The sequence below is a fragment of the Gymnogyps californianus genome, chromosome 2 (genome assembly GCF_018139145.2).
Source record: "Gymnogyps californianus isolate 813 chromosome 2, ASM1813914v2, whole genome shotgun sequence".
In the NCBI taxonomy this organism is placed as follows: domain Eukaryota; kingdom Metazoa; phylum Chordata; class Aves; order Accipitriformes; family Cathartidae; genus Gymnogyps; species Gymnogyps californianus.
The window spans coordinates 56,335,168-56,479,346 of NC_059472.1; the positions used below are offsets into that span (position 1 = coordinate 56,335,168).

Here is a 144,179-nt window from a genome sequence, read left to right on the forward strand (position 1 = left end):
AGGCATTGATAAAACTCCTGTAGTTAAAATCTTAAGTGCGAGTCAATGCTGGCCAAATCAAACACACACTGGTAGCACTGATGCCCGACAGCCCCAGGGAAGTCCCGGGGAAGTGGCTGAGGCAGCAACAGCCTCCGAGCCCTGGGTAAACCCCCCCCTTTCAAGAGCACGGGGGGGGGGGGGGGGAGGCCGGCCATTCCCCAGCCCCTGTCCTCCGCCTCTGCCCTGCCCTCCGCCTCTGCCCTGCCCAGGGGCAGGTGGGGCCAGGGCAAGGCCGCTGCTCCTCCCGCCCCCAGCAGGGTCAGGCTAACCTCGGCGAAGGGGTCTGGCTGCCCCCGAGTCCAGCAGCAGCGGCGGCACTACCCCAACGCCAGCCCTTGCAGCGCTTGTGGTGAAAAAGCCACACTAGCAGCTGTGATTTCGAAGACTGCGCACAGCAGTTGCAAATAATTAGCTGAAAAAGCCAAAGCTAATTTCAAATAAAGTGGGAAGTAATTACAATACAATAATCTGAGTGTGTTGCTCAGATGACTTCGCCTTGCCAATCCCAAGTGCCTTACAATGAAATCTGTGAGCTGCAGTGCTCAGGCGGTCGCCTCCCACAGCACCAACAATGCCTGCACAGCAGGCCGCCTTCATGAAGTCCATACAAGTCTTGAATAACCAATTTATCTAAATCAAAGTATCATTTAAGTTCACTTAAGACTTTTTTCCAACGCCATACAGCTTGTATGTGCCGAGTGCAGCAACAGAACCTCGCGTCAGACCCTTTGGACAAAATACCAGGCTTACTTACCTTTACTGAAATGAAGAAACAACAGGCCTGCAACGTTAATTCCGGTGTTCTGGACTTAACAAAAACTTTTGTGACAGTTTGATGTGGCCCATCTGCTTTCCTCGTGAAAATCTAAGTGTTTCCACCACAGAGCACTGCTTCAGAGGAGGGGGGAACAATGGGACAGGGGACAACTGCGTACCTTACCTGGTTTTATTGTCCTTTTCAACACAAGCCTGGAACAGATTTTGTCAGCTCAGTCAGAAACCCAAAGCAGCAAGAAGCACCGTATAAACACGTCACTGGGACCACAGTGCCAGCACGGATCAGGACACAAACCTGGTTTTTGCCAGCAGCAGGTTACTTGCATCTAACTGGAAATGTGACAGCTTTTATACTCGTTGAAATACTGCAACTGTACAATGAACCAACTTCAGCCATCTTGCATACCAAGCAGGTTTTTTTTCCTCCCAATAAAGTCTTTTTACTCTGAAAAATAGCAGCCTGAAGTGAACTGTTATTGCCTGAACAGTTGAAAAGGGTGGGTTTTCTTTTATTTTATTTATTGAAAGATAAGAAGAAAAGAAAAAAACCCAAACTCCTTTCAGGTCACATCCCTACCACAAGTCTAAAAACATCGGCTTGTGTCCAACACCTTGCAGGATTCCAGCCGGCCTTCCAGGTTTCCTGGGCTCTGCGTTGTCCACACCAGGTTTCCAACACTGGCTCAACTTCATTCTCATGGAAGCAGAAGCCGCCTGTTCTGGTATGATTCTGAAAGGTTTCCTCTCCAGTGCAGTGAGGCACTTTGAAAGCACTGCTGGGTAGCACGGTCCTACAGGGGCCATAAGGGGTTCCAGAAATTCATCGTCCTTTATGATGAAGATAAAGGACCGCTGTAGAGGAAGCTTCCACCTCCATTCACTAATTCCAATACTAGTGCTGGGGGGATTCATTTTTACCTCTGTGTCCTATCAGATTAATGAGCTATGTCTAATTTTTAAAAGTCTATGTACTGAAGCCAAAAATTTTACACCTGGCCATGTAAGACTATTCTTTCAATTAAAAAAAAAAAAACCAAACAAAACCCCAAACCCATCAACCTGAATCTCTGCCAAAAAGAGGTTTGACCAAGCTTAATCTGTCAAGGTTTTAATTTTTCAGCATGCACCTCTGACTCATAGTGCTTCATCTTCAGAGGGAAAAATGCCTCATCCAGACCAAATAAGGCTTATATCCAACAGCACAAGTTCTCTACAGCGTTCTTTAAAACACACTCCGACAGCAGAAGCCCGCGGCACTGTGCTCCGTAGCAGAGAACGGCTGTCAGTCCTGCCTGTCCCAGGAGATGAGGCGCAGCCTCACTAGCACAGCCTCGGGCCAAGCCCGCAGGCTGCTCCTCTGTCCTGTCACAGATGCGGATACCCAAAGCGATGCCTGTCAGAGCAGACCCCTGGGTCAGAGCAGACCCTCCTGGACACAATGGGCTGCTACCAAGTTTTGCCTGGAGTTTCTTGTGTTGCTGACTATCTTAACAAGCAAGCAAACAGGTCTGCCAAAGGATTATGTTGCAAAGCGTATGATTTTAACCGGACAACCCCACTCCCACACACTGGAAGAACTCCCCATCTGAACTGCAAAACACAAGAGTTCTCAGGACAGTGAAGTTACGGCTCAGGGCAGCAAGAGCAGCCCTTGCTGCCTGCTGGCACACCCCATGACCTGCCCTGGCCATACCCTCTGACTATACCAGAGCCATAACAGTAGCTGACAGCCCTTCTACAACTTCCACTAACCGTATCCGAAAGTGGGGCCTGTGGGGAATAGAGGAGGGCAGACATCAGGAAAAAGGCCAAGACCAAAGGTCGCTGCATCCTAAAACTTCTAAGGCTGTTCCTCACGTCGTTTTGACTTGTCAGCTGACTCCTCCCTAGATACTCCTACATGTTCCCCCACATCCTCCCCTCAGGGCTGCTCCACCCTCCAAAGCAGGAATCCACCCAGGCCACTGGAGAGACACCAACCCACTGCGAACTGGGGCTCATCAGCACGGGCCTTCCCCTTCCCAAGTCCCTCTTCTCTGCTGGACTCCCCAGTCCAGGAGAGGAACCGTAGCACTGCCCCCCTCGCCCACAGCCGAAAGCTCCCCTTCGGAGGGGGAAGGGAGCCGGCAGCACAGCCTTGCTTAGCTACAGCTCAGCGGACGACTGGGGAAGTCAGCAGTCTAAGCATTTTGATTTGACAGGTGGGAATATTGCATCTGATATTTCGGCACCAAGGAACGCCATTTGCTGCCAAGCAAGAGGTCTGCCTGGGAGTCCCGATGAGCTCCTGTTACTGCACCCTCCCTTACAGAGACCCTCACCCCGGTACTGTGAGCCACTGCCTGTTTTACCACGGTGCGGGGCCTTGAGGTAGACAGGGGTAAGACATCTCTGCCGACAGTACTGCTTATAGGAAACAACGTTGTCAGGCACAAAAATCCAGAAGGTGACCGAAAAAAGAGAAAGAAAACCAAACCAAAACACAAAACCCCTCAGTCAAGAGACCAGAAAAAACAACTGTGAAATAAATGACCAATACAAGAGAAATGGCCCGGCCCCCATTTGAGCCTTTGTTGTCACCTTACTCAAACCAAGTTTATCTGGGTTCTTAATTACACAGGAAACCTGGATTGACTAAAAAATAGCTGAAGTTTCTTTTGATGTTCAAACAGTGCACCTCTGCTCCTCTCAGTAGCCTTGTTAAAAAACATGCAGAGAAGAGTGCTCGCTCAGTACCTTCACTTTTCACAGTCATCATTCAAAACCACCTGCAGGTAATCCTTCTAAAACATTTCCCATACAGAAACATTACTACACCTCAGCAGAAATGGGTCATGGTATTTCAAGCAGACCATGATCGGAGGGGCTGTAAGATGTTTAAACACCCGTTTACTTGTCTCTGCTAAGTCACGGTGTATTTGAATTGGCCAGATGTAGTCCAACTTCAACAGCAATTGAACCCTAAACCAATCCCATTACCTTGGGCTCTTTATTTATTTTTCTGATATAAGTAAAAGTTAAGTAAAACTAAAAGGCAGAGTCTGAAAGCACTTGGGGTGGGGGGGGTGAGGAAGATCATGCACATTTTAAATGAGCTTTCCTGTCATACTCTTGTATTTTTAAGGCAGTCTATCAGTATGTCCTAACTCTGCATATAAAGAAAAGATTAATCACTTTAAATGTACTTTCCATGTTGTCTGAATGCCAGCACGGATAGGAAGACGAGCCTTTCCCATCAGCATCAGAGAGGGGAAAACTGACACGAGAGAACAAGCGGAATACAGAACCAGCTTTTGTCCATCTGCCTGTCTGAGACTCCTCTTCCCATCCTACCAAGACAGAGAGGTCCCCAGGCTGAAATCACGTCAGAAAACATGAGCACTGCACATAAGTTTCCACACCAAAGGTCAAGGGAACAAAAGGAGACCTTGCCGACGGGAAGGAACCCAATCAAAGCGTAAGAGCGTGCCTGAGCCACAGGACAGACTTCGCCGTTCTCCCCCCTCTGCCCATCCACGACCAATTCAAATCAGCCATCTCTGAACCCTGACCTCCGACAGGGCAGAGAAAAGGGGGCAAGCACTAACAAGTACGTAACAAGTAACTGAGGGGGCATGATCCGTTGACTGAACATGAAAACCATCACGGCCAGACCTAGACCTGCACCTGCACAGGAGGGTTGCCAAGCCCATGCAAACATTTATTTCAGCTGGGCTGAAACTAGCCTGCTGTTCTGCAGTCCTAATGAACATAGCATCTTGGGATGCTATGGGACATTCAGAACAGCGAAAACGGGTTTCCAAGTGTCAGTGTTGGTTAAAAACAAACCGCCCTCTAGAGGGTTCCAGACATTTGCCAGTTTTATTGGCATGAAATCTGCATGAAAGCGTGGTGAGGAAACGGCCCTATCAAATCCTGACGGGTCTCTGGGGAGGAACAACCGAAGACAGAGAACCTGCTGGGAAAAACAGCAAGCGGGAGAAAGGCAGGCAGTGCTGTAATCAGGACATGGGAAAAAAGGGATTTCCCATGAAGAAGCTCCAAGATGAGTAAGCCAAGAAATTAAATGGAAAACAATGAAAATTACTTGTGAAGGACTGATTTGATATTCTACCAAGAAGGCGGGGGTAGAGCTATGATACTGCTTTTGGGAAACGGTGGACCAACAGATGACGATTTGGGAGCCACCCCACTTTCTGCTCCAGAAATCCTGACCAAAGGAGAAATGAATTGAGATACAAAGCTTGAATCTTTCTTCAGGGGAGACACACACGAGGGAATTCACCAGGATCTTTGGCAGTGTTCCCAGACACTGCCCCACAGAAAAAACAGCTCCTTTTTTCACCGCTCAGAACTGAGATGTACATTTCCCGAAACCCCATATCCTTAGGGACAAGCTGAAGCTTGAATTACTGACATCGCTAACACTGCTGGCATCAGAAATTTCCCTATCAGAGTTAAGCAATAGAGACTGCATCCCTCAGGCTGTAGATCAAATGCTCTTGGGCAACACTGAGAATAAAGCAAGTCTTTCCTTCCCTTTCACTTCTTGGGAATCACCAAATGAAGCCGAAACGAGGCAGGCAGATCCATGACATGTTGGGTGAAGGAAAAAGGAGGAGGACAGCTATTTCTCCTCTTCCCTGAAGATGATCTTTATTTGTTACATGTCAGGGGAATTCAGGCACTCTGCAACTGAAAACACTCAGTCTTCCTTAGGAAAAGCCTCAAACTCTCCCTCCAATTCACAGGCCTGCACCAGTATTGAAGAAATACTGAACAGAGAGAAATAAAGCATCCAGAAGATCTGTCTCATTTTTCAGCTTAAAGGTGTCTTACCCTTAAGTAACTAGAAAATACCTAAAGGGATCAGATATAATGCTTCATTTTATTGGACTGGTGGAACAGTACATAAGTACAGTAACAGAGTTAGGTTGGGACACGTTCATTCTGGACTCCAAACACTGGGTTTTCTTTTAAGTCTCAATACTCCTCCAGTGAATACTGCACTTCATTCACAGTTAGAAGATGACCTGAAGCATGCTCTGGTTTGAACAAAGAGCTGATCCCATTCGCCTCAGAAATCACACACGACCCAGCTACAATTCAACTGTCATTCCACTGAGGCAAAACACACATGAAGGGATTTTTGTACCCTGAACAAAATGCAGAAGTCGACTGGACTTCAATGCGTACTTCTAAAATTGGAATCATCTGGCCTGGGAGAGAACTAGTTACTTTTAGTCGTTCTCCGTATGGCAGCAGGGAGAGCTCAGAAATCCTCCTGCCTCAAGAGCTCACTGCTTTCTGACAATCTGCTGTCACAGTGCTGTCACACTGCCTAGTCCTCTAGGGATTTGCGTGTGATTTCTGAACAATTATTGGAGAACAGGAGGAACAGAAAACCTGATGAGAATATTACCTATACTACAGGAACTTCTGACCTGGGCATACCGTTGCCTTTTCAAATTTTAAGCCGATTTTGAAAAGAAAAGGGACAAGCAAAGGAAAAACCTTGGGGGGGGGGGGGGAAACAAACCAAAACCCAAAACCTAAAACAAACCAAGCCTAAAAAAAAAAAAAAAAAATAAAAAAAAAATCAATAAAAATCAAACAACCCCCCCCAAAAAAAACCCAAACCCACCAAGCTTCAACGCAGACAGAGATGACTCTGTATCTTAACCACCTCCATGGCCATGCTCAGGAGTAGAAAAAGCAGACTTTTGGGGACTAAATAGCAACTTTCTGTTTACTAGAGAAGAAACTGCAGAAGAATCTGTTTTCCCAAGAAAACAAGGAAGAAGAGACACCTGCCTGAGGCTGAACTGCCAGGGTGTCAGGCACCTGACTGATAAATGAAAATGTTCTGCTAAAATACATCAAAGATAAGCTGCCATAGCCATTTCTACCTCCTCAGGAAAATAAGCTTCACACACTTCAGGTTCGGCAGGCTGGAGGAAAGGTGATTTAAGCAAGTTGCCCCTGGAAGACACAGAAGGAGATACTGTATCAGTCGTTTTAAATGAGAGGAAATGAAAGCAGTCAATGGACTGAAGGTAGATTAAGTGCAGTTTGAGCTCACAGTTTCCTGTAAATCTGGACTGAGGCAGATATTCAGACTCACTTCACCAAAGACGCCATTTCACGCTGAAGTGACAGGTTCCCAAGCACAACAGGGATGCTTGAAAGAGAATCTAGCAAAGCCTCAGTTACACGGCCACAGTATATCTGTGCTGTAGTATATTCCATTTCAAAATGCAAAATTCTTCACAATCATTAAGCAAACCCCTTCCCCCTGCAATAGCTGTCAAAGTGTAAAGAACTAGGGAAAAAAAAAAAGGCCACTTAAATTTCAAACTTGTTCTTTTAATGTCTTAAAAAGGTCACAAGATTGCTTTCAATCTTATTAATAAATTTTATTTGGACAAGTAGAGAACAACTTGTATCACAACAGCTTTAAACAACATGATTAAAGACTGCAGCACTCCAAGGAGGCTCACAGATATGTACAGTATATGAAGAAAAAAGTTGCACCTCAGAGCCGATCATGATCAAGTTAAAAATACCTGACTTAAAGTACATGTGCTAATAAATTTCCTTTAGGTCATGACCAGCATGAAAATAATTAGGACACAGGTACTCAGCAAAGTTTTCTGCTAATGGGTACAGCAATATGCTGCATTTAAGGATTAAAATCAAATTCTAGTTTAGTGTTAGCACTGAGCCCTTAAGAGAAATCCAAATTTCTACTTTTCCCCATTTACAAACATCAATGCTATTCCCACTCAAAGGTGTGCCCAGCTGCACACAAATCAAGTCCTTGAATGATAAAAACTTTTAGCGCTAATACTGGAGGTCTTACATCCCGGTATAAATTTGCCTTTCTGGCCATTTCATCTATCAGTTGCTACAGAAAATACTTGCTAAGTTAACTCCTCAGGAGAAACAATGCAGGTCTCTGGAAATCACATCCTTTCTACAATGAAAATGATCTGCCAATTCAAGTTTCATTTATTCAGGAAGACAGAAGATTTAAGGCTTCGGTGGCAAAAATAATCCTCTGAGCAGTGTTTTTCTAAAGTCAAGCTGACACAGGTATGTTTACTTTTTCTTGACTTAAAATCCCTGGTATCAGGTTTAGATAACATCCACCTGTTAAATCTGGCAAGATATCTCTCCTTCCAAAGAGGTTGTCCTAGATCAACCATTTCAGAAGCATTTGAGGATAGTTTGTTTAAAATTTTTTTAATTATAGCAACATTCAGAACTTTTTAGTAAGTTGATGAAGCAGTGCTCATGGCATCATCTGCAATTTTGGTGCTGGCAGGGTGTATGCTTGCAAAATATTTGACATCACTGTCATCATCCATTTGAAGCACCATAATTGTTTGTTCCACGGCTTCTTGATGAGAGTTGGCAGAATTTAGAAAATATTCTGTAAGAGAAAATGCACAAGACTTATAGGAGGAAAAGACGGCAGACACTTCAATGCAAACCTCAGCATACTGTCATGAGGTTCAAAATCTCAGGAGACAATGCACACATATAGTCAAACTGGGATATCTGAGCAGGCACATAATACACTTCTGAATATACCTATGAATTCACCTTAAAAAAAAAAAATCATTCTATGTTTCAGAGCACAGTTGCTCTAACAGTGCTGTTAGAGCACAAGATTTCTATGGTCCTTCAGTATAAAAGTAAGCGTGACAGACTCCATGACCAAAGAGGAAGAAAAACCCTGCAAGAGACTCAGAAGGAGCGTGCTTATATTTGTGATGGAGGGAAGGTATCACAAACCCATGGCCATGGCACTCCATTTCACTGGCAGGCTTGCCAAATAATTGTCAAACAATAAAACCAAGATAACGTGAAATAGGAATGGAGGAAGTTCCAACATCTGACAGTTTTCATGAACTACACAAGTTGCATAAAAGCAGTGTAACTACAAACAGCTCATAGGAAGGGCAATTTAGATCTGAGGTTTAAAAACTTCTGAACTTATTTTTTTAAATCTGCCTTTCATAATCTGTCCACCATCCCTAATCATACACACATCATCTTTGAGGCAGGGACTACTTGTATTATAAGCTTACACAGTGGCAGCACAAAATGAAGGTGCACCATCCAGGTGGGGAACACAAAAAATAATGAGGACAAGAACAAAAATACTAATACTACATGATAACAGGAAGAACAGTGACAACCTTGGCACAGTTAACAGAGGATAAATGACTGCACATCAGCTGATCCATCTTAACTGTCTACACATGCTTACTCAGAGTCTCCATCATGCACAAGACAGCTAGCAATAGCCTAGTTCTCACTGTGTTGGCATCCTTTGCATTGTCCAGTGTTTTGAACATTTTGCATTTTTCTTCACGCTGTCTACACTAGAAACAGTAGTCCTCAAGCCAGTGTATGGTTTTGAGAAAGAAAGTGACCAGAACTGGATGAAGTATTCCAAGAGTGGACACTCTGCTGGTTTACAAAATAGCATAATATTTCTAATGCTATTTTCCTTTACAGTGCTTTGGACTCTTGAGCACTGCTGACTCTTCTGGCATCTGCTATGCACTGGGGATGCTTTCCTAAGCAAAGTCTGCAATTTGGAAGTTGCATGTCTAATTTCCCTGAAGAGACTCCAGAGAAACTTTCTTCCCACTGCTACCATAAAATATAAAAAACAAAACAGCAGCCATCTCTTCTCCCCCAGTGAGAAAACAGATGGTGGATTTGCATGGAAGGATTTTTCTTTCTTATTCTTATTACACAGAACATCAACAGAATTTTTTTTTATCCAAATAAAGGGCACTGCGCAACAACTTCACAGTTGCTAGTTGTTCATTTGTACTTTCTGTGCCCTGAAAACACCTCTACAAACTAGCTCATTCAGGGAAAACGGTACCAAAAGAACAGGCTGGCATACGAGCAAGAACTCTTATTTCCTCAGCGTTACACAACAGTGGCTCTGATAGAACAAGGTTCATGGTTTTATCTCAGCCAAGGTAACATCCCACACCAAGGAGACTGTAAAAGCAAGAGCAACCCACATCTGATGTTGTTTCTTTCCCAGCTGACTATAGGAATGCGGAGGGACAAAAAGATACGCAGTCAGCCCATTGCAACTCTTTCTGTCACTAACCTTTCTCTAAAAGGGTTTGCTTTAATGTTTTTGCAAGCAGGACTCGAACGTTTGGAACCCTGTCAGATGCCAAGTGTAATAAGTGTGGCAACAGATGCACAGCAAACTGGTCCATGGGCAGGCAGTCATCTTCACTGATAGTCTGGCAAGAAGACAGAAGCAATTTCATTAGATTTCAGCACAGTGAGGATAAAATCCCAACACATAATCAGAGCTAACAGATCTTATTACCTTCATAGCACGAATACAGTAGGTAGTATCTGCAAAGTTTTAAAATACGGTACAATACTTTCTTGCTTCATTGTGTATGACTTTGTGCTAGTTAGGGTTGAGGAGATTCAGGCTCAGTTAGAAGCCCACTGTTTTGTATGAAGTCTGGCAACTTCCTTATTTTTATTGGTTTTTTAAATCACTGTATCATTTGAAAAAAGGGAAGAAAAGTAAAAGACCTTCCCAATCCTTTTCAAGATTGATTTAGTCTTTGTTTTAACTAGGTACTATATTAAGACAAGAATGGTCCATCACAATAAACATCCGTTGTACCCAAACATGTTTCTCTAAATAAGCTCAAAGCTCACATTTCTCCAAATACTTCAAAGAACTGTCCCACTTGGGCAGCAGTTGGCTCCCAGTCTGCACCTCTGCTACAGCCTCCAAATTTGACCATTTCCTTGGGACCCCAGCTAGTTTCAACTCTTCTGCTTATTTTGTTGAGAATACGTTGTTTTTGACCAAGCTGCACTAGCCAGCTAAGGAGATACAGGCAACTCCTAGTGCTTGATTTCTAAAGGGTAACCCAAAAAAGTGGTAGGCTGCTGCAGCATATTGTTAAAATCTCACTTCATGCTGAGTAACAAAGCAGCTTCCCAACTCGGGGATTATTTTGCTATGCTTTTGTTTTATATTCAACATGAGATCTGACAGACGTTAATATGCTAAGCTAAAGATGCATTCAAGCTCATCGGTGGAGCAACACTGAAGAAAGCAGCCATGAAACCTATTCCCTTGGAAACAAAGTTCTCAAATATTCATGAAAATGGTGTCAATAAACAGCTGAAGAGTTTCAGTTGCTATCCCCCTCTTAATTCTTACCACCACCGCCAGCCCCCCAAAACCAAAAAAGATGAACAAAAATCATTTCACCTGGCAAATAAAGACAAAAGTTTGCCGACCAGACCATTTGCGGCATCTACAGAACTTTTCAACAAGTTCATTCATGAGGTCTACCACGAAGGTTGATGTCGAAGCCATGTACAACTTTTTTACCATTTCACTAACCTTGAAGAAATGAGAAGAAAAAAAAAAAATACAAAAATTACTTCTGACCACCAACCCTCAGAGGTCTGAAATCCTGAATTTGCTTAGATTGCTTTACCAGCTTGTAAGAAATCCAACGGACAGAAGAGACTTTGTCTGCACAGAGGCTGAAAGCGATAGGTCGCAAGTAGTCATAAATGTCTCTGGCACTGTACAGATCTAGAAGCAAGATCAGTTGCCTACAAGATGGAAGAAGAACCAAACAGAGTACATTATAATAAAGAAGAAAGGTAGCTTTAACTGTGAATGTGATTATTTATATGACAACACTTGCCAAATATGCAATGTGGCCATAATAAAGTTACTGAAAAGTAAAATCTTCTATTTTTCAATGCCATCAGTTTGACTATGGGTCACTCGCAAATTTTAAATTGCCACGTATTCACAATGATGGCAAAATGCTGCATGAGCTCAGACAATGAAAAACTAGTGGAGAGGTAAATGCAACCTTGGTTCCCTTGCAAGGCAGGGATCCTGATAACGGCCACAATGTACCTGCAGCACAGTGATCCAGCTGTGAATGACACCGCAGTGTGCACATACATTTGAATACCTGGTAAAGACATTTCACATATAACACATGTATGGCTACAAAGCAACTACTCTGACTTAGTTTGCTAAGTATCCTCGGTCACTTAAGTACACTGATTTATCAAATCAATAAACTTCCTCTACTTCAGAGTATGCTGGACAACTAGAGAAATTATCAGTCTTCTTCAATTTGTAATGAGTTGATTAAGATTTCAGCAGGTTGCAGACACTAGTATGTGTCATGAATGGTAGCAAGTATGTCAAAAGAAGTGGCATGACATGTTACAAGCAGCCGACTGAACATCTCCATACCAGCAGTAACGGGTGATTTGTAGTTACTAAATCAAAACAACACTTAAATGTAGCAAAAACATCATGACATCATGATCAGTTGTTAAACTAGGTGTCTCAAAATTTAATTCAAAAGATACACTGTAATTAGTCATTACTATATGCTCATTTCATCATTCCTGCTAGAGAAGCCCTGGTCGCACAGTCTCTCCTCACAGGGTAATTGCTGCAGCCTTGATCATCTTGGTGGCCCTCTGCTGAACTTGTTGCAGTTTATCAGCATCTTTCCTGTACTGGTACAGATGCATTACTCCAGATGAGATCTAGAGTGCTGACTAGAGGGGGCTAATCTGTTCCCTCAATATACTGACTGTGCTCCTGTTGATACAGCCCAGAATTGTGCTGCCAGGACACACTGCTGGCTCATGTTCAGCTTACTGTCCTCCATTATACTCTGAGCCTTTCCAGCACAGCTGCTCCCAGGGCAGCCAGTCCTCAGTCTGGCTCACTGGCAGAGACTCTTCCTTCCCGCATGCAGGACTTGGCATCTGTCCCATGCTGAATTTCATAAGCCCCTTCCTCTGCTAGCTTTCCTGAGCAACTTCACCCTTCAGAGCTGCCTCCCACAGGAGCCCACCTACCATTTCCATGAAAAAGCCAAAAGTCTGCTCAGATGAAGTTCAAGGTCACTACTCTGCTACTCGCTTTCTTTACTCCCCTCAAGATCTTGATCTGCTCCATTTCATGGTCATGAATTCAGCCTACTCATCAACTACAACTTGAAGTCAAATTGCTAGAACACTTCTATTGACTTCAAGAGCAACCAGATGTGGTCTTCTCTTTTGGCAGCTTCTTTTTTATGGAAGGGTAATGTTTTCAACATACGGTGATGGAAAAAGACATTCAAGTTCCAACCATTATAAGTGATATACAACTACTGGGAATTTTTAAGCAAGGGGGACAAGTGGAGGAGGATAAGGACTATACACTAATGACAAATGAAATTAAGAATGTCACTGTAAAACATCTATTCTATGATTTTAACATTTTTAAATATCCGTAACAATAAAAACAAGCATCCAGGAAACTACATACTCAGCCAGCTCAGCACGGAAACGCCAGTTCCTGCTGTTATCAGTCACTAGGAATTCCTGAAGCTGATAAAGATACTCTCGTCTTTTGTCAAGATGAAGAAGCTGTAACAGTAAATATAAACATACATAAAGAAATGTAGGCTACAATCAGCAGATAGAACAAGAGCTTTAAAATACAACTAATGAAACACTTGCTTTTATTAAGAAAAAAATAATCTTTAGCAATAGTGTTGCTTTCCTGGGCTAAACCCTATCATGCTTAAGTCTGTAAAATCACGCTGGGCACTACTGAAAGCAAAATCTGATCTAGTCTCTACTTTTACTCTAGGAAACAAGAGGGGTAAGCCGTAAAGATAGTATTGACTTTAAAGGCTTTATGATTTGTGTGTTTCAGCTCCAAAAATGAGGCAGTTACAGAAAAACTCCTAAAGAAATTTGAGAAGTAAGCTGCATAGAGGTTAGAGCCATCAAAAAACTTAATACCATCCATTGGCACCTATATATTGAATAAAAATGCACAAACCAGGCTCTTCAGAGAAAAGAAAGTATCAGCAACACCTATCTCCTGTAAAATATACTCTAATATTCAACAGACATCCGTATGGATTCCCACAAAGAGTTATACCAGTGTTATGTTAAAAAGCAAGTGCATACAAAGAAATGAAGCAAAATACATAACTGCACTTGACCAGAGTTGAACACAGACATACCTTCAGAAAGTCATGCAAGTGTTTAAGCACACCTATCCTGACTTCATCTAGATCTTTTAAAAAGCCATTGAAGACAGGAACTAAATCTCCAGCTGTAAGCTGGTCTCCAAGGATGACAGCAAGTTCATGTATAGAAAATGCTAGTGTCCGCCGAACCTTCCACTGTAATATAAATAAATAAATAAATTTTATTGATGTATCTTCCAAAGTGCTCTATTTTAATTGAGGGTCAGTATCCAAGCTGGACTCCCAGCGAGCTACAGCACTTACAAATAGATTCAACAGTGTCTCATGTAACAACTGAAAATGAAATTGGAACTTTAAAAAAATAAAAAAAAAAAAAAAAAAAGGAAAAGGAAAGAGAGGACAAATGACAAGGTATCATTTCTTCCACCTGAATATCAAGGAACTAGGCAAATAGAAGTAATGAAAATATTTTAATTTTCCAGGTGTCGGGAAGGAAAATAGTATTCCTGACATCAGCACTCTTCCACACATTACTCTCTGCTTTAAATTCTTTTGGGTAAACTAGTTCCATACTACTACTCTCTCACTTGTTTAATTTATAAAACAGAATAAGATATATATCCCACTATATTTCAGCTGGCATATTTTAGCTTCCATAATAGGTAAAGTTTCACCCACACTGAGTGCCCAGCAGTCCAAGGACCAGTAGAGCTTTCACTCACTCTAAGTGGAAGGGGGCACTGTTTTAATGGAGTAACTATTTCAAATAAGTCTTTTTAAAAATAAAATAGCATCTATTCTTTATCCAGCACTTTCCAATTAGCATGGGTACTGTTCTTTTGCCCTGGTTTGGTGATTCAATCTTAATTCAGATTAGACTGGCAATGAACTCTGGACAGTTTTGAATACAGGATAATTTGTTTTTACTTATGTTTTAGATTTATTAGCTAGTTGTTTTTAATGGCTCCAAAAGAGTTCGGAAAATATGAGCAATAGCCATGTATAAAATTACTCACTACATATCACTGAGAACTGCTGCTCTGACATAGCAAGCAGCAAGTTCAAGAGAGGTGAAGTAGTCTGAGAATGTTTGAAAAAATAAAAAGAGCATCTCCAAAAAAGGAAACAAGGGGGGGACCGGGAAACAACTGTAAACGAACAGTAAAATGCACAAAGCCACCTCCTTACCACCTGACAACCACCAACCAACAACAAGAAAAATGCTGCTATTTCCAGTATTTGTTTTTAAAACAGCAATGCTGCATGGTGACAGTGATGTTATTCCCTTATGACTAACTGAATGCAGCACCAAAAGGCCACCAAAAGGCCTGGCGTGATGCTGACTCACTGAGCTCCAGACATGCCTGCAGGGGCACCTATCTGCTCACGCACAGCAGCACTGCCCAAATTCTCATACTTATGAGAATCCCAAGCACTGCCGTAAGATCTTAAGCGAGCAGAGGAAATTGGAGACCTCTCCTCACATTTCCACTGGAGATCCACCTCCTGCTCAAACTGCCCCATTTCCTTACTACCTGAGCACCACACACACCCAGCTTCCTCTGAGACAATCGTTACACTTTCATTCATTATACAACTAACTAATACAGCAACGGAAAGCTCCACGTAAACAGCAAAGCAACCCAACAGCCAGTAAACAACAGAAATCATCACAGCAGTTCAGATTATTCATTGTCACATCATAAAAGTTCAGATCATTCACTGTCAGAGCTTCTTGAGCTTACCTGCATGTCAGATGCCAGCGTCTCATAGGTATCTTTCAAACAGTGCCAATTCTGTCTGCCTAACGTAAGTGCCACACCCGGCAGGCTGTAGGCACAGTGTTTGGCAATCTCAGTATCAACTGTTTGTGCGCGAGATGGATCAGTCATTGATAAATACTGATCCAGCAAGGCTTGAGGTACAACATCCTATAGCGAGAAAAGGGTAGAGTGTTTACACTATTTTCAATAAATCCTCATAAGGCTTACTAAAACTCCAGGGCACACTGTCAGAAGAACATTTTTTTCCCCACAACTATAGAGTATTATTTAATTACAATCTCTTAATAAGAATGCAAAGGTTTTGTATTTCATAACTTCCACCAAAAAGTTCCAAAGAAATGATGACATAACTGGGGGCTATTTGAAAATATACAGACCAAAGTAACAGATGGGTGGGTGGATCACTGTCTACTTAGGCAGACCAGGAAATCAAGAGACTACATTCTACCCTTCTACAAACATTCAGGCTCGCAGGCTGTGCAAATTGGCCATTTTAACTCATCCATAAAAATAGGCAGAACAGCAAATGACGAGACTTGCTCAAAAATCATTTTCCTATTCCTCTCAAAATCTTGGGGAGGTGGGGAGGAGAAAACTAAATTAAAATGTCTTGAGGAGGGAGGGAAGGAGAGGGGGCAGAGTACAGTGTGTTCAGTATTGCTTCCAAACTCCCTAAATAGTCAGCAGGAAGGAAGAGGTTTCTCCAGAGACAAAGAGATCTCTGGTGAAGACCAATCCTTCTCTCCACTGAGAAATTAAAGCACCTGAACTAAAATTCTGTGAAAACTTCTTTGTGTTGACTTTAACACTCTTTGCTTCAGCTGTTGTCAGTCTATCTCAGGCACTGACTCTACCCAAGGGGGTGCACAACAGCATTTCCCTAACACAGCTGCTGAATAGTTCGGCTCACATAAGCAACAAGAGGGACTGATGTTCCCACTCAAGGAATCACACCGGTGCAGGGCAGCACGCTTAATACTGAACTATGCAACAACAAACATTCGATTCCTTTTGGGAAAGAAATAACAAAGAGACAGTTCAAGTTTAATGAAACACTTTCACAACTTTTCTGCAAAAAGCTGTCATGGGGTGGAGACGGTTCCACTCAAAACATTTAACAAAAAATCCTGTTTCCTCAATAACCTAATTTCCATTACAGGATAGTTTCCGTAGAAAATGAAACCAAACGAAACCAGAGCCTGGAAGTCTATGACAACCGTTACCTCATGTCAAAAAATACTGTCATCTCTTATACGTAATTAAAATAGAAGCAACTGCTGAATTAAGCCATTATCTCTGGAAACACAGAATATTTTAAAAATACTTAAGAGATTTGCCATATTTAATAGAAACTACATTACATCAGAAATGACTGAATGAAATGCATAAAAGAAATCCCCATATACATTAAAAAAATTCCGCTTATCTGATACACATAGGAAAAACAGAAGTCACTATCACTTACCTGTACTTTGGATTTTCTTTCTTCTTCAGGGCTGAAACTACTGTTGGTGCTCAAATCTGAATCATTATGAATATAGTGAAGTGTAGAATCCATATTCTATGAAAAAAGAAAAAAGGTCACACAAAATACACTAAAGGATTAAACACAAAACAAATGTCAACATCAAGAAGTGCTGTCCTCACCTCAGGGTCTTTTTCTTAGATTAAAGGAATACATGTTTTAATATCAAATACAATTTTGCTACAGCCTGAAATCAAAAGGTCTGCAAGATAAATCTTTCTGCTTTCAATTTCAAACACAGGCTCCTCTTATTCTGCTCCATTTTGGCTCTCATGGAACGAAAATCACAGGAGAGGAGTACCTTTGAGACTGCATTAAGGAAAATGTAACTAACATATGGGTCACATTGCTTCTCCCCTGAAGGGAAAATGAGAAAACATCTGTAGCGGATTTTGTTGGATTTGTTCCTTTGGATTTGTGCTTGAAAAAGGTCAAAACAAAGCTACCCTCACACTTCAGAGTAGAAACTGATGAGACTTACGCTGTTGCTCCTTTCCTAGAGGTGATTACTCTCTAATCTTCTCTACAGATGAGCTTCATCTTATAATAGAGAGTCCTAGTGGACCATAGCTGCTGACACTAGTCATCACCCCTCTCAGCGGTTCTATTAAAATAATTTTTAGCAATCATTCAAGCATGCTGGCTACATATCTGGGCCTTGAAGATAAGGACTGAGACTCTGTTTCAGAACTCTACCGAGCAGCAGAGGTTTGATACGCTGTGATAAACTGTGCTGCTGAGGGGATGCACTGTCACTTTCTATACCAGCGGAGTTCCCCAAATACAATGGACTTTGCATAATCAACCATGAATTTCAAGAAGTACGTGACGAATATTTGAAAAGTAGATCAGGCTGCTGTGTGGTAGAACAGGACAAAGGCATTTTTGCTAGATATGAGCCAAGGTATCTATTCACAGATGCTGCAGGGTGAGCTCTCAGGGTCAACACAAGCATCAAGAACATGCCTACTCTACCAGCTGTTCAGATCAGTTTGACAACGAGAATTTTCCACCAAACTATAAACTTCTTCAAAAAAGCCTCCAGGATACCATCTGTCTTCCTTGGTTTGACTTCAGACAGTTGCTTTTTCCTCTTCCATGAGTTGCTTTAATCTAAGCACTGGGTTGTAATTTTAGTCACTGAGGTATAATTACAGGTGATGAAGAACAGGCAGAGCTGTTGAGGCAATTGCATATCACTGGCACAGCAGCCCAAGTCACCTGTCAGGCTTATCAAGCAGCAGCAAGAAGGTGTCAAAGAGCCAAGGAAAGAACAGATCTGCAAGTGACTCTGTAACTAAATGTGTCCAGCAGCATACAACTCCCAACTACAAAACCTCCAGAGGCTCTGAAAACTGCCTCCGCAGGATTTTAGTTTGCCAGTCAATTCTTCACTCCTTTTTAGCCTTTTTTTCAGAAAAAGGGATCATTTTCAGCACTGCTAGAAAGTCACCAGCTTTGACCTCTTTCAAATCAAGAAATTATGAGGCAGCCAGCACAACCTAGTCACAGTGCTTTCCATTAGCTGCCCAGGTGCATGGACCAGAGGCTAGTCATCCATTCTGCTACAATAAAAATGAAAAGACTCCATCTCACAATCTCTGCTACCCCAGCTCTAAAAGGCTAAGTTTAAAAAAAAAAAAAAAAAAAAAAAAAAAAAAAAAAAAAAGAAAAAAGAAAAGAGAGATAAAAATAATACTTTATTGATTGAACGAAGTTGAACAACTAAATATACTGAAGGGTGTCACAGATGGGAACATTTTTACCCAGCCACTTTTAAAGTCAAGTATGCATTCCAGAAAGGAAGAGCTTCAGTACAGAACCACCACAGCATCAGCCGGCATTTAAGTCAATGCAGTATCTCTATTCCTGCAGATGAAGTTCCATCTGTACTTTTTCCATGTGACATGCACACACTGAACAGAGCCTAGCAGAGAGCCAGGACATAAAAATTCAGCAGGGTTTAGCCTGAAAGCTTCTTGCATACCAAAGTGGTGAACCACCACCTCTGAGATGCAAAATCTTTGTCATGGCCTTACAAATCTCTTACATGAGGTTTCCTTTAGCTGCAGTGTAACAAGAGCTCCGTGGTTGTGCTCCACAGACCCCTGCTCTGCGCCACGAGATGCACACAAAGCCCACAGCACCAGGACAAGTGGTGCTGGTGTTTCCTGACAAGGCAGCTGGCTCAAAGAGAGAAGAGGCCAGTCTCAGGGGTCCAGTCTCCTCCTGGCATCCACCCTCTTCTTAGAGACGTACTTGTGCCAGACAGGAGTGGGCTGATTTTAGTCCAGTTTCCTTTCTCTTTTTTTTTTTTTTTTCCCTTCCCTTCTCCCTCTACCTCCAACCAAAAAAAACCAGGACTCCCACACCCATCCACTGGGAATGCGACTTGAGGCTCACATTCATTTATCAAACCTTATAGAGAGCATACAACCTAAAGAAAATAAAAATCATGGCTCTTGAGGAAAAATAAAACAGCTACCCTCATCCTCAACAAACAAGCTTCATCTATATCCAAAAATCTTATCTGTTCACTCTATTACAACATTTATTTTCATTTGAATAGAGAATCTCTCTTTAACATGTAGCATTAACTCCTTCAGGAGCCAATACAGCCACAGAAGGACAAGCAAAGTGTGATTTTGCTTTGTGGTATCTGTGCAGAACTGTGAAGGCTGCTTTCAAATATAAAATTCTATAGTATGATTTTTCTAAAGTGTCCAGTAACCTATCGACATGTTGCTATGCTGAGACAAAATACAAACACACAAAACAACAAAAAAACCCAAACACCACACCCCACCACAATCCCCCCCAAAAAACCCCAACACAGCAACAACAAAAGCCCACCACAAAAAAAACCACCTGTGAAAATCAAGAGCTCTCTGCACTGCTAAGGGCAACAGTCAACAGTCCACTTGCTCAACAGATCACAGCTTGATTCCCAAATTCTAGGTCACCTCTATAATATCCTTTCACTTGTAAAACGAGGACTTGATTCAGTGCCAGTAACAAGCAAGGAACTGACAGATTAAGAGCATCCTTTTAAAGAGTAAAACTGAAACATGCAAAACCAACATATACCAGCAATGTGACAGGTTCTTAAACTTTCTGCCAGCATCATACTCTGTAAAGAAATAAAATACAGGACAGGTCCCTCTGAACAACCACCACCCTCATCACCCCCAAAAATCAGAAGGACAGAGGATACATTTACACTGTCATTTTACAGGTTAGCATTAGAAAGAAGTGACTACAACAGATCCTATGATAAAGAAACATATTCAGCCTGACATCAGGAATTGGGGGCAGGTTGTTTTTTTGAAACAAACCAACCAACCAACCACATTTGTAGTGTTAAATTACGATTGTGCATAAACAGCAGTATCCAAGTAAATGTCACATTCCTCCACTCCCCATATGTTTTGGGCTACATGGCAGTCCAACAGCTTAGGTGAAGAGTTAATTAAATGTCATCTAGAAACACTGCTCTAATTAAATAAGGTTGAAAATGTTTGCGCTGGACTGATGTCAACTCTTACACTTTTCAAAGATATTTATCAAAATTTCATCTGAAAATACCATTTAGGCAATGAGATTCAACAAATCAGTTGCTGCGGTTTTATGGAGCATATTTTGGAACCATTGCTTTCTACATAGCTATAGCTTTAAATACCACCAAAGCTTGTGGCACTATATGCAGTGAACATAGTGGGTTTGGCCTAATACACAGTACAGAACAGAAAATAGTATCAAATGCCACAGACTTCAGGCAGGCAGGGGGCAGTGGTGGGGTGCTGAAGAAGTAAGTGCAAAAAAACTTTAAAATGTTACTGATTGCTACAATTCACTTTCTCTTTCAGCAGTCCACACAACATCCTAGGCTGCAGGTCCTGAACTTCTCTTATGCAGGCCAGTAAACTCCTATAAAACATTTCAACAGGGAGCACAGGGAACACAGTACCTCTTTCTCAGGGGAAGGGGGGGACACATGGACAAGGAGCAAGGAGGGAGGGCACTGGAGAAGGGGATTCATTTATTATCAGTAGGGCTCTGTTTTAAGGAAGGCAATTTCACAGTAGTAAACTGCAGTAGCATTAGAACATCTTAAAATGTGATAGTCACAACAGAGATTTTAACAGAAAATTTCAAGAATTTACATGGACAAGCACAGAACTGGCAAAAACAAAAGGCACCCAACACAATTCATTTTATTTTAGTAGCTAGCGCTTCAATACCAGCCAACAAAACCAAATGCCACACCAGCCAAAAGTAGGAAGCATTTGGCTGCAATTACCACACGAACACAAAATACAGCTCTATTACTGGAGTCCTGGAAATCCTAGTGGGGTGGGGGAAGAGTCTAAAACTCGGTTCTTACCTCAACAGTGTCACCAATTAAAGGCACAATACCACCCAGTATAGGTTTAAAATTTTGTTGGTCGTTGATGGTTAGTTCAGTCTGTGAGTCTGTTCCCTTGCTGACGCTGGCCATTGTCTCTTCTTCAGGATCCAAACTGGATGCTCTGAGTGCAGCAGACAACACCTCCACTTGTGCTGCAGCATATGAAAGACAAACACATGAGAGACCGAACTGCAATAAACTTTTAGCAAGTCCACAAACCAACTTTTAGACAGTGACTGACTAACTGAAACATGGTGGAAGAACTATGGGGGAGGTACAAATTTAAGATTATTGACTGTTGGTAAATCCCAAACTGGGGACAATTAGCATAAAATGTAAGGCAAATTAACACGCCACTCTCTTCCTAGGGTGCTCAACCACACTACAGTTCAGTGAAATTTGTCTTTAAAGCAAAAAAAAAAAAAAAAACCAAAAAAAAAAACCAGGAGTAAGAGACTGCTGTTATGACAGTCACAGTTTTTTAAGAATCTTGGTACATATTAATGGTGCAAACAGTCTTTGGGGCAGAACAGCACATGAATACTAACTTACTGACTGGGTCTTTTGTGGGAGGTGGGAATAAAAGAGAGAAGGGAAAAGTAATTCAAATAAAGGTTGAGAACAGGTTTATTCATACAGAAAGGATTTAGGTTCTGAGAGGCTGTGTCTCTCTATACATACGGTCATTAAATTCTTACGTTTTTATAGCAACTCTAAAGCAAGATCTACATAGGAATATGCTAGACCCCAGTAACTCTTTTCTGCACAGGATACTTTAGCCTCATTGCATCCTCCAAACAAATAATGAAGGTTGCACTGTTTGATGTCCTCTTATTCATCAAAAGCAAGCATTAGCACTTCACACTCTGCCATCCATTCTTTTGAAAAAGATCCAGCAGTTCTGAGACTGCTCTGCTTTCCCTCCCTCTGCTTACTGCTAATTAAAAAAAGCTTTGTTCAGTAATGTTCCTTGGATATAGCCTGACCTAAGAAGATTAGGTATCAGAGGCAATCTTAGCTGCAAGCAACACAGAATTCAGTGCAGACTCATCTACCCTGCCTCTGTCCTTCTCCACTTCTTTCCAAGAAGGTAAGGAGGAATATTCTCCTGACCCATTAAATTTACCCGGTCATCCAGAAGCTCTGTTCAAAACTTTGGCTTTTCCAAGGTTTCTTAAACGCTCATTGTGAATTAAATGACAAACCATATGCTTGTTTTTAATCTCACGTTGCCATACTAAGTTAAAGAATCTGAATTTCTCCCTCTAGCTTTTTTAATGGGGTTATTAACAAGAATTAAACAAAGAAAGTTGGACTCATTTGTAGATAAACAGATATGCAATATATCTGTTACAAGAAGCAAAATTGTAACTCAGAACAATCTTAGCTAGCAAAGATTGGAAAACACACTACAGGTTCACTGGTTTCTCGGTGGAGTCTGATAAGCAGGAGTAAAGATAATTCTTTACAATATGCAATGCTAGCTCCGTAACTGCGTCAAATTTCTGACAGAATAACCAAAAGATATTCTTGCTGTATTACTGTAATTCACCTCAACAGGAAAAACCACAGCAAGTTAGAAACTTAAAAACAAAACCAACATCATACTAATACTTCCACTATAAAACACAAAGTTAGAAAATATCTTTTCAATATATATCTATAATATATATTATATAATTTATATGTAAGTATATAAAAATTAGGAATTTTACAATTTGTAAGATTAACAAAAGTTTGCTATGACTTCACTCTTCAAGTGTTACTTCACTGACAATAAACCTCTGTACTTTAAGGTCCATGAGAATAAACAAGATCAAGCTTAGAAAATTCCTCCAAAACTTAAAAGTTAAATAAATCACCCCAAAACCATGCAAAATAGGTGGTCATTTCAGAGCACCTGCTAGGGCAAGAAATGCCTGTCAGATTTCCAGTTTATTCTCATTTAGAGAAATCAAACAAGAAAATTAAAAACAATTATATTCTGCTGCACATCAAGGAGACATTTTTCATGAAGACTTCTTTCATGAAGGACAACTTCATGAAAAATGTACACTCCTCTCATTTTCACTTAAAAGTCAAGAAAGCTTACCCTGACTAGGTAACACATAGTTACCTGCTTCAACATTGAATATGTATTTACTGAAAAATCCACACAAAGCTCCAAAGATTACTTCTAGTAACAAGAGTGAAGGTATCTACAGCAGTAATTGTGAATTTTCCAAGACATATTGCCCACCCATGCCTCACTGTCAGCCTGCACGCCTGGACCACCCTTGCTTAGGAGCTTAACAGGATGGAGACCACACATATCCTGATTTGTTCTGTCTGCCCTAGAGGAGATATGACACAAACGTGCATCTCCTCAGCTTCTTGTCAATTCTACAGTCCCAAGATGTGGGGATGAAGGACAGGAGAGACCAAACTCCCAAGGATTTCATTGATTCACAAGTGCCTTCTTTCTTCTTTGAGTGCTTCTCCGTAGGTCCTGTCACCAAGGGTGACTCCAGCGATGTCATTCACTGAAAGGGGAATGACCTGAACTCTGTAAACACCTTAAGGTCCTAGCCAAAAAAAGCGCCAAGCAGAGTCACTATGGAAGGCTCCAGAATGGTGGAGTGCTTAGTAAAGGAGGAAGAGAAAGAGAGTGCATGTGTGAGTATATGCATATGTGTGCACAGCTCTAAATGGCTGCCTTGAAGATACTGAAACTTGAGACAGCATCCTAATGAGCTGTCTTCACCACCTCGGGCTCAGGTGCCAGGGCACATCCCCTCCTAATTCCATTACACACTGACACAGTCCAAGATCTGTGCTGACACCCTCCTGACTGAGGTAGCTGCTGCTCCTCCCTATCTTCCACAAAGATCTTTCCTACAGCCATAAGACAGGCAACGTTTTCCAGAAAACCATTAAAGTGCAAGCAAAGGATAAGGCTCCCCTCTCACACATAACACGGAGAAATGCCTCAGAGCTCTTGAGAAGCAACATTTTGGCAGGAAGACTGGAAGGGAATCTGCTGGCTAACTAGCTTTCACAACTACCTTCAGTAAAAACTGGAGTGTAAAGGTCAGTTTTGTGCATAAAACAGAACTCATGTATTGCATTGGTAAGACAAAGTCAATGTTCACTGGATCTTAAACCATCTGCTAATTAACTGTTTCTTCCTTCGACTTTTGCTTCAGGTGAGAAATATTTTTCAGCAAAGAATTATTTACACTTGGCTACTGTACCTGCATCCTAAAATAACTCACTCAACCTTTAAATTCAAAACCACATTTTACCTGGCCTTATTAGACTTCCTGGTCCTCAGGAGTTTCTGTCCTTTCAATATGCTTTATTGTTGTTTTCTGTTTCTCCTGATGTTTTACTAGAAGACATCAATATTTCTAAGTGGTACAATTCCTTCTTTTTTCTGAAGGATCTGCCTTCCTTACCCTCACTTCTTACTCAGAGGCAAAAGCTATGGGCTGCATTAATGGGTACACAGATGCAAGTAATTAAAACATAAAAATAGGAGGAGTTTCTTCTCCACTTCCTCCTCACCTATTGTTCCATTAACAACATATTTTAGACTTTTACTGCAGGCAGCGCTAGTAGCCTAACTTATAAACATAGTTTTTATAAGGGAATGGGATCAATTGACCCCACATTTGGGCTGGCTTATCCCTATTAGGTCTCCATTTGGCAAAGCAGCCTGTAACTGGCATAAGCCACAGTTAGCCTCAGTAACCTGCAAGTCAGGCTTTCTCTCTTCCCCCAAATAATATTAAGAAAAGCTGACATTACATGATGTAGCACTTTCTATGCAGAACATAAGGAGATAAATAAAGCTGAAGAAAGTGTCCCTGGAAAGAAAAATAAAGAAATAAAAATATCTGGGGAAAAAAAAGCAACCTCTGAAGTAAGTGAAGACAGCAGCAGCCTCAGGGAGCTGGGAAAAAGGTGACCTGAATAAAGACCCTGTGATAATTTTAGAAGAGCTGGCATACTTCAGAGGAGTGTGCAGGTTTCTGTCTCTCAGTTTGAGACCCTCAGGATGTCCAGCCATTAGATTGTAAAGGTTCTATTAACAGGGATTACATACCACTGCTTAACTTTGCATAGCTTGTGTAGCTCTGCTAGCCAGTAGAGTTTGTGAGAAGACAGGCTGTCTTTATCTTGGTTGCTGACTGTTCAACTACCTATTACTCAGATTTATCACTTTGGCAACAAGCTAGTTCTGGAAAGAAAGCCTCAAGGTAAAGATTTTTGGGAAGGAGATTCAGTTAAAGCAGTTTACCCCTTTCTGAGAATGAGATTACAGAAAAAAATATGTTCTATGGCAGTGGCTGGTCACTGTTAAAAAATTGTATTTGCTAGAGACCTCATCAGTCTCCATGCCTTGGAGCAAGGATTTGAAGTCTGAAATGAAAACTGCTCTGATGATAGGGACATGCACTACAGAAACACAGAAAACACAGTCAAGCTACCAACCTAAAAACCCCCAAAACAAGCAAACAAAAACACCCCAAAAAATGCACACAACCACAAACAGTTTGTTCTGTGTATGTAAACAGTAACCCATTAGTGTTTGGCAGCCAAGACATCTGGAAGATTGGGGTACACACTGAACATATTGTACTCTGGGCTGCACGAGCTGGCAATGCCTTTCCTTTCAACTGATCCTTCTCCTTGTCATAGTATGCTGAGGTACCCCTTAGATAAAAACTGAGTTAATTCTGTTCTCAATACTTCTGCTATAACGATGCAAGCAGGTGAGGGAAGAAGCACCTCGCACAACATAGAAGGGTGAGGTGAGACATGTGAAATAGAGGAATGCAGAAACCAGAAAGGAAGATTAAATGAAAACAAAAAAGAAAACAGGAAGGGAAATACATATGGCAGGAGGGGATAGGGGTACAAAGGTATAGTAGTTGCTATGGATGCATATACAGCACAGAACACAGGGGGGAAAAAAAAAAAAGAAAAGAAAAAAACTGTACTCTGACTCAAAGAATCATTGCTGGTTGAACTCCAGTACCAAATCTCCACACCTGCCTCAGCTGTCAGGGACTGGCTCTGAAACCAACTAGCAAAATGGAAATCATCAACCTCCACTGATTGTACCATGAAAGACATCACCTTATTACCATCACCACTTACTCTGCAGAGTGAAATAATAAAAATTCAGTGTGATCTTAAGAACCTTCAAAAACCCTGTGCCAATGACCCTGGCCAATATGGTTCCACACAACAGGTATTAATTTTCTTCTTTTTTTAAGTTCAGAAAACATTTTCCAAAACAAAAAATATTAAGAGAAAGATGCTGAAGTTGCGCAGTCAAGCACTGAGAGACTAGGTACAGCCAGAGTTAAGGTCGTCTGAACAACTTAACCTTATTGACAGATGTATAACATCATACACTACAGTCTCATTCCCAAACTACACTTTTGCTAAATCATCCCCACTTCATCTTGTGATGTCTCTAGGATGCTTGCCCCATTTGCTGTAGAAACCAGAAGATGTGTACCTATGGGAGCTCTCCAGTATGGCAGGCCCCCGCTTGCCCACCACAGAGAACACAGCATCTTCCGCTCCCATCCCTCGGCTAGGAACGCAACAATAAAGACAGGAGCACAGGATGGAGGCAGGAATCCAGGACTTGGGTGACAGCAAACCAATGAAGAAAATTAGTGCAAGAAAAAGGTCACAGAGATTTAAAAAAAGGGGGGGGGGAGAAATAATTCCTAGCTTGCTCAGTCTTTGCTATCAAGAACCAGCCCACTCACAGTACAAGACTCATAAAAATGTAAAGGCTAGTCTTGCAAGGGGTGGGGCAGGGAGGGGAGGACAGGGAAAGACCCTAAGCACCACTTGGGACCAGGGCTGTTTGGCAAACACTTGCAAGCCACGTATACTAGAGACAAAATTATCTGTGAAATTAAGAAGTTTCATAAAATTTCTATGAAAATAACAAATTAAGGCAACCTTTGGACTAAATATTTATACCATCAGTTTGCAACAACAGTTTTAGATGGTAAAGATGGAAGCATTATTCCTGGTATTGCCATGAGCAAAAAGGCAGTCAGGGCTCTGATCTTCTGGATCACCCCCAAATGGAGTCTACTTCCCTCTTGTCACAATTTATGGAGTGTAAGGTCCAAAACATAGGCATTAAGTCAGCTACTCGGAGACTAAAGTCTGGATACCTACCACTTCTATGTGCACTTTGGTGTTTGAGACAAGCATGCAAAATGAGTACTGTTCTATCAGTTTTGGTCTCGATTTCCTTATGCCTCAATGCACTTTGTGTAAAATTAAAATAGCAACATTACCAAATCAAAACAGGCATGTTGTTAAATTCCAGCTTCTGAAGTATTTAGACCGAATAATGAGAGTACAGGCAAGCAGAAAAAAAGAGTACAAGGTTTAGAAGGTGTGTTTCATGGGGCTTCACTACACAGCCTTGACCAAGTCAGAGATACTGAATGGAATACAAAGGTGACTGAGTAATTAAGACCACCCACCCCACCCCACATTAGAATAAATGGCACTGGTAACCCTAATTCAAATCTTTCCTACCTTGTGGGCACTGGGAACCCATGGTGTTGACAACCTAGTAACAGTTTTCTTCTACTGAAATGTGCAAGTGCTAGTCAACAGCTGCACAGAAAACCTCGACACCTAGTCAAGAGAGCTACAAAAAACACCCCTGCTCTGAAATAAGACATGAACACATATGACAGAAACAACCGCAGAACACAGGACAATTCTGGATGTACAAATACATGCCTACATAAATCTTCATTAAAAGTGTTTAAAGAGATGTTCTGGAACTGGACAGAACAAGGTTTTATAAAACAAACCTAAACAGCAGTGCAAGCTTTAACGGTAGGCTTCAGAGATGGGGTATGTGAAGACTGAGATCATTAGCAAGGCTGAAATTTTTTTATCATCTCTTTCCTTAGAGAGCGTGCCCCCAAAGCACTCTTAAAGCAACAAAGTTTCATCTGCTGACTTCATGATAGATTAGATAGAAGCACACCAAAACAGATTTAAGAAAAGTTATTAGCATATCAACCTACTAACAACAAAAGCTGAAAAGTTTATTCTAAAATGGTTTTCCCACTCCCAACTTGCCCCTCTTTTTCCTTCCTACTTTTTCTGGTATAGAGGCATGCTTTCCCCTAGGGATTCTTCAGCTCCAGAATAACGTGGCTTCTTCCTTAGTGGTACCTCTGGACTTTCCGACTGTGATGCTCAAGCCTGATGTGCCTTAGAATTTATTCAGCATACGAATACCAAGAGAAACGTATCTCCAGTAGGTATGTGTGAAACAGCCAAGTAATTTCAGCCCAGGAGGTATCTCTGAGGTGCTGCTCCACCAGCTGGTCATACTTATGAAACCCTTCTCCCCCCCTTCAAGAGCTTTTAAAATGGAGGATGTGCATTCAAGAATTCAGATTGGATCAATTCTCAGTTTGACCCAAACTTGGCACACATCAGTCGACAACATGAGACTGCAATAACAAAGGCCTTGCAGAAAAATGGAGATGACTAATTCATTAAAAATAAAATGGATAATGCATAAAATGAAAACCATTTATCACACTTCGATATTTATAAAAAAAATCTTACTCTGCCTTATTTTGCATGTATGCTAATTACAAATTAATTTCCTGATCAACAGCTTATGCCATTGAACTATTTGATTATACTGTCAAAACAGGCAGTCAGAAGCTTATACTGCTAACTGTATGTGTATTCAGTTTATGGAAGGAATCACACCACCTATAAACATCTTTACACAAATGCAAGTTCCCTTTTAGTTCATCATCAATTCTCACAATTAAATCAAAATAGATACAATCTCTTTGAGGACCAGGAGAAAGTAGTACTTCTGACTTTTAAAACAACTGAAAGGTTAAAGCCCAAACTGCTAAAGCAACATATGCGTATGTCCAAACACTAAAAATGCTTCAGTATCTTTACTATACCTTTAACATCTGGATCATCTATATGGGGTTCCAAATTTTCTATCATTTCTTCCAATTCTTTCCTTGTTGCCATAGGAATGTTTGGAGACACTGGCATAGTGAGTTCCTGAATTTCTCTATCGAGTATTATCTCAGAAGTCTGCTGAAGCTCAAAGTCAATATCTATTTCAGGAAGTGGAGTCCTCCAGAAATGGAAAGAGTTGTACAATTCCTGCTCTGAAAGAGAGGTTTCCTGTGAATTCCGCCCAGCCTCCCGCAGACCAGCTGTACAGCAATGAGAACTTTGCTCGTTCTCGTCAGCCATTTCCCCACAAGATTCTGAAGACAAAGTGCAATGGAAGGATGACTCAGTCTGGAAATCACTTTCCCTCTGGGAGTTATTTGACACTGTATTTTGATCTTCCATGGCATTTTCAAGTTTTGTTGCAAAATCATCATTATCAACATGTGAAGACAGATCCTCTGTCCTGTTGTGCTCATCCTCTGTTGTGACATTTTCTGTAGTCCTGACTTGTTCACTGTTGAGTCCCAAAGCAAATGAACATTTAAAAATCAAAAATACACTTGTTGCAAAGAGATGCTCTTGAAAATTCACACACATGCTATCAGCTTGCTATTTATCAAACTAGATTTACTTACAGCATAGCAAAATAAATCACAGAATCACAGAATGGTTGAGGTTGGAAGGGACCTCTGGAGGTCATCTGGGCCAAATCCTCTGCTCAAGCAGGGACACCCGGAGCCAGTTGCCCAGGACTGTGTCCAGATGGCTTTTGAATATCTCCAAGGACGGAGACTCCACAACCTCCCTGGGCAACCTGTGCCAGTGCTCGGTCACCCTCACAGTGAAAAAAAGTGTTTCCTGATGTTCAGAGGGATCCTCTTGTGTTTCAGGTTGTGCTCATTGCCTCTGGTCCTGTCGCTGGGCACCACTGAAAAGAGCCTGGCTCTGTCCTCTTTGCCCCCTCCCTTCAGGTATTTGCATACATTGATAAAGTCCCCCCTGAGCCTTTGCTTCTCCAGGCTGAGCAGTCTCAGCTCTCTCAGCCTTTCCTCATAGGAAAGATGCTCCAGTCCCTTCATCATCTTTTTGGCCATTCCCGGACTCTCTCCAGTATGTCCATGTCTCTCTCTCAGTGGGGAGCCCAGAACTGGACCCAGCACTCCAGCTGTGGCCACACCAGTGCTGCGCAGAGTGGAAGGATCACCTCCCTCGACCTGCTGGCAACACTCCTAATGCAGCCCAGGATACCATTGGCCTTCTTTGCTGCAAGGGCACATTGCTGGTTCATGGTCAACTTGGTGTCCACCAGAACCCCAGGGCCTTTTCTGCAAAGTCGCCCTCCCTCCGGTCAGATCCCAGCATGTACTGGTGCCTGGGGCTGTTCCTCCCCAGGTGCAGGACTTTGCACTTCTCCTTGTTGAACTTCACAAGGTTCCTGCCAGCCCATTTCTCCAGCCTATTGAGGCCCCTCTGGATGGCAGCATGACCCCCTGGCACATCAGCCACTCCTCCCACTTTAGTGTCATCAGCAAACTTGCTGAGGGTACACCCTGCTCCACCATCCAGATCATCAATGAAGGTATTAAACAGGACTGGACCCAATATTGACCCCTGAGGTACACAACCAGTTATTGGCCTCCAACTATGTGCTGCTGATCAGCACCCCCTGGGCCCGGCCATTCAGCCAACTGTCAATCCACCTCACTGTCTGCTTGTTCAGCCCACACTTCATCAGCTTCTCTATGAGGATCTTACAGGAGACCGTGTCAAAAGCCTCACTGAAATCTAGGTGGACTATATCCACTGCTCTCCCTTGTCTATCGAGTCAGTCATTTCATCACAGAAGGTATATCCTAAGGTATCCTAAGTTACTGAATAGTCATGTATTTTTAGTAAATAACTGAAAATTCTGGTAGTCTATTAAGTAAGACGAGAAGTTCCAGATCTTTCCATTTACCAAGATAAATACTCAATTTATACAGGAAAGTTAATTTTCTTAACTTGCAGTTCATACAGAAGAAAAACAAGGAGGAAAAAATAATTTGTAGATTTAGCAAATTCTTTACCCGTTTTCCTGTGCAGAGCCACAATCTTCTGGGTTTTTACCATCATCTTCTTTAAAGTACTGGCCACTGCTGGATGGATTAGCAAAAGTTGATATGAAAGGCCCCAGAGACTGAAAAGCAGCTTGGCGGACCTAGTGGAAAGGGTCCAAGGTGAAAAAAATTAGTATATACAAATCTTTCTGTCCTATAAAACATAAATGCCTGCTACTAGGAATTGGAAGGGTCATAAGCCTACTGAGGAAAGCAACAGCAGAGGCTCTTGTCTAGAAAGAGTCAGCCAGCTGTATACATAAAGTGCTAAGTAAAAAAAGTTAAAAGCAGAGTAAAAACAGTTAAATCACAGATAACTAAGTTGACAGGCCTATTCCCCACAACCAAATAAATCACAATTATTTAGATAGTAGAAGCAGGTAAATTTGAAAGCTCAGTTGAGAATTTTAACAACTTGAAAGGAAAAAATTATGTGCAGTGAACAGACATTTCACTACCATAAGTTTGACTGATGATAAGCTCTGCATTTCTTTCCCTTTCCTATTTGGCTATGTTGTTCATTTGCTCCTCCTTTCTCCTACTATTTATTCTCCCCTTCTCAACAATTATCTACCTCCATTTTTATTATTTGATTAATCTGCTGGGCTACAACTTGCACAACTTTCGAGGATCCAAGAGCTCATGCTCCTGTGCAAAAGATCTACTTTTGGCTCTCAGACATAGTCTGCTCCGTAACAAACTTAAGGTTTGAAGAATAGATCTTCAATACAAAAAAACCCCAACAAAACAAACCCACACAAAACCCCCACCCAAACCAAAACCAAACAAACCCCAAACCAACAACAAACACCACTACCCCACTCCCTACCCCCCCCCAGGAGGTGGTGGTAGGGAACCTGAAGAAATACAAATACATCACATCTAATTTTCCAGTTTTGTTAATGATTTTCAGCAATGTTAAGTCACAAGCAGCTCTGTAGCTAAGAAAAGCTATCCCACTGACACAGTTTTTCTTATATGCTGCAGTGAAAATGTGAGGGACTCTCTACACCCATTGAGAAACTAAGCAGTCTAAGAAGAATTTTGCTTGAGGTGAATGAAACAAGTTATGTTATCCACACCTATGGGGAGAAGTTCTATATGGAGTATCGCAGTAAAATCCTTTAAATATGACAGCTATTCAAGAAATAAAAAGCAATTCTTACCCATCGTGAAGGATCACTAATCAAATTAATAAAAAGAGTTGACAATTTTGTCCTCCGGATTTCCTGTGATGTTGCACAAGAAACTGCCATGAAGCATTCAGCACAGGCTTTCCTAACTCCCCACACATTATCAGAGCAGAGCTGGAAAAACCTCGGCAGCTGTTAGGAACATAGTGAGTAAGTTTGCAAGTCTTAACAGGCAGTACTTGTTTCAAAGCAAGTTATTTTTTCACATTCATTTCCTTCATCTGGTTCTCTGCCCTCATACTCAGATGCATTAGTTTAATATTTGCAAGACAAAGAACACACATTCAGTAGCACCACCCTTCTAATCAGTTGCTCTCATGTTACTTATGGATACACATGGGGAAAATTCACCTGTCTGAAGAACAGCAAGAAAGTACAAACTTTATAACCTGATTTATATAAAAAAAAAAAAAAACCACCACACCAAAAGCAAAAAAACCCAACTCCAAAAATATCCCTAAGCCCAGAAAACCTATCATAAGACAAAACCTCATCTCTACACCAGTCTTTTAAAGCAGGTAACATTGAAAGGAACAAAAACAAAGAACACTGGTGCATTAATGTTTTACCTATCAGACACCACTTCAGATTTTTCCTAAGATTCTCACTGAAATGCAAAAGAACAGCATCTTCAGAAAGAAAGAAAACCTTTCTTTTCCACCCAAACTTCTCATTGTTAGATTTACCAATCTCTGTCACCACCTACCCTGCAAAGCAGGACCTGAACTGCATAAACTGCATAAACGAATAGGGGAATGAGAAAAACACTGCATTTGGTGCAAGAGAAAACAGGTTTGAACAGAGCAGTGGTTTCGCTAATAAAACTGAAGTATTTTGAACTTGCTCAGGTGCTTGGGTTTTTTGGAAATATTAATGGTAAGGATGAAACAGTGGACAGAGTGCAGGTGAGGCAGTCAAAGACATGCAGGTCATCACGTGGCTGCCTTCGCCTGCAACAGGCAGAGTGGTAAGATGCAAGTAACACAGTGACTGTTGCTACAGCTCTGTTCTCCATTATTGATGTTCAGCTGTTCCTACATTCTGCAGCACGTTTCTGGACTTTGCTTCTGATTAGATAAAAGTTCACTTTGTAACATAAATGCTTTTTTTAAAGCCATTCACAGCTTTTTGCCCCCTTTTTTTTTTTTTAATAATCCAAAAAGAGCAGAAAATGGCATTTTCTGTTATGGAAAGAGAACTCCAACTGTCCAGCCACATGTTATTGCTTTCACATAAAATAACCACCACTTTTTTATTTCATAGTCTAATTGCACCCTCTACAAAGTTTTAATCCAAATTCATGACATGTATCACAACGGGGCCTTTGTGTGAGAGAAATCAATTTACATCCCAAATCAAGAAGCGTATGGGATGCAAATTTGCGCAACGATACTTCATTATCAAATGGCTTGAATCACACAGTACCTAGGGAAAAATGCAGAAATGCTGTAAGAACATAAGAAATGCCCCGAGGGTCACACTAGGCCTACCTGTCCCAATACCACATCTGCGAAAGGCTGCAGAGCCCCTTGTTGAAGTCATGCCTGCATTTACACTCTCTCCATATAAGTCCCTCACTAATTCCTGGCCCTGACTTATCAACCTCCTCTGGCCCTCAACAAGCTCACTGTCCACATTCTCAAGAGGATAAAGCTTGAAGAAGGATCCCAGCAACTGTCAGGCTGATGTCTGCTCCCTAGCCCTGTCATGTCTCCAAGCCTAGCAACATCCACCGGCTCCCTGGACCCACCACGGGAATGGGGGGCACTGTTAAGGATTCTCTGCTCACTGCTCCATCCAGTTCCCTGCTTTTCCATTTTGAATTTGTATCTTTTCCCTTTACTTCATTTGTTATTGCCCAGATTCATCTATTTTCTCTGCGTTTCCTTCTCTTTCCCTCCTTTCCAGGAGGGCTGTGAGGCTTTGTTAGAGTCAGGAAAATTGACTTTAAAAGATTAAATCAATGAACAGCAGCATTAAGTGATGCCGTTTAAAGAGACCACATAAGCTTTGCCAGTTCTAGCCGTCTATACTCCCCATGCTCCTCCTGTATCTGCAATCTCTCATTGCATTTATTGACATTAGAGTACATATTCCTGCCTACTTCTTGCCTAATGTATTTTTGAACTTGCAAATACTCTCTGCCCCCACAGCTCGAGGTATTTTCTTCAGTCTGGTTTAAATCCTTCTAAACCCAGCTCTAGAATTGAGTACCCCTTAGCTCTAGACTGTGTGACCTGGCAAGTAAGAGTTCTGTGTTCATAGTAACTGTCTTCAAGATTTTGTAAATGTCAATCATAACCTCATGTCAGCAAAACTGAAGAGTCACAGCTTTTTTAGTCTCTCCTTACTAAGGGAACGTAGTAGTTGTCTAACCATTTCAGCTGCCCTTCTTCTGTACCTTGTCCAGCTCCACTACTGACTTGTATTAAAAAGAAAAATTCTTTAAGAAATGGCTTACCAGCATTTCTTCAGTGGCTTGCTGCCCAACCACACTGCAGATATCTCCAAAATTGGCTGCACATACCTTGCAGACAAAATGCAAGAAATAACCACTAAGACCATAGTTTTAACACAGCAAACAAAATAAAAGGAAAAAAATAAATAGCTTTTAAAACCATAAAAACAGCTTTTGGTGCAAACTCAATATCAGCTACTTCCCCATTTCATCAGATCCCATGATTTAAAAGACATTTAAAAATTGTTTTCTTCATTTCAAGCTTAATCAGCCTTTTTTAATCACGAAAGAACCATCCCAGAACTTAAGTGAAAGGGAAGGAGGATAAAACATGTTCAAAGTGCTGTCAAATTAAAGAATACAAGCAGTTATCAAGGAAAATAAGCTATGCAAGGGCAGGGTGAAACCAAAACACAGCCTCAGCACCTAAATACCACGATGGAGTACTGGTTTACTTCATCTTAATGAGCATCTTTAATTCCATCTACGCACAGAGATATGAGCTCAGGTGGCTGATGCTCTATCAGTTACAGTTGGTTCACATTTTCATGGCTACCTACACAATCATAAGGACAAGCAGATTCTTTCTTTGTTTCTGATAATAAAGGTAGGGACTCTGGAAAAAAACTCAGTGTCAAATACAAAATCTGTGGAAATGCAAGCTACAAAGAAACCCCGTAGCTTTCACTTATACATGTCACAAATGAGATCTAGCAGGAAAAAGTCACTTAGTCAAATGCAAGTTCCAAATTCATGACACTCCTTTCACAGATAATCCAGACCAGATGGTGATAATTCATACCTTACGAACATGAAACATTCTGCAGTCACAGCACATCTCGCAAAACCTAGGAAGAACAAGTCTTTCCGTGATGTCCTTTCCCACCATGGAGGCCATTTTGCACATTATCTAATGGCAAGACAGACACTAATCAGGGATGCTTGCACAACACACAATTCCGTGTCAATTAAGCAGAGGCTTTTTACATTTACTTTTCATTCTGATGCACATAATTTTATTGAAAATTGTGAAAAATATTGGAAAAAAAAATCTTTACTTTGAATTGAAAAGGTTTGGCTGCTTCTGCAAAAAGCTTTTTTTTTTTTTTCTTTTTACCCTCCCCCTGTCATGATGTAACACAGCTGCAGAAGACATTGGTCTTTCACCAAACTAAATCAAATTCCTAACTAATGGAGATAACTGAACTCTCAGAAATTACTCTCATGTCTTACCAGACTTACAAAAAATAAAAAAAACCCCCAAGTACAAGATACTTAACAAATAAATATATATTTACAATTAACAGAAAATTATTGACAATTAATATGCTTAAGTGACTTCTACAACTTCTGTATGATTTAAAAACTCTCTATTGCACATATGCAACTCCCTAATATAAAATTACTGAAAAAGCATATCATACCAAAGAAAGTCACAGCTTTTCCCTCTAACTGCTCTTTCATTCTGATTTTTACTGAAACTTTCAAAAAAAGAAAGTAATCTAAAAGAATTTTATGTTTAACTTTCCTAATCACATCAGTAGAACTATTTAAATTCATTTTCCTATAATAACAAATTATTTTTTTTCCAACCTCTAGGAGGTCAGTGAGCTACAGAAACCTTTGTCAAGTTTCATTATCTTCAAAACAATGAAGATGGGTAAAACAATTCTACTTTAAATTTTATTCCCTTATGTCTTTTTAAGCTTCTTCATAAAAGTACTAGAAATTTGGTGCCACATGCAATAGTGCCCAGCCTGCTTACTGTTTACAAGTCTAGCCACATTATAAAAGTAAAATATTAAATGAGGTCTCTCTCAAGCAAAAAGAAGAAAAAAAAAAATCACCCAGCAAAAAGCATCAACATAAATTGCAAAAATTCAAGGGTAACATAAGGGCACACATCTTCTGCCATTTCTCCTTTATAAATTAGCTTATTAATTTGCTTACTATTTTAATTCAACATAATAATTTTTAATTACTAAGGTTGTGTCCAATGCAAAAAAGAAAACCACCAACCAACCATGCATTAATCAACTCAGATGCTTATTATTTTGTCCAATAAAACAAAACAAAATCAACAAAGAGAACAGACATACAGCAAAGACCAACAGAATTCAAGTGTTAAAGATTTTCCACTGATGGAAATTTTCCACATATGCAATTTAAACTTCCATAAAACAAACAAACCTGAAAAAAATAAAGAGCCAACAGTAGCAGATGCTTTAGGAGTCAATAAAATTAATCCCCTGTGCTGTCTTATTGTTGTGGTTTAACCTCACCCAGCAGCTAAGCACCACGCAGCCGCTCCCTCACTCCCCCCTGGCTCCCAGTGGGACGGGGAGGAGAATCGGGAAAGAAGGTAAAACTCATGGGCTGAGATAAGAATGGTTTAATAACTACAGTAAAATAAAATATAACACAATAATAATAATAATAATGAAATATTATTATAATAATAGTAATGAAAAGGAATATAACAAAAAAAAAAAAAGAAGAGGGGAAAAAAAAAAGAAAAAAGAAACCAGTGATGCACAATGCAATTGCTCACCACCCACTGACTGATGCCCCAGCAGCGATCTGCCCCTCCCAGCCAACTCCCCCCAGTTTATATACTGGGTATGACGTTCCATGGTATGGAATATCCCTTTGGCTAGTCCGGGTCAGCTGCCCCGGCTCTGCTCCCTCCCAGCTTCTTGCACACCTGCTTGCTGGCAGAGCACAGGAGACTGAAAAGTCCTTGGCTTAAGATAAGCGCTACTTAGCAACAACTAAAACATCAGCATGTTATCAACATTATTATCACACTAAATCCAAAACACAGCACTATACCAGCTACTAAGAAGAAAATTAACTCTATCCCAGCCGAAACTGGGACACTTGTCCAGCTGGGTTTTTCTTTACAGCATATATAAGCTATTGAATTTAAATCTAGCCTTGACTTGAGTGTAACACAGCATGGAAAAAGTTACAGATTAGTTATGGATAGCAATACAATTTTTTCACTTGGAAACACACTACCATCACTGCAATATCAAGCATTCAAGCAAACTTTATACTATGTGATTTTGTATTGCTGTTACTTACAGCCACAGCTTCCGTCTTCACATCATCATTGCTGTCAGGAGCTGTCAGATCTATCAGAACAGGGCATACTTTGGTCTCCACATCGTATCTCTCTATGAGCTCTTGCTCCAACAGAACTAACAATGCTGCCTGGCTTGTTTTTCTTACCTATCACAAAAAGACAAAAATTGAACCAAGGAATTTGAAGAGAGTTTTTTGGTTTTTTGTTTCAATATGTGTCCTGTATTTTGGAAGCCGTACCTATATACTGCCACACATCTATACTAATTGCACTTGGCAAGAGGACAAGTGCTCCAAAAGCACTTTTGTAAATACTTCATGTTTGAAACAAACTATGTTTGAACACAAGAACACCCGCATATTGTAAACTAAGGCAATGCTATTATAAAAGTGTCCACCTACATACTTCCCAAAACACAGGACAGCAACATCAAAAAAAGTAGTCATGGCAAAGCTCATGCAATATGTAAAGAAAAGCAGCACAACTAATTTGGGAGTAACAAAGTTCTAAGGAATAGAATTTTACTAAACAAATCCTCTTTTTCTGAGATTAACAAGTTTGGCTGACAATGAATAACTGCGTTTATTTCGAACATATTTTAAATTCTGAGACACAATTTTGCTTAGTCCTATCTAAAAAAAAAAAGACTGTACAAAAATAAGATAACCATTAATAATTGACTTCATACATGGCTAACCCCTGCCTCTCAAAAAAAAAGTAATTTCATCAGAAGAGAAAACATTACATACAGCAAGAGACTATGTACTGCAATGCAGCAATTTTGAAAACACCTTCAAGATCTTTGTTTTGGAGCAAACCAGCCAAATGAACTATGGAGTATCAACAGAGGTTAAAACCATGAAAAGAACTGCCGAATCTGCTAGCAAGAGAATATCAAGCAGAAGTATGGTTGTTGTATTATACATGCATTAGCAAAACAACTACTAAGAATAACTGGTCATGAAGGTACATAATGGTGTTAAAAAACTGAATTATACCAAGGAGCCAGTTTTTCATGACTACTCTTCCTTTTTGCCAGAATTTACATTACGTAAACTTATCAAAATGACTGATTTAGTCCCTAAGAATACAATACCAGATAAAAGGCTCCAAATCAGAACAGATCAAGTTAGATGAAATACATGGCACTCTGAACTTTAATTAAAGAAAATATCCAACATTTTTTCATGTCCATTCAAAATCTTTTTACCCCGAAATATTGCACACTTGTATGACGCTAAATTATTTAAAATTTAGCATCACACCAGGTATATTCAACTGGCTAATAAACTATTTGTAAAAGACACTTACCTGGTTATTCTGGTCTGCGAGGTATCGTACCACAATGGGCAGTAAGTATTTGGAAAAAGCATATGGGATTGAAGGTCTATTTTCTTGACAGAACATAGCAATATGAGGCACCTGTTCCATCAGTTCTGCCCGCACTGTTGGCTCTGTCAGGGTAAAAATAAAACCAAAAAAGGCATAATAAATGTTTACATGCATACTGCCAGATACTGCCAGAATAAGCTTTTTACAGTCCTGTACATACAAAGTATGTTCTCAAGTGTTCATGTCAGCGTGTTTATGTCAAGCTTCATTTTGACAAGCTCCATCTTTTTGCAAAACCAGGTACAACTACACTCTGTACTGCTAAACTACTAAAAAGATGGGTCCCACATTCTCAGTAAAAAAACAAGAAGAGGTATAAGAGAGCAAGCCACCAAACTTTATGAGTATCAGAATCTGTCTGAACTCCCTACAAGCATCACCTACTTCAAAGAAACCTGCTAAGCAGAAAGTCAACCCAAAATTGGTTGGGTTCTTTCACCACTATGAAAGAAACGAACTGAGGGGGACTCCTGGCCACAGCCTCTCATGCAGGAAAGATCCCACTAAGCAGGACAACCAGCCATAACCACAGATGCTCTTTTTCATTCTTTGCTTTTTAAGGGTACTGGTATTTTCGTCAGATGGAAAAGGTCCTGCATCTTTCCAGTTGTTTCTGTTAAACCTTTCAGGTATGGTTTTCAAAGCTGGTGACTACTTAAAAAATAGTTCATTCACTTTTTAAATTCAGGAAACAGTGCACTGCTTCAATGAATCCTAATCCCCACAGAACATGCACATCTATTTGGGGGATGAGATGAGAAGCAAGAAAAGAAATACAAGCGTGGATTATATTGCAACTATTAAAAAACCAGCTTCAATTTAAGAAGTAGGTCATTATCACATGCCTAATAGTCCACTTGTCCACAGAAAAAAAATAAGTAATTTCAGAACTAAGTATTTCTGTCCTTTCAGAATTTGCTGACATCTGTGGTTACCATTAGAGAACTAATTACCTATAAAAACACATAACAAAACCCCATCAATTACTCTCAAGTTACAGTAATTTGATTTACAATATTTTAAATAATAAGATGTAAACTGTTCACAGGATACACATGCCTTACTAAGTTTTTACCTATGAATTGTTCAGGTAAAACTTAATGGTATGATCAGAACCATCTTCCTTGGAATTAACGTGATACATTAAAAATACAACCTTTTGTTAAATAGAAGCATGTAATTTGCATTTGTATTTAACATGGCCAATGCATGCAGCACCTGGCTTTCTTGAACACTGGTTACAAATCACAACTTAAGCCTGAATAAAACAAAACAAAGATAAAGCAAGTACCATGCTGTGTGCAGTCTTTTCTTCACTGAGGACAATGAGAACAGAAAAGATCATAGCACACAAAGTAATCAAATGCCTACGGGCTCCACTTCATTGACTATAGACTTAAATTACTCTTCCTATAGAAAAACGTACCAAAATCCTCTGTAAAGTTTATGAATTGCTGACAAAGTTTCAAAATACAAAATGAAATCCCAGGTAAATCAATACTGAATAGGTTTGCTGTTCATGACAATAAAGAAAAGTCTTTCAATGTGCTCTGTTTCTCTTCCCAAAACATTAACAGGAACACACAGGACAAAAGCCTTTTTATTTAAGCTTCAGATGTTCTGAAACATGCGCAAGTTGAACTCCATAAGCAATACACACATCCTGAACTTTGTATTGAAGAAGTCTTCTGAAGAAGACTACTCAAACTATGTGCAAGTACGTTAGCAGTTTTAGCAGACTTCAATTAACGCAAATGAACAGATAACAAAAGGCTAAATTCTAGTTTGGTGAACACTACGTTTGTAGCTCTAAACATGACAGCTGACCAAAATAAGCACCTGTAAATAGGACAAATGTAATGAGACAATTAATTCTGAAAGCTAAATTCTACATATCATATTAATGCAAAGAAAGGAAATACTACTTCTTGCAGTTTTTCTAAAAAATGTAGTCAGAGAATAAAAAGTTACCATCCTCGGAACTAACTTTCTAATTTCAGCCTTTCTATTGCGAGCTTGCAGCACCTCCTACTATTAAAGTTGCTTCGTACTTCCTATCATAGTAACTCATCTTTCGCTTCCTTATAAAAATTTGCCAAAGCAGTCCTTAAAACATGAGATACAATAAGCTGCAATTCTTCATTAGATGAGGTTTTCTTGGGGGGGGGTGTCAACCAAAGTAGATCAGCTGTTTTCAAGACTAAAGTTGGCAAAACCATCTATTTTCTTTGTACTTTGAACTCTGGTCCTCTTATCTGACAAGGCCTAGCTTCTTCACTTCTGGAAGAGTGGCTTGAAATGTGCCAGAGAAAGGAGTCCTTTTACATCTCAACATGTTTTTTCCATCTGTGTGAAAACCTGCCCAAAGGTGGCTGAGCTAAGAGGCCTTGAAAACACCCTCCATTTGCACCTGCCCAGTAGCCAACAGAGCACACAGCAACTACAAATTGAAGAGTCCTTCCTTGCTGAGCACATTTTGAGATGGAGAACGCCATCATCACTGCAGACAGACTGTACGTAGCGACTCTCTGAAGAGTAACTCTTTTGAAAAGGCTGCAGATAGGAAACAAAGCAGAATGAGGAACCATCAGGCTAGGCAAGGAGGGATGGAGGGCTGAGAGGTGAGTGACAAGGAGGTAAGACTAGTAACCAAAGGGAAGGGAGGCTGGAACTTGCTGGACAAGAAATTGGAACCAGGGCCCAAAGCCAGGGCTGGAGGGACTCGTTCCCACCTTTCCCATAAGGCTGCTATTTCAAGACATGCCTGGGACATGATCTAAGGGTACAAGAGGCTTATGTCACAACACTTATCACTAGGATCTCATTCTCACTTCTTAGGACTCCCGCCTCATTTCTTGCAGCAGATAGAAGATGATGGGGGGGGGGGGGAAGCAGAGTGGAGGGAGAGCAAGGAAGATAAATTTGGCTGAGGCTGCATGTTTTGCAGCAGTGCTTCTTAAATTGTTTCCAAATTTGCTTCAGGCAGTTCCCACTCCCCCAAACCCAAAACTTGCGGCTTCCATTATGCCAATGCAACTGTTTGTGCAGCTAGACAACAAACCATATCAAAGAACTGATCTGGCTGACACAGCTTTTGCCCCACCACAGCAGCATGATTAAACAGCAAGAACTGGCACTTAGATCGGTTTCCCTGTGCAATCACACATTTCCCTCAAGTTGCAGAACTATCAGATGATGGAAGCAAGCGATGGTAAGAGAAGGCCCTGGGACTGCTTACTGTGATATTACCATCAAAACAGAGTGAAAGAAGCAAAATGCTGAGAAACGCGATTCGTTCCTTTGCCTAGCGTGAAGCTGTGTAAAATGCTCAAGCCAGACTCTTCACAGAGTAACTGCACACTACTCATTTGATCGCAGTCTGAATTCTGTGTCTTCACTGCTGAAGAAATACCTCCACTGCAATCAAAGCCAACAAGAGCTCTGTATTAAGCATATCAAGAGCTATGTATAAAGCTTCGGACGCTAGGCACTCAAAATGGGCAGACTGTTTTGACTTTGATACCTCTACAGTTTGCCCACCCACTGGTAAAGTAATGGCAACACTTCCTTCCCCCAAATTGACCAGGTTTGCTGTGAAATTGAATTCATAAATTTATGAAGCATTCCAGTAAGGGAACAATGAGAACCAAAAATATAAGATCCTTTTTTCTCCAGAACAGGGTTCATCTACTGTGCAGCACTGAAGAGAGTGGCCACACCGCCTGACAATATTGAAGAGCTGCTCACGTAAAGTGAGCCCCCTTCTTCCTGAGCTACTAAGCTCCGGCTTTGTAAGGAACACAGACAGATGAGATGATGCAATTAAAGATTTGAAAAATTCATGCCAGGAATGAATTAGAACTGTAAAGTCACCTTAGTTCTTACATTCCCTAACTTTTAAGTACATGGCTCTGCAATCTTAGTAAGGTCAATTCAAACCAACAAACAAACCAGCACTGTGTATTTAACTGGCTCTGTAACGCAACACCGTAATTCACTATCAAAAAGGCATTTGTGCTGTTCTGGGGAATTACTGATGCTATGCAAGAACCTGAACCTTAAGCTTACCAATTTAGATAACAGCTCAGTTCTTCCAAATGCTGAAGCATATGTTCCAGTGTGTACTGAATAGAGCCTAATCTTGCAGTCTGACAGGGGTACAGTAGAGCTTTTTTTTTTTTGCATTATGTTTCCTAAAGACCCAAGCAACAATGCCAAAAATTTCCACTAAGGATACAGCGCTTTCTCATTCCCTTCATCCATTCCTCAGCTTTGTCTTTAGCTTAGACGAGTGGCAGCTCCAAATACAGATTCCAGCAGGCTTCAATACATGACAGTGTCTGCCATTTCAGTTTAAACTTTTCTGTTGTTTATAACCAAATTTATGGTTTGGTCATCACCACAGTGAATGGAGCATGGCAGTATCAGTCAAAATTATTACATGCAGCTTATTAAACCAGAAGCTCATCCAGCTGGGGAATACATCTGTATTATATATTTTTTGCACTGTACAATACAGTCAGGACCAGGCTTTCACACAGTATAAACAAAATCTGGGTGGAGAATTTTGCTTCACATCAAGATTGAAAGTTTCTATTTTAGGCACTCTGGAAAATCACTGTGTACAATTAGGTTCTCCATAACATTTGCTTGGAACAGTATTTTTCCTTTTGGCAAAGGAAGTATTTTTAAATGCTGCTCTTTTCAAACTATCTCCTGAAGGTACAAGTCTAAGCCTCAAAGTAGCAAGCTACTAGAAAAAAAGCTGCAACTTGTCAAAACAAATTTGAAAAGAAATATTTATATAAAAAATTAGATCGCAGAAGCAAACTCATACTTGTTTTTCTTGTTCATTAGCACTTTATTTCATTCTATCAGGTCTTGTGTATTCTCTAGATACAGAGTTATACTGAATCGAGTTTTAGAAATCAAGCAAAACTAAGAGAATGACAGAAGAAAGTGAAAATAGACTTCCATTTCTTCTGCTTGTGAAATAACTTTGGAAAAAAGTTGCCAGAATAAAATGACACAGTTCTACCTCTCTCAATTTCCAGACCACATTAAACCATCAATATATTCCAACCAACATCTCCAGAACGTGGGCAGACTTTGATCTGCATACACCAACCTTCAGTTTTAGCTATTTCACACATCACCATTTAGGTCAACATCCCAAACTGACTCAAAAAATCATAGAATTAACTGTTCCTTCCTCACCCATGAAAAAACATTTAAATTTCCCCTAGAATTTGACACGATCTTTCATGTAAGCCAAGTGCCAACATACTCATCTAGCTACTTCTAGCACACACACTTAGCTTTCCTATATAAATGTGTAATGTTTATTTCATGCCTGCTGAGGCTTTAGTTCACTCTGTATTCCACTTCAGCTATGAGGAAGTAAAGCACCACGGTTAGCTGTATACTGGAAATTAGAAGGGGATTATTGCAGAGCTGCACAGTATACTACTAACTAATTGCTCCAGAACAGTTATTTGTAAATGAAGGAATTATTCCAGAGCCAGCTCATAACTAGATTTATTTCACAATAGCTTATTCTGCAACAATGTACGGTATTTAGAAGAAATTCTGCAAAGCTTTCATTATCCCAAAATGACCGTTCTGGAATACAAGCAGCAGTCAGTTTCCCCTAACATTTGTGAGGGGCTCTAAGGTTTTTGTGTTGTAAAAGTACATATGAAGAACAACTACTGGTGATGTTAATGCTGCTTTAACTGACAATTTTGATGAATGTTAAGTACACCTGAATATTAATAATATTAATATTTGTTCTTATTAAGGGTTGTGAGTGCATAGCTTTGCATTTACACTTTCATTCTTTTTTAAAAAAATTCCGGTGAAAGGCAAATGAAAATATTGATTTATGTGCGCTAGAGAGAAACAAGCAACACAGCAAACACCTTCATGCCCTTCCCCCATATAGATTCCCATTTCTGTATTCAGCCTGAACATAAGGTCCACAGCATACTAAGGTGCCTATCTGCCAATGGCATGGCAATAGTACTGGATTTGTGTACATGTCTATTCTCAAACTGAATGTCATTTGTATGATCAAAGACAAAGTTTAAATAAATGCTACAGTTTAACAACTCAAACTTTATCTATCCCCTTCTTTCCCAAATATAACTTTCCCTTCCCCCCTTTTTTTCCTTCTAGTGTCATCCATATTTTCCCTTTCAATTTCTCTCATTTCCTGTTTCATCTGTCCCTCCAACTTTCCTACCTTTTTGAAGACAAAAGAAAAACCTAGACAAGTGAAAATACACTGTAACCAGAGCCTGTCCCTTTTAGCTTAGGAGTCCATCAGAAAAAGACTGACATGTCTCATGTGTGTGCTACTTCAGCAGTCAGGTTCTTTTCTCTTACTAACCAGAAATTGATTTCATTACTGATTGGCAGAGCGAGGAGTGAAATACAGACTAATGAGAGAGGGTAAAGTCACCATTAGTCATCCATCAGATGCACGGAGAGACAAAAGAGGATCACATCAAGCAAAGGAAAAAATTATTAGTGTAGCAGGAGGTGGGAGAAGAGGTATGGAAAATCCTGAAACATGAAGATGTGGGAGGGGAGAAAACACAGGTGGAGCTATTGACATCTGGGAAGGCAAATATTAGCATTCCCATTAATATTGCTTACATATGAAGATTTTGTTAAATGAAATGCTGTAATATGTGCTATTCAACAGGTATTGTTGGCATCTCTCACTATACCAACAGCAGTAATTGAAATGGTCTTACTAAGATAGGTTAAGCACACTTAAGTAATTAAGGTTGTGAGGCCATCCACATTAAGCCTGATTATACAGCTTCAAAACTTAATGACCAATTAGTCTAATAATTGTTTTTCAAATCAGTTTGTTTTGCAAACTGCATTCACAACTGATTCTATGCAGTAAAGAGACTACTTTTCATTCTGGAGAAAAAAAAATTCTAGTTGGTTATACCCAAGCAAATAAGCACCAGTCCTCCAGGAAGTCACTTTCTTTTTCCCCATCATTTCTTTAGAAAGATACCTATATGTATCTAGTATGCTAAAATACCACATATATTTTAGAAATAAAGATATAGACTCTCCCTCTAAAAGAACCCTCAGAAAATAAGATTTAAAGCTTCTGGTGCCCCTTGCAAGCACACTGAGCAAAATGCCAATAATGCATTAATTCTGGCTGAGGCTAACTTTCAAAGCCAGTTAATTGTACTTGTGCACACAATGATGAAGCCTTGTATCATATAAGCCATTCACAAGCTGGTACCAAAAAAAAAAGTTTGAATGATACGAATCTACTCAAGTGAAAAGACAGACACAAGGCCCTTGTTCAAGCTCACATAAGTCTGTGGCTAGTCTACGTTTGAGAATGAAGAAGGCTCAGCTGTTTTAACACGAAGATAAGAATTTTATCTCTAACAAGGGCTTATGGGGGATAAATTAACATTTGCCAAGCACAGGGCTTCTATGCCAAGCTGCTTCTTGGCTTCTATACGTTCAAAGACACCATGAAAACATCTGAGTTGGAAGCCATACCTAATATCCCTAAAGAAACAGAGAAATTACAAAGTGATTAAACAGCAGATTCAAAAGCAAGACAAGGTATCTCAGCTGTAACTATTCCAGGGAACTCACCACCAAAGACAGTAGGGAAGCCCAGAGTATGGAAGGACTGAAAAATACCCAAACCCCACAGCAAAATCACAGACTTGGCAGTAACACCCAACTACAGCAATGAAGACAAACGCTGAAGAAAATAAACCTTCCAAACAACTGAGATTTGGAGAAAAAGTTTCTTTGGCAAGTAAGGGGGTTGGAAGCGGTAGACTATTCCCCAACTGCCATTGATGGGTTTCCTCCACTGGAACAGCTATTCTGTGCTGCCATTTACATACAGCAGGACACGATACCAGGGCACAGCAATTCCTGTGTTCCATCAGCACTGGGAGCAGCTCATTTCCAGGATCACCTGAAGCGGATATTTTTTCCCAGTAGAAACATACTAGTGATCTTAAGGCTGCAAAACCACACATAACCTGGAACTAATTAATTAGAAATAGTCCAAACTGCCCTGTCAGGAGAATACCCACTTTATATCATTTGTATGTGCAGCTACACAACAGCAGTCAGAACTCTCCTTCACGAAATACATTTCACTACAACTCGCTGCCTGTCTACCTGCAACCCACACGCTGGCTGTTGACAGATGTTAAAACATCACTTAGCATTCTTTAGGTATAGGCAATACTTAATTCTTCCCCTCCAAAGAAACTTTCATAAATTAGTGATATAAGACACTACTCAAAGAGTCCAAATGAGTTCCCACCAAAAGCTATTTCTTTGAGAATTTTTTGTCAATAGTTTTTTAAAAATAGTTTTAGAGCTGATATTTGCCTTTGCCATGATGCTTCAAAAAATTTATGTCTTGGCTAGCCAGTTGGTATGTCAAGATCTGTGTCAATCACACCAAACCATAGTCTCATGATTTTTTTGTGCCTTCCATCCTACAACCGTATATTTGGACCCAGATCTTTTTCTAGTAAAGATTAATTTTTATTCCACATTAACGCAGTGTTTAGCACAACAGAGATGACATTTAGCTTCTTAAAGTGTTATCACAGTACATGAAGAATAAAAATAATTAGTTTTGAAATTCTCTTGCTCTCAAACACAGAAATGGCTGTCTCATCGTAGCCCCAGCTTATTAAAAAAAAAAAACCAAAAAAAATTATTAAAGAAACCAAAACAAACCCTAAAAAAAACCACTTAAACTTGTTTATTTTTCAAGCAAAAACCATGTCTGAAAAACATCAGCCCAACTACAGGACTTCTGAAGTTGCAAGGTATTAACAGGACAGAGGACTGCCAAGGCAACCTTAGGACAGTTGGTATTTCTAGTTCACTGCTGTACCTGTTATTTTAGATAACAGCAGCATTAGCACAAAGAAAGCATGGATATTGTGTACCCCAGGTACATTCTTCAATTCAAACCTCATTATACCAACTACTGCCAAAAAAAGAAAAGTACCTCGCTTTCTGTGACTTGTTTTGACAAGAGAAGACAAATACCTCCAAACGTTAAAAAACAGGCATAAGACTAACAAGTATCACCTATTAGAAATGAGAAGACCTGTATATAGTTTAGTTTGACTTCCTAACAGTTTGTTTTTATTTTTATTTATTTATGCATTTAAACATGAAGGCTTGACTCCAGGATGGCTCTAACCATACAGATATCTGGCTCTAACGAAGCAAGTCAAAATGCACACATAATTTTATAATGTATTCTTATTCCAAATTCAGTTATTTTTTTGTTTTACAGAAAGAAGTTGGAAAAAATATTGTAAATGGAAAAAAGCATCAGATAAGAGAAAAATAAAAAAAAGTCTAAAAATAGCAATGTTAACCAAAAAATACCCAAACCAAAAACAAAACTCCAAAACAAAACAAAAAAAACAAACAAAAAACACTGTGCTGCAGTTTGAATAATAGTCAAGCACATATATTAAGAAGATACAAAGCAGATTTAGTTCCCTAATGAATTTTCACATGGTTTAAGACACAAGGATATTCTAATAACCTGTCTTACAGAAACAGGCTAAGTCCAATATTGCAACTGCTCGAGGCACAAAACTCAGTTAAGTTTGCAGAAATTTAATTTGCGGGGCAGCTGCAGAATCCAGTGCTACTAGTTTGGCAGATCTGAGACAACTTTTACAACACAGGAAAAGCCTGAAATGCTGCTTTTACTGATGCTGAGAAAATATCAACCCTGACTAAAAATGTACTCCACCCTTGTTAAAGGAAACAAATTGATTTGAGTTCAACTCTTGGCTTCCATTACATTTCTACCTAAACAAACTTCAATTTGACACGCTTAGGTGATCACCAATGAAAAGCCTAAGGCTACAAAGTTGCTGCACAAGGCCATTTTCCCCTGGACACATCTGCCCTATTTTCCAAACTCAAAGCTTCAGAAAGTTTCTGATGCTCAAAACTGTTAACACGATCACACAAACAAGCACTGTATATACAGATTTCAGAAGCAGAGCTTTGCTAGAAAAGCACTCTAGAAATAGTAGCACGCCACTGTTCTCAATTAAAGACACATTTAATCTTAAATGAATAGTGACTTTTTTTTTCCTCTTCAAGAATCCTTGGAGAGGTACTCAAAACAATTACGTAATGCTTACAACAGGCAATTTTTCCTGGCTAAACAAGGGCATTCCCTCAGAAAAATAAAAACGTGCATTTTAAATGAAGACAGTGATGACAGAATAACAGAAATGAGCAGAATACCTTTTTACCCTTGGAAAGCATTATGTTCTGCAATTCCGGAAGAAGGGAGAAAAACTAACAGACATTAAACAGAAGAAACATTTTCTTCTCATACAAGATTTAATATAAGTTTCTCTTCATAGCACTCCTACAATGACAAAAGAATGAACTTCAGATCTTCTCTGATGTTTTGCTGGTAAAGCCTTCCTTCTTCCTTCTGGTGCTTCAACTGTATCAGCTATGTTGAAATCAACCCCTTAATTCTTTCTAGAGCATCTTCAAGCTGGAATTTTGTTGCAGCATGCTCTACGCCATTTCTCCCTTCGTCCACTCCCCCACTGCTTTTTAAGCACTCCTTTTCTTTCACATTTGTTTTTCATTATTCTCGTGCTTTTGCCTTTTATTCCAAACACCCAGTAGTCTCAATATATTCAGAAGCCAAAGCCCCTCTGTATCTAGAGTCCTCCTACTCATTACTTGTATCTGCATCTTGCTTACCAATTCCTGCTGCCTCTCTTATCTTCACAACTGGTTGCCCGAAAGGGACCAAGGGAACAACTTCAGCATTAGAAATTCTATCAAAACTAATGGGAATTTTGCACAGACGTTTTGCAAGGTTCTTTTCAAGGCAAGAAATTATTTACACATCTAAAATAATCATGTAGATCTGCTGAGTAGCTGAAGTACATAATAAAAGTTATTCAAAAATGTACTGATGGAAAGTGGTAATCCTACATTTTGAAGGGGCTTAATTCTGTTGAGGAAAATAGTAAGGAAAAAAGTCATCTTCGGGAGCATGATTTAGTGAAATGAAATTTTACAGTATTTTATTGCATTTGCAGAAGCCTAGTTTGAATATTGAAGATGAGAAAGAACACATTGGTCCTGTGCTGAACACAGGTTTAGCAATTCTGCCTTTCCCTCATTAACCCAGTAAAATGTTTAATGCTACCTACCTGAATCATCAGCTAATCTGCTGATCCTCTCCAACACAGCAATACAATCTCTCTCATCATCACTGACTTCCTTCAAAGTGTCCAGCAAACTTCGAGCCACCATTTGCCTAGTTTACAAGAAAGATTAAAAATTAGCATCATTTGTGTCCAGAAATACAGCCAAATCAAAAAGTTGTGCAATCATACAGATTCCTTAAACCAAACAGTAAAATTTTACATAGATTCACTTCTAACTCAGTAAATTTAGTTAGTTCTGCTTTGGGAATTCTTAATTCTGACACCTGACATAATCCTAAAGAACTGTTAACTGTAAATGTAACATTAAAAGTATCCCTTTGGTTTACAAGGATAAGAGAAACCAACCACAAACATAAAAAAAATAGTAATCATCTGCCAAGTGGGCAAACAGGAGCTAAATGTTAGGAAGTCAGTGGCAGCCTTCCATCCTCACCTCTGAATTCCCTACCTTGTTCCATACAAAGCAAGACAACACCACAGTTGTTGCCAGAACAGTTTTAAACAGAATTATGAAATTATTTCACAAACAAAAGCATGAACACTCAAGATGAAGATTTCCATACCGATAGTGACATTTAGAAGCTAAACTTCATTCAAATGCTATATAGAAAAATGGGTATACACTGTGAAAATAAAATGTACTAGCCCATGTGTGCCTGGGACATACATTAAGCAAAGTAGAAAATGAAACATTAAGAAAATATGAAACAAGTCAGAATGCACTCAGTTACTACCTCTAATGCACAAGAAATTTTTCTAAGGATTAACTTGTCAGTGACAAGATATAGTCAAATTTGGGGTTTTGTCCTCTAAGGTTCTGTTGCAGCCTATGTTACAAAGCCATACCCATCAGTTACCTAGACCACCCTAAACATTAAGTTTTTAAACAATGCAGATGGCAATGTGTAGCAATCAGCCTTTCTCCTCAACAACAGCCTGCAATGGCATAACTCTTTTGTTTCACCCTTTTGGACAACGTGGGTTGAACATCAGTTCAGAAAGCTAGCAGGATTGTCCCAACAGTGGAATGGGCCAAGAAGCAGTGTCCAACACACTGCTAGCTCTTGTACTGCCCCGGAGCAATTTATCAAAATGCTGGAGCAGCAAGGGTCAAGTGTCAGATATTTCCAGAACTGACTGATGGAAGCACTGTTAAGATGTAGCCTAGATATAAGCACTGTTAACAAACAGCAGTGCTGTAGACAAGAGCAGAAGCATAGCTAAACTTGATCATGTTCACTACCAACGGTGAATGTGAGCGATGGTCACAAACTGGTAAGAAACAGATGGTTACATTCCTAGTGTACAGGGGAAGCTTGAGAACTTTACAATTCCATGCAATTGGAGAAATGCAGTAGGTTTTCATGAATTCCCAAAGCTAAGCAGACAGTTCCATTTTCCAAAACTGAAAATCAATAATTTAAATGTTTCACACTGGCCACTTGCAAACTATCTTAAACTAAACTGTTTTGACATACAGATGAACAAAATCCTCTAACAAACAAACTGCAAAAAACTGTTTGCCTTTAACAAATTTCCTCTCCCTCATTCTCTTCAACTTGGTAGAAGCGCAACATCTCTCAGCAGAGATCTTGATAGGCAGTTGGAAGTTCAGCTATCGAAATCCTAATGGAACGAAACAGACTATGTGACACACTAACCTAGAAGCAGAGTTGACTTGGTCTTTTAAAGGGCTGGACACCTCTGAAAAGAGAAGAGGAACAGATAAAGCATTTTTCATAAACCAGCCTGCCTGGATGCATGTGTCTCCTACATATTAAATGTAATCTTGGAAAGCAAAAGACAACTCAACTGACCCACTGAGTTGGTCTCAGCAAGTAAGGAACCACAATAAACAGCACTACATCCCATCTGGCTCCTGGGGACTATGGAATGGCCCCCTACTATGCCAGCAGTTTTGAGAAGACTCATTTGCTCATAGAGCTTTGTTAGCAGTATCCTGAACTGTGGCAGCTGGATCCCACAGTAAGTCTTTGCTAGTTCCTGTGAGTTGGACAGACGGCTATGCAGAAGTAGCCACCCTGTAAGCTGAAGGCCACAAACCTTCTGCTCAAGAGGAGGGGATGAAAACACAAATCCTAACCTGAAGTAGATATGACTTATTTACGAAATCCATTCAAAGCTAAGAAGGGACATGCAACTTTTTCCCTGGACTAAATGTAGAAGATGGCCCCCACCTGCATCCAGGTGGTATTTCCCTCTTTGGCTCATAAAGGAATCTGTGGACCTACTTTTACATTTAGCAGATTCTGTTAAAAAGCGTTACAACAAAAGGCAACAGGGCAAGTTAAGCTCACTTTAGAAAGCCTAACTAGGCAGTCAGCCCGTAATGACAGGGTAATCTCTTAACTCCATCCATCCAGTGTTATGGGAGATGATGTGCACTCACGTCCTCCAAACATTATGTGCTCTGACCTAGTTCTGCCACTATCCCCAACAATCTGTCAAAATTCTTCTTGTGCCTCCAAGGTGCAAACATAGGACACAGAGCTAAACCTACCTCACATTTGCCACAGGCTGAGAGTTAGCATGCAGGCAACTAATGTGGAATGACTTGAGCCCTGCAAGCTCACACTTTAACATGCTCCGCTTACCAGAGAGTAGAGAGTAAGCAAGGGTCCCTGGTGCCCTGTCTAGCAGTTTGATCTTCCTTCTCATGCAAGCATTGGCAGTCGAGCTACAAAAAGCGTACAACAGAGGACTGCAACGAACTATCAATGCATAGCATTAGCATAACATAAGGCAAGCGGTAGCTTGCCCAGCAACTTGCCAGGTGAGTACCAGGTGAGCATTTGTGAAACTTTAAGAGAGCTCTGAAGGATGACCTGTCTGGTCTAAACACAGACAAAACACCACAAATAGGTGGACATGCTTCATGCTCAAGAGGCAAGGAGATACCCCCTGTGACAGAGAAAAAGAGGAGGAGCAAGTTTCTTCTAGGGATAATGATAACATGTCCCCATAAACTGCATTCTAACAGGGAATCAGACTCCTTCAAGTACATGTGTGACAGAAATGACTCCATCAACATTAACAATGACAATGTAAGTGATTTCAATGGCATACATTCTGTTACTACACATTACTCCTGGTTATCAGGGCACGATTTGGGACTAGGATTAATGGTTTCTTGCCATTTCCCTCCTGCCACTGGCTTGGGTTTGTGCAGTGCTTGCCTCTAATGAGATACCAAGCTCCACTAAGAACTTCTACCTTTACACATTCTCAGTGCCAGCAGAGTTGTCTTCATTGCAACAACTAACAGAATTGCATCTTCTTGCCCATTCAGTCGGGTCTCATACCTGATTCCTCCAGGTCCCGCTAGCTGCTCTGGCAAGTGAAGCTTCAAATCAATAACTCTACAGCTGTGAACTCTCAAAGAAAATTATCTGTTCACCATACATGTCTTTGGTATACGACTGCCACCTAAGCAGCAATGCATCTATTTATCCATTAAATAGCTTACAGGCCAAAGAAAGGGCAGAGGTCAAAGGCTGGAATGTAGCATGCAGTACAAGTGCTTCAGCTACTATGTGCAGAAGTGGAGGATAATTAGCAAAGTTCAAGTTTTCATGGAGCATGCATGGGGAGAGCTTGTCCAATGGTAGAAAAACTGATAGGATATCTCAGCACACTTCACTGCAATTAGCAGTGGGATAAAATGGGGATAGATTACAAACATCCTGCCTTTATGTCCACATGCAGGGGACAGATATTTTGAAGACTCTGCACGCACAGACATAATTAGGATTTGTGATGATATACTCCAAGAAGAGCTACAAATATCTTTGCTTGGCTCATTCAAACTCCTTTTATACACTCCTTTGACCTCATTTGGAATCAATACTGGGAGTTCTAAGTGGTATGACTACTGTGCACCAATCACCATCATTAGCCCTTTAATAAATTTCTACTATAAAATTTAAACGAGTTCATCTGCACAAGGAGTGCATTTAGCTAGTAAGCATATGTTAAAAAAAGAGAAAGAAAAGAAGATAATTTTTTTTTGCCCATTTTTGCAGAACTTATAAATCAAGATTTGATGACATTTCATGTTTAAGTGAATATTGGTAGTAGTAACTCAGCTTGGCACTGTTTTCCCCAAACAATCTCAGAAGATATTCTGAATAAACTCCCAATTTTGAAATCAATATCTTTGTACCCTTCTTAAGAAGAAAAGCTAAATACGCAGAGGTACATTCGGTATTGTTGAAGTAATTAAGACTTCTCTTTGTGCTTTGTGAAAATTCTGTCCTTTGATAGTTCAGCTTATATCATTTTAATGTACGCTTACAAGGTAAACTTTATCAATCTATATTGTGAAAGTTAAACTTAAGTAATTTTTTTTGTATGCACTTATCTGCAAATTTGTGCGCAAAAAAATGTGGTTTGAGATTTGTTTCATTTTTACTAAATTTTATTCTTTGACGTACAGTGGGCTCAAAGACTGAAACATGAAAACAGAGGAAAGGAGAGTTAAAGATTAGGAGAAATAACCTAATTTATCCTAAAATTATGATAAGTGTCCTAGTCAGAATGAATGCCACTATAGTTTCACCTGCATGGCTTTGGTACGAGTTTGGCATTTCTTTATTGTCAGTACATATACGCCAAGAACAGAAAGTTTACACTGGGCTAGGCTGCACAGACAGAAGGAAAGTGAGTGGGGAGAAAAAAAACTGCAGCTGTGGATAACCAAATTCTCAATTAACTTGTTGCTTATAATCTGATCATATGTAAATGAAATGTAAGAAATTACCTTGCCTTATTTTAGGGAAGGTCTTGATAGGATTCCTGACATCCCACCAAACATACTGTCTTAGAGAGGTTTTTGATACGCATTACAGCACAGAGGGATGAAAACAGCATTCTTCTGTTTTAGTGGGGGAACTTTCTGCATGCAAGTCCTAGTTTTTAAATACACAGTAAAATTATGTTCTTGACTCTGCAAAAGGGAGTGGAGAACTGGAAAGGCTTATGGTATAGTCTTGATACATCTAAAAATTTATTGTTACCCTTAATTCCTTGGAAAGAAATCGATTTCTCAGTTCCTGAAACACAGCATATAGTCTAAAAACTTCTAGACTATTTTCCAGAATCACAGACATGTAAAATGAAGGTTTATATTCTGACTGTTGGAGTTGAGAATAAGATAACCACATTAAAATAATTCATTGCCACACATGGTACAGCCTCCTTTCTGATGCCAATCTCTCTTCCATCTGCAGTCTAGAAAGCAAGGCAGCTGCCTTCTACTGACCATATCAGAAACCACATGTCTGTGCCATGAAGTCAGAGGAGTGTATCTTTTAGCCAAAAAAGACAAGTTACCCAGAATGCTTTAGGCCAAATCTTCACCTACACTGTAGACAGCAAGAGTGCTACTGATAAACTGTACGCGAGTACACACACCTATGCTTAATCTCTCTGAGATCCAATATATCCTCAGTTACTGCTGAGTGCTGCTCTACGAGTATTTTGAAGTTAAAGTATTTCAAAAAAACTATTTCAAAAGACATCAGGTATTCTGCCAAGGGAAAAGCAAAGAAGTAATGAAGTACAGAACACAAAGAACCATGGCAAGAGCATAGCTTAAAAATATCTACATTGATATGTAGATATAGTCTTGATAGCCAAGACTGATCATACTGATGAATGAGAGTCTGCTGCCAAGATTTGCTTTGGTTTGAAGAGAAATTCCTCAAAAAGTAGGCTGAGCAAAAGGAAGGGTCTGTTGTTCAGCAACTGCCTCACTACTCGAATATGTCTACTGGTGAGTGTTGTATACTTCTGAGCCTTCTTAATGAGGAATGGAAGCAAGTTAATGGCAATAAAGCTTACCACAAAGGATTTTTAAAATGAGAAGAGACAAAAGCTATGCTCCAATCTGCATCAGCAATTGGTTTTTAAATCAAATAGCAGAAGGGAATCCTCATCCGTGCATGCATGCACACACACACCAGTGCTACCAGACACAGAAGACCTTGTGTTTCAGGGTGATGGTCTCGGCTGTCTGCTCGGCATCTACTCTTGCTGCCACATGATATTGGATTATTAAGACATATGCTAGAGATGCTTTTCAAATCTGATCTGGAGGCTGCCTCTTCATTAATAAAACCATAACCAGAGTCCTACTTGCCTTGGTTTTCAGATACAAGAGGGGTCATTTATTGTAATATTTGTCAGGTTCCCCTCCATTCTCATAGACGAAGACAACATCTGTGGTGCTGATCAGCAACACTTAAAACAGTGAGGATGTAGACCATAACATGCCAAAAATTGTCACACAGCAACTCCTTCCACCATTTGGGAAGCTGTTAAAGGATTCCCTACCTCACTCTCTTTTTTTCAGTTCATCCTGTCAAAAATCATGCATATTTAAATGAAGAAGCAATTCTTATTTGCGAATTCCAAGTTCGATCTGCTAAAATTTCTCGGGATGCAGACATAGATCCATTTCCATCTCAGAGCAACTGGCTTTGACCTTCAGACACCAGCTGAGAAATCACGAGTGCTCAAGGAATCCACTCAAAGGAGACTAGGCTTTTGTAGTAATTGTTAAAAATCACTTCACTTTAACTATTCAATATAATCACACACTGCAAATATGACACATATGTAGATGACTAACCAGATTGAAAATGATAACAAATGCAAAGAGAAATAATACTTAAAATTAAATTTAAAGATTTTTTTCCAAAAAAACACACTAAAAGCAAATTCATCCATTTAAAGAAAAAAAAAAAAATCTTACCCTAACTTACCCAGGCTCAATGATTATGTTTCAAGGGTTTGGGCATCTATAATTTGATATAATTATAAATTCATATAATTTTGTGCTTCCACACAAATGCAGGTTCAAGGTCACAGAAACAACCGAAACATTATTAACTCACTCATAATATAAAATAATGTTAAACTACACATAAGTAATTGGATGCGATTATACCATACTAAGAGACATAAATTAAGTTACATTTAAGTTGTTTATTCTTATCTTTTCCCTATGAAATGCTCCAGTTCATCTGTCTAGCAAAAATCTCTCCAATTATTCCTGAGACTGACCAGTGCTGAATCATCACAAACTGCCTGCAATAGTTACTCTCTATCCCTTACAGTGATATAACTGCTACTCACAGTTATATCACTAACGGCTATCAAATGCTATTTTCTATATTTTCTTATGCTACATAACACTGTAGGCCTACAAAGAGTGCTAGGATTAAACAACATATTTATACTAGCAAAAAAATCCCAAACAAGCAAATACAAAAAGAAAAAAAAAAAAAAAACAAAAAAAAACCACCAGGGAAAACTATAGTTACTCCACCCATCTTCCCCTGCAGAAAAGCACAGGCAAGAACAGGATGCATAAAGCTGGACAGAGTCATCAAAAAGATTTCAAGCTTATGCAGCCCCACACCCCATGCAATCCATACTGAGAGACTCAGAGAGACAGTTTTTCTTAAATGGGCAATTACAATATTAGGACCACTATTCTTGTTTAAAATTCAAGTCACACAACTCGAGTTTCTGACTTTGTTCTCCTCCCTACTCCTTTTATTACATAATTGTCACCTATAGACCTAAAGGCTCCTCTTCCCTCCCTCCCCATGAAAAGTCAAACACACAAAAACTCCCTCCTGGTTGGCAAATTGCTGATTTAATCTCAAATTGTAGAATACCACAAACTTTGGATTTCAGGAAAACAGGAAACTTTAAAATCAGGCATTTCAGAACTAATTTATGCATACAGATTTATGCAGGTTATAAGAGAAACCATTGCATAATTGTTAGCTTCAGTTCAATCAGAATGAACGCGTTCCAAACTGGGCTATGTTCATACATGTAGTATGGAATTTTAAGTACACTTCACATAACTAAAGTTAAGCACAGGGCTAAATCCTTACAGAACTCAGGCCACGAACAACAAAATAGAGGCTAACCTACAGGGTGGTTGTTCATAGACTAATCTTCTGCATACTACTGAATTAAGAATTCAACATAAAAGCAAACCTGCTTTATTAAAGATTTACTTGGAGCCCAAACTAAACCACGTTAAAATAAACCACCAGAAAACCTCAACCTTAATATATTTTATACATCTCTGATCTTGTAACTGTTTAAAGTTACAATTAAAATAAATTCTGATTTTGAGTTTCTCCATTCCATTGCACAGTGTCTGTGTGCAGGGGATGGGTGGGGGTCTGTCTGAAGAATGCTACAATACCTATGCTTTTAAATGAAACGACTAGTTCAGTGTCATTACAGAAATAAAACAAGGAAAATGCAGACCACAGTATTAAGTGAGCAAGATTAAGACTTTCTTTTCAGCAGTTTTTCATTTTCAATAACCAGAAGCAGCAATACCCAAACTGTAAACTAAGGATGAGGATGATCCTGCAGAACACTTCTTGGGTTCCTCTGGCAATCTACAGTGCTGTTCATCATCTTCTCCTGACCTTTCATGAAGTATTTTCTTAAAGTCACTTTCCACACAGAGTTATGGATACAGTTTACTATTATCTTCTAGTCCTGTGTCAACAGGAATGTTAGCATCCACAAGAAAACCTAAAAGGATGTGGTCCAATTAATGAAAAAGTTCAAGAAGTCCTAACTACGGTTACTTAAAAGGTAAGCAAATGTTTTTCTGTTATCATTAATATTTTGCTCTCTGTAACTAGACGGAGTATCAGCAAACAAAAGGAGGAGTGGAAACTGAAGAATTTTGTAAAATTGTTGGGTTTTTTTAGATTATTTGTATTTCATGCAAATTAACTTCAGTCAGATTTGAATCAGATTAATAGTTTGCATACCATTAGCCAGACAGGACATTTAAAAAGCATACCTGTTAAATATGTTCTCACTTGCAGCGTACTTGTCCAGTCTTCCCAAAGGCGTCAACATTTCATCTTGTGAGACAAAGTCCAGGGCTGAAGGTATAATAATCACATCAGACTCTGAGCTGTAGTCATCCACACCAACTATCAGAGACATCAGAAATATTCCTTATAATCACAGTAGTTTAACACTAAAATGATGTCTGTTGTTGGTCTTAAATACAGAAGCCTAGGCAAGGTCCCACTGACAACATATTTAATAACTGCACTCCATCATTCTCCCTAGCTCTCCCCAACCCCCAAAAAGCCTTTTCTATACAAGTGATTGATTACATATAAATCGGACTAAATGGATTTTGAGTAATTTTCTCTAACTTCCCACATATGACGTTTCACTAAACATCCAAGGTTCATGATATTTTTAGCTGACAAACAGTATTTTATACCTTATATTTTTATTAAGCAAATGACTTTTAGCCAATTCTAAAGTCAGCTTTTTGAAGACGCATAGACTAAAGTTAGCCCAGAGATAAAGAGTTAATACAACATAATCTAACAGAACAAAAAAAGAAGTTTTTTTAAAAAAGAAAAATCTAAATTAAGCATGCTAAAAAGTTCAGATGTGTGTTGCTATATCCGACCACCAATTAAAATAGGCACAATTCACCTATTGCATAACCAACCAGCGCATCAATAGGGAACTTTATATAGACACCTTTATCAACATGGAACCACAATGAAATGGAATAGGAGTCCATCCCTGCTCTGTAGAGCTACTTGAAGAATTAGGACTTTAACTACCACCTTTTCTGGCTTCCATATGCCCTCTAAACTGCTCAAAAACTCAGTCCCATAACAAACACCTTAGCCTGCAAATGCAATCACTTATTTGCTAGTATTGCAAATGCATTCACTTATTTGCAAGAACTATCCCACGTCACCTGCTTTACTCCTGAAAACACAACGCTACAGTACACTACAACTATTCTTCAGTCTATCCAAGTTTCTCTGAAAAGCCTTTTGAAAACTGGCAAATAGAGATGGACAGAAGACAAAGACAGACAGGTCTAAAAGTCCAACAATGATTTTTTAAAAAGTGAACTCTATAGAGGAAAGAAAAGATTATTGTCCTCTTACCTTCTATACAATTATACTATGTTACATAAATTGGTTATCAGACGTTGTATCATTATCTTCAACATTCAGAATACACAAGCAGCTACCTTTTTCTGAACGTCTTAACATATTTCAAATGTCAAAAGATGTAACACCAAGCTCTCCATAACAGTAATACTTTTAGACCTAAACTGAGTTAATAGCATCCCTTTACCAACAAACTAATTCTCCCATTTTCTAGGTAGAGAACCAATGCACGTGGTTTAACTGGTCATAAATAAATCCCACCCCTGGAGGAGGGTCCAAATTCTGCAGCTGCTGATAGGACATGAAATCCTTGCCAGAAATCAAATGAAGAAGTGATGGGAAAAGAGCAAGGGCATAAGAATCTGGGACATAGGGGCAAGAAAGTACGCTAGGAGCTGCGAGACAAAGTAGATGGAAGAGCAATCTGGGGAGAGGAACTAGTGCCCTTGGATATGCCTAAGGCAGAGGATAACAAACTGAGGGGGGGAGGAGGGGAAGGCTCAAGAAAAAAAAAGGTCAGCTGCAGAAAGCTATTGCAGCACAAAGGGAAAGCACTTAGCAACCCCAGGTTTACACAACTGTTTGAACCTGTGTTTGGTTTGGGTTTGTGGGTTTGGTTGGGTTTTGGTTGGTTTTTTTTTTTTTCTTGGTTTGGTTTGGTTTTTTGCAAGCATCAGTTTTATTTTCACAGGAAAGGTTGGGGAAAGGTAAAAATGCACTCATAATGCAAGTTAGGATTTTATGCCAGGTTAAGTTAACAAGGAACACGCTACATCCTTTGACACGCTCATAGGTCTTTAATTCAACCCATCGATCCAACTAAAACCAGAGGTCTTCCTGTGTTTATAGTTACGCCATTCACCTTTCTCACACAGACAAGTCTTTTTAGAATAGAATATTTCAGTCAAAGTGACCTACAACGATCATCTAGTCCAACTGCCTGACCACTTCAGGACTGACCAAAAGTTAAAGCAAATTATTAAAGGCATTGTCCAAATGCCTCTTAAACACTGACAGGCTTGGGGCATTGACCACTGCTCTAGGAAGCCTGTTCCAGTGTTTGACCACCCTCTTGGTAAAGAAATGCTTCCTAATGTCCAGTCTGAACCTCCCCTAAGGCAGCTTTGAACCATTCCCACACGTCCTGCCACCGGATGCCAGGGAGAAGAGGTCAGCACCTCCCTCTCCATCTCCCTGCCTCAGGAAGCTGTAGCGAGCAATGAGGTCACCCCTCAGCCTCCTTTTCTCCAAACTAGACAAGCCCAGAGTCCTTAGCCGCTCCTCATATGACATTTTGTTGTATGCGAGCTCCTACTGTCGGAGGGCTGACTCAAGACATACTTTGAAGCAACAAACACATTCTGCAGCATCCACACACAAAATAAGTTACACTGATACCCCTCGTTCCAGGAAATGAATTGCATTAATTTTCTTTTTGTATCATTATAATTGCACCCTTCACTAGGGAGCTAAACCACTGCACTCGGATCGATTTCTAAACTACAGAACTTAAATTAATACAGTTAAGTTGTGACATAACCAACTGGGGAGAAAAAAACATCACTCTCATATTCCGTGAAATTAATTCGATGACAGGGTCCTATTTGCCTATTTTAAAGTCTGTGGATCATATTACAAATTTAAAAGCATAAATTGAGGAAACTGTCAAAATAACAACATAATTATTGTCACTAACATAATTATTTTTACTTTGCTATCAAACATATGAATAAAAAAAAAAAAAAATGCTGACCATTATATCAACCACCAGTTTTACTTCCTCCATTTCTCTCCTCTCAACCTCAACTTCACATTCCATGTTCCCCTCTTTCCCCTCTATATTTATTCTCCCCTAATACTCCTACAGTAAGTGGTCCAATGTAGATGCCATCTTAGATGGTGCATAACACGGCGATGGCTCACTCTATGTGTCTTAACACATAAACGTGCAAAGTTGACTGGATGTCTGATGCCTTTGATTTAGCGAACTGAATGTTCTGATAAGTTTTGCCTCGTGAAACCAGTTAAGTCAACCAAACTGCTAAATCCACTCTGTATCAGATGTAAATATCAATGATAAATTGTAAGCAGCTGCTCATATTTTTATGTTTGATGTCTCATACTAGTTCAAACAGAACATGAGGTGTGTGGATTTGACTCTGCTGTGTTTGTGCATTGTAAAGTTAAGTTTAGCACTACAATGGGCTTGATATGCCTCTGCTACTGATGCTGAGCAACATTTACTATTTAAATAATGCCAGCATCTCAGCTCATAGTCACAAAAGAGATCATTCAAATGGCAGCATCCTGATAAACGCAACACTAATAGCAACAGGAAAGAGAGAGGTGATAAAAATAAGTCACAGTACATGAACAGTTTCTAGTTACGAAAAGTACTGCTACAGTTATCTTCCATATTCATTTTCACTCTCAACATCAACACACTGATCCAAGCAAAAAGGAGCACCAGCCCAGTAAAATTCCCATTCTAACAAAGCCCCTCAAGCAGATGTTTGTCTTTAACTTGCCCCACATATGATCCGCCAACAAGCTATCCAAAAGGCTGTTAACTGAATACTGTCTCTTCAGCCCTCCTCTGCTTTCCACCCAACTTTGAGCACTTCCTCAAGTACTACAGGACCTTTTGTAAATTTTACAAATGCAAAACACACCCCTGAACATAAGTGTACTGGTTTTAGCTGGGATAGAGTTAAAATTCTTCATAGTAGCTTGTATGGGGCTATTTTGTGCACCTCCAACCTACTCACTGGCAGGGCAGTGTGAGGAGTAGAAAAGGCCTCGGCTGTGTAAGCACTGTTGCACAGTAACTAAAACATCAGTGTGTTATCAACATTAGTTTCAGCACAAATCCAAAACACAGCACCATGCAAGCTCCTATGAAGAAATTTAACTCTATCCCAGCCAAAACCAGTACAAGTCTTGGCTAGCTCAAATGCAGAACGTCCAGATTCATTCCCACTTCAGAATGTAGACCAGGCAACAGGGCCACATGTTACTTTCTTCTCCTGCTGCAGAAAAACTATAGGTCACTTTCCTTATTTTCTCCACTTTTTCAAACCAGTACAAATAAGTCCAGACCAAATGCTCGGAAGGCATCTAAGCTAAAAGACACCACTGAAAACTAATGGAAGTTCAGAGCCTAAGTACCTTTTAATTTGGTCTTACCTGTTCACACCAACATGCAAAAGAAGTAGAGCTAAGAAATTAGGAGTTTCTATAAAAACATCCTATCCCAGCAGTTCAAAGTCATTAGTGGTGATGGGGTGGAGGAACAACGATTGGACAACAGTGTGAAAAGCAATCACAGTGCCACTATTTTCTGTCCACATAACCATCAAAGCAGAGCAAAATGAATAAATACATTAATTTATCTAGACTAAGGAGTTTGCAAACTTCTCAAAACTCCACACTACTACCACCAAACACAAGGCAGCATTGCACAAGATAAACACTGGATTTTGTTTCAGTATCTAATTATCACTGACCTGTTGTATGACACAAGCCAAGTAACAACTCCTCTCTGTACCTTCATTTTCCTGCCCAATCATTTGTTTGACTGTTTTTTGTAGAAGTTGTTCAGGCTTGTCTATCTCTCTTGCATCTGGTCCATACTGTACCAAGAATATATTAACACCCCCGACTTTAAGTTCTCCTGTTTCCCTTAAGTTCCCCGTTTTATGGCAAGGATACAACAATTACTTGCAACAATTATTAACTTACACTGACCATACAGCAATCTTGCTGAGACAGACTATGTTTAGAGGTGCTTAGTCAACCATTGACAAGCTTGGCTGAGCATACAACAATGAAATAGAAGTCCATTTAAAACTCAGCCCCCCATAAAACTATAGTCTATAGGCCAATTTTCAAGTGAGCTGATTTTTCTGGTATGTATCTCATCTTCATAATATCTTTCACAAAGATCTTGATCATGTTGTGTCTTTTAGACAGGTGCACAAGAACATGTTTGAAAAAATAATTACTATTTTTCTTTTATTTAATAATGCATGAACAACTCTTTGCCATAGACTGCTGAGTAGCAAGGTCTACACGTACTCTTCTTGTTCTTCTGTATCTGCTATGGGCTCCACGGCAGAAACATATCCTCCCTCATTTTGGCATGGAAACTCAGTAACAAGACGACAGGTATTCTAAAAATGAGCAATTTTCATTTCTCAAAGCTGAGGAACAAACAATTTTAAAGATTCAAGATTTCCAACTAATATTACAGTTCCCTCATTTTATCTTCTGCATTCCCAAAGCATTCTAAAGATCTATTAAGAAGTCTTTATGGCAGTTACTACAGATATATCTAGTAAAACGGATTAATTTTTATTCAATTGTAGTACACACTATTTGCTATGCTCTACTTCAAGTGTTACCATAAGGATGTTCAGGTTAATACAGCACTTATATGCAGAAAAGACTTAGTTCTGTTCTGCTGTTCGAGCAAGTAATTTTTCTGTTTAATTGTAAAGCAAAAATAGTAGCCCTACGAGCCCAAACATTTGATATCATAATCACAAAATAATAGCAGCAAGTTTGTTCTAAGTCACTGTCCTCTATGCGATGAAAGAATAAATTCACCCTACGTTCAGATTTCTGCAGAACACAAGTAGTATTCTCAGCCCTTCCGCATTGTAAATACGTTCCCTTCCATCTCACGTTCTGTAAGAAATATTGTTTTGCATCTTGATGTTCTGCAAAGAGAAATCCACCTCAGCACAAGCATGGAAGCTAAACATCTATATTTGTTCACGGTTAGGAACTCATTACTCTTACCCTTTCATACTGCACTATATTCCAGCACCGGTTCCACAGTGACATCACAGACCATAGCATCAGTTGTGCTATTTCAGCTGCATTTGCTACCACAAATTTACTGCATTATTTCAGTAACATTAACCAAGAGCTATTGCAATGACAATTACACAAATATTACAAAATGTGTTTGTCATGCTGACTTCCACCACCCTGCCTGCCCGATCCAGGTATCACTCACTGGTGATCATAGATCCCACTGTCAGAAAGTGGGAGCTGATTTTTCCAAGAGACACTTAAAATATATCATCTCTGTTTTCCTTCTGTAGTCTAAGACTGAAAATGCAAATGAGATGCCACAAGTTCACCCTGATATTGCAAATGTTTCCAGAGAAAAATATAAGTTTGAACAGTGTGTGATTTTCTCAGCAAAATTACAAAAAAGGTGAACAGAAGTATAAAAGGGATCTGCAAGTGATAATCTTAGATTCCAGTCCATCAACGATATTAGCAGAAATAAGAACCACACTTGCCTTTCTGTCTCTCCCCAAAATTTCCCCTTCAAACACGGAGCACTATCTGCCTTGACCCTCTTATGAATGTGGTGAAGTCATCACACCTGAACATGTAGACTTTGTTGTCTGCACTCCAAGTTTGTTGGGATTGGGAGTGGGGGAGGAGGAGAGAGCTAGGAGCAAGGAAGAAGATAAGGGGGAAATGCAAAGCAGCTCTGATGCAAAGCTGCTGTGCTAACAGCAAGGCTTACCACATTAGCCCCTATGTAGCACTTTCATAGCAGAGCTTGCTAACAGCTTGAAGCACAGACAGAGCAAACCCTTTAAAGAAAACTTCAGTACAGGCTTGGTGGGGGTAGCATTTAGCAGATGAAAGAAAGACGCAGGAACCAAAATCAGCAGCTGTTTACACACAGGACTCATACAAGTATGGCACAGCAAATTTAAAAGACCCACTAGACTAAAACATAACAGACTAAGAGAATATTTTCATTTAGCAAAGGCCTTAAAAAAAAAAGATACAGTTATCAAGCATGCCAAAGGAGTTGTATTTCTCATCAAGCATCGGAGGAAACGAGGGGTGATACAAAATTCTTTAAGCAATGAGGACAGGTGCAGCTACAGACAAGTTTTTCTCTTCGAGGCATACACAAGCAGCACTGAAAATCCTGATTTGCTCTGAAACAAAGGAATACTTCTATCTCATATTGCTCACTAGTCATTTATTTGCACAACAGCAGAATGTACCTTCTACCAGTTAACAGTCTGACCTGCAACAAAAGCTGGTTCAGAGGAAATTGAAACAAAGAGGACATCCAAGCTACCAGTTAAAACAATCAACAGTTTACATTTTGTCTGCCGATTTCCTGTTGGGAGCATGTCACACCCATCACCATGGTACTCAAGTCTCCTGCTATTTACGTCCCTATCTTTTACCCTTCCAAACAACTGCATACAATTAAAAATTGTGGAATGAGGCTGGAGTGAAGCGGAAGTCAGCTAGTGTGAGCAGCAGTTACTCCAAGGTACTTTTTTCTCCTCTACAAGTTCCTTACAGTCAAAGAAAGGTATCCACCCTCTCTCTGCAGAGCACTGCTGCTTGTGGGGTTTTTGATTGCCTCCATGACTGAGAATTTTGTAGCACTGTGAAGAGAATCCCACTTCCATCTTCAACCAAGATGTTCTCCCTGGTCCTACCATGACAGGACACATGCATTCACTGTGCTTAGGGCCATGCTCAAGTTCTGCCCCTAACTGGGTATCTGGTAGACACAAAAACATCAAGTTCAAACTACATACACATTAACCTTCGACTAACTGGAAGGGAGAACATTATGAAGCAAGCAGTTGAAGCTCAAATGGTCCAAAGGCTTGTGCTAGCTTTGCAATGCTAATGTGACACCAGGAGTTATAACACATCAGCTACTAACTCAACTGCTGCACTTGAAACAAGTGTTGCTCCACTGTGCAGTTACTTCGACTGGTTCAGTCACAGTAACTGAAATACACTTACTTGGGCTAAACGCTGCCGAGAAGGCAAGTTCTATGACTAGATCCATAATCTATAAAACATGGCTTTGCAACATAAATCGCTTTGAACTTCCTAACTGTACTTCTGCTCTCTCCACTTAAACCCCAGACAACGCTCTTGAGATGTTGTTTGACAGCATTCAAAACTCTTCATGGGATAAGCCTTCATGTTTCCTGACCGTTCAGAGGCGGAAATTCTTTCTGCAACTCTTCACACTTTTCTTCTTTCTGCAACTCTCCACACTCTTCCTCTCTGTGCTCAGTATAAAGTGTAAAACTGGTCTATGGGAGAAGACTGAGCAGTACAGAATGCAGTGGATTCACTCTTAGAAAAAGTAAGAACAGCCATGGGTGTTAATTTCAATGTTATTTAAACTAGAGTTTCCTCTAATAAAACATACATACAAGCAAACTTGCACAAGCAAGTATCCCAACAGACTAATCAAGCTATTCTTCCTGAAGGCTAGAGAGGAAGGAAAAGGTGGTCTCTCTTCCATTCAAATATTTGGGAACTGTTCAGGCACTATGGCAACAAGACAAAAAAATACCTAAGCAGATTTATCAGAGAAAAATGCTCCAACAATCTGCATTAGCACTCATATAGAATGTTACTTTTATACATTAATATATTTAACTATTATGGAAATTGTATCTCAGAATAACACACATTTATTGTACTATTTGCCTTTCATTTTTCTTTACCTTAAAAATAGTAAAAAAAACCCCACTAAACCAGTACTCTCAACTCTCAGTGCAGTTGTTCTGCTGTTGCAAATGAACACTCTTCACAAACATGTTTTGACACTGCGTTCAACCTATACATTGGACAGGATTTTAATACCCTATTGCCAGAAAGAACTGCAGCGTCCCACCCAAACCAAGAAAAAGCCACATTAATTTTTCTTATGCTATACCTTCTAAAGCAGACAGAGAAGCCCTGATGTTCTGCGTTCCTTTAGGGGCAGCTGCCCCTGCCTCGCTCTTCCAAAGATGGAACTGTTACTCCAGCTCTCAAAGCAGAAGCTATCCTTTCATCCAGTTCTGCCAGTGTTACAAGTCATCTCTTGCAGCTACTACTCTGACAATGAAAACTTCCTGCCCACACAGAGGGAAAGTCTTAGCAGCAAGACACACACAGGAAGAGAGGCATTTTATCTTCAACACACTGCAGTCTGACACCTCCACAATAGGTCAGCAGTCAGAAACAACTGCACGAACACCAAGGTTTCACTCTATCTTTTAAGTTTAAGATTTTGAAAATTTCCATCTCTTTCCCGACTACATTCACTCCTTCCTCTTTTTGTTTTTTCCCCCTCCAACGGGGAGAGAAAGTGAGGAGGAGGAGAATACCTGAAAGCCCTAGGAGATAAATCAGGAGACAAAAAAAAAAAAAAAAAAAAAAAAGGAGTTGGCAACCTTAATTGAGGACTCCTGCCAGAGACAGGAACATAAAAAGGTGGCTGGCAAAAAGCACATTTCCACATGAGAAATGATACTACTGGCCTTGGGAAGCTGAAAGCCTAGAAAATTACCTCTTCTTCAATGCACTGCTAGGTGTAATGGAGAAAATATGTGCAGCTGCATGAGGAAGGTTCATTAGCCTATACCAAATCAAGCACAACCCTTTCCTCACATCATCATCTTCTCTCTAGGATCCTAAGAGGTTGCTCAAGAAAAAGAGACTAACCATTACCCACCTGAGACCACTAAAACCAGAATGCCATGGGGACACAACCATCCACCTGAGTCTCCCAGTTTCTATGAGGGTCAATCACCACATTAAAAGACAAAGAAATAAACTGAAGACTCAGGAGAATTAAAACCTGATCTCCAGGGGAAACAGACTTAACAAGTATGCTTCATTAGCATTAAAAACCAGTTATTAGATTCCCAACAGAACAGAATCTCAGTCACACCAGAGAACCAAAACAGAAAGTCTGCTATTAATTTCTGTTATTATTTTTTGCAACACGGTCATTAAAGACTACTGAAATGCCAACCCAGTAACTCAAACTATCTCAGCACTCTTTCACCAGAGCTAAGTCTCTAATGGGACCAAAAGGTCAGTAATCCAATGTTGCATTTGAACATTATGTTGGAAATTTAGCTATACTCAAAGCTGGAATTAAGTCTAAGAAGTGACCTGACTTGCAGTCCATCCATAAAAACTAACAGCATAACAAAATTTGCCAATTCTTGTTCTGTGGTAAAGGAACAAAGGAACCACAATACAAAAGCTTCTGATATTACTATGTACAGCTGTGGGAAAGGCAAGGTGAATTTTAACATACTGAATGCACATTATCCCAGCATAATTCACTGCAAGGGAATAAGAACTACAACACAGCATCAAGCTGTGATTGTGATTTGACACCACAGGGAAATACAGACCGATTTTATTTAAAAAAAAAAAAAACAAACCCTTTTGACTTTAAATATTATGAAAATAGAAAAAACTTAAAAGAAAAAAATTAAATTGAAATTAGCTTCTATTTGGGAAGAGACTTGTGTGCTACTCAAAGTCTAATAAAATAATTTAATTAAAAGCATTCCACCAACACAAACTCACTGCTAATGTCAGATGATTTGCTGATCACCTGGAACAAGAACATATCATCAAAGATAAACCAGCTTTTGACACCTGCAGATGCACAAAGAGTATTTTCTCAGCTCAGCTAAATAACTGGTTCACTCACAGTTGAGAAGCCTGCCAGGAGGAGAGGCTAGAAACACCTGTCCTCCCTTTCCAATCAATGAAAAAGAACTCAATACTAAAACCAGAGCTATATTAGATAACAGCTACTATATTTTTTTAAATCTTTAGAACTGTTTAATCTACAAGTAAAATCCAACCAGTAACACTAGATTTGCTAATTGTAAAAATTATCTCATTGTTAAATTTTAAATCTATCTTACTGTTAAACTCTTATGCTGAGGAAAACAAGTTTACACAGAGGTGTATTTCTATTTATCTATAAAAACTCATTTAACAGTTCTAAACTAGAACTGTCTAAACTATGCTTAGATATTAAAATACTATTTTCTGCATTTTTAGTTAAAACATCTGAATACTAAGTGTACAGAAAAAGGCAACTATCACCATTTTTCAACATGATAAAAGATAAAGCTTCAGAAGCTGAATGTTAAGCTACGTAACCACCAAAGCATGCATATAGTTCTTGCAACTATCAAAAGTCCAAAAGTTGTATGTAAATGCAGCTGCCAGTTATCAATAATAAACATTTTTTCAAAAAAAACCAAATGCAAAACAGTATTAAAACCAGTTATTAGACCAAAATTTCTTTTCTCTCCTGATTTAAATAACAATTAAAATCCTGAGTTAAATAAAGCTATCCCCCTTCACAATCTGAATTCTAACTACAGATGGCTCTATTTTTCAGAATATACACCCTGCACTCATCAGTAGACAGACTGAAAGAAGTCAGCATCATGGTATGTTTGATTGCATCTATCTGTACTGATCAGTTCAATCTTCAGAAACATCCGGGGGGGAGGGGGTGTGGAACACAAACCATCTAGCAAGAGTCATAAAGAACATTTTATTTATCATCAGAAATATGTAATTCTACTACCCTCCGTGTTTGTTTTTCAACCATTTTTGTTGCTTATTTTCTTTTCTGTTCCATATTTAGCTTATACAGTTATGTTATTCTATATTGATTTTGTATGCACAAAACAAAGATTTGAACAAAAGCCAAATTTTCACTGACTTCTTTTCATCTACTGTACAAGATTTTAGACAAAAGATCAAGAATGTCAATAGTCCAAATAGTGTTATGGGCAACTGTCCAGCTGACACTGAACCGCTACCTTAATTTTGCCACCTTATAGCAGCCAGATGGGATGGTGAGTCTTCTGCAGGCTTTCACTTTGAAATTTCACCCTATTGCCTTTAGGGTGGGGGGTTTTTTTGCCTTAATGGATATCATGCAAGGATTCTTGTTAGGTTCACCTTCACACAAATGAAATACAATGATATGTTACTTATTTGGGGGGTTAGAGTCAATAATAAAGTTGCCTTTCACAATAAGAACTTATATTTAGGAATTAAATTTCTTTTATAACCTTCTGTATGTTCAGCGAGGATACATTCACTGAATTTTTTAAAAAAAAATTTTTTTTTTTTTTACTTCAAACTACCAAACAAGGAAAAGCCACTGGCTGAATATGGGAGAACCAGAATTTCTTTAATTATTATCATAGCCTTTGACATCAGGAGCTACCTCTGCATAAGCAAAATATTACCTAAAATTAAAGTACTGAAATACCATGTGCCAAGCCATGTAACTACTTAAAGCAATCATCTGTGTAATGTACCATCAGGTGTAAAATATGCGTTCACCTGGGGGGGGGAAACCATCAGAGCCTTCCAGTGGTTACCAAGCAACCAAGAGCAGAAAATAATACGAAGCCTTCAAAATAGAAATGCAAACCAAAGCTGAAATTAATTATTTAAAAGTCAATCCAGCTGGTTTATCAACCACTCTCTAAAAGCCTTTCTTATAAAAGCTCCTGTTTAATCTCTGACCTCTTAAACAAATAAACAAAAGGCAATTTTTAAATAGATGCGTTCCACAGCATATATTCTCAAGGTCTCCAACTACTCCAAAAGCAGATTTACTACTCTTGAAATCTAGGAATGTTTCATTTAACCTAAACATTTATCAAGCTCTCTTTGGGAAAAGGTAAACTTTCTTTTACAAGCAACTACTAAAACAGTACTCCAAAGATATAATAATTTACTGTTTTATATTTCAGGTTACCTAGCATACAATGAGTTGGGATGACACATGAGGGGAGGCACAAATTGTACAGTTGTACAAGTTGTTGATTAAACTCCAACTTTCCAGTAAAATACTTAATTCCAGAAACCTTAAAGACAACGATCATAAAACAGCCGTTCTTAACTCCGCATATCTAAAAAGATACAGAGATGCTTGGTTCATTACTTTTAGCAGCAACTGTGCATTGTTGTTTGCTCGACTCCAGGGCTTTCTCCTACTGCTTTAGAACATGACCAGTAAAAGGTATCTATTAGTCACTTTAATGAGTCTTTCATTTTCTTTTGTACTTTTATTGTATTAGAAAACGGTGAATCACATTGTAGATTCTCATTAGCAAAAAAAAAAAAAAAACCAAACAAAAACCAACACCCAACCAAACAAATAAAAAAAAAAAACCCAAACCATTTTGTGATGCAGAATCAAACCTAGACTCACTGATGAGCTACAAAGTAACGCCTAATCTAGTAAAGTGTTCTAAACCATATGGCTAATCAGAGATCCAGCTTCAGATGTCCAATCCAGATCTTTACACATGCTTCTAGTCTTAATCACTCTTGGTTTCTCCAGCATAAATCATAGATGTTTTGCTATTGCTTGATACCAGATCAATTAAAAGCCCAAAGATTTATTGAAAACTACATAGTTTACTTTTCAAAATAGGCAATCAATTGATCCCATCTCAGTCTTTTCGTATAATTCATATTATTTTACATTTACCTAATTTCTCCTCCTAAATAGGAGGAGGAGGACTACAGGTATGCCCGCACGTCTTTTTCCTTGTTTGTCCTTAACTATAGCTTAGCACATTTAATAGCAAGACCACAGCTGGCAGAATCGCACATGCATAAAAGCTGCCAGCACTTCCAGTTTTCTCACAATTGCATTCTGCTACTTCAGGAATACACCTCTAAACCAGTGTCTAACTCTACTGCTCGAAAGAGCTGTAAATATTTGAAATATTTACAGTAGAGAAGTACCAGAGGGTGGGGTTCAGGCTTGGCACAGCCAGGCAAAAATTTTGGCTTTTTGTCTTTTTTTTTAAATTGTCTGTTTCATATATGCAACCATGAAACGTAATCCCACATAATGCATCAATTGGGAATGCTTTCATCAATTGCCTAAGACCTGTTGTACGTGGGTACAAAACATGGTTATTTCAAAGAAATACCACTGCACAAGAAATAGTGCTTTTCACTAGATATGTACAGTCTCCCTGGTCTGTATTATTTTTCTTTAGCTCAAACCCACCTCACAAGAACACCACCACATAAAATTTAGAACCATAAAAGACATTGTCTGACTGAACTATGTCCAGACAGCACACATACGAATCTGTATGAATCAGTTTCTTCTCTTAAAATAATACACATAAGTACTGAGCTAGTCACTTTTATCTACTCCATCAAAACCTCAGTAATTTTTAATGAGGTTTCAAATTTTTAGATTTCTGTGGCTCCTGCCTTCAGGATGCTCTCATCTGGACTGAGTCATACCTCCACGCATATATTATTTTTTCATTTTTAAAGACAAGACCATAACATTCAAACCACCACAAGGAACCCATGGGTTCAGAATCATCTCTCCAATGACTACACGTAATTTCTTACTTCAACTCCTGCCTTACAGTCAACAAAAATCATAATCTAAGTGGAAATTTAAGAATGCACTTTGCTGTTGCTTTTTTAAGTGTGTTACTTCTGAAAAAGTCCTCCTGTAATCACACAAAGTTTTGAAACAGCTACACTATCAAGCTGAATTTCAAGCTGTCAGAATTGGGGGGAAAAAAAAAAAAAAAAGCCTTACAGAAAGGCTCCCTCTTTGTGCAAGGCAACGCACAATAAAAGCCTTTTAAAACATCAGATGACAGAACTGAAAAAGAAGATGTAACAGTTAAATTCTGAAAAGTCAAAATAACTCTCCTCTAAAAATGTAAGCCATAAAATGAAAGGTTTTTCTCCTTCGATCCATCCCTGGCGAGCGGATCACTGCACAGCAGACAAAATACCTTCAGACAGTGACAAGGGTCCGCACACCCACGGCAGACTGCGAGGCAGACGCCTGCGTTACCAGCTGCCTCGAAAAGAGCCGCCGCCGCCTCCATTTTCACTTTCCGCCCAAAATTTATCCTCCTCCACTTCCAAAAAGCTCCCTCGGTATTGACATTACCAACAGACGCCTTCTCACCTGAGTAACATTTTACAGTCTGCCCAGCCAGGCTTCATACCCCTGAGTTAGTAATTTTGCACCAGAGCCACATTCTGCAATTTGCACCCTGACATTAACTCTTTTCCACACATCTCTCCAGCAGGGTCAGGAAGAGGGGGCCTGAGGGGGCGGGGGGGGCGGGGAGGAGGGGGGGGGGAACGACAAAAGAAATATAAAAAAATATATAGATATAAAAGGAACGAGCAACCCACACGCTGCAGCCTCCGACCCGGCAGGTCTCTCCTCCCCGGAGGCGTCCCCCCGTGCCCAGGCCATGAGGGGACGACGCCCCTCGGCGGCCCGCAGGCTGCCACACCTCCCGGCGGGGCGGCCTCCCGCCCGCCCTCGGCGGCCGTTAACGGAACCCCCGCACGCACAACCCCCCACACACACCCCCCCGCGCTTCCCGCCGGCCAACGCACCCCGCCGCGCGCCGCCACCACTCCCCTGCGGGAAAGCCCGGCGGAGCCCGGCCTGCCCCACGCGCGCCCGGGTGCGTGTCATGTACACCGTGAAGCGCGGAGCATGGCCTCCTCCTCCTCTTCTTCCTCCTCCCCCCCCCCCCACCGCCGCCGCCTCCCACAATGCACCGTGGGCGCTCCCCTCTGAAGCCACTTCCTCGCCCGAAAGCCGCCCCCCGGCCCCACTCACATCCGTCGATCTCCTCCTGCAGGTCCTCCTGGAGCAGCGACAGATCTGCGGGAGACACACCATCTGCCAACGCGCCCGGCCCGCTGCCCCCCGCCGCCCCCGCCACGCGTGACCCCCGGCCGCCCGCGGGGCCACCCCCCGCCGCCGCTAGCGAGCTCCGCAGGCTGCCCGCCGGCGCTCCCCCGACCCGACCCGACCCCACCCCGCAGCCCCCCGCGCTCCGAGCCGGACAGCGGCGGGAAGCGCTTCCGAAGCCGGAGCGGGGGAGAGGAGGGGGGGGGGAAGAGGAGGGCTGGCGCCTCACCGGGGAGGCGGCGTGTGCGGAAAGGGGGAGGGGGGCGCTACCTACCCGCCATTTTGCTGCAGCCCCCGCGGGGCGCCGGGCTACATTTAACCCGCGGCCGAGCGACGAAGGGGGCGGCGGTGCGGGCGGCAGGAGGGGGCAAGCCCCGCGCGGTCCAGGCCCCGGGCCCGGCGGCGTCTCCCCGCGTCCCCGGGAGAGCCGTGCAGGGAGGAGAGGGAGGGAGGAGGGAGCGGGCGGGCGGAGGAAGGCGGGAGGAGGGGTCTGGGCCGGACACGCTGCCCCCGCCTCCGCCCGGCGGAGCCGCGCTAGCTCGCACAGGCGGCCGCGCTTCCCCGCCCCTCGCTCTGACTCACGCCCGGAGCCGCCCGGCCCTGCCCGCGGGCGGCGAGGCCGGCGACTGCCAGGGCATCGACACACGCCCCGGCCCGCTCACCTGGTCTCGCCGCTCCCCCCCGCCGCCATCTCGGGGTTTGGGCTCCTCCTGCCGCCCGCCGAGGGGCGGGGAGGGCAGCGGGGCTGAGGCAAGGCCCCACCGCGCTCCCGATCCTCCCCTGGAAGGCCCCGTTTGGGGCGTTGTGGGGTCACCCGGAGAGAAGGGCCCCCGCAGGGGGGCAGCGCCACAAAGGTCCTCCTCGCCTTGGGCTGCATGGGGTCGCTTCCAGAGGAAGGGGGTCTCGGTGATGCAGCGGGGCCACAGAAGTGGCTTCGGGCGTTGCGGGGTCACCTGGAGAAAGCAGTGGCTGTGGTCCTGCCACAGCACCCACGAGCACCCTCCTCGTGTGAACTGCCGAGTTTCAGCAACCGGGAACCCGTGGCTTAAAAATTACGGGGTGTTCTCCACGTTGCTGCTGTGCATTCTGACTTCTGTTGTAAAAACGACCGGTTTGGTTGTACGGATATGCAAAGGTATCCATCGTTTTGTGCTTTTGTTGGCTGTACCTTATGGTCAGTGCTGGTGGTTGTTGTCATTTTAACTGTTTTGATAGATTTTCCACTGTGAATTGGAAGATTAAAAATGTTGGATAAAACAAATGCTCTGATTAGTTGATAACCAGAGCACTTGGTAAAGGAAAGGACCATTACTGATGCTACCTGCAAGTCTTATCTGAATCTTCCACAGTCTTATTTTTGTCTCAGTAATAATTGATGAAGTTGTTAATACACAGAAAAGCAAAATAAGTTATTTTTGCCTAGTTTTTCAAAAAAGGATGCAATTCCAGTAGCTCTGTTTTTAACTGAATGTTTGACAGCGTGTCTTGTAAGCTGCTTTTTAACATCATACGGTTGTTTTTATTTTGTAAGTTGGACAAGGATTAAATCTGTGTAGTCATTCATTCTCTTTGCCATAGTGGCTGAAAATGTGTAATCTTCTTTTAAAATGCATACATACCTTTCCTTAAAACCCTACACAACAAGCTCTGCCCTGTTTCATACCCATTCAATCTTTAGATGAGTCACTAGGGCCTACTGGATACTGATTATCCAACACTTGCTTTTATTCAGATATATAACCTTAAAATCTGAGTAAATCAAGTAAATTCACCATGACTAAGTTATATGAACCATGCTATTCTCTGCCAGTGTAATTTAAGAGGAGATTCAGGGGAAATATTTGACATCACAAATAGCTGCCAATGCTGGGTGTAATAGCAATAGACCTAGAGCAGAAAAATAAAGCATACTTGAAGATCACATTTTTATTATCTCTATTACCACAAGCTATTATTTCTGGGAAGTTTTCTCTCCTCTCCACTCTGCATCGTTCACCACAATCAAGGCCCAGTTTTGCTTCCTCTGAATTCAATAGCAACAGCCTAAAATGTGATGTACTTAGTTTTACTGGAAGAATCGAGGGGTTTGGTTCCTTTTTCCAACTCTTTACAAAGAGGCACTAATGCACGCTAACTATAGATTACTGTGGTCTGAGGGCATCAAAGCTACCTTGACCATTATTATTATAATCAGAATGAGAAATGAAACTTAATGAGCTACATCTATGACAACTGGGTTTATAATTTGGAATGCAACAGAATTACTGCTCTTAAAAGTGTATTAATAGTGTTAATTATCATCAATTAATTATTGCCCCATATGTAATGGTCTCTAGAGTATTTAGGATTTTTTTATTTCTATGTACACATTTGTTTAAAGAGAGGAAGAACAATTTATGCAATAAAGCAAGGTAAAATCATGATTGCAAGAGATCATACTTAACAAATTCGTATAAATGAATTTTGGATCTTCCTATGTGCATGTGATCATCTTAAGTGGTTGTTAGTTCTTTCTCTGTGGGCAGGGCTGTGTGGTATTTAAATAGCACAGATAACAAGGATCAGTGTGATTTAGCCTTGCAAGACAAATTACAATTGTTCAGGAATTGCAATTTTTTTTGCTATGTGTTACCCGTAGAACATCAGACTGTGTTTCTCAGGCACAGCTGGTCCCAGCACCATCGCTAGCAGCCATCAGGAAAGGTCTCTTCCTCTGAGTAGAAACTCTGTGGCAAAACCTTTGGCTCATACAGTGACACACACGGAGGGGAAAAAATAATTAAAAAAAAAAAAATTGGCTTCATGCCAACACACAATGCAAAATCCCACTTAATGAACAAGTAACCAGATATTTCTAAACTTCTCGGCCTCAGCAAATCCCCAGGTACTCCTTAAGGGCCTGATCCAAAGTTCAGGTTGATGGCAAGATTCCCTGCCACTGGTCACAAGCAAGGCAGACAGAGACCCTGTAAGCGTAGGACAGACTGACTCTTTCAGGCAGCGTGATGAACTGCCATTCTAAAATAACATACCTAATTATGAAAGAAAATTTACATAACAGATTTGTTTTATTAGACGAGACGTGTTAAGGAGCAAGTAATTTAGCACCTGCCAAAATGTTCTAGCAGATTTTGTGCTGGAGTTCTCATAGTCAGTTTGAGTACCCCTACAGGCACTGGGAAGTAAAAAACTTAAGAAATAGATAAACTAATGTTCACACACTCTATCTCATGGAAAAACACACCACAAAGGGTAGAAGCCAAGGCTATGGATGGAAGGATACAAACGGAAGACTCCTTGGCAAGATCCTTTGCATGTGATAAAAGACACCTGTATTGCTATCTACATGATGTATCTCAAAAAAGTCCATAGCAATCAGTGAGACATTATAGCATTTACATAAGTACTACATAAATCCTTTCAAGCCTACACAAGTGACCAAGTTGGACACAAGATACCCAACATCCATCTAGACATATTTGCGACATGTTATTCTGTAGTTGGATTAGTGACATTTCTTCAGTCAAAACTGCTCCAGGTATAAGGACCTCAGGCTCAAAAACCCTGCAGCCCCAAGAACTCACCCATATTATCTTATTATCTAGTATATTATTATCTATTTTCTCTCATTTGCTGTGAAGAAGCAAGTCTGATCAGACAACAATGCCAGCTTTCAATGTCCACATATTAACTAGCTTTGCATTTCTCCCAGGCTACCCTTCATGTGTGGGAAGAGCTTCCCATAAATATCTGCACAGCCATCTCGGTATCCTCCTTCGGATTCCTCCACAAAACTCTCTTTTCCTGTAAAGCCTACCAAAAAATGTATCGGGGTTAGACTGCTGGTGCACCAAGGCAACTGCTTATCCTCTTGAGTAATACTGACTCATAGTTTTCTTGTCCACCCCCAGGATTCTGTCTGCACGCGTATGTTGTGCTTTATGGTTAAACTACACACTCTTTACGTTACAGACCATCTTTTTGTTCTTTATGGAGTGCTTAGCCAATACTGGCCCATGACTAAACACACAGATTAAGATACATGTACACATGTAAGCACATATAATACAAATGGATACACATGAAACCCTGATGGCTGAAGCCTGGGACACAGTCAATTCGCATTTGAAAATGTATCTCATAATGAAGCATTTCTGCTAAAAAGAGGTGTTCATCGTGAAGCCTTTCCTTTCTTCTCCTTCCCCTCCCCTTCCCTTCCCTATTCCTGTTCTTATTAGCTCCCTCCAAGAAAAGGGTTTTTTTGATACATCCCTTGTGGTTGTGAAAGTTTTTGACGGTGCGCCATTCAGTTTTATTTAATTTTCCCTGTTTCCTGGGTAAGAGCTTGAGCTGGTGAACCTGTGAAGCTTAACATCAGAGTTCAGCTGCCACCACTCCCAGTGAAGGCCTTGCAGAAGCAGTATAAACACATTAGTATGCCAACCATGAATAAATTAACACCTAAATTTGCTGACAAAGAGCTTGGTTAATATAAAGTTAAGTTTGCCTCGTGGGTTCCTCATGTCATTCCAGGACAGCAACAAATTCAGTGGCAAGTTCAAGTGATGCTCAGACCTCTAAAAAACTAAGAAATACCCCCCTGAGGTACATCCTGGTGCAACATTAAGGCTGCACCTGGAGCTTGCAATGGCTCTTGGCATTAATTTGCAAGCAAACCTATGGCACCAATGGCATGAAGATGGTAGCTGTGTGGGCAAAAGGAAGAGAGGCATGTAAATCAGGAGACAAGTCTTGATGCCTCATTTTGCGATTAAGACCACTACCAGTGGTGATATCCCCAACTCCTTTGGCTGTAGACACTGTGTGAGGGGGGTCTGTGATCTTTATAGCGGGCAAGTGAAAGTCTATGTCTACATCTGATCCTATAGGTGCTCAAGCTCACTGTGAAAAAGGACAAAGAATTAATGTATCAGAGGCTGTTTCAGGGAGCTGGGTCTCGGTGTTTGAGTGCGGTGTACGTACAGGATTCCTTGTTTAGTAGCACTCACCTGGACACAGGTTTTCCTTTAAGAGAGTTGTGCTACAGCTCTGAGATGTTCTGCTTCAGGAATCATGTGTCATGCATATGTATGTTACGGGAAGACTGAATCACTGATCAAACAAGGCACAGTTCAGGTTGTACTGATGTACCCTAGCTCTGGATTTCCTGGTTCTCAGAGGTTTGGGTCTCACTGACATACTGGAAGGAAACAAGACTGGGCAACCGGAAAATGAATCTTATCCTCACTGAATTGCCTGTTGCTTTTTTTTTTTTTTTTTTTTTTTTTAGCAGAGAGGAGAAAACCCTGAATTTTGGCTATTTCAAGAAATTACAGGAACCACATATATGTGCAGCTGGGATACTATTGTAGTAGATACCAATATCCCCCAACCCTTCATCCTAGATCTCCAAATCATTTTGAAAGGAAATAAATGTCATTATTCTCATCCTACAGGTAAAGAAACAGAGAACAAAAGAAGCAGAATGATGCGCCTGATACTGCTTGAGGCCTGAGGTGGAAAACAGTGAATAAAATAAAACACACCCAAAAAAATCTTCTGTGCTGTTTTTCGCTATCTGGTGCCATTACATATATGACAGGTAGCAATCTAATGCATGGTTCCTAATGTGCCAGCTCTGAGTTGTATGCCAGGCCAGGCCAGACCCTGCCTCCCTGTTAGACTTGCCCTTGAGTCAGCCAGGCTTTCCAGCCTTTCCTCAGCCCACGCAGTCTCCCTTCCCCACCCAACCAGTCCCTACCTGGCAATACCTAACCTGATTTTCAGATTAATGTATTTGCATTTATTCACTCCTTCATTTCCTGGTCTACTGAGTTTAAATTTGCATCACTCTAGGTCTGCTTAGATATTGACACACACAATCAGCTCACACTCCTCTTCTTCTGAATCAGAGATGAGTTATTGAGATCCCAGAACACATCTCAGAGGGACAAATGGGACTGAATTACCACTACCACCAAACCTGCTTTTCCTTTCGGCAGTTGTCCTCCAACAGCAGTTTCACACCCTTCCAACTGGTCCCTTCCTATGATCCTTTTTCTTCTTACTACAGCATCAGCTCTCCCCACCTTCTTGCTCCTCCATCCTGAACTCCTCTCAGCAAGCTGCTGTGTGCAGCACTTTTGTTTTCGTCAACAGTTTTTGAACTTTATTACTGTTTTCTTATACTCACGTTGCATTTCTCCAAAGTAAAATAGAAACAAAACCCAAACCCTGGCAAAAATGGAGTCTGGCAACCTGTCTGCAGATCTTTTTCAGATTTGAACTGGGCTTAGGTCACATTCAAGAGTGACACTGTTTCACAAACCATGTGAATAGTAGCTGGCTGGAAGTCTTCTTGGCCACCCTATTCAGCAAACAACAGCGTAACCCATTTAGTCAGGGAGAATTGGGTACATGCCTATGCAGGCAGCTAAGCTCTTTTTTTGCTGATCTGAAGGGTAGTAGGTGCCAGTGGGATGCATGTCAGGAGAATGATTGCTTTGGGACATGGCTTGTTATCCTGGTCTGTGCAATTGCTAGGACCTGTCAATCCTAAAAAATGCAAGGGGTGGAGAAGTCAAGGGGTTACATCCTAAGAACTCTTTGTTTAGATAACCTTGGCTCTTGTAGGAAGCACAGTGAATTTCAGGGTCAGTTACACACGTGTATTTTAGACCTTTGGAGGAGTCAGTCTTTAGATGTGTGTATTTGTACAGTCTTTTGAGGGCAGATGTGAACTCATTGTGCTTGTGCTCCAACTCAATCAGCAACTGTATAATTACAGTTCATTTAGCACTGAGCCCAGACAGACGTATGGACAGACAGTGGCACGACACTTGGAAACCAGTCAAATGTATGCAAAATACAGCAGAGGTCAATTCACTGAAGAAATAATTGAAATTAGAATTGTTGTTCCCCTAAAAGTGGAGGCTGAAAATATTGTAAAAGACTTAATGTGTGTGTTATTTACAGTGTTAGAAATGTGTAGAATCTACAGACTATGAGGAAGGATTGTGTAACAAAGAAAACAATCCCCAAAAGCTACCCAAAATAAGGAGGACAACTGAATAATGGTTCTTGACATATGCCAGTTTCTACACAGAAATTTTCAGCTATTGAACTAGGAGGAAATCCAAAGATCGAAGTGTTTTATCTGAAATAAATGTACACAAAACTAGAGGGGATACAAATAAACATAAAATCCCATATATAATCTCTGACGAAGATGGTGATACAGTATGAGTTATGAAATCTGACAATATACAGGGCCAGATGGTTTGTAATACCAAGTATCAAAAGTTTAAAGAGCTGTCTGGTCCAAAAATAGTTCCTTTGTTTAATTAAATTACCTAGGATGTGAAAGGGCAATTACAGTCCTAAAGCGACTCCTAGGTAGGCTCATTGTCTCAATAATTTCCAAATCAGCTTTGCTCACTTGATATATAAATGACCATTTCCTTTTTTTTTTTTTTACCATCATATTGGGCTCAAACCACTGGGTGCCTGGTTGTGGTACAAATGTAAGCTGTAATATTTTTTAACTATGGGAACTGTTCAAGGGTGTCAGGTATATTAAGAAGATTTACATCGCTTGGATTTGAGCACTGGCAACATTTCAGGTTCAAAGGCTTTTGTTTAAAATGAGATTTAATGTACACAGACTGTAGCATTGGCAATAATATCTCGAACTGGGTGTGTTTTATTGGGTGATTCATAAAGAAAGTCAGACAAAGTATGCACAGTGGTATTGGAATGTGGGTGGGATCAAAGTAATGATTTAGTGGAATATGTTTGTCAAGCACAGCATACAGGAAATCTTCTTTCTGAATAAAGATGGATTTAGCCCATGAGAACCTCAGTATATTTCCAAGTGTCATTTATTCCAGTGAACTCCAGTGAAAATATCAAAGTAAACCGAGAAAGCTGCATCGTTCACCCTCAGATATTCCACTGGCAATGAGACTACAGTCAGACTTGTTGGGAGTAAAGGGCAGGAAAACAAATAAAGTTAATACAAATAATATTGATTTAAAGGGACACTGTCTGCAGTTCCAACACAGAAGAAAATTATATCAGTTCTCTAACAGGGTGGCTGCAACATTTTTATTTATTTAAATACAATTTTGCTATTAATTGAGCATCCATAAGCCTGCTGAGCTGGGTTTGTTGTGATTGCACATTTGCATGCGTATACCTCACTCACTCTGCACTCTTCCTGTTCACATCTCTTTCCAGGCAGCATTTTGAAAACCACAGCGTTGATTTTATTTCTGAGACTAAGGAGCCACTTGTACTGAGAACAACGATCTCTAACACTGGGAAACTGAGTCCTACTTAGAGGGTTTCATACTGGTATGAGTGATAATGTTGTCCTGAGTTCAATTATTAAAAAGCAAGCTGTTACATTTATAAAACATCTGTTTAAATATATTATGTTTAATTTCTCTTTGGCTCCTGATCAAGAATTATGTTTCTCTTCTTTTATTCTCTTGCTAAACAGTAGGAACAGAGTAGTCTGCCCTTATCTCTGCTTTCTCCACTTTGATGCACTCGGAGGGCATAACTGCCTTGGAAGCCTGGCCGTGCTCTCCCACAGCCCCGCAGGGCTGAGGGAAGTCATGGTCTGATCAGCAGAACACCTCCGCTTTTGTGCATACCCAGAGGATGGCACGGCACGTGCCGTACCATGCAGTGTACACACGCTGTACGTCAGGGAGCCAGAGGAGATGGGCTTTCTCATTGCTTTAACAGTACCAGTGCTATTTTTCAATGCCTCAGTACGGTTCAGTGGCTAAATGATGTTATCACAGTGGTCCTAACTGCTTCCTTGGCAAAATCCATGCATTTGTGAGGTAGGACAGCTTACTGGAATAAAAGGAAAACTAGCAAAAGGAAGGCTGTGGATACTCTGTTTCACAAGGAAGAGTTTTATGGAGGAGAGGGAGCTTGCAAGACTCACGTTCCCACAAAACAGGGGTAGAATGGGCCAAGGTGAACTCTCCTGCTAACGGGAGCTAAAAGAAAGACTCTGGCTCTGACCCTAGTGCTAGAAACGATTCAGTATACGGAACAGTGCAGATGATACAATATTTTCAGAGGGCTTTCTACCTTTAACTTTGAAAGGCAGTCTGCTGTTTTTCAAGACCTGTGTATAGAGAATTAATATTCCACAGATGCTATTTAGTTCTCAAAATTTCCTATATCAACTGTGTTTTTTTAAGGGTATGAATGCTATTAACCCATAGGTTAATGGATCAGCTTTAAATAATATATTACATCCTTTCACTCAAATGTACTTTAAGATTTAAATTAGATTAAATATACAGGGAAGATTTTAGTTTGTAATTTGCCACAGCGAGAAATAGATTAAATAGAAGGCTGTGCTTGCTGTGGTGTCCTTCACCTATCCATTAAAAGTTAATCTGTATGGTTCTCAAAATTGTCAGGGAACAAAACTTCAGGATATTAGGAACCTGAGAATAAAGGAAAAGTTATTTATCTTGGAAAGCTCTAGTTTATATACATTAATTACCTCATGATACCTTTTGGTAAGCAAACAGAAAAAAGCATGCAGTGTACAGCATGCCAGCACAAGTTAGAGGAGAGGCAGTGAAAATTTGGCTTATCTTGAAAAAACAAGCTGTTAGAGTGATTTTGTTTCTTTGATCCAGAGATAGAGCTTTCATAAAGATACAGCTGGGAGCAGCATGTTTTGCTTTAAGATAGGCTTTATGTGTTCTTATCCTCAAAAATCTCTGCATCCTTTTTTCTTCCACATTTAGCTCCTTAGATGCCACTAACACAGCGTATGTACATTGAGGCTGATTACTTGCCTATTTTACTTCTTCCTTTGGGCTAGATAAACAAACCAACCAGCCCTCAGTTTGAGCTTATTTTTTGGGTGACCAATCCAAGAATAGGTGTAGAATAGGTGTCCCCTCAAAGGGATGCTTACGTCCTCACTCCTGTGTTAGAATAAATAAGACGTTATGAACTTGCTGTTGCTATGGGATAACACACCCAGGCAGCTCTACATTTGCGTAGAAGTCTTTGAACTCACACAGTGTTGTTTGCCTCCCCTTCCTGCAGGACAAAGCCAGCCGGGAGTTCAATTTTTCCCCATCCTCTGTGCAAATCATTTGGGACCCAGCTGCCCAAATCCTCTGTTATTTCCAGAGGTCTGATTTCCTTACTTTCCACGTTGCTGTTTGTTTTGCAGCCACAAGCAAGCGCTACGACCCAGGTCACCCAGATGCCCGAGTGCTCCCATTCTCTGTGTAGGAGCCAAAGGGGATACTCCCACCGAGGTGCAGTTCATCTGAGCTTTTTTGGAAGAGGGATTACAGTCAGGACACGTGCCCAGAAGTTCAGTGAATGATAGTAGCTCGAATAAAGTCCAAATTGTTCATGGGCTAAGCTCCTCCCTTGCTAATGACTGCATGCACACTGGGACCAGGGGGCTGGGGACCCATCTCCATTCCAGCCACCTGTCGTACTGAAAGGATTTTTTTGGCTTCAGCAGGACTATCTCAAACTCAGACTTCAAACAAGAGTTGAAGAGTTCAACTAAGGGATTTTTTTTTAATATGTCCTAACACCAAAATGAGACTTTTGACTCTTCCTGGGTTTTGACTGAATGATATTTTGTCTCTGTTAAGAGTGTCAGATTTAATTATTTTCTAATCCATTTTATTACTGTCCTGATTATGACCATGGTAGCTTCTCTCTAAGGCTGTCCTGCAGATAGATCTTCACTTTGCTGACTCCATTACTGCAGATAACTAGTGCCAGTTCTCTTTATACCTTCACAACTGACCTTTCCAATTATTGCTCTATCATTTTTATTCTCATCAGTTCTTAAAACTTTTCTAACTATGAAGGTGAGAGATGTGATTTCCTGATCTACCTGCTACTTGGTGAAGGTGTGTCTGCATATCCTTGGAATGCAGGCTTAGTATAGAACTTCGCTTGGCATTTAACTGCCCTAAAAAATAACATTTAGAGCCTCCTAGTGTACTGCAGGATCTTTGGATCTGATGCACCCATCGCTGTTCAATCATCTTTAAAGAAACCACGAAAAATGATTGAAGGGGAGGGTAAAAAATCTAGCCTGATAAAATATGCTGCATTGTGCATATTTCCAATTTCTGCCCTTCAAGATAATCTCTTAGCTATTAGTTATGTCAGGGTAATCAGCATCTGTTGGTGCACTCAAGGCCCTGACGAGTTATTGCTTATTTGAAGAGATTACTATATTATTACTCCTCATTAGAAAAATACAGCTGTTGATAAGTAGTGTATTCTTTTCCCCCTTGTAAAATATTTTATTACTAAATATTCAAAAACCTACAAACCAAAACATACAGACTTCTCATTTATTTTTAGGTTTGAATGAACTCAGATTATCTGTGTTGGAGGCAAATTCTGAAGTCCATAATCAGGCAGTACTACCACCGATGTACATGGAAATTGGAATAAATATTAAAAAAAAGACTTGTCCTGAAAAGAAAAACACAGACATCATAACAGCAATAATTATAATTTGTGTGGTCAAAACTTTGCAAAACTGCAGGTTTCTTTAAGGATTAATTTGTCCTCATAAAAGACATAGACCCAAAAGGGGATTTGGAGTTTACATCAAACATCCTCTGCATTTCAGGACTGTTTAGACTGGCTGTGGGAAGAGGAGAGGTCACACTCCCAAACTCAGACTTAAACTCATTCAAACACACAAAAATTTTATTCATAACAGAAACAGAAGAAAAAAAAAAAGTCAGGAACTCTATCTTTCATGCTGCAGGAGATTTTTTGGATTGATGAGAATTTCTTGATCAGATTTTTCTCCCTCTGAGATTTCTTTCTCAGATTGTTTTCCTATTTACTGTTTGGACTGCAAAGAACCCTCTCACTGTTAAATCTAAACAAATGAATCAACTCTAGTCCATAAGATAAGTCTCCTCAGTTGCCACCTGGCTTACAACTGAATTTTAATTTCTCCTTTTCAGTTGCCTCATGATCATTTATAATGAACACCCAGTTCCACTGATGCAGACAAAAAGATAGGAGTGACACCACAAGCTGGCTACAGACACCCTACTCACCACCTAAACTACTGTAAGGCCAGGATGGATAGATGCATTTTCATTTGAAAATTTTCATTTGAGGCTTGTTTAGAAGATCGCTGTTTGAGTCTTCTGTAACCAGAGGAAGCACCTATCAACGTGCATTCACTGCCTGAGGATTTAATAAGAAAAATCAGTGTGAAGTTCAAACCTTCTCTGGCTGGCAGCACACACACACACACTGGGCATGTTTTAGACAAACCTGATGCCCACTTGGCAGGACAAATTTCTGACAGTATAAGAGTTCTGTTATCTCTCCTTGGCAATATGCACAATAGGAGCCTGCTTGCTTGACGATAAAATGTTGGCCTTAATATAATACTCTTTTCATAGTTTACAAGGCTAAGCTTAATTAAAAGGAGAATTGTGGATGCCCTCCTTTCATTTGGTAGTAAACACAGGCTCCTTCACTCCATACAAAGCTAATGGTGGTAAACTGGGCAAAGTTAACCACTAGATACTATGCTATTCTGTATGAGAATAGTGTACTGTGGAATATACTGCTAGAAGGACACAGCATTACTATTCAGTAAATCCAGTTGTAATTTATAATGAAACCCTCACTGGGCTGGAAGGCAAGAAGGTATCGCTGTCCTGCTGCAAAGTCTCCCTGCATTTTGAAGTAGAGATCTCCCTCCAATTATCGCTCCAATCAGACAACATCTAGTTGGGTGAAGCTGATCTTTACATTCCCTTTTCAAGCAGCAACTAACAGGTATCAGCTATACCAGAAGCATGAAAAGAATGGAGCAAACCAATGTCAGCACCACCAAAAGTAAACTGAGACAGTTCATGTCACCTCCACGGACTGACTCATAATCATCTTCATGCTGTCTTTTCAAACTGTGCTCAAAATTGGCAGCCTGAGGAGAGGACCTGCAAAATGAAACATGTTACAGCAGCTACGGACACTACCGAGTTGCAACGTTGAATGCCCGCAGTCAGTGAGCCCCCTGTTTTGAACTGCGCCTTGGTACATGAAATCACAACAACCTTTTGTTTGGATTGGTGTTTACATTGCAAACACCTGCATGCTCAGGCATATTTTTGTATGGAATGTAACATGAGAAAGGACTCATCCAGCATCGTGGGCTCACATTAGTATTTTCATAAGGTTCATATGGAAAAGGAGATTGGTAATAAGATATGGAGCTTTCATTAGGAATTGATTGTATGAATTCATCCTGTACAAGTAATATACAGGCTGAAGGTAATATACAGGCTGAAGCAGCTGGATGGCTTTTGCTGGACTAAATGAAATACATCAGTGATTTCAATCTCAGTAGAAAGAGCTCTGACTTGATTCATTTGTGACACATCAGGCCTGATGTCCAACCTCAACAGTTGGTGTTGACTGGAAAATTTACTTAGCGATATGGACACATAATCTGTTGGATCACTGAGTCTTGTGTTATTTCAGGTCATCTCAGAAATTTCTTCGTACATATATAAAGCTCTACCTTTAAATTAGTTTGCTTTTTGTTTGTTGCTCTGACAGCTACTATTAGAAAAATTTTCCAAAGCCTTGGAAAGCCCTACTCCTAACTTCCAGACTAAATCCATCTAAAGCCGATTTATGTCTATTTTTTAATTGAGCCAATATTTTGCTTTAGCTAGTTCTTGTCCTTTCTTGGTGCTTAATTGCCTATAGTAATTGTAGCGTTCTCAAGTTGTATCTCGGCTTCTGTTTTTCAGGTGTAAGAAAAAAGCTTTTTTTGATTTTTTCCTCATCTAACAGTCTCAGTGGAGAAATGTAGCACCATCACCAGCTTGGGGCTGTGGCACATCACTTGCAAAGAATGAGAAAACTTGCATTACTTTTCACTACCGTTCTCCTGTGATAGGAGATTGCCCTGGGGATTAACAGCGAACCAGTAGAGTAAATTTGACCCTCTTGAGAAACGTACATCTATACTGCCAAAAATCTTTCCCAAGCACTTTAGGAACAGTGCATCTGTTACAAGGTCTATCAAGAAGCATGCCAGTAAGGTTTATACAAACAACCCTCAGGTTTTTTTCAACAGCAATAATGCTGCTTTTCAAAGTACTTGGCAGTGAAGCTGCAAGTAGGATCTTGCAGAGGTTTACTCCCCTCCAACCTTTTCCAGCAGATTTTCTCTTCAGGAGGGAGTGACTGGACCATATAAATGCCACAAACAAGAGATGTTAAAACATGAAGCAACACTACAATAAAATGAAGTAACAGGCAGCTGCAGATTCTCCTGGCATTAATGCTGGAACCAGTGGGCTATGAAGGACCTAATTCACTTTTTGCATGTGAAATGAAGTGGAATAACCCTACTCAAGTTAAAAAAAAATTGCAGCGGCTTAAGACCTATGTTACTGAAATTGGAATCAGGCCCTCAATTTCCACCAGGTCATTCCTGTACTTCTCTGGTTTTCATGTCTCAGGAGTCTCATGACACCATTCCAGGGCAGCCCTTTTCTAACCTTTGTGGTGATTAAGTAAACAAATGAACAAAAAATAGCATCCTCCAGAATTTTAGCCATTTTGTAACCACTGGATTTTGCATGGGATCTAGGGTCTGAGCTGGAAGCTGCTCCTCCTGCTCGAAGAACTGCTTGCTCAGCAGCAGCTGCTTTCCTTTTAAGAGATTTTGGCGGTTCCTTGGGCAGGCACCAGCGAAACTTCTGTGGCGGCAGTCATTACTGTACTGCACGTTTGTGTCATCCATGGGATGCAGAGGCATTTCTCCCCGGGCAGTGTGGAGTTAACTTGCCTCCTGCTCTGTGCCTTGGGAATAAGAGCTGGGATGGCAGCCCATAGTAGGAGGGCCTGGACTGAACTCGCCAGTGAAGAGGAGGGATAGCATTTTTGTGAGAGGAAGATGCTTGCCAAGAAACCGAGAGGGAAAGCACCAGCGGGAGAAAGGAAGAAACTCATCAGGTGCTCGGGACAGACAACAGCAGTTTCGGGAGCTGGGTACGCATTAGGGTCTTGGATGAATCTTTCTCTACGTAGGTCACTCACTGGAGAGAGAAAGCAGGAGGAGGAAGGCAGATGCCTTCATAAGCCTGGGAACATTGCCAGCACCTCACAAGCATCCAGCTTCCTATCAATACAGGCTAGATAAATATCACTACACCATTTCTAGAGAGGAAGAGACTGAGGCTGTAGAAAACTTTTAAACATAGGATGAGTTTTCTACCAGCAGGAGCCACAGAGGGGCAGGAACATGTGGGTAGGGGCAAAGAGGAGGGCAGCAGCAGCCCCAGCTACCATTGCCCCAGACCGCTGGAGGACCACACACCGGGACAGAGCGCTGTTAGGTACCCAGCCCCAGGTCTCACAGCAAGGCGACGCTGCAGGCAGGAGAGTAACCCAGTCTTCTGTACTCCTGGTCTTGTGCCTCTAAGCAGGAGGCTGTCTTCCCTCCTCTGTTACATGAACGCAGTGGTGTTACACTGAAAAAACTAGGGTGAGTGACAGGATAGTCCTGCTTTAGCTGTCTAAGCAAAAAAAAAAGCCAAAGTGAAGGATGAATCAATCCTACCCTCCCAAGGCAACTAGTACTACCTTGAATTTCCAGACGGAGACAGGCCTGAACAAACTTTCCAATTATCACACTCAGAAACACCTTGAGCCAGATCACATCTTGCTGGCTTAAGCCCAGCTCTGAGGACCTAAATCTCTCACACTAAGGAGTAATTAGAGATCAGTGCAATTGCACTGTTATAAAATTAGAATAAACTAAAGGATGGTCTGGCTCCTCTGGTTTCTGGAAACTGAAGGAAATGATTTCTGATGAGAGAACAGATTACTTGAAACTCTAAGGGAAGGCTGCTGAAAAACAAAGCCACTTGGCTTCGTATTTCCCAAAAGCAAAATACAGTTGGGTAGAAAGAAGTGAGGTAAATCATTGCATCAAAACTTGTAATTATTCGTTGAATAAGATGCTACAAAAGGGAAAAAAAGGAAACCTTTAGGATGCAAAGACTTGTTTTTCTTTGCTTTTAACCAGCCATTTGAAAACACTGCAATATGACCAATTCCTCAAAAATGTTTTCCTGACCACAGTGTCTTGCATGCAGACAAACACAAGGATTATGCCAGTTCCTGGAAGAACGAACGTCATTAGCTTTTTTTAATACTAGAGCACATGTCTGTTTGTATTGTTGTTTTTCTGTCTTCTTATCTCCCTAATTTTGGGGGATATTTTTTCCTTTTTTTTTGTTGGTTCCTAGGCTCTCTGTTTAAATGAATACAATAAGTTATTTTTCCCTCTGGTTGTTGTTTTTTTGTTTGGCTCTTCAGACTTTTTGCCTGTGCAAGTAAAACTGCCCTTCCTTACCACTCTCTCTCCTGGTGTTTCAGCCTGAACAGTTTCCACTGGGTCATCTTCGTGCTACCGTTTTAAACAATTTGCTTGTTCGTAAGTAGCTAATTAATTATTTGCTATCTTCAGAAGTAAGCTTTTGAGGTCTGGGCTTTAACCTTTTTTAGTGAGGGCTCCTGTTTCACCACTGTGTATTTGAGAAGACGTTTCCCCAGATCAGAAGAAAGATGGGAATCTGACTTGCTTTCCTGGGCAAATTTCTCAGGCACTGTTTTGTATTACGGTGGTACTGAGTCAAGGCAGCAACTAGGCATGTACTTACATGCCTTTGAAGTCGGTGGGATGTATTACTGTCTTGAAAATGGACAGGCTTAAGCAAGTGCTCTCCCAAACTGGAACTTTATTAATTGTACTCTAGTGCATGCCTGCATTGAGAGGCTTTAGAAAGTTAAGGCGCCTCAGTTAAAGCTGCAGAGTCAACGCACGTACAATAAAGTGCATTAATCTGTTCTACGGATGCTCTCATTACCATTACATCATTGTAGCTTAATCCGAACACACCTATGGACGAGCCCTCAGGCTGTGCTTGTGACACTGAACAGCTTTGAACATAGTGTGCCACTTACCAGTCTCTTCCTGTAATCCACAATCTAATATAGATTAGATTAGAATCTAATGTAATTCAAGAGTTTCTTGCTGAAATTAATTCAGCTGGTATAACACTTCACGTGTACAATAAGCAAAAATTCCCAAACATCAAGAATTACAAAATCTGGACCAAAGAAAAGGGATAGATGACTAATGGGATACACGAAAGACACGGAAATGTTTAAAGATGTTACAAAAAAAGAGAGGAATTTATGGAAAGGTGATCCTGAACCATAACACTGTCTGTGAATCTCAGTGCCTCAACAGTGGAAAAGTCTGAATTGAAGTTAGAGGAGCAACATTTAACTCAGACTTAAAATTGAAAGAAAGGATGGAGTGGGATGGTGTAAAACCTTAAAAATTCATATCTCCTGTCGAGTTGTAGAATTAATTACTGGCTGAAATGTTGAGCTGTTTTAAATTAGTTGTGCTATGAGTGCAAACTGTAATTGTTCTATGTTAGTGAGTGTATCCTATTTGCTTATTGAAGGACTTAATTGTATAATGCATTCCTGTGGAAAGGCAATGAGCAGACAGAATCCTAGCAATATTCTGTACTGGTTGTCTGAAAACCCGCTGTGTTTTGTTTCTCTTTGCTAAACTCTCCTAAAAAAAGAAAAGCTTAATGAAATCACAAGCATCTCTCTGATGAGCCTCTCCTTTGATATCTCTCTTTTGATACTCTCTCTCCTGACAGGCTGTGATACTCCACTAGAAATGCTTTGTGTTTTCCTCCTTGGGGATAACAACTGCTCTGCTCCAAGCATTTCCTTGGCCTAGGATTCGGGAGCTCGGGAAGCCTGCAGACATCTTCTTCCAGCCTATCAGTGTGAGTGCAGGACCCCATGTGGAACTAGTTAGTGACATAATGAACACCACAACAGTTTATTGCCAGGAGGCTCCTAATGACGTGGCAGTAATCTCACAATGACTAATCAAGATTTTCTTCATTTCCCTTTAGCAATTCTACCTGATAAATTCGTGAAAAAATGAAAATAAAACTCTAAGTAGAACAGAGGCTATGACTTAAAATACCTGACAGACGATGCTCTTCTGCTTTCCCGGGGTTACAGCATGCAACTCTTCTCCATAAATTCTAGCACTTTGGCTACCGAGAGCAGAGAATAGTGGTTACAAACCTCTGTCATTGATCTCGGTGGACTGGTCCTAACATTAGGTGCAATGTAGTATTTAGCATAACTTTTTGATGCGTGGGGTGCAGCCCTACTATCAACCCGAGGTTGACTGTTTTAATCAAAACCGGGTATGTGTTACTAGGACTGGGTAAAAATGGAGTTACTCTTTTAAACGTTTTCTGCACATAGTAAGTCAAACAAACAAAAAAAAAAGGTAGATGGATTCAGATCGTTCACAACCGAAGCAGTCCCAATCCTGTATCTAGACCAGCACATGGTGTGTAGGACTAAACATATGTGCAGTCCGATGCGGGATGCAGCCTCTCACCGATTATTTTTCTCACAACAGCAAATATTTACACAATATCTTCCCGGCTCACAAGCCCGCTCCAGGGCGCAGCGTGAACCTCGCTTTGCAGCACCGAGCGGGTCCGCTCCTCCAGCCGCCCCAGCTCTCTCGCCGACAAGACCTGCGACGCTCGGGAGCCTGGGGGGGGAGGTGGGGGCCGCGGGCGGGCAGTGCCGCCGCCACAGCGGTGAGGCGGGGCCGGGGCTGCGCGCATGTGACCGCCGGCGGCGGCGGGGGCGGCCCCGGCGGGGGCTGTGCCGGGCCGCGGCGGGGCAGTGCGGAGCGGCGGCGGCGGTGCGCCGGGGGATGCGGAGCGGCCGGGCCCCGGGCAGATGATGGCGATACGCGAGCTGAAAGTGTGTCTGCTTGGAGTGAGTAGAGGGGACCGGGGGGGGGGGGGGGTGTCGCTTCCCTCCCTTTGTTTCCCACCCCGCAGGTGGGGGCTGAGGGTGATGGGGTGCTCGCTAAAAAGGGGAACACTTTCAGTCCCCGTCCCCGTCCCCCCCCGAGTGCGCCGCGTTTCCCTGTCCCGGGCCGGGGGGCTCGGCCGCGGCGAATTCCTCCACGCCGAGACTTGGCAGCCGCGCACCGGCCTCCGGGGGGAGGCTTTGGTGGGTTTTTTTTGTTTTGTTTTTGCCTTGTTTCTGAACTTTTTAAAAGTGAGAAGGGCGTAACGGGTTGGGGAGGGGGGAGTGAGGGGCTCTCTTTGGGGGGCGCCTCCCCCCAGCGCTTCCCAAGCGGGGGGCGTCGCCGCCGGAGAGCCGGCTCCCCCCCGGCCGCGGGAGGCGGTGGTGGCCCCGCGGCGGGTCTCCCTCCGGTGCCGGAGCCCCGAAAAGCGTCCCGGGCGGGTTTTGCTGCCCGCCATCCCGGCGGCAGGCTCTAAGGGTCTTGTCACTCGCAGGGCTGGCTTCACCGAGCCCCTCCAACAATGGTGGGAAGCGAAACAGAGGAAAGCAGCAGCGCGCCGCCCGCCCTCCGACGTTATTTCGGGTGGCTTCTTCTCCCGGGCGCCTCGGCCCCATGTCACCTACGTGCTCTGTCGGGGCTTTGGTTAATTTACTTGCCTGGGTTTACTCAGAGCCGCTTTCCGTCGGCTCCTTACAGGAGTGTCCTTTCTGCCATTGCTTTTTCTTCTTTTGCTTTTTGGCGAACCCGTGTGTGCGTTTCACATCTGGAGCAACAATGTGCTTAGCTTTGCAGTTTGGCTCCGCCTGCCCCCTCTCTGCCCTGCACGCAGGGAACTTCACAGCAAAATGCGCTCACCGAGTTGTTACAAAGACTGCTGGGAGGACAGAGCCACCTCTTCTGACGGTTACTAGCAGAGCATCACTACTTAGTTATTTTTTTAAAATCAAACATCTCAAATTGCTAGGTGCGAGTTCGGCTCCTTTTAGGTCCATATCTCCATAAACATTCAGAAAAGCTGCATGAATGAAGGCGTTTTAGAGTGAATTCCCTTTCATGCAGTACAAGTGAGTTGAACATTTAAAAAACAAACAAACACAGACACTCCAGTTCTCTCTGATTTGTGTTGACACTCACCCCAGCAGGAGTGGGTACCTTGCCCTGGAGTAACTGCCAGGACATGGTGCCAGGGCACTGGAGAGTTCAACCCAAAGTATTTGGCAGTGACCACTCCTCCTTTCTTGGTTAGAATTCCTGCCTTCAACTTTTAAAATGGCATAGAGACAAAATAAATGTGGCTTATACAAACGTGAGGAGTCTGTGGTAGAATATGTGGATGTGTCTTTATTTTTTCTTCCCCAGCAGAAAATCCTGTAATGTTATAGAGATGAAGTGTCTTGTGGAATGACATTCCTCTTGCGCATTATTTATTGCTGTTTTGTAACATTAAAATGTACTGGAGGTTTTGCAAGGCAATTGTTTACTACTTTTAGGACAGGAAAAGAGTCCTATAGAGCAGCTCTGTGTTACTAGGAGTATGCAGTTACTATGTAGATTCATTAAAATGATAGGGTGGCAGTGGGAACACTTAGGAGGACGTGTCTGTAGTTATAGTCGCTTAGTAGTTAGTGAGATGTTCCTTCTGGAGTTTTAATGGGGTATAATCCTAGAAAATCATCTACTTCTGATCATAGACATCTCATTTACCATGGAGGTTGACACTCTGTTTTCCCAAAAGAGAGGAATCCTTCATACGACAAATCCCCTTGGGAAGTTCAGACAGATTTCCAGAACAGGGAAACTCTGTACCTGTCCGTGTGAACAAGTGCAGGCATTAATCTTCTGATCTGCTTGAAAGCTAGATGGCAACTCAAAAATATGTTTTCAGATCTACCAAAAGGAATCTTGACAGTTGTCTTTTCAGTAGGTCCTGGACCTGGTAGGTTAATCTGTATTGTATCTAGTAGATCCCCTGATAATCAGTCAAGTCTGGCCTGTCCAAGTCCCAACATGAGTTGCTACCCTTGTTAGAAATAGCGATTGAATCGGTTTGTAAACCCATATCCCTCTCCACTTCTGAACAAAGCCCTAGGCTGCACCTCTCAATCAGGCAGGAGGATCACTGTTGGTCTGTGGCCCTCAGCTGTGCAAAGGGCCTCGGCTTGGGCTGTTTCTGCCAGCTCAGAATTCCCCAATGAGGAAAAACTGCAGCTGCCACAGCATTTGCAAAGCCAGCTTCTCCACAAGCCCTGAAGCCCCGTTTGGCTGTACAGGGTCTAGATGGGAGGGTGAGGAGAGAGAGGAATAGAGAAACCAGAGCTGTGCTTCGTGCTGCCAGCCCTATAAGCTAGTGCAGTGCTCCAGGGACAGTGTTTGGCCTGGAGCCATTGCAGTAGAGATGGGGAGTAAGTTATCAGCTCCTGGATGTAACCCCGCATTGCCAGGAGGGAACCTGGCCAGTAGTTTTTAGCATAAATCTAACAAAACTGGGATGTGGGTATCTGCATTTCACTTCCTCCTCCTCCAGAGTATCTTGGGGGTTTTGAAACTCTCTGTGGGTGTGATGGGAGCAATTTTGAGCAGCCTGGAGTAGTGGACAACAAGGGGATGGTTGCGGGATTTGTAGATGTTGGAGACACCAGCAAGAGAATGACAGAGAGGAAATCTGGGGCAGCTCAAGGCTAGGTGTGAGTCAGTTCAGAAGGTAGGCTCTGTTGATGGCGGAGCTTTGATATCCATGAGTTTGAGAAGGCAGTGCTCTTTGAGGAGAGATGGTTCTAGCTTGCTGGTGGGCTGGCAGGAACAGGATGCCTGCCTAATTGTTCAGTGCCTCACAGCCTTAGGTCTAAGAGCTACTGAGGTACAATTTTAATAGCTCTCTTGAGTATGTTGCCATGCAGGTGGCCTCAAGCCTGCTCCTAACCTACTTCCCCCAGTAAATTATTGCTGTTGGGCAGTGAGGTATCTGCACGTTGAAGGTGTTAATCTTCGTAAGTGCAAACACTTAAGCATCTGCTCCAAGTCCTGTCTTGTCACCCCAAACTCTTCCTGGTCTCTCGGTCCAGTCTGTTGTTTGTTCACAGCAGTTGTCGCTGTGTTAGAGGCCACCTGCTTCTGAGGCTGAGCAAGTTTTAGCTGCAGCTCAGTTTATGCGGTGAAATGAAGTGCAGCTCCCATTTGACTTGCGCAGTGTTTCTGTCCTGAGTGGGCACCCTCGTGAGGGGGTGAAGGAGAGAGGGGCGGAGGGGAGGGGGGCTGGCGTGTTCCTGAGCCGTGCTTCAGTGCTGAAATGCAGCCGGGCCTGCAGCTGCCAGGTTTCCTAATCTGGCTGTGGCTGCTGAGTGCCATGTGCCTTGGCTCCCAACATTTTCTTTATGTGGGCTGGAGGAGCGATTTACAGCTCTCTGCCAAGTCCTGACATAATTGTGTGTGGCAACCGCAGCAGAGATTGCCAGGTTTAGGGCTAAGGCAAAGTTTCTTGTCTTTGTCACTTCCTGAGGAAACTTTGACGGCCCTTCAGAGAGACTTTGGGAGGTGGCTTGCTAACTACCATCTAAAGTGACCTCCATTACTCCTTTCCTTTTGTTTTTATTATGTTTTTATGTTGTGACTGCTCATCATAGGACCAAAGGAGTTAGGATTGGAAGAGGCTCAGAGGTCATCCCTTGGCCCTAAAGCTCCTCTCTTAACTTTCCTGACATATGTTTGTCTCACCTGTTCCTAAAAAACTCACGATGAAGGTTTATGTTCTCCCCAGGGTTATGTCCCAGAGCTTAACTGCTCTTACTGTAGAAAGTTTTTCCCAAACAAAGTGCCTGAGACTTCATTTCTTCACCGTCCTGTTTGTGTTTCCATTTTCTTGCTCGTAAGAAGTCACTTGCTGGCATGCGTTCTGCTAGCATGTCGTCTGAAAATACTGTCTGAAGTTGTTAAGCCCACATTTGTAAAAGGAGTGACATTTCCTCTGTGGAGGAGAAGGAGGTTTCCTCAGGAGTTTCTCCACCACTGAATCCCATTTGCTAGGTATGGAGAACAGTTTATTACTTGTGATGATGTCGTGCACCTCGGTGTGCAGCGTCTGCATGTGCAGGCTGTGGAATTGAGCTCAGAATTGTTTGATATTCAAAGTAATTGGGAATATGATAATAATTTTCTTAAGGAGAAAGTCTCTGTTTTTCTTCATGTCATGATAATGTAAAGCTCTGGGTTCTGCTGAATGGAGAACAAATCCGTGTAGCAGAGTATATGCGTGCATGTGTGAGACCTTTCAGTGCAAAGCTTAAGTACCCACTCTTCTTCTCTAAGTAGCTGTTATACTGAACACATATAACTGAGAATCTTTTAGTTTGTGTTGGTGTTTATAAAAGACAACAGTTCTATTTCTCTTTCGACTCTAAAATGTTTGTCATTATTAATGCTCTTAGTGCCTAGACGTCCCAACCCAAATAGGAGCACTGCTGTTAAAAACAAAAATGCACCCCTGGATGGGTTGTACTAGTTAAAGACCTTTCTTCTCACTAGATATGTGCAAGGGGGTCTACATGTTAAGATGAGCATTCTACTGAAGACAGTAACACTACACAGGTGCAGAAGCTGTACCTGCATCAACAGCTGCAGTGCTGTAGCCTAAAACAGAACAAGAGGGACCAAAGTAGTGCAGATGACAAAGATGGTCGTGGAAAAAAAAGAAAATTGTACTGATGAAGTAAATGTATGCCTTCTAAAATTTTGTCCACAAAATATCCATCTGAGAGAAGAACAGAGACTGACAAGCGATTTTTTTTCCCATGTTAATGGTTCATCATCATCTACTTATTCATTTATGTTTTATTATGTAAACAAGTAGCCATCATGAGAGACATTTTTGAATCATGACTTTGCATGGCTGTCTTGTGGAGTCACTGGTGTGAAGTGTCCATCATGGCAGCCTTTCCATCAAAGGAACCCTCATCTGTGTCTCTCTCCTAGCCACTTACTACTTTGCATTGTAGTGAAACATCAAATCACGTGTAAAACTGGACAATGATTTTAAGACCGCAGGGAACTGAAAGACAGACAGCCAGACACACGGTTAGTGTGACTACATATGCCTCATTTCCTTGGGAAATGGTTTTCTTGGTATTCTTCCTCAGTGAAGAATACTCTGAGGTTTGCTCTTAATGTGTGCACATAGCACTTCCATACTCCATTGCCCTGCTTTGCCATTCAAAAGAACAGCCTACCAGAATACTGAAGGAGACTGGGACTGGTGATTTTGTTTTGTTTTTTTTTTTTTTAAATATTGCATAAAAATCCAGCTACATACCAAGTGAGAAATGCCTTTTCTCTTGTATCAATCAGCAAGTATGTTCAGAAGCCTAAACTAGCCTTTCCCTATTAATTTATAAAATATTTAAATGGCTACAATCAGATTTTTGCAATGTAGACATTAAATATGTAGGTAAACAATTTCTCAGAATTTAACAGAATTCAGGATTTCATATTGACCTTGGCCTTACTGCTTTCCTGATGTATTTACAAAAGTTTATTTACTCATATCTTCCAAAAGTTTTGGGTGGGATTGCTTAGGAAAGTGAGTAGACTGGGTTATGACCAGAACATCCTTCTAGGAAAAGATGAGTGCAGAGGCCGTATTTTGCTTTCATTTCCAGCAGCACAACCAAACTGGATTTCTGAAGCAGCAGAAGGCAGGACTTGAAGCAGGTTTTACTTTCCGTAGCTGCAAAGTCTCTGAAGGGGAAGCTCGTTATTACTAATCAACTGGGCAACAAGAGATTGTTGCACGTGGCTGGTGCCTGTTGCTGGGAGGACCTCACGTAATCAGCTCTGATCTGCTGATAACCAGCTCTCAGCTCCCATCCGCTGCTTGTAACTTGCCTCTTGAATGAGACCCTGCTGTGGCTATCATCCAAAAATCATGTGCAGGCTGTAGTTTTACTGTCTCTCAAATTGTATTTATTTCTTGTGTTTATAGTGTTACCAGTTGGGGTTTTTTTTAGGTTTCCCCAGCCCCTTGCTTCAGTCCCTCTTTTTGATTTTGTAGTATTGGCTGAAAAATTGTGAAACTTCTTGTTTTACAGTAATTCTGAGGAAAAAGTAAATTCTTTCTTTCTACCAAAATAAGGATGTTGAATTGGTAATAAACTCCGTTTTTTTTTTTTAACACGGATGAATGCAGTTTTAGCCTTACTCAGTGAAGTAGTGCTGACGCAGACTATGTGAAGCAACGAGAAACTCTGCATGCAAGAAACGCGTGGGGAAAAGAAGAACCCTCTCATTCTCATCAGACAATTCCTTTTAACTGGCTTAAGTCAAGCCATATTAAAAGGCCATTTTTTATTTACATTGAAAGTATGTTTTCTGAGACTCTGGTTGATGGTACAACTTGTTTCTAAGGCCATAATTTGCCTTATTGATAGGGTGTGTTGCAGTTAGAGTGCAGTTTAAGGAAGTAGCAAAATAGGCATGAGCTGAGCTGGTCATGGGCATAGGTCTCTGAACCTGCAGGGCTTTTGCATATGGTAGTGTTTATAAATTACAGTGCTGGTAAATTTTGCTACTGTTGGGTTGTGTCTGAGCTGGGTATGTGGGTGCTGCAGACTTCAAGTGTACAGGCTGGTTAGACGTATTTTTTCTAAAATTTTTCAAGCTAACTCCTTGTTGAGAGAAGCATTTACAGGGAGGCTGGAGCCACAGCTCTGCTCTGGTTGCTCTCAAACACCCACCTTTTCTTTTGCCTCCCTTCTGCTCCTTCTTCCAAATGCCATTTGCCCAGTCTTCAGGGCTGTTAGACCCCACAGGGACTGTTGTTGGTCATGTGTTTCCTGGCTGTGTCCCTGTTCAGATGAGATCACGGCAGGCACCATTTTCTTCATTTCCTATGCCTTGGTTTTGAGGGGGCAGACAGACGGGTGCGTAGAAATAGAACACAGCTGGCTTTAGCAAGTTTGTGCTGTTGACCCCGCCTTCCCCACAGTTAAGGTGCTGCCTCAGAAAACAAGCTGTTGAGTGCAGGGCAACTTGTTTCTCCTCAGCTTCGGTGGCTCATCAGCCTCCGTTGACGGGAGGCTGTAGTTCGGAGTTGTGGTTTGGCCGCCTTGCCATCATTTCCACCTCCATCTGGAGGTTTGGGGCTTCCGCTGCTCCTGTTTTCCTCAAGCTGCTTCTGGGGCCAGCCGAATGCCCAACATATGGATGGATACCCAGAGGTACCCTCCAGAAGGGTCGGGAAAGGTGGTGCAAAACTGAGTGGGTTCATCTGGTCTCGTCTACTGGATCCTGACATCGAAGGGAACAAATGCATTTGCCCTGGCTAAATTAGGTAGCATGCCCATCAGGCGTTTCAGTCTTTCTCAGGGTTGGTCTCGTTCTTTTATGGAGCTCATCTGTAAAGCTGGGAGCACCAAAGATCTTGTTTTCAGGGTAATGATCATTTGCTGTCTCCAGAGCTGGCAGTGCGTGTCAGTTCAATAAGTATCTATTCCCTCTCCTGCTCCTTGGTTTGCTCACCTGTGCCGTGGACGGTGGCACGCAGGCTAATAGCCGAGTGCTTTCTTCTCTGGGTCGTGGCTTCAGCTACTCCCCACCAGCTCTGCGGCCCTGTGGGCAAGCCAGACCCACAGCAGCTGGCACGGAGGGCCGTAGCATATAGCCCCTCGAGCATAGCCGAAGCGCTCGGTTGTGGGTTGCTCTGGCATCCCTGGAGCTTTCTGCAGGGGTGGCACAAGGACACGGGTGGGAACAGCTTGTCCTTGGGCAGTCCGGGCAGTGGCCCTGCCTGCTGGGGGAGGACGAAAAGGAGTGCTTACTTCCTATCTCTCCTGGAGTTTCTTGCTTTGATGGGCTTTCCCTTTGAAAGCCACTACGAGCTAGTGTGCAGCCTGGTCTTTTCTTTCTAGTTTACATGGCCTGGTATTTCTAAATGCTTAGTCTACTAACCTTTACAGCAGATTTAAGCTGGTTTATTTTTCCCCCTCCACTTCCTTTGGATAATTGGCTGCATTATAAAATATTAAAAAAAAAAAAAAAATCCTACCTCCATCCAGTGCTAATCACACTGATGGGTTAGATCATCCCACACTTTTTGGACAGGGCAGAGCAAGGCTTCAGTGCTCTGCTCCTTGTCGAAGCTTGTCATGCTCCCCGCTAACTAGTGTTCACAGGCTACAGGCAGCTCGTGTGAATGTAACTCTGCAGCCCCTTGCCAGAAGGTGCATGAGAGCTGCCGTGGGGCACATGCTCCCAAAGTAAATGAGAATAAGAGATGTTTTTGTTCTCATGGAGATGTTTTTCTTCTCTCTACCTACCTCGTAGAGACTGGGTAATGGCGTAAGGGTCAAGGTGAATGGAAATTTCTTAAATTCCATCTCAACTTAACTTGTAATATGCCAGGAAAGGGACATGTTTCAGTTTTTTTCTGAAACAACTTATACGCCCTTCCTGTGAACGCTTGCAGTTTTGAACACCACCGTAAGAAGACAAATCCAAGCTTTAGAAAGCCGCCAGCGGAGGTGGATGGGAGGCTGGCTTGGAGCACAGCCTTGTGTAAGCAAATGCCAGTGGTTTGATTTACAGTCTCGAGCCTCGCAGGGCCGCTTGTGAAAGCTGAACAACAGGCAGTGGAACAAACGCTTTTTATTTTCGCCTGGCTATTTTTAAACATAAATGCTAGTCAGTGTGTGGTTTTTATATTTTTTGGAGGAGAGGGTAAAGCAGTTATAGTTTTGCACTTCTTGTTTTGAACAGAGTAAGTTCTTATTTGGGCAACATGTGGAAGTACACATGCATGAAATCCAGCTACTAAATACTTTGTGTCCCCGAGTTATTGTTTCCTCCTTTGTCAGCAGAACAACAGGATGCTGCAGACGTCATCGGGTGTCCCAGTTGGACTGGTCAGCCTCTGCTGGGCACAACTGCAGGGGACTGTAAAAAACTGTAAGACCAACCTTATAAAATTATAAGTATCGGCCTCTTGCAGGAATTCACCTATAGCTAGGGACTCTCTGATGCAGATTTTCCTCTACTTTAAAGCTTGTCTACAGAGCCAAAGTGAGTTAAAGAGGTTCCTAAAGTGGGTTTAATTTTGGAAAAAGAAATATTTTTTTTGGCCCATTTTATTCTGCAGCAAACGAAACTTAATAGGTGTCGATAGGATCTAATGGTTCATCAGCAAAGCCGTGCTCCAGAGCGGTGGGACGTGCCTGAAGTAATTTACATATCCTCCCATGTTCACTGGTGACCCGTGAGATACAGCTACTGGAGTAGCTTTAGCCTTCTCTATCTTATGCTTGTAATCAGTAGCTGGTACTTCGTCTCCAGGATTGCCGTTGCGTGTGTTCTCCAGACGTGCCCATTTCTTGCTTGCCAGGCTGATGCTGGGGATTCAGCTGCAGAAGAGGAATCCTTAGGTATTTGGTCAACATCTGGTGTGTGCCAATGCAGAGGAGCTGCAGTAGGGATCACCGGGCTTCCCAAAGAGTGATGTGAAAAGCCTCCCCGAGAGGACTCCCTTGAATGCAGTGTGGAGTCACACCAAGGCTTAGCTTGGCTCTTGGGACTTTAATTCATTTTTAACTACTTGGTTTAAGGGAGAGAAAGCACATTATCGCTACAGTTAGTAGTTTAGGAGCTAGAAGCATGTTACATCTGAAAAATGTGAGGTGTTTGTCCATGCGCAGTCACAATTTTAATCTCAAGCAGCTTCTGCCGTCTGTGGAAGCAAATACTATGTTTGTTTGCTTAAGATGGTCTTTGTTAATTTAAAAAAAACCCTGTCACTGAGTGACAGACACCACTACCAGTCTGTAAAGGCACATTTCCACTTTGTGGCTGGATAAATCTGGCAGTTGGTTAATTCCTGGAGGGATTTGGGAAATGAGAAGGAACAGATTCCCTTTATTGGATAGGAAGCCCATTATCTCTTTTCTCCTTTTTCTTTTTCCTTAGCATGCTAGATATAAGTGGGTCTATTTTAAGTCATAAAATCAACACTTGCAATATATTTTGTTAAAGCTGTTATGAACAGGAAGCTTTCAACCACATTTAGGCCAGAAGTCCTTCATGGTGAATAATCCATGCTGACTTCAATCTTTGCAGTACTATGCAGACAATCTTACTTTCAGGGTATTCAGTTCTTGAGTGTGCTACAAATAAGTTTTTTTCTTACGTTATCCCTTGTCAGCATTTTTCTTTTTTTGGATGATATCACTATTGTGGAGGATTCAAGGAAAGTTGGACTTTGTTTTTGTCTTAGTTTGCTTGAATGTCAATGAAGGAATTATTAAATGTGGGGAACAATGTTTGTCTTCAACTGTTATGACTCCAGCAGCAGAGTGTAGTTTGTGTGAATAGTCCTCAGAGTCAATTGTTCTGTCCTTTGGTATTTCCGCCCCCCTACCCTGCCTTGGGTATTTTTCTTTATTTTTTTTTCCTGCAGGGTGTCCTTAAAAAGAATAAATGCATGCCTAGGCATTAGACAGACAGTTGGAGCACATTTTATGTGACAAAAATGGCAGTTGTATAAAACCAGGTAACATAAATGCTGATTCATGATTATGTCACTGAAGCCCTAATTTGTAGAATTGAGTCCTTAAGCACATGTTTAATTCTAAGCATTGGGGTAATCCCTCTTCAGCAGTGTATTAAGGCACATCGTTCAGCCTTTGCTGAACGGGCTAAAGTGAATCCCAAGCTTAAAGCTCAGCTTATACTTTAACACACAGCTGAATGCAGTCCTGCGTGGAGGACAGAGATAAAAAGTTTGTGTAAATTAAGTATTTAAGATAACACAGCTCTTGAATGATTCCTGTCATTTAACATTAAAAGTAGCTCAGTTTTACCTCTGCTTGGTTTTCAGGATCTGGTAGGCTCTTTGGAGATGGTGCTTTATTTGACCAGGTAATTAAGTTGATCCAAAATTTCATGTCCAGCTTTGCCTTCTCCTTTAGGCTGGTGTGGTGAAAGAGAGAGAGAGAGAACAAACCTTTGGCACCTGTAGAATAAGGCAAATTTAAAAAGTTTGTCTGAAGGAGAGTGGTAGCCCTACAGCCTAAAAAGTTTTTCAGGAATAGTTTAAGTGATGACCAGTAGAAAAAGGGGTGTAAAAGTCGGTGTAGAGGAGGTTTGGAGGAACCAAGTGATAAAGAAAGAGACTAACGGAGGAGGAGGAAGTGGAGGACTGAAACTGAGAGACTGAGGGAAAGCATTAGAGGAGTGTTGTGGGGGACTGGTGGGAGGGAATGAGGAACATGGGGGGTAAAGTCGGAGAAGGAGCAAGGGAAAGAGCAGCTGTAAATAAGGAAACAGAAAACCACACAGAGCAAAACAGCGAAGGGAGTAATACATACAAAATAATAAGGTGGGGTGAAAAAAACCCACCACCTCTCCCTTGGGTTTGGCCTTCAGTTTCCTTTTTTTTTTTTTTTATTTTAAAGCTGTAACTTTGTCTTAGTTAGCATTGTTTCATTTATGTTTCGAAACACTTTTGTCCAGCTGAACCTGCAGAATTGTGGTTTACATTGTATTAAATTAAGCTGTATCTTATAACCAGTCAAGAACGCTCTGTTGCAGATCTGGTAACTGAAAGGGAGGGTCTGGTAGGATCTCATGGGCCACTTGAGATGTTGTCCAAAATCCCTGTGCCTGTCGTTCTGCCGTGTCTGGCATCTGCAGGAGCTTTGGACTCAGTCCCACACGGTGCCAAGCACTCAGGCTGCGACACAAAGCGTGTTTAGCACCCAAACAGCTTGTCCTGAGAGGGACTGCTCAGTACGCTCTGTGCGGCTCAGTCTCTTCCTGCTTTGGAGGGAAGGATGAAATCAGCTCTTCTTCTAGCCCAGCTATTCTTGTCCCTTGAGGAGATGTCCTTAAATGTAATAAACTTCATGGTTTAGCATTGCCATTTGAAATGCTCCCAGCATGTTTTCAGTTGAGATTTGCAAAGTCTATACGCTTTTGACCATTTCTGGTTTCCGATTTCTGAGTGAAGATGAGAAAAATTGGCCAGGTGAATCAAAACTTTCTTCTGTGAGTCAGTTGTAAGTTAGATACTTATTTCCTAGTTATTTTTGTGGTGGAGAGAGGAAGGTGCCTTAAGAATAACAGCAACAAAACCTGTTCCTGCTCATTTAAAGGGCTTTTCCCTAAAAAGTTGAATTCCCTGGCACTAGTGGTATCAGCTTTAGAAGCCACTGAGTTTCATTCCTGCTGAAATCAACGGGAGGTGAAAACATTCCAGAAGTCAACTGCTTAAGGGATATGGCCTTGTGCTGATAATGTCTTACATTTATGAGCCTGTTCGCTGCAGATAGCTTTACTCTCAGTAAGTTCACAGCAGCACACAGTAAATCCACAGATAAAAACCTCAGCCCTGGGTTTTATTATACTGTGCTTGCTGTTATCTCTTCTGTTTACTTGCATGGGTGACAGAGGGGAAAGCGCCAGGTGGGTCCTTATATGACGCTGTTTAAAATAAGTGATGATGTTTAGTGTATTAGGGAGAACTTCAGATCCAGGCAATAGGTGAAATGAACACGAAATCACTGTTACTCTAAGTTAATTAAACATGATAGTTTGGTGAAAAATTTTCTAACACAGATTTAGGTTTACGCAAGCCTCTGATTGCCCATTTCCAGTTCTGCACATCAATTCAGGAAATGAAAACCCCTAGTTTCGAGGATTTTAGGCCTCTCCTTGATGGCACTTAATGTCCATGTAGATGTACATTATCTACATCTACATGTTATCTACATGTAACTGTAGATAACAAATAATGGCAAATTCCAGTAAATCTCAGTTCACCCCCTTCCCCTGATGCTCCGGGGGGAGGCATACGTTTCAATGTGTCTGGAAGGCTAATGAAGACAGGTTTCCAAAGGCTGCAGGTGGGCTGACAAATTGTAAGGGCAGCCTGCGTAAAGAAGGTGCCTTTAGCAGCTGGCCAACCTTCAGGCTGCTGATAAAGGAGACTACCTCAGACCTTCGATGGTCATCGGAGACTGCTGATTCTACAGGTCAGCTAAAAGGAACTGATAAGCAGAGGCAGAGTTTTTGGCAATAAAACCATGAACGAAATCCCTAGCCCCTGTCCCACCCGTGTGGCGTTTCCTGAACCACTCAAGGTTGCTGGTGTCTGGCCACCTTTGGCCAGTGGAGAGACAAGGAAGAGTTGTGTGCCTCCGGTTGTTGGTAGGTGACATACCCTGTGCTAGGGCTCTGCTAGTTCGGAGCAAAGATCCGGGGCCATGAGGCTGGTTCCCATTTGTTAGGGGACATGTCTTTATATAGCAGCCCCCTGAAACTCTGCCTCCTTCCTCTCTGTTGCCCGTTGCTGCAAAAGAGAAGGAATCAGCCTTTCTTTTCTCCAGGACTGAAGTTTTCGACTGAAGTTTTCAACTGATGTTTTGGTTGGCACTCATAATTTATGTGGGTTTTTTCTTCCTGTTTGGTATGAAATGTAATAACAAGTTGCAGGTGAGGTAGTTACAAATTGGGAGGGGAATGTCTGAACATTGAATTGAGTTGCTTACTGAGCTTGGATGGGCAAATTTGAAGGTAGTTCAGCCCTTTTACAAATTTTCCAGGCAACCGCTGGACAATTTTTGTATTACTGAAATAGTAAACTGAACACCAAGAGCCATTTCCTCAAGTGCTGTATCTAGTTGATGTGCATATAGTTGATTGCATAAGAGCCAGTGCCTTCATTTAATAAAAGAAAAGGACTTCGTTGGGATTTGTAGGCAATCTGTAACATGAAACCATAATGTTTGGATTGGATTATCAATTCCAGACTGGCTGGAAGATTTTGAACATCTTCTATGTGGGGACAAGTATATCAAATCTTTCCCCCTGCCCCCTCATTTAGTAAGTGACACTAACAAGCCTGTATTTTGAAATTATGGCCCCTAATGATAGTATTGACAACAGAAGAGACAGGGTGTTGGAGTATGAACAGAAAGTTGTGTCAAACAGCAATTTGGGTCAAAGATTATCTCCTCATCATACCGTTATTTTGAAAGTTTCAGCTGCTACAAATATATCTGGGGAAGGTTCACTTAGAAAAAGAATTTGGTTTGGAAAGAATAACACAGAATTGTTTATCCCATTTTTTGCTGCCAAACTGTACTCAAAACCAACATTTGTCAGGATGCTGTTGCCTAATGTGTTTACTGAACTAAGAAAATCTTGGGTTATTTATGTATTTAGTCTGAAAATTGAATTTAGTTTCTCTGATCACTGCATTGCACAATGATGATGAATGATATTTAACCAGATTGGTATGCTGTTGTGTGTGCATAAGGCCAATAGAGATAACAGCCCCTGTAATCAATACTCATTGACAATGTGAGGTACAATGACTTGTAAGTTACTTCCTTACACTTATCCCTTACTTAATTTTTCAAGTTCAGGGCCAATTATCAGGATTCCTAAGCAGATATTATTCACACAGATTTTTACTGTGTTTTTAATAGGAATTTATCTGTGGGAAGAGTAGTACATCAAGTGGATTTTTGTGACTGCATGTGTATTTTGAGATAGAGTGGGTTGGAAAAGGATGGCAGAGTGCAGATGTTGAAAGGTCTCCCAAGTTTGTCCAGAAAATAAACTCTGACCATTTGAGTTGCCAAAATCAGGTACTGCTGTCAGTAAAATTGCATGGGCATTAAAGCAGGACTTGCAATTTTCCTTTGTTTTACTTTGGCTTTATTTAGCTCCTCCCTGTTGAGGTTTCACATGCTGGAGAGATCTGCTAAGTTTATTCTTGGTTCCTACTTCGTTGGGGGGGGGGGGGGGGGGGATGGTGAATGGTGACCACTATCCATCTGTGGCACCACAGTAGGCATTTTCCCATGGTAAACCGGGGCTCTCGTTTCTCCTCCTCACCTGAAGAATGAAGTGGTGAACATCGAAGTGATCATACTTAAGTGTCTGTGGTGGTGCTCAGATGGGAAATCAGCAAGCCAGTAACAGGGAGAAGTCATTAAGGTGAACTGGGGTGGTGGGAGAGCATACCATGGAGTGTGAGATGATACGCTTTCTTATCACTTACAGGGCATCTGGCAGGGTAGGTTTACCTGCTGATCTGTGTTATGCCTTGGTCAGGAGGATCCTATGATTCAATGATCAGTAGAAGGCAATTAGAGGTATGATTCTTCTTTGGACGGTAGTGACTCTTATAAAGTCCCACAGCTATAGGTCTCCTAAAAATGAACCAAAAAAAATCCCTCTGTGGCATACAACATTGTTGATACTGTGCAGGTTTGGGTGGTGTGGTTTTTTTCCTTTCTTGGTTCATTAGTACAGTGCTTTATGTGTGGGATATGAGCATCCCTTTGCAGCTGCCTTTGCTAACTTTACACCACTCACTGTCACACAGGGCTCCCGAGGTGGTAACAGCAGTGGGAGATGCCTGTGTTTCCGAAGGAAGGTGCTCAGGCACTCCTCTTCTTTCCATCTCTGTCTGTCCCACCTGTCTAGTTCTTGTAACTCCATCATGCAGTGCTCTTTCCCTCCTTACACAGGTTCTCAGCAAACTTGGGAGCACTCGAGCAATTTAGCCAGTGCTCCTTCCTCCTTTTCTCCTGTCCCAGTATGGCCCAGTTGACCGTTTCCTTCTCCCGTAGTACCAGGAGTCACCAGGTGGTGCTGTTTCCCAATTAAATGCCCTCCCTTGTATTGCAGCACAATCCAGCCCTTGTAGAAGGGTTTTATGGTGTTTGGTTTTGTGATGGAGCTTTCTTTGGTGGGCAGCTGTGTCAGGTAGCGAGGGGTCTTGCTTCTCGCCAAGCGTTCACTCTTGAGTCAGTTTTTTTGAAACGAAGCTGTTCCTTGTGACTTAATCAGCCAGTGCATTGAGGTCCCAAAAAGGCTGGACTGCTTCTACACAGCTTGTGACCACACTGTTGTACTCAAAAGCTGCTTTACTGTAGTGTAAAGCACAAGCAAGTCTCACTAAGAATGTCCTCAGGCTTTGTGCTGTTGGATCCCCCCCCATCCAGTGGGAGGGTTTTTTGCTCATTTGTTGGCATGTGCTGCTACTCCAAAGGAGATTTGTGTGTGTGTGTGTGAATGCTTCCTTGAAAGGTGCTCCTCTTGTTTCTTCTTTCATCCTCTCATCTTATTAGCCAGCTAGATTGAGACCACCTTATTTGGAGCTGCTTTTTATAGGGATCATGCTCTTACTTGAAACTGTAGAGGCAGTTCAAAACAAGGAGTTCAGCATCTTAAGCGAATAGCCAATGCCCCCAAAAGCCACAATTTGAGATGAAGGAATGCAAATAAACACCAAGTTCCCGTCTTCCTTTTCACCAGGCTAAGCAATTCTGCCTCTGCAGCCGTCCATACCACATGCTGTCAAGGGCATAAGAAATTGATTGATTGAGATTCTGCTCTTTGATTTAACATCCTCCATTTCTCTTGGCAGTTCAGCTACTGTTCTGAATTTGATAACTTGTGTGGAGAGGGGAAGGAAATGTGTAAGAAAAGACAGAATTAGCTGGAAATCTGATGTGGGGAAGCAGTTTCTAAATAATATTAATAACGATTGAAGGCTGTTATCTTTGCCATCCACACTCATGCTAGCATGGTGGTGTGGTTAGCTTGCACTTTGTATGGTAAGATGCAGTGATTAAGCATATATATTTGAATTAGAGTATGGGTTTGGGGTTGTTTTTTTTTTTTTGACCAAAGTGGATGAGCTTTAAAAATTGCGAAGTTGGACATTCCAGAGCTAGGTTGGCTGCAGTGTTAATTTGTTATTATTTTTAGTATATTATACAGTGTTGCTGTTTTTGAGTCATGTTGCAGAGAAAGGAACTAAGGTAGCTGGAGTACTGACCCACAGGCTATGTTTTCTTCATCAATTGCATTTCTGTTTTGCCTTATGGTTTTATTTATTTTGTTTTATTCTGTTGGAGTTATTTTAAAGAATAGCTTTGAAGGAAGCTTCTTTGTTCTCCCTTTCGCTCCACAGCCCCCTGTCTCATAAATAAAGATCGCTTTATATTCCCATGCCAACTTTAGACACAAAAGAGTTGGCAGGTTGTGGAAGAGCAGGATGGTTTGTAAGCACTGGGTGAGTAAAGGTACAGCAGCCACGTGGGCCACTTTGTGATTTCTTTGGTAGTGGATAGTTTAACTGACTGCTAATCCTGCCACCCACTGCTAGTGCAGTGTAAAACAAGGATTTGTTCCTTACTGCTGATTTAATGCCATGTCAGTCACTGGACTACGTAGAAAGGAAAGATAGCTCCTTTTCTGACTAGGTCATATTTCTAGCACTGTCTCTTGCCTTCTTTCAAGGTGATAATGTTCCTTCTCTCGAGTCCCCACATTTGGAGAAACCTTTCCACACTTGGAGTCAAATCTTCAGCTGAAGTTAGTGGAGTGCTGTCCTGGTTTCGGCTGGGATAGAGTTAATTTTCTTCCTAGTAGCTGGTACAGTGCTGTGTTTTGGAATTAGTGTGAGAATAATGTTGATAACACACTGATGTTTTAGTTGTTGCTAAGTAGCACTTATCCTAAGTTAAGGATTGTTTGGTCTCCCATGCTCTGCCAGCGAGCAGGTGTGCAAGAAGCTGGGAGGGAGCAGAGCCAGGACAGCTGACCGGAACTAGCCAAAGGGATATTCCATACCATAGAACGTCATGCCCAGTATATAAACAGAGGGGAGTTGGCTGGGAGGGGCAGATTGCTGCTGGGCATCGGTCAGCAGGTGGTGAGCAATTGCATTGTGCATCACTTGTCTTTTCTTGGTTCTAATTTCTCTTTTTTTGTTATATTCCTTTTCATTACAATTATTATTAATGTTATTATATTTGTAGTATTATTGTTGTTGTTATATTTTAGTTTAGTTATTAAAGTCTTCTTACCTCAACCCATGAGTTTTACTTTTTTTTTTCCCCTGATTCTCCTCCCCATCCCACTGGGAGGGGGGAGGAGTGAGCGAGTGGCTGTGTGGTGCTTAGTTGCTAGCTGAGGTTAAACCACGACAAGTGCCTAGTAGCTGCCAGATGAGAGAGAGCACTTCGGGTGAATCCTTTTGAAAACCAAGTGTTTGGGGAAGAAAGAGGAGGGAAGATACGGCTGATCCACTCATCTTGAAGTTCTTCAGGCTGCAGCTGTGACTCTCCATGCCTTCAACTCAGCATGAAGAGCTTGAGATTGGAGCCCTAGTTATGATAGCAGGATAATGCCAAGTATCTTGGAAACACTCTAGGAGAGACTTTGGTTTCATACAATATTACATATACAAATGTATGAATGTCTCCAGGAAAGTGAATTTATTGCTAACATTAGCTACTATACAGACATTAGCTGCCCTTCAGTCTCTCTCATCTCTGGCCAGGCACATCACTTTGATAGGATGATAAAGTGCTTTTGGCCATCTATGCTTGCTTTTGTACTTTATAGTTTGGTGAGGCCATGGTGTTACTTGGGCTCCCTGGGCATATCTCTGACAAAAGTAGATAGATGGAGAGATTGTAATGAATATTGCAGTCCAGGAGTGGGGGAGGGCTGGAAATACTTTTTTTTTTTTTTTTTTTTTTTTAATCTGTAAGAGAGGAAAGGATGCAGCAAAATATTAAAGAAAGTGTATTTGAAACTTGGGCATTAGGGTTTTTTGTCTCTAAAAGATTACTGGGCTGGGATCTGGTGGAGAGCAATGGACCTGTGGCAGTGAATATGGAGAAACGTACTAACTCCAGAGAAGCCTGCAAAATGGCAGGACAAGTAGGACTGTGTTCTCTGGCTCCAAGTACGGCAGGTATCAGAGCAGCTGTGCATGCCCGAGTTTAATTCCACAGGAGGATGTGTGCAGGATGTGTGTGAAAGGAAACCACATGCTGAATAATCGCACTGGTAAGGGAGCCAAAACCTGGCAGCAGGCGTTTGGCTTTGGTGGCTGGTTGGGAACGGGAGAGGTGGACAGGGCTGCAGATGCATCCAGCTCTGAGGCGAAGCAGATGGGCAGTCACTGTACGTGTTTTGCTAACCGATGTGGACTAAAGGAAGACAAGTCGAGAAAAGGGATCAGATGATACATTATACATTGAGGTGTATTGGGTTTGCGTGGCAAGGTTTTGGTAGCGGGGGGGCTCCAGGGATGGCTTCTGTGAGAAGCTGCTAGAAGCTTCCCCTATGTCCGACAGAACCAATGCCAGCCAGCTCCAAGACAGACCTGCCGCTGGCCAAGCCCATCAGCGACGGTGGTAGCGCCTCTGTGATAGCATATTTAAGAAGGGGAAAAAGTTACTGCATGGCAGCAATTGCAGCCAGAGAGAGGAGTGAGAATATGTGAGAGGAACAACTCTGCAGACACCAAGGTCAGTGAAGAAGGAGGGGGAGGAGGTGCTCCAGGCACTGGAGCAGAGATTCCCCTGCAGCCCGTGGTGAAGACCATGGTGAGGCAGGCTGTCCTCCTGCAGCCCATGGAGGTCCATGGTGGAGCAGATATCCACCTGCAGCCCGTGGAGGACCCCACGCCGGAGCAGGTGGATGTGCCTGAAGGAGGCTGTGACCCTGTGGGAAGCCCATGCTGGAGCAGGGTCCTGGCAGGACCTGTGGACCCGTGGAGAGAGAGGAGCCCACGCTGGAGCAGGTTTGCTGGCAGGACTTGTGACCCTGTGGGGAACCCACGCTGGAGCAGTCTGTTCCTGACGGACTGCACCCCGTGGAAGGGACCCACGCTGGAGCAGTTAATGAAGAACTGCAGCCTGTGGGAAGGACTCACGTTGGAGAAGTTTGTGGAGGACTGTCTGCCGTGGGAGGGACCCCACGCTGGAGCAGGGGAAGAGTGTGAGGAGTCCTCCCCCTGAGGAGGAAGGAGCAGCAGAAACAGCATGTGATGAACTGACCGCAACCCCCATTCCCCATCCCCCTGCACCACTCAGGGGGAGGAGGTAGAGAAAATTCGGGAGTGAAGTTGAGCCTGGGAAGAAGGGAGGGGTGGGGGGAAGGTGTTTTTAAGATTTGTTTTTATTTCTCATTATCATACTCTGATTTGATTGGTAATAAATTAAATTAATTTTCCCCAAGTCGAATCTGTTTTGCCCATGATGGTAATTGGTGAGTGATCTCTCCCTGTCCTTATCTCGACCCAGGAGCCTTTAGTTATATTTTCTCTCCCCTGTCCAGCTGAGGAGTGGAGTGATAGAGTGGCTTTCGTGGGCACCTGGCATCTAGCCAGGGTCAGCCCGCCAGAAGAGGCCAGACAGCATTAAGCCCTGGCCAGCAGGTATTTTTCTGTTTCGAAAAGGCTATTAGGAATGTACAGATGGTATTGAAGACACATACAAATACCAAACAAATAAACTCAGCACTTGTCTATCTCTTAAGGCACTTAAATGGTTCTTTGTCACTGTACTGTCTGAACACTTTACAACTATCATTGATTGAAATCCCCATAATGCTGTTACAAGGTAAAACCAAGTAATTATTATTTTCATTTAACAGTTAGTGAGCTGAGAATGATAGAGCCAAGAATTCCTGTGCCAAATGCAGTCCTTGCAGCACTAGGAGGAAGGATTGTATTCTGATACAACAGGACTGACCTGGTTGGGGGTAGAAAAATGTCTCTCAGAAAAAGCGGTGAACCTCCTACGCGTAGAGGGAATTAGAGTTAATCTAATTCTAATGTGCACCAGAGGAAAAAGCCTTATTCTGTAGCTAATTCGTGCTCCACAACATCAACGTTGGCCTGAAATTACACTAGCAATTAGAAATGATGTGTAGGGTGTTTTACTGTGGGAGAATTGACACAGACCATTCTAACTTTATGGGAGTAATATACCGACTGACTTAAAAGAGACTAATATTGCCACATATTATGAGTTTAAAGAAGGGCATGCAACAAACAGAAATGCAGACAGGGATGTTCTTGTAAGGTTCACACATGGACAGATGACCAAAAGAACTGTGGTGGTTCCTACTGAAGAAGTGAGACACTGCAGAATAATCATCCCCCTCCAAAACACAGTTGCATCGAGATCCATGTGTTTGTGCTGGCATCTTGGGGAACTCGGCTCCAATATTCAGTGGGAGCATTGCTGTTCATTTGGCAAGTACCTTTCACTCAGGAAAGTACATGATAGCACATGGACACTCCTGGAGGCCGACTCTGGTTCCAGTTCTTCCCGTTCAAAAACTTGCTTTGCAACCGAGTACCTTCCAGACCTTTGCAGAAACTCCTTGTAGATCACTGGTGGCATAAGGCAATGTCTGATGTCGTTTGGAGCTCTTTTTGCAGAAGTACATTGCCAGGCTTGGTAATGAAGAGACTCAAACAATTAAAGGTGGTGGTGATGGGGTAGGGAGGAAAAACACAACAGACCTCTCGTGTGGTAGGGGGCCTGTCAGGGAGTTGAAAAATCATGCTGCTGCTTTGGGAAGCAGGTGTGCCCCTGGGCCAGTTCTGTAGCTCTGGAAGGCGGATCCCAGCAAATCAACAGGAAAAGGGTCTTCTCCGAGAATCATATTGCTCACAGGGGAAATAATCTATTTCTCATTGTACAGGGCTGTAAAGAAAATTGGAATTTACAAAAACTGTTTGTGTCCTGAATGAGTTGCATATTCTTTTGACCACAGAAGCAAGGCTTCAGAGCACCTCAGCGTGCATCCCTCTGGTTCAGGCTGAAGCCTCAGGCAGTGTTGTGTTGGTGAAGCGGCTGAGAGCCAATGTGTCAGTCTCAGAGCTGCTCTTGTATTTTCATCTGTGCGCTTATGCAGTGTTGGGATTTGCTTACTTGATACGTCTCACAGATGGAAAAACTGAATACAGCGAGAAGCTATTTGCACTTCTTCCTAGACACCACTCTGCAGTGCATGGCTGCATTTTCGCTGGGGCAAGCCTGACGCTTGGCAGATTCAGTTCAGTCCCAGGGGTGTCTTTGAACCCAGGTCTCCTGAAAGGTATTTCTCCTCACAGCAGTGTTTTCAGACAAGTAAGTGAAACCCAAATACAGGGAGGGATGAAGGATGTGTTTAAGGCTAGCAAAAAGTTTATGGGATAGAGTAATTATTGGATTAAAATACTGCCTTGGAAACTGTGATCAGGAATCTGCTGTACATAGCTCTTCCTTGTATGTTCATATGGTTGGTAAAAATCCAAAGCCAGTTTCAGATGCTCTTCAAGCCGCCTGCCACAGCCTTCCAAAGCAGCTGTAACTGGATTAGTAAGACATGGAAAGTACTGCGATGCTGCCTGCATCTGATCGTCTGAGTAATGATTAAAATGTTAATGGCAGGCATAGAGGACTAAAGCAGGCTGCAAATTGCAAAGCTTTATTTTGTTGTTCAGCTCATTGCTTTTTTACCTCCATTGGAACTTAAAAGACAGCTGTAATCCTGTACTCAGCCTTACCACGTCACGTGCCTTTGGGCTAAGGACTGGCATCTCCGAAAGCACCGAAGATGCAGGTTGGATATCTTGGTGCTGCATGCCAGACCTTGCCCGAGGAGTGACATTCCTCCTAGATACCAGGCTTGACCAGAGCTGATCAAACATTTCTGCAAAAGCCCAGCAATACTTTACAGTGCTGGCCTAGCAATTTGTTTGGTGATAGCTAATAAAATGCTAAGCATCTAGCAGCACTGTGATGTAATTATGCTGCTGTGAATTTTCAAATTCCATCAAAGTCCTGCTGAGGATAATGGGAATGGGCCAGGGAGATTCAACTGTAAATCAAAAACTAAAGCGTGGCCAATTCTGACAGTGGAAAGAATGGCTTTTTTAATGTGCAGAAGCTGAACTGCCAAGTCAAAACCAGCTGCACTTTACAGTGCTACTACAATGAAAAGTCTCTCTGCATTTGCATTTTTTGTAAGACTTATTGATTATTTTTCTTCCCTTAAAGTTTAAACCATGTCTTTCTACCTCAGATTTGCCTGGCCAGTTGCAGAGATTTTGAGTGCCTTTTTTTGGTATTTAAAATATCAAATGCATTGATGATAAAGGACAGTTTTCTCCTTTTTGGCAACTTCATACAAATTCAAATGTTTTCATCTGTACATCTTAATTACTGCAACAATGGAAGTTCTGCACTGGGCAAGGCAAGGACCTCTCCTTACTCTCTGCTGTAGCACTGGGCAGCAGTCAAATCGGTGTAACAAAGAGCAGAATTTAGCTTGGGAAGTCTTGAGCATAAACTGGCTCCTGTGTTGTTTTTCAGTTCGTAATGAACCAGCCAAGAAGTTTGTCTGGTGGCATGAATATGTGACAGGGAGCCAGGAATTGTTGCTTTTCTTAATAATCAGGAGCAGCCAGCTTCCTCTCTGAGCGGATCCTCTTCCAGCAGCGTGGGACAGTTTTTTGACTGTACCCTTGTTCTGTATGTTTGATCAAGCCTTTTTCTCCCCTCCCCCCCCCCCCCCCCCCCCCCCCCCCCGCCCCCATGTCTGAAAGATGACACAAGGCAGCATTATCTCACTGGAAGGTGCACTGAGAAGATCATTAGTGAGCCAAATTTGACCATGGTTGTTTCCAGTGCATGCACTTTACTGCTCTTGATGCTAACCTGTCTTGAGAAAGCTTCAAAGCAGCTTGCTGGTAGGCTCCAGTATTGCCTTCTGCCTGGAACCCGGGTTTTCATCTGTGTGAGCAGCTTTGTAACGCCAGCTGTATGCCTGATGAAGAAGCTATGCCACGAGAGGCTGCCTGGGGGTTACACTAAATCAACCCTGACGGCATCGGTCGCACTCTTTTTCTCTTGATCAGGGGTCCTCAGAGGAAGGGCTGAGCTGCCAAATGCTCGTGGTGCCTTTACAGTTAGGGTGGTTAGCAGGTTGGCTTTTGGGGAGCCCCAGCACAAACGGGCTCTGAGGGGCAGATGCGTTCCCGCTGTGAGGTGCATGGGAGTTCTGCCAAGTTCGGTGGAAGCCACGTGAGCTGTGGGATCGGTTTCTTGCTTATGGGAAAGGATAAAGACTTGTCACTTCCAAATGTTTCTCATATTATTGTTGAAATAACATCTGCTTTACCTGCTTTTTTTGAGCACTTGGTATTGATACCCGCCAGGTTGCTAGGGCATGATCATTCTTCTTCTGATATGTAAGACTAACGCATGTTAAACCCAGTCAGTTTTAATGAGACCTCTGCCTGTAGATCGTATCTCAATGGATCTTGGTTATTACGAGAAATGCTTTGGAAAGACAGATATTTTTAATTCATAAAAATTTATACAAATTGAAATACCATGGATTGAATCCTGGCTTTGTCTAAGCTGATGGGAAAACTTCCATCCTTCTGAAGGAACCATGTGTTGGACCCCTATTTTATAGAGATCAGTTCTCTGTTACTTCTCAATGCAGATTTTTGTGGCACCCGTCTCCAGGGTATCTCAACCCTCTTTTAAAGCTGAAATGGGAAGTTAGTCATGAGATCTGTGGTCATTACAAGCCAGATGTTGGGTTTTTTTCTTACTTTGCAAGTGGGAGGACAGAAGGCAGTTTCTTCACTATGTTCATTCTTAGTGTGCCATTTCCTCGTGTGAAGTGCCATCTAGTATTCTTGTTTTATTTGTGTTTCCAAAATCCTAGAGTCATAAAAGGATTTTTGCATGGTTTGTCTTATTTTACATATATTAAAAAAGCCCTATATATTAACATAGCACAGAAAGATTCTGCGTAGTCAAGAATAAAAAAGCTCTTGCAGCAGTGGGCATAATTATAGGGCTGCTGTTTAGTCATCAGTCACGATATGTGTGGATTTTTTTGTGAATTCAACATTTGTTCCATTTCAGATGTAAAAAGAATTTATGTAAAGAGTTTAGTTTGCTCAGCACAATAGGGCTTGACCCATCTGAATCTATTAAAAGCTATTATAATATCAAGGCTAAAGACTAATGTCCTAATCAAGGATGTGTTTACAGGATAGTATAGTTCCCTTCAATTTGGAAAAGTGCTTGGAGGACTGCGCCGTATGGTTGTGCAAAGATATAAATGAGACATCCAGATTTAAATTAAAGAGCTAAATTTTTCTGCATTAATTTTTTCTGCCAGGATAAACACATCTGGAACAATGGACAGAGAAATATACCAACTGCCTATTTGTAATGGGAAAATGGTTTTCTTTTTTAATATATTGCTCATATTGAACTTCTGCTTTTTTTTTTTTTTTTTTTTTTTTTTTTTTTTAAATCTTCCTCTATGCTGCTGCAAATCAGCCAGGAGAAATCAGCAGCTCAGTTGTTGTTTGCCTGCAAATGAGTTGCCAGCATCCTGTAATTCTGCTGGCTTGAAATACAGTCTCATCTCCTTTACAGTAAAGTGAGCCGAGAAGAGCCAAGTGGGGTGGTTCTCCGTGAGCAGGAGTGTGGGTGGAAGGACTGTTTTTTGTAGCATGCTGCTCTCCATTCTGGTGCTTTTAAAATCCTCATGCCTAAATATGTGGGTAAGGGATTTTAGAAGAATAGAGAACGTCTTTTCAGGGTTAAAGGGTAAAAATCAGGAATTAGTCGTGCTTGCATTGGTTCCTTGTATTTATCAGAAACATCTGATACGGCTTCAGATTTCCATATCCGTTTTGCTGACCAGTGGGAGGTTCTGAAGTTGTAGCTACTGTAGTTCTGGTGAACTAACATCGGTTCACTTACTGTGGATTGCATTTCTACTCCTTTCCTTCCTCCCCACCCCAGCCCTTTTGCTTATCTCGGTACAATGCAGTTTATAACTGATATTTTGTAAGTGTGCTATGAGGCTTATGAAGAAGAAAGGAGAAAAGCAAAACATGCAGTTGGTCCCATGAGTGACTCATCAAATGCATCATGAGCACCTTGATTCAGAATAATTATTTTATATTTATTCCTTTCTTGCCACTCCTTTCATGGAGTGGTGTGCTCTTGATTGTGATGAGTCAATTAGTATAGTGCTGAAACCCTGGGATTTCCCATGGATAAGGATTTTTCTGAAGAATTGCAGGATCTGTTCCTTGAAGTGTGACATAACTCCTGAGGACATGTTCTCAGTTTCTGAAACTTGCCTAATCCACTCAGCTCAATACTGCTGTGACCTTTTACATAAGCCGAAATGTTATTCCTTGGTGTATGTACACCAACATGGAGTAAAACAAAAAAGAACAGGTTAGAGGGTGTAAAAAGCTGGGAAAAAGCAGAACTTTGAGAACTGAAAAAATAAGTCATCTGCATGCCTGAATGTTACCCAGGCATGTGGCTTGACAAGTCTGTTATAATCCTTTGAAGAAAAAGGAACAAAATAAGGATGATCATCCCCATCAGATGTTGGAAAAATGGATGTATGTAGAGGAAGACCGTATAGCAAAGGACAAAGCAGATGGCAGCAGTAAAGCTTTGTACAGCCTTAGCAAGGAGGTTTAATTTCAATGCATTGCCAAGAAGTGAATGTCTTTTCTACTTCTTTGAAGCAACCATGCTTTCCTTGACTTCTGCGAGATCAACCTGAAAGATAGTTCCCTATTGTCAGTAAAAGATAAGGTCTGATTAGCAGTAAAAGATTTCTACTAAGTTTTCAAGTTGTTGTATAACGTTCGTGCACCATGATTTGCTTTGCTTTCAGGCAGGTGAGCATCTTGTTTGATGGGTGTGAGTACGGTAACATGGACTGAAAACTAAGTAGTTTTAAATCCTGCGATGGAATGATAATCACTGCCTTAAGTCACAACCTTTTTCTTTTTTACTTCCTTCCCCTCTGTGCTCTAATTATACTCCGGTAGCCAGCCGTTTGTATCCTCCAGGCAACAAAACAGAAGCTGGGAGTGCTTGTTTCAACTGAACCCCTTGGTGCAATAAATTGCCTGGCTCCTGGAAAGCGCTGGCCACTGGCTGCAACAGTGGTTGTCCTAAAGACAGGTTTGTTTGTGGTCCAAGTCCATTGGTTTCACCGGAGTTATACCAGGGGTAAATTTAGCTGCCTCAGTAGTCCAAGCAACCCCAGGAGCAAAGTGTAAGAATGCCTTTAAGCTTCTTGAGGGCTGTTGGTGTGCCTGCCATGTGCTTAAGTTTAGCCGTGCTCGTTGCGAGAGGTGTGAGAGCAATAGAAACTTTTAAAGGTCCTTTAACGTTAGCATGAAACGTTAGTAAGAGCCACGAACTGAAAGATGAAGAGGTAGGAGCTTCCAGGAAAATGAGCTAAGCTTTAATCCACGCTTGTGGAGGTCGCATCCCTGCCAAAGACCAGGCTCCTCTTGCTCAGGAGCTGTAGTTGCAGCTGCCCTTTTGAGTGACCTGTCAAGGGAGGCAAAGGAAGTATATGAAACTAAAGCATCATTGGGTCATGGGAGTCAAAGTCTAGTTTTGAACATGGTGGCAGAAACTCTGTCCCCACAAGAGGGAAACGTAATTCCTTGCACCCAGTGGGCGGTAGTTCTGGTTTCTCCACAACATTTAAAATCCGGAATAATAATTAGATCCTCAGTTTCAGTGCAGAGAAGCTTTTTCTTTTTCTTTTTCTTTTTTTTTAAAATGTGTTCTGCCATCCTGGTCTAGTAATTATACAGAGATGTCAGCTGGAATCGATAATGAAGGCAAAATTTCAGAATAGCAACAGGATGTGTTGCTGCTATTGATCAAAGGCTACAGGGCTGGTTTTAAACACTGCTCCTCTCTTTGATCTTTTTTTCCTATTGATTGAACACAGTAGATAAACAACCGTCTGTGTAGCATGAGCATTTATTATGGCTTTTAAACTGACTAAGGACAGCTTTGAATTAAATATGAGAGTTTAAATGATGGTTTTCTAACAAGTGCTGTCTATAAAGACTTCGCTTGCACTGGCGATACAGTTTATTTAAGCATGGTGAAAGGAAAACTGAATACAGGCATTCTTTTTCTTTCATATTCAAAAAGAAGATAAAATATTGCAAAACTGATTACAGGAAAGGCAAAGGCTCTTTTTTTATAGGTAGTTATGTGTGGGCAAAGGCTGCTTTTTTTCTTTTTTCAATATGTAGTTATGTGTGTAGTGCTCTCAACAACCTGTATTCTCTTGTCTTGGCACTTTTCGAGAAGTTTGTGTAAATTAGTCAAGTGTCTTAAAACGTGGATACAAATGGAACTGCCAGGTGCAATCTGGTAGTTCTGCAGTCACTTCCAATGAAATTAATAGAAAACTTTCCACTGACTTTTTAATGAGTTAGATTGGACCCTGGGCTGTCATTGTTAATGTCTTGGAAAGGTCAGGATCGATTTCCTGGCATCCTTTTTGTCTCTAAGGAGGCTCTTTGCAATTCTGTGGGAGACATAGCGATATTGCTATTCCTCTTTCTTGATAATTCTCTGTATAATTTAAGTTCTTCTACCTATCATCCAAGGCTTTGTGGAATAACAGAGGCAAACCAAAAAATGTTGCATTTTGGGGAAGTTGTTCATATCTTAAAAGCCTAAAATAGTATTTCTGCATAATGTCAAGCTTTCCTCTTCCCCCCAGGTTATTCTGAATTTTATTCCAGTACTGTACTGCTGTTATTTTTCCTTACAGATTGGGGGGGAGGGTGGGTGTGTTTAAAAAAAAAAAAAAAAAAAAAAAAAAAGACTATTCCTGCAAATTGAAGCAGCCTGCCACATTGCCGTGTTGAGAGCAAGTTGTGTTGCATTTAAAGTAATGCTGTTTCACTGCAGTCCAGTAGCACAACCTGTACAGGGATAGCTGCGCAGCTCTGGGGATCCAAATCTTTGGATTCCTGCCTTTTCAAAACCACCTGAGGCCTCTGCGAAGTTTCCACCCAGCAGGCTTGTTTGTCTTGCCATGAAAAGGTTAGTTCCACCAAGTTAGTACTGTCAGTGTACTAAAAGGTTGATGTTAGTAATCTGTTTTGGAAGCATGCTTGGGCTGCCCTTGCAACAGGCCTGAATGAAATTGTTTCTCTGGCTTTGCTGGGTAACGCACCGTGTGTTTGAAAGCACAGGATTTTCTTGTACAAGTAAATGGCTATGCTTGAAGTACTGCAGTCCTTGCAACAGGAATATAAAATCCACCCAAAAAAATACAAGGCTTGGAGAGAAGGGAGTGTTGGGAAGAGGACCAGGGAGCTCCATTCACAATGCTGACATTTGAAAAGGATAAGCCATGTGCTCGCTTTTCTTTTGAAATGTTTAGTCTGCCCCACTTGCCACTAGAGAGGATTTAATTTCCCAAATTAATATTTGACTGTTTCTTCAGGTGAAGTATTGATATCTAGGGTCTCCTGAACTCACTGTCATGCTTTCCTTTATTTTCAGGATACAGGGGTTGGGAAATCAAGCATCGTTTGTCGATTTGTCCAGGACCACTTCGATCACAATATTAGTCCTACTATTGGGTAAGTACCACGCATAATATCTTTTTTCTTCTGTATATTTTTTAACTCACTGCCCTCTGCTGAGCTCCTTTCTTTTCCTTGCTTTCAAGGCTCTGAATACTGTTTTGTTTTTTTTTTTTCTCCAGCTTATCAATCTCACTCAAGTCTTTACTTTTCTTTAATGGCTTTCAGCTCATGTTACCTTTTCAGAGTCTGGGGCTGCACCAAACCAGGTCTGCTCTGCTCTACCTGTTCTGGGAATACAGAGAGGCCCTAAACTTACTATATTGCAGCATACTCTATTATGGAGAGGCTGACAGAGCTCTACCATTCTCCTCCTGTGAATGGTGTCTCTTGAAATAGCCTCTTTTCTGGGGCTGTCCAGAACCATGCTGTATTGACTTGTGTTGTGCATGGCCGTGACTTCCAGCTGTTCTGTTTTGCTTTTCTTCACCCATCTTACACCAAGAGATTCTTAGATGTCTTAGTCAGCTGGTGTCCTTTTCTTTTTGTCTTGTCAAGAGCTTCCCACTTTAGACTGTGTTTTGGTCATAGGACCTTAGGATTAAAGTCACGTTAGTTCCCACTGGTCAAAGAGGTATCAAATCTGATCCTTGGAGCTTAAAGAACTGAAACCCTACAACCCAAGAGGCTGTCATCTGCACAATGACCAGGGCACCCCGTAGCTGAGTAATGGCAGGAGTACCACGGGGAGCCCTTAACGTACCTATGTTGTGTGTCCTGCCAGGCTGGGCTGGAACATGGACAGTGTCTATTCCCAGGTGTGGACATGCTTTCGTCTAGGTTTAGGACGTGTCACATTATCCTGCCTTTCTCAAAATAGGGACAATGCAATTTAAACTAAGCATAATTAATTCATACCTGTTCTTTAAAAACTGCCAAGCTTCCATGTGTCAGACCATCAGGAGCCTATTAGTCCTGTAGTTGATTTTAAGTCCAAAATTTTTTCTTTTAACGTCTTAGGGTCAAATCTGCCGAGTCCAATATTACCTGGAAAATTTTGAAAATTCTTGATCTCTTACAGGAAAGGAAGCTAATATGTAATGTTCACAAAGGAGTAATTTGGGTGGGAAGGGCTGATCTGGCTTGTGTGTTAGAGCTGTTTTAAATCGTCTGTGAAGGATTGGTATTGATTGCTGTGTGTTGTTCAGAGGGTTAGACGGTATCTTCCAAAGCTCTGCCTTTCGATGCATGAAGGAGTCTTAGCTGGAAGTTGCACATTGAAGTTCCAGGACAATTTTGGACTCCTGAATGTAATGGATAGAGAAAAATGGACGGAGAGAAAGAAAGCATGTAACGAATAACATTACTGGCTGAAGGACACTTGTTTGCAGTGAAGGAATTGATGGGAACTTGAGTGGTTCTTTACTTCTAAATCATCAGCAGCCTTTTTCCCCAAGTGGTTGTTGTTGCTAAGTAAATGTCTTCTGCTCAAATGGAAAAAAAAATCCCTTTAATTTTCATAATTATGGTAACGGAAAATATTTTTCTATTTGAAGATTAAAATGTGAAGGCTAGCTTGCACACAGGTGATATTACTTGTCTATATAGATAAGGTTTTTATTTTTATTTTCTTCCAAATTAAGCAAATGCTTTAAATATACAATCCTTGCAATCTACAGTAGCTGCTGCAGCTCTGAAGTTCCTGTTTTTGAAGCTGTAAAGTGTTGCTTAATGCTTTGAGAAGGAGACTGACAACTGAAAGCACACATCCTGAAAACAATGAAAGAAAATGCCCCTTTTTTTGCCTTACTTAATATTTTTATAAGCAATGCAGCATTGTCAAATTTAAGCATTTCGCAGATGGCTGTAGAGGAGAACTCTGGTGTATCATTCTCAGGAAATGTTTTGATCAGTTATAGGTCATTTGATGTTGTTCGGTGCTTTTGTAATGACAGTGCATTGTATCAAATGCATCTTTACGAGCCAGGAAAAAAGTTACCACAAGAGAAATTGTTTAGCAGTGTCCAGATAGGATGAGGGGGAAAAAAAAAATCTACCAGAGTTTGGCAGTCTCTCCTAGCCAGCTTTCAACTGAAATGCTGTAATATAGAAAAAGCCTATAAATTTGTAACCCTCTTTCCTAAAAGAAGAAAAATCACACTGTGAAAACACGGACAAATTGCATTTCCTGCAAAAAATACAAGAAGCCACAAAGACTTCTTCATCTGAGTTGAGAGGGGGGAGAACTTTTTTCCATTTTTTTACCACGTGCATTCCAGCAGGTGACCTTTCTGTTCCCTGGTGATCCAGTCTCCTAGGTTTAACTGAAAATTTGCACATTTGTTGCCTGGTATGATGCTGGCTGATGCCTTTTTCTCAGGTCCGTACCACCAAGAAGATGTAGCTAGCTAGCAGCAGAAGCTATGTGGGAGCGGCAGGAGCATTTGTGTTCCTGGGCCCATGCACAAATGCACTCTGAACCTCAGAGGCTTTTCCCTTCTTTTAAAATACATATATAGGTATCATATATTTTATCTGAGAAGAAGGAGACTTTCACTTCTGTAGGCATTTTATCAAGGTTTTGGAGTTTCCCCATATGCAGTCTAACCCAGCAGAACTGGCTAAGGTCTATAGGTTGCATATTCAGAGTGTCGGTCATGTTACAAATTTCTGCTGCTTCCTTCTTTTCAGAGCATCCTTCATGACTAAAACTGTGCCTTGTGGGAATGAGCTTCATAAATTTCTGATCTGGGACACAGCTGGTCAGGAACGGGTGAGTATTACTTTGCAGTATGTCTTTGTTATCCTGGTCTCTTTTAGTGTGTTGGCATACTTTTTCTAAACCTTTCATCTTCAGAAGATCTTTGTAAGTATAAACCTACTGAATCTTTGCAAGGGTCTGCAAAGGAGGTGGTCAGCAGTCACCAAGTATATAGGTTCCCATTTCACAGGTGGGGACAATGCAGAGGCCGGCTGACCATACCACTTACCTAAAAAAAAAAAAGCCTGGTGTGAATTGTCAGCCACTTTCCGCAAGACAGCTCGGGCAGTGCCCAAGCGGTCTCCAGCTCCCTTCTGGTTTTGTCAGGTTTACGTGGGCAGCTTTCATTGGCGTTGGAAAGCACTTGACTTCCAGCACATGGGCTGGCGGGTGGTCTGAGCTTCGGTGGTGACTCCAGGGTTGTCCTGAGTTGGGACATTGAATATGGGCACGGGTTGTGTCTGCTGTTGTTATTTTGGAAATTAGCACTGGCAACCTGAACCACTTAGGGGTTTTGTCTTGATTTTTCAAGTGTGTGAAGTGAATTGCTCAAATTAAGTAGCTTTTCCTTTGGCTTTTCAAAAAAGCCATAATGGAGTTTGTGGGCATTAGTTCGTATTGACTGTATGTAAGCCTGGTTGGTCATTTGGTTCTTTTAATAGCCTCAATGGCTGTAGTATGCAGTAATAAATAGGCTGTAGAACTGTAGAGTTCTCTTAATACATGCCCACATTTATCTTGAGAAGTTTGAAAGAAATGGAAAAATCCATGCACACGTTTTAAAATATCTTCAAACTTCTTGTGAAATTGCACTGTTCCTGTTCATAGAAAAATGTAGCTATGCTCATGTTAGGTTGGGGTAAAATGGGATGCTTATACAGGCTGTAATGTCAGTCCTGATACATTCAACTGTATTCTCCATACCTTGTATGTGAATTGCAGGCAATGAAGATTTTTGTTGTTAAGTGCAGGACATGCTTGTGCTTTTATTTACAATGCGCAGCATGATGTAAAGTGGCCCTGATGAAATCTGTTGACTCTTAGCAATTCAGTATGTTATTTATGATAGGAAAATGGATCTTGAAAAACATATTTGAAGTATAGCATAATTCCTTCCCTTGAATCTTGTTTGTTCCATTTCTGCATGGTCTGGAGCTGATAACTAATTATTGCAAGAGGTAGCAAAGGTTCAGTTTTCTTTCCCATGGTTTGAGTTTCCTTGCTTATTCTCTCTCTTTCCTCTGCTGCCCTGCTGTGCTTTCTTTTTTTTTTCCTTTTAGCTCTTTAGCACACAAAACTCATTTTTTCACATTTAGATATAAGTATTAATCTATTTACCCATATAGTCTTAAGACTCTCAAAGCTTTTTTTTAAAGTAGGTGAATATTAATAAAGTTGTATTTACTGAACTAAATGATACCTCATTTGAGGCAGGAAATCTGTGACTGAGCTCTGACTCTTGGACACAAAATCCATCCTTCCTATCTAGTCCCTTATGTTTCCTCTCAATTTTTTTTTTAAGCTCATGTTTTTTTCAAACATCTGCTTTCCTATTTTTTTTGTGTCCCACAATGATGAGCAGTGACCACCACAAACCTTGTTAAATTGCTCAGAATCTATTACAGATAAGTTATGTTACAGGTTTTCATGTGTAATCGTGAATTATAACCTCTCTAGGCCAGGGACCATCTTTTTCTTCTGTGTTTGCACAATGTATTCCCAGTCGTTCACTAGGACTCTAGGAAACTGGGGTGATACAGTAAACAAAGTTGATGGGTGTTGAGTGCTAGCTACCAAGGCAGACAAGTTTCCCAAGGTGAGGTCCATACTGTTCCAGGTCATTCTCTGTCCTAGAACATCCCCATTTTACACCTGTCCGTGTTTCAGCTGGGATAGAGTTACTTTTCTTCCTAGTAGCTGGTATAGTATTATGGTTTGGATTTAGTATGAGAATAATGTTGATAACACACTGATGTTTTTAGTTGTTGCTAAGTAGTGTTTATACTAAGTCAAGGATTTTTCAGCTTCTCATACCCGGCCAACAAGAAGGCTGGAGGGGCACAAGAAGTTGGGAGGGGGCACAGCCAGGACAGCTGGCCCCTACTGGCCAAAGGAATATTCCATACCATATGATGTCATGCCCAGTATATAAACTGGGGGGAGTTGGTTGGGAGGGGCAGATCGCTGCTCAGGAACTGACTGGGCATGGGTCGGCAAGTGGTGAGCAATTGCATTGTGCATCACTTGTTTTGTGTATTTTAATTCTTTTAGTAGTATTATTGTAATTTTATTATTATAATTATTTTTCTTCATTTCTGTCTTATTAAACTGTCTTAATCTCAACCCACGAGTTTTTTGGGTGGTTTTCCCCCCCACCCCAATTCTCTCCCCCATCCCACTGGGTGGGGGGAGTGAGTGAGCGGCTGCATGGTGCTTAGTTGCCAGCTGGGGTTAAACCACAACAACAGCTAAACACTTGATGCTTCTCAATAGCTTATTCACTTTAATTTGTATCTGGGATTTTGGTTCCTTTGTCTTGTGTTGTTCCTTCTGATCTGCTATTCAAGAACAAATGTCTCTCCCTATTAATTTCTTTCTTGTTATCCTCTGAACAACAATGATGACCCAAAGCTTCCAGCCTACTCCAACCTTTGGGCCTATTGCTATTTTTCATAGTGTACTAATAAATGTCTTCTGAGTGGTGTTTCTACTTTGAGAGCTGTTGTCCTTCCCTTGTTCTTTGCGATTTTTGTTGAGCCTTTATGTTCCACTGCTGAAGTCTGGAAGTTTTGTCAATGCCCCTGTTGTCTATACTGCTGATAGCAGTGTTTAGGACTTCCTGCTCTTTCAACATTGCCTTCGTTTGGCTTCGTTCTCCTAAACGCAAGGCCAAGCACAGGACTTGCGTGTGCTTATTCTGGAGTTGGGGCACTCTGTCCTTCCCCAGCTGTGCCAGCTGTTGCTGTGTCTACGTGCTGATGTGGAGCCTTCACAGCAGAAGAGCCCCAGGTGAGATTTAACTGAAGCCTTACTTATGCCATGAAAGTTAAGCTCAAATCTTAACCACGGTAGAGCGGGCAGGCAGAAACAACAGCAGCAGCACTTCTGTGCTCCTTGTTCATGAGTTTCTCCTTTTTCATGAGTTTTCTCCTCCTTTTTCATAAGTTTCTCTGGGCAACGAACTGGGAAACTGCCAGCTTGGAGAGTGTAGAGAAACCACTCTTAAATATCTTAGTCGCAAGCCCTTATTTAAGCAATGCTCTGTGAGAACCAGTGTGCCTCCTGGCTGCCTTCAGTCAGCTGGGAGAAACTGGAAATTCACGTGGCTGCTTCTGAAAAGGAGTGGTGTCCTGGGTGCTCAGAAAAGCCAGCTGGAAGCACTCAGCACCCCCTTGAGGCATTAAATCAACTTTCAGATAGCCACTTGTAATGTTGCAAGCCTTCGGAAATGCCAGTCATTGTTGGGTTTAAAAGCTTGTAGGAACACCTGAGTTAGTTGAAGAACCTTAATATACAGGCCAGCCAGTCAGAGGTTGGTCATGGAGAACAGATAACTTCTGATTCATATGGATAATAGATATAATATTTTATTTCTTTTGTGTCAGGAAACTCGAAATTGTAGGCAGAGTAGAGAAGGAACCAGAATTGCCATTTAGAGGGAAATAAAGAGCAAACATCACTTCTGCAGAATGACAATAATGCAGCAGAAAATGGAGATGGAAAGCATTTCTATCATAGTCTTGGTGGGAGCGAATGCTCAGCATGCTTTCTGGAGGAGACCCTGGAGAGGTGTATGTGGCTCTCCAGCAGCTCTCACTGTGGAAAATTCACATTGTACTTGATTACAAAAAGAGAGAGCTTCTTAATCCTTTTATCTTGTTTTTTCTTTTCCTTTTTTTGGGTAGGGAGAACCTTAAACTGGCAGCGCGCTTAACAAAATCCCCCTACTTCTCTATGCCTAAGTACTGGTCTCTGCAGACCCAGTTGCTTTGTGTTGGTGTGCTATCAGACAAGCTTGCTTTATTCTGTTTCTCAGACTCACCTGCCCTCCCCCACTATTTTCTAAATGTCACTTTTTTCCCCATCTCACTTTTTCCCCATCAGCTTTAAATTGTTGCTGTGGACTTCAGGACTTAAATGCATGACAATTATGTTATTATTAGCAAAGATTCCCTCCCCTAAGAAGAGTCTCTGTCTCTTCACAAGTTGGTTAATGATGTTTTTATTAGCATATATTTTGGTTCATGGTGCCCTAAGTAGCTTCTAATTACAATGCTTTGTCTGAATACCTTGGGTGGCTGCCAGCTTTCCATTTTGCCAGCTGAGGAATATTGTAGCAAATAGTTAGGGAGCCTGAGGGCCATGTTTCTAGGGCAGGAAAATTTATCTGTCCTTTTAAAATTTACTGTGTTGAACTCTGCAATTTTTAATTTTGTTTAATAGAAGGAGCCTCAATTACTTGAGCCCAATTTAAACCTTGATAGGAATTACCCTGAGCTGTGGGCTTTTTTCTTTTTTTTTTTTTTTTTTTTTTTTTAAATGGCTCCATTTCCAGGAAAAGGCTGACTAATGAGATATCTGCAGCGCTTTATAGCCCCCTCTTTTCTGAGTGACAGTAGTTGTTCTGGTGATTCAGAGACAGTGTCACAAGGTAGGGGGTGAAAATGCTCTGTGGGAGGAGGACTTGTCCTTGCCGCAGCCTTGACTGGGACATTTCCCCTAAGCTGAGCAACCTAATCACTGAGCTTATGGATGCTTCCTCTGAAACCAGGCTATCCTGAGAGGACTTAACACTAACTATCAATGACTTGAATTACTTCTGCAGTCAAGACGTGGCCTGAATTTTGCTCTGCAGTTTTATATAGGTGACTCTGACTGTAGCCCACAGCTCGGTCAGCGTGGAGGTGGTTCCTTGTATGTGGTGTAAGGAATTCCCTGCAATGAGCCACTGCTTGCGTGCTGCAAAGGTCAACAGGTGATTTGGTAGTATGTGCATTTGTGAGAGCACAAATGCCATTAGAGCTAGTAAATGAATATGTTATTTTCACTGTTTTCAGAGTGAGCATAAAGCATGGTAAATCATTTAAGAGATGCATGTGGATGTGTGTTGAAGATTAAGGAAAAAAAAAAACCTTGTAGCATGTGTTGCTTGACAGTGAGCCGCGGTTTAGGTGTAATGTCTCTTGCATCCTTTGTTTAATGACTGTAAACTTCAGAAGGGCTAAGCACAGGTCACTTCTGTGATGTTGCAAAAGTTTGTTTTCTGCTTATTTAAAATATCTTCAAAAGATTATCCTAAAATGGTGGAATTTTTCCCTCTTCACTTCAAGAATTCTTACATATTTGAGAAAAATGCTCATTCTTATATATCTATCTATCTTCAATTTAACTAGCAAAAAATACCTGTAGGTCAGACACAGACAGTTCTTTCCTGATTTATTCAGCTTGTGAATCCTGAGAACTGGAATCTCAGCCTTCAATCATGTAGGGGAAACTACTCAAGGTTATAAAATGCTAAATGGTATCTGATAGTGGCTTTCATGCATAACATTTTTCCATTCGCTCTTTGCCAGCTGAGAATGTCAGGAATTTTGTATCCCTCCCTGTGCTGCTTCTTGTGAGAGAAGCTTATGTGTCAGGATAATCTGTTTGACGCTTCTGATTTTTGCCTTTGCTTCTCTCCACACCCCAATTTTCTGTTTGTTGGCAGCCGCTGCCTCGAAGGTGACAGGAACGGGGCATGTAAATGTGCAGACTTGGGCAAATAGAGGCTCCCAAGCTGTAGAATAGGTACTGTTCATGGTGCACAGACTGCTTCAATGAGCTCGTGCAACGCAGATGCAGTGGTGGCAACCTCTCGCTCTTCCCCCGTGGGTGCTTACCTGATCCATGGAAGCAGTTAAGGCAGCTCTCCTCAACAGGCTGGTAGTAACGTGTTTCTGGCACTGGTCTGCCATGCTCTTCAACATGAGAACCTCAGCAGTTCGGGTTGTAGGTATGGGGGCCAAAGCGTGAGGAGGAACGTGCTTCAGGTGGGTTTGGGGACAGGACTGAAGGGGTTTGTGGGGGTGGCGTGGCAGGAAGGGCCAAGGACAGGAGAAACAGGAGACCCAAAATCACCTACGGAGGCGCTGGGAATGGACTGCTGAGCGAGGGGACTGAGGTGTATGAAGGTCCTAGTCTAGAAAGGTGAGTGTGTGTAATAGGAAGGGGAAGGAAGTTGCAGAGCTATGTCACTGCCCACACACATAAGCGGCTAGCAGAGAGCCAGAAGCTGTGGCTGTCCTTATCATTAATGGCACCCAGATAAAGAAAGGGTAAGGATCTCTGACCTGGAGAGGAGCCAAGTGGTTTGGTCTTGGCCACTCAGATGCAACGTATGTAGTCAGAGAGCAGCTTCTCAAGAATGGGAATGAAATCTAGGCAAATGATTACAGCTGTCAGGAAGCAAATCTTGTGCTGCTATGCACCTGCAACTGCTTGAAAAGGCACCATGTGGAAAAATCTTAGCTGAATTCAGCCCTTGATGTGAGAAGGTGCATAACACTTCCTGAGCACTGGTCTGATTCTGCTTACTCTGTGCATCCTTACCCTTTCCAGTCGTGCTTGTAGGCAGAATTATAATCCTTTTGCAGCAAGAACAAGTGATGTTCTTCACAGTCTAGGACAGTAAAAGCAACCCAGTGGAGGAGTTGTGGGGAGGGTTCGTTGTTGTTGTTGTTGGTTTTGGTTTTGTTTTTTTTTTTTTCCTCTTGGCTGTGGAGTTTGGAAGAGATAGCCCTGCTGTGGCAGTAAGCCAGCGCTGGGGCGTAGCACTACAGGATGGTGCAAAGAGCTGCTGACATGAATTAGTGTTCCCTGGTGTGCCTGGCAGATTGAATGAATCCAGACTGTCTTCAGCAGCATTTGTCAGCCTCTATATAAATAGGCAGGAGTGGTAGTTTTTTATTTCTGTATTTATTTGGCCTCTGTTTTGCTTTCTAAACCAGCATTACATAAGACATGGTTAAGAGACTTTACTATCACAGCTCGGGTGTGATTTATGTTGTGTTCCCTTGAATTTGTTTTTCCCTTCTAAGTATTGCGATATGGCTACTCTGTGGGTTTTTCTTCTTCCCCATTCTGTACTGTTAGTACAGAGGAAATGTGAAAAGCATTACCTATGACCAAATATACTCCTCCATGATGAGATGCACAGGAAACAGAAAGCAAAATACTACAGAGCTTTTAAATAGGTGGTAGATTCCTTAATGGCTGGTTGGTTCCATTTTTCTGCCCTTTGTAAGGGCAAAGCTTCTGTTGACTGCAGTGAGATGGCCAGACGAAGGGTTGCAGAATCCAAAATACTCCTGGAATCAACGACAGCAACTCTAGTTATGCTGAACTTGCATTTGCACCACCTAAGACTGAATTTGTCCTCTCTGCTTCAGGGCTGTACAGCTGTAAAGGTTAGACAGCTTCTAGTTGGATCCTGAGAGAAAAAGGGGACCTGCTTTCAGAGGAAATTTCGTAATGCCCACGTGGCCTCACTACTTCTTCCTTAGTGGCAGAAATGATGAATCACAAGTACAGAGTGGATGTGTTGGTAGAGGAGCACCAGTACAAAGGTGCTCTGAACCCAGTTAGCATTGCACCGGTACTTATGTGACTGTGTAGCTATGTAGCACGCTGTGTGGAGCACTTTAAGGAAGAGAGTCTTAAAAGTCTGCCTGAAGCTACACAAGTCATTGATTTGGGGTTTTGGCATGTCTTTGGTAAAATAAGTTTCTTTTTTATATTTTGAATGGCCCTTTCGGCCTGGCTGTAGCTGTTGAACCCTACAACTTAACTAGTGCATTGCATGGTTTAGTGACCTCAGCCTCACGAGTTGTTATCAACCCCTACAAAAGCAGAACAGGTCTAATAAGTGATAAAGTGGGTCAGTATTTGCAAATAGGCAAACTTTTTGTGGATACTGAATGAGAGGCACAGGACTTCTAAATTTCCACAGTAGGTGAGCTGCTAATGATACTTTACTCATGATACAAAGATGGGAGGTATTCCCAATGCCTAGAAGGACATGGTGGAAGGTGGTGGGAAACGGTGGGGATGAAATTCAGTAGTATAAGTAGCAGGTCCCTGTACCTTTTGACTCCCAACAAAAATGTATGCTGTAAAGTTGTAGGTGATTTTTTTTTGGAAGCGGGAGGAAAGCCACCTGTGAATGTATTTACTGGTTAAAGGATGATCATGTGTGTATGATGCAGCCATGAGAAATGTGTTACATGTTAGCGGAAGTGCAGTTAAGGCTGGTTTATGTCTAGAGTGCTGCATACAAACCTGGTCACCAGTGGTCAGGAAAGATGAACTGAAGCTGGACGAGGCGCAGAGGAAGTCAGTTAGACCCTTCTTTCTCCCAATTACCTTATCTTCAGACTGGAAGAGCCTGGTTTACCAGACTGGCAAAGTTAAGACCGTAAGACTGCTCTATATTCATTCAGCTAAAGGCAAGCATTGTTGCTTGAATTTTAGTAAGTCAAGGTGCAAGTAAATTACAAGTAATTTAGTAATTAGGAATTCAGAATTTTATTAATCGTCAAAATAATATGATCCCTGTAGAAGTATCATGGAAAAAAAAACCTGAATGATTTTAGGCTGGACCTTGATCAGCTTTTGAAACAGGTTAGGAATGTGGTTATATGTGGTGGTGGGAGCTGATAGACGACTGGTTCAGGTCTGTGTTTCCCTGTTAGCCCAAGGTGATGTGAGCTACTGTTGGCTGCAGGTAGGGCTGACATCTGCCAGAGCACTGCTCTTGGCTGCGGGTTACGGAGGGGCTGACTCCTCGGCAAGTTGGGATTGCGACCTGGGTGTCCGTGTAGCAGAGCTGGGGGTGGCTGCCCAAGCGTTTTAGGTGGCCCTTCTCGAGAAGCAGAGCTGTTTTCATGCCAAATCTCAAACTGCTCCTGTTTCTCCTAATTTTCTTGGGAATTACTGGATGCAGAAATACTGAGCTGTAAAATCCAGGTTATAGACATTGTAATTTATAACACAGAAGGTAGTCCCGTGAGATTTAATTTTGTGAGCTGATTTTTTGTGTGTAGCTTGTTTTGGGCATCTGTCCCACATTTGGTCCTTGGCAGGTGAAAAATGTGCACATTAGTATTTTGCATCCCTTTAATTAATTTTGCATGACTCTCTTTTTCCAGGTAATTAGGCCAGAAAAAGGTTCAAAAGGACTTTGCTTTTGGGCACTGATTTAAAAGAAAAAAGGAAAAAAAAAAAAGCATCAAATAAGCATAATTATTTGCATAATATTTTTACTAGTATGTTTGTGATATTGGAAAATCCATACTCCTAAAACACATTCATTAAGAGTCTTATTACTAGATCATGAAACTTACTCAGAGTTACAATTTTTCAACCCCTCTTGATTCATTCAGTGTTACAAAGAGTCTTTTCCTGTTTTCTTGTGGACAACAGTGATTTCTTATGACTGGGACATAGTGTATCATCGTGTTTGTTTATTAGACTGTACAAAAGAATGACAAAGGGGATTTAATTTTGGTTTTATTTGCTATTCTGTACTGTGATAACTGATAATAGTTGTTACTATTGTACTTTCAGTTGTTATTAAACAATTTCAAAGTACTTTTTTTTTCCCCTCACAGACTGCAGGAAATTGCATTACAATGCATTGTAATCCCATTTTGGTCACTTTGTCCAATGTAAAATATGAAATCTTGAGTGTCAGGTTTATCCAAATAGGAATATAAAATTACATGCCAGATGAAATCTATCACTTGATAAAAAAAACACAAATCCTGAAGCCACATGTCCAAATATGGATGAAATGTTTTCTCCTCTTAAAAGGCCTTATAGCTAAAATATTACTATAGAATCATGAAAGAGGAAATAACTGTCCTGTCAGCTGAGCTAGTAAATAGATTTTCAGTAGAGTAGGGAGGTCATACTTATATGTTAACAACAACTACTGAACCTGAGTGCCTTTCAAAGGCAGTTGCCTTTTTGAGCCTAGCTTGCTGTGGTCTTGCCCTCCCTCTTTCCGGAATATTTAAGTAGATTATTTTGTCTTAAATAGCAGAGGAACTGCATTCCTCCCGCATGCTGCGCCTCTGGTTGCTGCTTTTTATGTTTCTTGACACAAGGAGCAGGTCAAACATAGTTTGACATCGTTTGGCATTTCTGTTACTGAAATGCAACACACTGTTAAAGTGATTAATTAACCTCCAAAAATGTTTCAGAAGAAGTTTTCTTTGTTCATGCGTATTACCTGCACTGGTTTAAAATGATTATTGCTTCCATTATAGGAAAGAAAGTAAAACTGCCAGTGGCAGTAGACTGTACCAGCAGATATGTGCACAAAGTAGTTCTGCAAGTGCAGAGCTATTTGAGTGTGGTCTAAATCGATGTGAATCTGGCTTCTAGTGGTCCTGTCCTTCCTCCTTTTTCTCAGCCATGCTTTCCCACCCCTTCCTTTCGGCTGAGCCTGGGGCTTATCTGATGCACAATAAGCTGGTTTGGGAATCCAGCTAAAAATCCTACCCAAAAAATGGTAGTTTGCATCCTGGTTCCAGTTTGCATCCGGTTCTACTTGTCCAGGATCCAGTGAAAGAGGTCTGCTTTTTTGTTTGTTTTTTTTAAAATTATTATTACTTTTATTTTTACTTTTCGGCCTTAACACTGGCAATATTCTTCAGTGAAACAGCTATTATGGAAAGTGTTCTTGTTACCTGGTCAAAAGAAAAGGGAGAGAAATTCCCAAGATGTTGTATAGGTTCTCAGTGTGCTTTCTGGGCCAGTATTGAAGGAATTCGAAGCATGTGAGTTTAAATGCATGGCTCCTGTGAAGTGGGATTACTGTTATCTGAGAGCTCTTTGTAAATTCACGAATACCCTGTAATCTAGATTAAAACCAAATCAGCATGTGTGTAGAGTATGTCGTTTTTTTCCAGGAGTTTACAGGCTGGGAGGAGTGTGCATACACCACGAAGGATCAGATCTACCCTCCACAATTAAGGTCCCTGATTTTCAGGCTACTTTAATGCAACACACAGTTGGACAATGGCCTTAACAACATGCTTTAACTTTTGGTCAGCCCTGAATTGGTCAGGCAGTTGGTCTAGATGATCGTTGTAGGTCACTTCCAACTGAAACAGTCTATTCTATTGTAACACACTGGAAATTTCTGTCATGATCTGGAAGCCTAAAAATTCTGGAAAGCATTTATTACATTAAACATCCAAGTAATAAAGCCACACACTAAAAGCCTGGAAGGCACGTGTCTACCCAACTCCCTCAGGATCTTGGCTGATCCCTTTTCTTCAGACCATGCTTCTTGACTGATTCCTCTTTCTTTCCTCATCCTCCTTCCTGCTGTTTTCTCCTATTAATGAGCTCTCCCACCTGCCTCGCTCCCCAAAACACTTCAGCACTTGACCATCTGTCACTGCTGCTGTGCATCCTTACTGTTATAAGAGAAAGCATTGACCTTGAGCTGGAGTGTGTGATCTGTCATAAATAGCTTACAAACTGGCAAATGAACCAATATTACAAATAACTCGCTTTATACATTGTACATGAAACAGCAAGAAATGTGGAGGCTGCCAGGTCTAAGCACTCAGTTCTGAGGAAAAGATGTGTCCAGTAAATCTGCAGAGGTTTGCAATGTCACACATGGATTCGTGCACTTTCACTGGGCAGTGAGATTCATACCCTGCCTAATAAGGCATTTGATTTAGGAGTTGACCTCAGTTATTAGCTGCAGCTTTATATGAAGCTTTTGCAGATCACTTTGCAAATAAAAATTTGTAAAATGGCTGCGTGAGTACAGTGAGACTAAATGATTTTTCCAAGAAAGATTATTTTTTGTTTGCTTAAGACTAAGTAGTTGAATCAGCAGAAAGGCTTTTTGTCTTCCTTTCTCTGTGTAATTATAAGCTGAAATTATAAATCAGCTGCTTAGTCATGGTAAATTATGAAAATTATGCTGTTCATTGGCAAGCTGTTGTTATAATAAACATATTTATTGCTTGGTTTTTTTTCTTAAAGTATGTTTCCCTTGAAACAAAAAGCTGAAGAGTAACTTAAACTGCAAGAACCAATGTTTTTCAAAATCTGTCATAGTATAGGATAAGTAAACATGACAGGTGTTCAGAGTTTTCTGACAAGTTAATTTTATCCAAATCATTTGCAGAGTTTTATAAAACTTGAACCCAAGCTGAATCCAGTCTGTTACAACTACAAAGCAGAATGTTGCAGTTTGCCAGGGGAAGGGGTCTATATGCTGTCAGGTTAGGCCTCCAAGTGTAGGGGATCTTCATCTCAAAACTTGTCCTGAGTCCATGCCCTGTAATGGACAAGATGCATTGAACCAGTAAGTGCTGATTGCATAAATCCAGTTGGATGAAAAACAGCAGGAGATAAGGGAGCTCTGCTTCCCTGGCTTTTAAGGAAAATTAGAGATGGGCAACCACTGAAGAGGTCTTTTCTCTATAGGATGAAAGAAAGTTGGTGGTCCTGCCATGGCAAGTCTTTGTGACCTGACAAAGTGTGTGATAATTCTGATTTATTAATGATGTTTTTTTGTTGGGGGGGGGGGTTATGTTTTAACAGTTTCATTCCTTGGCTCCAATGTACTACCGAGGTTCAGCAGCAGCCGTGATAGTTTATGATATCACCAAACAGGTAAGACCTTCTGTATGCTTTTCGCCTGTGTTAACTCCTCTGCTTGGGCCAGAGTTGGAGTTAAAACCCACAATTGCAGAAGTATTTATATGTTAATCCCAGTTCGTGTCAGTGGGGTTTATATGCTTCAGTAGTTTGTGTAGATCTGGATGGAGGTGTCCAACTGCCTTAAAAAATTAAATATGAAGTCCTGCTTCTGTGTTTTTTAAACTTCATCTAGACAAAAGGTTGGAGACTGCATTTTGTCAAAGTTTCTTTGGATTTCCTCTGGCTAGGCAGACAGGGTAATATCCTGCAATACCCCCTACCACCACCACCACCTATGTTCTCTGTACGGAGTTGAATTTTTACTGCAAAAAGCAGCTGGCTGCTTTATCAACTGAACAGAAATTCAGTTGTTTGCATATTACTGATTTTAAAACTAATTATTTTTAACTAAGCATATCATCTCATGTTTGCATTGCAGGACTCATGTCTTAACTTTGAAACCAGTAATGAAATAATAAGTCTCTGACCTTTGTCTCAACATTATTCATTTGGAATGAAAATTGTATTTTCAGATCCTAAACTGCTCTTGCTCATTTCTCAGGCAAAGGAGGCTAGGGGGTTCTCGCTGAATGGCTCTTCCACTGCTTTTGAAAGAGACCCCTGCTGATAAAGCTGAGTTAGAGGAGGCATTAATGGATGGATGGTCATGACAGTTCACTAGCATTTTATTCCTTTCCTGCCAATTGAATTGTTTACTACTAGGTTGAGAGGGCTGGGTTCGTTCTCCAGTGCATTAGTGTAATGATCTGTGGCTGATGATGGTGGCCACTGTTGCACAGCGGTACTGTTCTCCTTTGCTAATTTGCCAAGAAAAGATGAGGAAGAGTGAATCGTGCTGGATTGATACTTATTTTTAATTTAAATATCTTACAGTTGATCTTGTAATGCATTGTAAGAATAGAATTTTGTTTTGCCAGCCTTTCTCCAAGCTTATGTGGAACAGCCCTCAGAATAAAGAGGGGAAAATAGCAAAGGAAGGTCAATGTGTATTTCACTTTCTGATGCTTAATATTCAGCATTGATCATTAAAGGAGAATGGATATTTTTTTCCCAAATGACTGATAGTGCTCTCCCTTCAGTGATACCGATATAGCCATTGCTGATTTAGACACAACTCTTATGTGCATTTCTGAAGGAGAAAAAATTATTTATAATATATTTGGGAGCTGTCATGGTTTAACCCCAGCCAGCAACTAAGCACCACGCAGCCACTCCCCACTGCCCCTCCCAGTGGGATGGGGAGGAGGGAAAAAAAAAAAGGTAAAACTGATAGGTTGAGATAAGTACAGTTTAATAACTAAAGTAAAATAAAATACACTACTAACTAAGAACAATAATAATATAATAATAATTGTAATGAAAAGGAATATAACAAAAAAAGAGAGAGAAATAAAACCCAAGCAAAGACAAGTGATGCACAATGCAGTTGCTCGCCACCCGCTGACCGATGGCTGAGCAGTGATCCGCTGCTCCCAGCCAACTCCCCCCTGTTTATATACTGGGCATGACGTTCCATGGTGTGGAATACCCCTTTGGCTAGTTTGGGTCAGCTGCCCTGGCTCTGCTCCCTCCCAGCTTCTTGCACACCTGCTTGCTGGCAGAGCACAGGAGACTGAAAAGTCCTTGGCTTAAGATAAGCGCTACTTAGCAACAACTAAAACATCAGTGTGTTATCAACATAATTCTCACCCTAAATCCAAAACACCAGCTACTAAGACGAAAATTAACTCTATCCCAGCCAAAACCAGGACAGGAGCTCACTTTGAGTTTCAGTAATAATTTCAACCATGCATTAGAATTAGAATCTCTAGGAACAAAAGTGATTTTAATGCTGTTAGTTCACTAATGTAAAGAAATAGAAAAATTACTATTAAAAGGTAGGTAGCATCAAAAAGTGTTTGAATTTTGTATTTGGAGGGAAAAAGACAAGTGAATTGTCACCTGTCTCTGATTTTATAATGAGTAAATTGAGGTTTACCAGGTCACAGGTTCGGAAAGGCGGGGGGGAGGGGGTCACTGTGAAAGCTCTCCTGGATGTTACTGAAAATATGACGGTGGTTGAGACGGTAGTCCATTGGGCAGAAGTTGAAATTAGACAAATGAAGCTCACGTTAAAAGTGAAGAAAATTAGTTACTAGCCAAACTTAAAAGAGCTGTGGTTGTTTCTTCATCACTGAAAATTTAAGAAAAACATTCAGTGCTGCTTGGCGGGGGGGCGGCAAAGGGGGAAGTGTCCAAGTTCAAGAATTAATTTGAGGAAGTCTTATGACCTAAAGTTTGAAAAGCAGATGACATAGATGCAGGGATATTCTTCTGGTCTTGTGATCTGTAAAATTATTATTGCGTTAATACTGTCACAGCTGTGTTCCTCTAACTTCAAAAAATAAGCAAATACATCAACGGAGACTAGGCTGTTAGCTTATTTGTTATTTCTCTGACTTAGGATTCATTTCATACTTTGAAGAAATGGGTGAAAGAACTAAAAGAACATGGTCCTGAAAACATTGTAATGGCCATTGCTGGAAACAAATGTGATCTTTCTGATATCAGGTAATACATCCATTTTTGTTGCTTTGATTGCAGTAACTGTATTGTTTCCTTCCTTCAGGTAACCAATTTGTTTCATTGTTATAATAGTATATAATTTTGGTCAGCTGTATTGAGTCTTTCCTAACACCACTGGTTCTACCAATGTACAACCTCACCAGCAGCAGCACAACTTGAATTATGTACTTCTTTTTTAACCTCTCTTTTACTGCCCTTCCTGTGTATTTGTACAATCTACACCCTTTAGCTGTTGAATCATTGGAAATGGAAAAGTATTCTCTTTTTTTTTTTCCTTCCATTCATGTTAAAAGGTGCAGAACGTATTAAGCGATGAGCAAAACCGGCAATGCAGAGCTAGAAGGATGGGCCTGAGGTAGAATAATGTTATTCACAGAGAAGCTTTGAGAACTTGTGCTTTGCGCTTTGCAACAACTGAAACTGTCCCATAATACTGGATGTAGAAAGTGTATTTTTGGTTTTTTAGGAGCGTAACCTCAAGTAAAACTTGTGTCACCTGTGTGAAGCAAAGAACCTCCTGGGTAAAAGAGGGGAGTATTGAACCCGCCCTCCTGCAGAAGAGCCGAGATGATGCTATTTGGGATGAGAGTGAAGCTAGGGTCACTATTCTGCTTGTTAGCTCTATTTTGGATTTGCATTTGTCCTTTCTGGAAATGGAAGCACATTCTGCTGTACACTAGTGATCCTTTGTGTCAGTCCATGACTGTTATTTCTTGCTTCAACTATGAGTACAAACTCAATGGCCGTATCTGATGCTTTCCTCTTAGGACCTCATAGGCTCTCACAGTTGTGCAAATATATCCCCCTGTTGTTTTATAATCATTACTTTGGCCCAGGTTCACCAGAGCCCTGAAGCACGTGTGTAACTTCAAGTAAGTGCTGCAGTGCTTTATTGAATCAAGGCATATACAAGGATTGGACCTGTGTGGTTTTTTGGTTTTTTTTTTTTTTTTTGTTCCCCCCGCCACTGTCAGCCATGAACCAACACAAAACTGTGAGTCACTGCTTTCTGTAAGACCTGAACAAGCCCTGACAGTAGAAGACTCCTGGTTTCTGTTGGGCTAAGAATCAGGGACACAGATAGTATATTGGCATCTCCTACATGATGATGCGATATGCTGTCGACATGGTGAAACTGAGTCCTATAAGACAAAACTAAAGGTTTCCAAATATGAAGTAGAAAAAAAGAGGAAACGACAATTATAAAAATAAAGCCAAAAACCAGTTAGCACAATTCAGAGTTTTCAGTTGCCCTGAGAGTCACTTTAAATTTATTGCTTAAGTGTTCCCAGCAATACAATTGCCTGATTAAATCAAGGGTAATAAGTTTGGAGATTGTGACAAATGGCACCAATTGCAAATGAATCCATAACCAGCCCTCCCCCGGCTCTTGGTAGTATTTGCCATGGCAGCAAGGTTTTAAATGCTGTTCCACCAGAGGCAGGTTAACTTGGGGACATGAAGAAAAACCTGCACCCCAGAAATGTGAGAATACTGGGGTTCCTCACAGAGCGACTGTGATCTTCCCACCACGTTATTCTCAAACACTACCTGTTGTTTACTGATTGCTGATCATCTGTTTCTTGCTCCTCTTCAGCCAGTACAGCTCTTCCATGCACAAAATGTTCTGGTGTTTGCATGGTCTTCATTGTCCTCCGTGAGCTAATGTCTCTTATACTTTTTTTTTTTTTGAAGGAGGGAGCTTTTTTCTCCATGTAATTATGAATAGTTTTGAGAATATTTTTTTCATGCGGTTATTCTTTCTGTATCCTGCAGCCTTTTTTCTTTCTAAAGTCATCCAGTGATGTCCAGCTAAAGAGATTTTGGTAGAAAAATAGGGAGCAGACTATCTTGTACGTGATATGTTTTCACAGTTCTTCCAGAAATCTGATTGTTTATGCAATACATGCAGCTATATGCATTCTCTAGCTGCTGTATGTCTTCAAATTTACTTCAGTAAAAATAATTTTAGGTGAAATGTGTCACTAATTTATCAGATTGTTTCCAATGAGTAGAAAATACACATGCCTTTGGGCACAGAGAATTTAAAAATAAGATGATGTGAGCACACAGGGCAAGCTACTGTTTGTATGCATTTTTGGCATCTCTTTTTGGTTTTGTAGAACTTTTGGCAGATGTTTTACTGGATATCAGAGAGACAGCTGCTTTTAAGACCAACGTGAATAGATGCAAAAGAGGACAAGCTGACCCACTTAAAGTTTATTTGATTCTGCCATCTCTATGACTGTAGGAGATAATGTAAGGAGGAATGAATGGAAGCAATAAGAACTGATTATCTTTGGGAAAAGACTGGCACTA

General features: G+C 41.3%; 2 protein-coding genes across 3 annotated transcripts in view; one reads left to right on the forward strand and one right to left on the reverse strand.

Moving 5' to 3' along the window:
* Positions 1-7,220: 7,220 nt before the first annotated feature.
* On the reverse strand, positions 7,221-76,023 carry PPP4R1 (protein phosphatase 4 regulatory subunit 1). 2 transcript variants are annotated; one of them, XM_050891995.1, is made up of 20 exons: positions 75,904-76,023; positions 75,555-75,599; positions 59,932-60,067; positions 51,045-51,151; positions 39,721-39,863; positions 38,409-38,555; positions 36,124-36,231; positions 35,325-35,390; positions 32,837-32,995; positions 31,641-31,771; positions 29,571-30,088; positions 21,568-21,743; positions 17,124-17,219; positions 15,620-15,805; positions 13,908-14,069; positions 13,199-13,299; positions 11,340-11,460; positions 11,108-11,242; positions 9,965-10,106; positions 7,221-8,254 (listed from the first exon to the last, which is right to left on the reverse strand). In XM_050891995.1, the coding sequence occupies exons 1-20, from the start codon at positions 75,908-75,910 to the stop codon at positions 8,091-8,093; spliced, it is 2,850 nt and encodes a 949-aa protein (XP_050747952.1). In that variant the 5' UTR covers positions 75,911-76,023; the 3' UTR covers positions 7,221-8,090. The 2 variants fall into 2 exon arrangements, with proteins under 2 accessions (XP_050747952.1, XP_050747953.1); XM_050891996.1 differs by lacking the exons at positions 75,555-75,599; positions 75,904-76,023 and adding an exon at positions 52,724-52,766 and having other exon boundaries at positions 59,932-59,998.
* An 18,478-nt stretch (positions 76,024-94,501) lies between these two features.
* The window catches only part of RAB31 (RAB31, member RAS oncogene family), a 68,006-nt gene continuing 18,328 nt past the window's right edge, over positions 94,502-144,179 (forward strand). Inside the window, exons 1-5 of the mRNA XM_050892356.1 lie at positions 94,502-94,556; positions 123,777-123,856; positions 126,491-126,572; positions 139,176-139,247; positions 141,739-141,845. Coding sequence (XP_050748313.1) covers positions 94,518-94,556; positions 123,777-123,856; positions 126,491-126,572; positions 139,176-139,247; positions 141,739-141,845 — 380 coding nt within the window. The 5' untranslated portion in view covers positions 94,502-94,517. The remainder of the gene's footprint in view (positions 94,557-123,776; positions 123,857-126,490; positions 126,573-139,175; positions 139,248-141,738; positions 141,846-144,179) is intronic.

Excerpts from the sequence above, each read along its gene's own strand:
- PPP4R1 (XM_050891995.1), bottom strand. Across the intron at positions 31,772-32,836 it reads TTAGTGATCCTTCACGATGG|GTCCGCCAAGCTGCTTTTCA; the intron begins GTAAGAATTGCT and ends CCTTTCCACTAG. Across the intron at positions 11,243-11,339 it reads GTTGGATTTCTTACAAGCTG|GTTAGTGAAATGGTAAAAAA; the intron begins GTAAAGCAATCT and ends CATTTCTTCAAG.